The sequence below is a fragment of the Anas platyrhynchos genome, chromosome 1 (genome assembly GCF_047663525.1).
Source record: "Anas platyrhynchos isolate ZD024472 breed Pekin duck chromosome 1, IASCAAS_PekinDuck_T2T, whole genome shotgun sequence".
In the NCBI taxonomy this organism is placed as follows: domain Eukaryota; kingdom Metazoa; phylum Chordata; class Aves; order Anseriformes; family Anatidae; genus Anas; species Anas platyrhynchos.
The window spans coordinates 128,260,483-128,404,661 of record NC_092587.1 but is presented as its reverse complement, the minus strand read 5'-3'; the positions used below and the strand labels follow the sequence as shown (position 1 = coordinate 128,404,661).

At 41.2% G+C, this 144,179-nt stretch overlaps 2 protein-coding genes and 1 long non-coding RNA gene across 4 annotated transcripts; all 3 read left to right on the top strand.

The window, feature by feature from the left end:
• Window positions 1-1,214: 1,214 nt before the first annotated feature.
• On the top strand, window positions 1,215-4,046 carry LOC140001464 (uncharacterized). The gene is made up of 2 exons (XM_072033070.1): window positions 1,215-2,187; window positions 2,608-4,046. The coding sequence occupies exons 1-2, from the start codon at window positions 2,041-2,043 to the stop codon at window positions 3,313-3,315; spliced, it is 855 nt and encodes a 284-aa protein (XP_071889171.1). The 5' UTR covers window positions 1,215-2,040; the 3' UTR covers window positions 3,316-4,046.
• A 50,338-nt stretch (window positions 4,047-54,384) lies between these two features.
• On the top strand, window positions 54,385-88,695 carry GRPR (gastrin releasing peptide receptor). Of its 2 annotated transcripts, XM_005014211.6 has the most exons (4): window positions 54,385-54,876; window positions 54,968-55,466; window positions 75,427-75,778; window positions 79,006-88,695. In XM_005014211.6, the coding sequence occupies exons 2-4, from the start codon at window positions 55,048-55,050 to the stop codon at window positions 79,396-79,398; spliced, it is 1,164 nt and encodes a 387-aa protein (XP_005014268.1). In that variant the 5' UTR covers window positions 54,385-54,876; window positions 54,968-55,047; the 3' UTR covers window positions 79,399-88,695. The 2 variants fall into 2 exon arrangements, with proteins under 2 accessions (XP_005014268.1, XP_021124335.1); XM_021268660.4 differs by having other exon boundaries at window positions 54,385-55,466.
• A 15,934-nt stretch (window positions 88,696-104,629) lies between these two features.
• On the top strand, window positions 104,630-112,158 carry LOC110351753 (uncharacterized). Its single transcript, XR_002399556.4, has 3 exons — window positions 104,630-104,781; window positions 104,928-104,984; window positions 111,108-112,158. It is a non-coding gene; the product is annotated as an uncharacterized lncRNA (long non-coding RNA).
• The last annotated feature ends 32,021 nt before the right edge of the window (window positions 112,159-144,179 follow it).

Below are 144,179 nucleotides of genomic sequence, written 5' to 3'. Positions count from 1 at the left end.
CAGGAAGTATATCTAATATGCTTCAAGCACTAGTGACTATTTGAGAACTATAGCAGATCTACTCATAAGTAAAACCTTCAAACATTGTGTAGTATGGATGTCAGGTCCTCACTAGCAGCAGACATTTCACCCCATGAAGCTGGAGATCAGATTGCTCTGCATTGCTTGGTAACCTGGACATAGCCTCAGTCACCCACAGAAGTATTGCAGGGGAAGTAAAATCTGCTATTTTATACTTTACATGGAAGTCCAGCTCCAGAAGTCTCTCATTAAGGAAAAACAAAACACCAAGACAAGACCAACTTATGATGAATGAAACATGACAACTCAACTACTTATAGGTCAGAAGTATTATATAGGAACTACTCTTCTGCCATTTGAAACCTAAACTGTCTCTACAGTAATAAGTAAAATATTCCTAAGTAAAATATTCCTTCAGCAATAGCGACTGACAAATACAAAACTACAAAAATATTTCTTCCCTTTCACACAAAGTGGTCACATCACAGCTTTTGGGGAATGGCTTATCCTGACTCCAAAAACCATGCCTGAAAATTGTTTGGGGGATGTTGGGTGGTTCAGGGCAAGAGTACAACAGAAACCACTCTAAAAATTTATACATAATCTAGTTTCTGTGCCTGGGGAACTTTTCTGAAAATACTTACTTTACAGATAAACAGAGCTTGAGAGCTCCAGAGATCTAGGTAGATTTAAATGTGTAGAGAACAAGAAGTGAAGGACCTGACCATGCAATATTTTCAGTTTATGATTTATCATATGTCAATTGTGTGATAAAGGGTGTTCCTCTTTGATCCCCAACTCTGGGCCACTGGATCACGTGTAAGAAGCTCAGCTTCCATTACCAACAGAAATTATTTCAAGATTCACCCTTCTCTGTTGGAGAAAGCCTGAAAGCTTGAGAGAGCCTGAAGTGTGCTGGAGATCAGGAAAGAAAGAACTAATTTTATTTTTAGAAGTCTTCTGACCTGGGGAAAATTAATTCTCCACTTAGAAGTATTTGACATTAACAAAACTCTTAATCTGAAATCAAATGCAACTGAGTGAGTGGAAAAAATAATTACTCTTAATATTGATCGTTGGATATTGTGAAGTTATATATTTCAAACTAGAATTACAAATATTCCTGAAATTCCTCTAATGTTAAAGGAAGGAGTCAGCTCTGGAGTACTTGGTGTACTGGGTCTGGTTGGGATATTAACTTTCCCTGCAGCAGCCCACACAGTGCTGTGCTCTGCACTTGGAGCAAGAATAGCGCTGGTATCACACCGGTGCTGTGCCTGCTGCTGAGCAGTGCTGGCACCGCATCAGGACTCCCTACAAACCCACAGAGCCAGCAGGCTGGGGGTGGGCAAGAGGTAGGGAGGAGACATCACCAGGGCAGCTAACCTAACCCAACCAAAGGGATATTCCATGCCCTGTGGTGTCACACTCAGAAATAAAAGATGGAAAAAGGAAGAAGAAGGGAGGGGTGGGCTCTCGTGAAAATGTCTGTCCTCCCAAACAAGAGCTACATGTGTTGAGGCCTTGCTTCAAGGATGTGGTCAAGCATTGCTTGTTGGTGGGATGTAGAGAGTAATTTCTTTCTTCTGCACTTCCACACAGCTAAATTTGTTTTCCCTTTTCCCCTTTCCCTTTTCCCCCTGTATTTAAATTGTGTAATTAATAATAAATTCTCCTTCATAACTATTTTTTCCTTTAATTAAATTATCCTTATCTCAACCCATGAGTTGTTTCTTTCCTTTTCTTCTTCCCTTCCCCTCCTCTTCTGAGGAGGGGGACTGAGAAAGTGGTTGTGGTGGAGTTCAGCTGCCTAGCAAGGTAAAACCACCCCACTGGGGAATGGGGCTGCGGCTTTCCCCTTGCAGGTTCAAGCAGTAGCAAAGCTGAGCACGTGTCCCCGAGATGCACAGGACACACTCAGGCAGAGACAGGCCCCTAAGGTGACCAGCTTGTTGGGTTTGTGCTTTGCACGTTGCAGTGGCCAGGGCTGGGGTTTGGGGTGCACGGGACAGCTGTGTGATGCTGAGCCGAGACTGGGGACACGGGCTGGGGCCTCCCAGGGCTGCGGTGGTCACCATGGTGCTCTGGTGTCCACAATGGAACTGGGATGAGTCGGCATGGGGACTGTCAGCGGGGCTCTGTGATGCAGTGCGCTGCAGGCCATCGGTGAGTGCGGCAGGCGGGGGGAAGGCTGGTCGAGGGCAGGGCCGGGGGCACAAACGGCAGCCCCCAGGGTGGTTTCTAAGGCTGGGATGAGGGCGCAGTCCCCCTGGGGAGGACCTTGGGCTGGGCACAGAGGTGCCCCAGCCAGGGAAAGTGCCCAGAGGCTTTGGGGATGTGCCAGGCACCCGTGGCTCCAGGAGACGCTGCTGCCCCACAGGGGCCTGGGAGAGCACAAACACCTGCCTGGGGGGGCCTGCAGCCCTGGACGTGCAGCGCTCCCAAACCCTGCCCTTGCTGCCCCCAAGCTCCACTGCCCCCTCTCCTACCTACCCTCGCGTCTCTCTGGCTCCTGTCCCTTCTCCCCCAGCCACCAGCTCCCTCACACCCAGCCCTGCTGAGCCCCTTCTCTCCCATCTCTTCCAGACCATGGCTATTCTTCTCGTCCGCCTCCTGTCAGTGCTGGGCCTCCTGCAGCTCACACTCAAGGTTGGGGACCAGCCTGACCAGGCCACCCAAGACCTCATTGAGGAACGAGAAGTGATGCTGCAGGAGGAGATGCAGATGCTGCTGCAGGAGATTGAGGAGGGAAGCGAGCCACATAGTGGGAAAAGCACGGTGTTCCTGTTCCTCGCCATGTGCCACCACTGGCAGTTCTGGGCACTCTCAGAAGCTTTTCTGGCTCTTTTTGGCATGTACTGGCTGCCCAAGAACATCAAAGATGACACCAATGGTGATTCTGAGCCATGGAGCTCAAGCAGTGAGGATGGCGATGGAGGAGAAGAGGAACAAGAAGTTGAGGAGGAGTTGAGGGAGGAAGAGGAGGAACAGGAAGAAATGAACTTGAATGACCAACATGATCCAGAACTGCTCGTGAGCCTGCTCAGGAAGTCTCTGCTGCCAAAGCTGTTTATGATGCAGAGCATTATGGAAGAGGTGGCAGGGGAGAACTCTGCATCAGCGAACTCCATTCAGAGAACCATTTTCATGAGAGAGCTGCAGGCAGAGGTGGAGTTGTTCATGACAATGTTTGAGAACAACCTGCCTGTTTCATCCCTCACTTGCTCCAATGCCAAAGTTCATGGTTCTCCTCGTATCTTCAAGCTTCCACCGAAGAATACATTCGAAGATTAGATGCATAGATTAATAGGAATAGTCAAAATAGTTAAGGCAAAATAGTTAAGGTTGTTAGTTAGGAGATGTTTTCCACATAGAATAGTCACATCAATAGAAATAGATTTGTAGTTAATGCTCTAGTACCATTAGTTTAAGCAAAATGATAATAAATTAGATTGTTTGAACAAACACTGTCCCTGAGTAACTTCTCCTGAGTGTCTAGGAAAAACTTTGCTGGGGGACGCTAGCCTTTGGTTCCATCTCTTCTCTCTAATAAAGAGATGATTTTTGGGCTTGGTTGTATGTTAGCAGCAGCTACATTTCTGAGAAGTCATTTGGGAACAGCAGGATTTCTGCAGCCTGCTGTTAGGAGAGGTAAGTGCAAAGAGCACCGCTGCCTCTTGCAGCTGCTGCTGCTCAGGAGTGCTGCTGCCCAGCTGCGGGGGCTCAGCACAGTGCCTGGGGATCCGGGGTCTCTGCCCAGGCTGGGTGTGCTGGCTCTAGCTGGGATATTAACTTTCCCTGCAGCAGCCCACACAGTGCTGTGCTCTGCACTTGGAGCTAGAACAGCACTGGTATCACACTGCTGCTGTGCCTGCTGCTGAGCAGTGCTGGCACCGCAACAGGACTCCCTCCAACCCCCCCAGAGCCAGCAGGCTGGGGGTGGGCAAGAGGTGAGGAGGAGACATCACCAGAGCAGCTGACCAAAGGGATATTTCATACTGTGTGGTGTCACACTCATCAACAAATGGTGGGAAAGGGGAAGGAGAAGGGAGGGCTCTTGTGAAGACATCCATCCTAACAGACAACTGCTACACATATTGAGACCTTCCTTCCCAGGATGTGGCCAAACATCACTTCTTGATGGGAAAAAGAGAATAAATGCTTTGTTTGTTTGTTTGTTGTCCTCTTTGTATCCACATGGCCTTTGCTTCTTTTCTCTCTTTCATTTCCATTTAATTAGATTATCCATATCTCAACCCTTGAGCCCTTTTTGTAGTGTATCCTCCCCCTTTTTCTTTGAGAAGGGGGAGTGAGAGAGCAGTTCTGTTTGAGCTCAGCTGCCCAGCAGGGTGAAACCGCCACAGTTGGCACACTGATGGACTCAGATGGGTCCATCCTCAGGAATGAGAAAGGCCAAGAGACATCACTAGTGTCAGTTCTTACATCACTGCTTTGCTCCACTTATGAATTATCCATCCAGCTGCAGTCAGAAAAGAGAGGACACTTATTGAACCCTCTGACTCAGAATGTTTTTTTTTTGTTTTTGTATTTTTTTTTTTAATATATATTTTGTCTTGCTATTCTGAGGCTGAGTAGTTCAGCGTTGAATTAATTGTATCATTATGAGAGAGCATAAAACACTATTGTGATTTATCCCTTGACAAAGACCTTCCTTGCCTAAGAAGAGCATCATTTCAGCAACACCAATATATATCTGACACAGCCCTCCACTGCACTTGAGGGACTGCTGATGCAGCACCTCTCCAGTACATTGGAACATGCTCCAGAGCAAGATGACATGGTTTGCTGCCCAAGGAAATCTCCCCACTGCTAAGAGGCTGAGGGCTGGGTTCATCTCTCCTGGTGCAGCCAGTCAAGATGAAATCAGAGATCTCTTACTAACCCAAGGCTGCAGTCTGATGGTGATTTAGCTCCCTGAGGCTCAACTACCGCATGGACAGCACCCAGGGCAGCTCTCATCCCATACTCTCTAGCCCCCTCACACCCTCCACCTTTCTGCCTCCCTCTCCTGCTCAAAGCCATGTGGCTTCAGGTGGCAACCTCTGATGCAAATTAAAATGTAACATGCAGGTGAGGACATCAGCCTGAAAATGGATCCCTTTGGCAACTGGCCCTTCTGTGGGTATAAAATAGGTGGCCTCTGCTTCGACAAATGTTTACAACTTTAAATATGAAATATTAAGTTGACAACTGCAAATTCGGTAATGCTTAATGTTTATGTGTTGCATATACAGATGTGAATTTGTTGCCTGTTGTATTCAATGAATTAGCCACTAATTAAGGTCACCAAATTACAAAAGCCTTCACTTTCCCTGTCTGATAGCCCTATTCAAGTCTGTTCAAAGGCTTTGGAGAGACAATGAAGGTTAAAAAGTGGAACTGCAAACAGACTGAGATTTATAAAATGTGACATTTTATTATAAGTAATAAAGACAACTTACAAAGCATAGATAAATGTTAAATGATACAGTTATGCATTTTGTTATCTAGGCAAATATTTTTATTGTGTCAGCTTCGGTTGGGCCTACGTAAGTTCTGGCTGACCACCTTTGTGAAACAGAGGAGATATTTCTTCTGCTCATAGCACTATCTTCATGTGAGTTATCACATTCAGCCATTTCCTTTAATGTATGTCGTTACATCTCTCACAATGTATCAGATGTCTTTTGCTTTTTGATGCATTATACTGCTATTAAACTATAAACGTTGCTGTGACATTATTTTTCTTTCAAATATTCACTTTAATCAGTATTCCAGGCATGTAATTTCAGTCCTTCAGCTCATAAAACAAACAGACAAATAAACAAAACATAAAATCCCCAAATACATTTGCTTTTCAGAGTCTGTCAGTCTTAGCCCCCAAATTTCTATTTGAACCTCACCAATATTCAAGTAGTATATGACTTTGTGGGTTGTTATATATATATATATATCACAGAATCACAGAATTTCTAGGTTGGAAGAGACCTCAAGATCATCGAGTCCAACCTCTGACCTAACACTAACAGTCCCCACTAAACCATATCCCTTAGGTCTACATCTAAATGTCTTTTAAAGACTTCCAGGGATGGTGACTCCACCACCTCCCTGGGCAGCCCATTCCAATGCCTAACAACCCTTTCAGTAAAGAAGCTCTTCCTAACATCCAACCTAAAACTCCCCTGGTGCAACTTAAGCCCATTCCCCCTCGTCCTGTCACCAGGCACGTGGGAGAACAGACCAACCCCCACCTCGCTACAGCTTCCTTTAATGTATCTGTAGAGAGCGATAAGGTCGCCCCCGAGCCTCCTCTTTTCCAGGCTGAACAAGCCCAGCTCCCTCAGCCGCTCCTCGTAGGACTTGTTCTCCAGACCTCTCTCCAGCTTCATCGTCCTTCTCTGGACCCGCTCAAGCACTTCGATGTCCTTCTTGTAGTGAGGGGCCCAAAACTGAACACAGTACTTGAGGTGCGGCCTCACCAGAGCCGAGTACAGGGGGACGATCACCTCCCTAGCCCTGCTGGTCACTCTGTTTCTCATGCAATCCAGGATGCTGTTGGCCTTCTTGGCCACCTGAGCACACTGCTGGCTCATATTCAGCCGACTGTCAGCCATCACTCCCAGGTCCTTCTCTGCCTGGCAGTTTTCCAACCACTCATCTCCCAGCCTGTAGCTCTGCTTGGAGTTATTGCATCCCAGGTGGAGGACCCGGCACTTGGCCTTGTTGGCCTTGTTGAACTTCATGCAGTTGACCTCAGCCCATCGGTGCAGCCTATCCAGATCCTCCTGCAGAGCCTTCCTACCCTCGAGCAGATCGACACACGCACCTAGCTTGGTGTCATCTGCAAACTTACTGAGGGTGCACTCAATGCCCTCGTCCAGATCATTGATGAAGATATTAAAGAGGACCCCAACCACTCTGCACCCCAACCACTCTGCGCCCCAACCATCCAACATCCAACCTAAAACTCCCCTGGTGCAACTTAAGCCCATTCCCCCTCTTCCTGTCACCAGGCACGTGGGAGAATAGACCGACTCCCACCTCGCTACAGCCTCCTTTAAGGTATCTGTAGAGAGCAATAAGGTCACCCCTGAGCCTCCTTTTCTCCAGGCTGAACAATCCCAGCTCCCTCAGCTGCTCATCATAAGACTTGTTCTCCAGACCCCTCAACAGCTTCTTCGCCCTTCTCTGGACTCGCTGTATATATGTATATATATGTATATATATGTATTATATATTAGGTTGGATGTTAGGAAGAACTTCTTTACCGAAAGGGTTGTTAGACACTGGAACAGGCTGCCCAGGGAAGTGGTGGAGTCACCATCCCTGGAAGTCTTTAAAAGCCGTTTAGATGTAGAGCTTAGGGATATGGTTTAGTGGGGACTGTTAGTGTTAGGTCAGAGGTTGGACTCGATGATCTTGAGGTCTCTTCCAACCTAGAAATTCTGTGATTCTGTGATTCTGTATATGTATGTATACATAATATTTCCAAATTCACAATCCTCAGCAGTCTATATTTATTCCCTGGGCTAATTCCCTATATTTAAGTAAATATAGTTCTAGGCTATATTTGAGTAAATATAGTTCTAGGCTAATCTGTAGTAAGATTAAATGATTCTTCTTGCATATGCCTTGCATCATTGCTTCATCTTAGAAATGGTAAACATAGCAAAAGAATGAGCATTAAATAGAAATTACAGATTAACCTTTTACTTCAATGTTCCTGCATTCTACAAAGCGAAGAACATGTACTGACACATAGTACCAGTATAGTGCTGGGTAGACCAGACAGTGCTTTTAATGTCTCACTCCTACTTTGTGTAGACATCAAAGATGTCAAAAGAGGAAAAGGAAGGGATAGATTCATCATGTACCTGCATTCTCTGGTCCTGAAGGGCATCAGAGCTCAGCTAGGATGCACGGGCACCTGAAGGACATGAAAGTTCTGGTTTGCTTGAGCAGATCACCATACATTGGATGCTGTTGGCAGAAGTGTATGGGATGTACACGAGAACTTGTGAAGTGAGCTTGTTAATTTTCCTTCAGACTGTATTCAGAAATATGGAAGTTTATTTTCTCACTTGAATATTTTTTAGATCTTTATTCTCCTTTTTTCCCTTTCTCCAGGTATAATGACTCCCAGTTTGCTTTCTTTTTTTCTTTTCCTGTTCTGTAATTGTCTTTTAAACAATGTAGCAAACTTTATTATAGGCCTGTAATATCCCATATGCATACATTATCTTCAGTATCCTCCATTCATAGTCTTTGGAGTAAGGACCAAAGTCAACATTTTTAAAGAAGCATGCACTGAGGAGTATTGTGTGTGACCATGTACCATATGCATTCTGACACAAATAACTTAAAGCAATTACTATGAAATTAGTCATTACTTAATATTTTTTACAGCTAATTATATTGGTGATGCTTTCTGAGCAAATACCTTGATTATACCCTGATTATGTGGTAGGATGAATCTTGGGTACACGACATACTCCCTTTGGAAGGAAATCCAGACACGTGGCCTCAGGACAGCTGCATTTTAATCCAGGAGTCTGCTGAGGTTCCCTAATTGGAGCTAAAAAATTGACTTAGCTGCCCATGATATAGTCATAGCCTGTATTCATATCTCTTGGAAAGCCCCACAATCATATTCTGATCATTTGATCAATCGATGCATTCAATTCCACTCCAGCAGGTTCCCTTTAGTCTTTTTCATCCAGAACAACCTTGTCTTGGCATTTGGGTTAGAAATTACAATTCTGCCCCTTGGTTTCTCATGCTCTTTGCAATAATTTGCAAAATACTTTTTGATTTGTCCCTTATCATACTTGTTTTACTAGCTGGACAGGTATAGACTTTTGCTAACTTCATCACTTTCTTAACTCAAGCTCTTTTAAAATTTTAGTACTTCCCATCTCTTTGCAGTTCATAATTCTATTATCACCATTGCTTTATCCCAAGGTTTTCTTTTTGATAAAAGAACATGTATAGATTTTCCAGCCTCTTCTTATGCTTGTCCTACTTTTAGTTCTGTGTGGTCTATTGCCCAGATGAGATACTCAGGACTCAGAGCCCTGTTGCTATAAATGTCTTACAGGTTAAAAAAAAATGTATCCACCTCTTCATGACATGTTAATTCTATTGATGTCCCATTAAGTCTCTGTCTTCTCTGCTGATGGAAAGCATTTCACAGAACACTAGTACATCTCTAGTTGTAGAAACTATAAGGAACTGTAGGACCTTTTATCTGGATAGGAGAATTTTTACAATGACTGTTTATTGTCATTTCACATCTCTGACTTACTGCTGTGAGAGGTTTTCATTCAAGTTAACATTTCTGTTGTGTTCCTGCTGATGTATTAAAGGATGCCAAAAATACATGTTTTTCAAATGATAGAATAAAAATAGATTGTTAGAATATCTGGATATATATCATTCACACCACTAAAATGAATAGCCTCTTACATATGATGTACATATTATGTACACAAGTCGATAGGGCCGGATGGGATCCACCTAAGGGTGCTGAGAGAACTAGCGGAGGAGCTGGCCAATCCGCTTTCCATCATTTATCAACAGTCCTGGCTATCGGGGGAGGTCCCAGATGACTGGCAGCTAGCAAACGTGACGCCCATCTACAAGAAGGGCCAGAGGGCAGACCCGGGGAACAACAGGCCTGTCAGTTTGACCTCAGTGCCAGGGAAGCTCATGGAGCAGATTGTCTTGAGAATCATCATGCAGCACTTGCAGGGCAAGCAGGTGATCAGGCCCAGTCAGCATGGGTTTATGAAAGGCAGGTCCTGCTTGACGAACCTGATCTCCTTCTATGACAAAGTGACATGCTTAGTTGATGAGGGAAAGGCTGTGGATGTGGTCTACCTTGACCTCTGTAAGGCCTTTGACACCGTTCCCTACAACATTCTCCTCAAGAAACTGGCTGCTCATGTCTTGGAGTGGCATATGTTTTGTTGGGTTAAAAACTGGCTGGGTAGCCGGGCCCAAAGAGTCGTGGTGAATGGAGTCAAATCCAGTTGGAGTCCGGTCACTAGTGGCGTCCCCCAGGGCTCGGTGCTGGGGCCGGTCCTCTTTAATATCTTCATCAATGATCTGGATGAGGGCATTGAGTGCACCCTCAGTAAGTTTGCAGATGACATCAAGTTAGGGGCATGTGTTGATCTGCTCGAGGGTAGGAAGGCTCTGCAGGAGGATCTGGATAGGCTGCACCGATGGGCTGAGGTCAACTGTATGAAGTTCAACAAGGCCAAGTGCCGGGTCCTGCACCTGGGGCGCAATAACCCCAAGCAGAGCTACAGGCTGGGAGATGAGTGGTTGGAGAGCTGCCAGGCAGAGAAGGACCTGGGAGTGATGGCTGACAGTCGGCTGAATATGAGCCAGAAGTGTGCTCAGGTGACCAAGAAGACCAACGGCATCCTGGCTTGTATCAGAAGCGGTGTGGCCAGCAGGGCTAGGGAGGTGATCGTCCCCCTGTACTCGGCTCTGGTGAGGCCGCACCTCGAATACTGTGTTCAGTTTTGGGCCCCTTGCTACAAGAAGGACATGGAGGTGCTCGAGCAAGTCCAGAGAAGGGCAACAAAGCTGGTGAGGGGTCTGGAGAACAAGTCCTACAAGGAGTGGCTGAGGGAGCTGGGCTTGTTCAGCCTGGAAAAGAGGAGGCTCAGGGGCGACCTTATTGCTCTCTACAAGTACCTTAAAGGAGGCTGTAGTGAGGTGGGGGTTGGTCTGTTTTCCCACATGCCTGGTGACAGGACGAGGGGGAACGGGCTAAAGTTGTGCCAGGGGTATTTTAGGTTGCCTATTAGGAAGAAGTTCTTTATCAGAAGTGTTGTTAGGCATTAGAATGTGCTGCCCAGGGAAGTGGTTGAGTGGTTGAGTTACCATCCCTGGAAGTCTTTAAAAGACGTTTAGATGTAGAGCTTAGGGATATGGTTTAGTGGGGACTGTTAGTGTTAGGTCAGAGGTTGGACTCGATGATCTTGAGGTCTCTTCCAACCTAGACAATTCTGTGATTCTGTGATTCTATGATATCTTTCAAGAATGACATCGCTTTTAAAATGTAATTTTTAAGGATTAACAGATGAGTACAAATAGTATACATTCACTTCCTAATTTTCTCTGTTAGAGCACCTATTTAGTTTGCATAATGACATCCCAGATATGAGTTTTTCAAACTAAGAAACAATGATTTTTTGACTGAAAATCAAACTAATGAAATCCTGGATGATGCTGTAGGTCAGAAACTGGAGTCATTCAGGAATGGGGCATGGAATTCACCATGGTGAAATTTTCAGGTGAGGACAAACTGCAGCATCTGAGCCTCTTCATTTTGGAGACGCAACAGGGGAACACCATGCTGGAGCTGTACAAAGCTACTTACAGAAAGATAAAATAAAAAACAGCAACTTTGAGGGTGCAGTGCCACATGCTCAGTTTAGCAAGTGCAAGCTGCATCCAGCTCCTTGAATGTTTTCAGTTTTCAGTCTGCCCTAGATCTGTCCACACTGCCCCTGGTGCAGATGCTGCTGTGCATCAGTCGGTGTGAGCCCCTGTGGCAGGCCAGTCCCTGCAGCTGGGATCTCAGAGCACCCATCCAATATTTCTTCAGCTGCTCAGTGCGGCTTTGCAGCCCTCCCTGAAGTTTCTGGTACTGTGACTAGACTGCTTTGGGCAGCTGAGTTAACTATCATAAACTGTTCTCAGGAATGCATTTGTTTGACTGCATTTACAGTAATAATCCCAGCATAGGCACACCTACCGTTGGTAATTACATGATATTGATTTTTGCTGGGAACCTTAGCGTGTTCAGCACAGATTTAGCAGCTTTTTGTTACCGTGTTTTGTTCTGCTTTCTCGCTGTTTTGGCTCCATGTTTTACCTCCTGCAGACTGCTGAAACCACACACTGGAGGCGGAATTACTCATTTCTTCTCATGATGCTTAATGTTTCTGGATCTGTTAATGATTTGCATTTCTGTTACACTGCCACCTAATGAGCAGGGCTCCGTTTTCCAAACAGGGAGCTGAGACACAGCTATTAGAGTAAAATATATTTTCCTAAAATTTGAATACCCAATTAAAGAGACTTTAAACCATATTTTTTTTCAGAGCATTATATGACACATTTTAATTCAAGCAGCAGCCCTGAGTATTCAGTGTTTTGATAGGTCAGACCCCAGGGTCTCCACTCAGATATCACAGAAAACAAGGGATGTACCACTTTTTGACCACGTATGAAAGTCTCATCAGATATCTCACCTGGTCTTGCAGAGGAGCACAGTGGCAGAGGCAGGGATTGAAGCTGTTCCCCTATAGGGGCACTCAAACACACCAACATGTTTTTTTTTTTTTTTTTCTCTGACAGGCTCCTGCAACTCCAGACACCTTTTTTAGTAAACAGTGAGAGGTACTACAAGCTGCTGTCTCCTCTACTGCATATACCAGATGTACCCCTAAAGAAGTTTAATTCCAGTTTTTCCCTGACCCAACTTTCTCCTCCTTTCTCCCACTCCCAGCCTCGGTGTTCCCCCTCTGATATCTCCCATCCCCGTCTCTGCCCGGGCTGTGCTGGAGCTGCAAGGGAGTGGATGCCTCAGTTGCTCTACAAGGAAGGAGACCTGGAGACCTGGACATCTGATGGCACAGAGCAACCATCAGGGGTGAATATTTAAAAGAGAGGGACCAGTTAAGCCCATAGGCTTTTACTTAAATTGGAAAGAGTAGAAATTCCTCAGATGGAAGATGTTGCCAGATATGCACAGATTTCCCCACAGTGACAATAGGTACATTTCCGATAGAAAGCCCACAGGTCCTAAGACCCTGAGCCAGAGGGTGCAGGCTTTGTCTCCCTCTGAAAATGAGATTATGGGGCATTTCTTAACACTGAAAACTAGCTGCTACTTTTTCTTCTTCTTTTTTTTCCCTTTTTTTTTTTTTTTTTTTTTTTTTTTTCCCTCCAGTTGTTTTCTTCATTCTCAGAAATGGCTAATCTGCTTTACCTGTAACATTCCCAAATAAATAAATAAATAATCAGCTCACAGCAGGCATGTAGCACTGGGATTTTCAGCCTGAAGCACTCATGTCAGACAAAGTTAGAAGCAACTGAGTCTCATAACAGCAAAATCTGATCAAACTTAATAATAGGACTCTGTACCATTTCTGCGTATTATAATGAATGATCCAAGGAAGGTAACTCAAAGGACTCTCATTTGCCCTTTCTCAGAAGACAGGAACAAGACAGCATTAAATAAAATGAAAAGGCTGAAGGGAAATATTCCTCATACAGCACAACAGCACGCAATACATAAAACGCACTGTCACAGGATAATGCTAAGAACAAGAATTTAGTAATTCACAGAAGAGTCAGATACATATAATGAGAACATCCACAACCACATTTGATAGGACACGTTTATAGAGGGTATTTTTCTTCATGCTTGAGGACATATGCCAAGTGCTAACTGCCTGAAGAAGAACCTTTCCTTACAGGCTTGTTGGCCACTGTCCGTATCAGATCTGCTCTTCCAAAGCATCCAACATTATTACTGAATATAAGTTGACTACATTCAGACCTACCAGTCCATTTTTATGCCTACTTAAGTAGTCCATTTGTCAGATCTAAAAAGGTGATTCCAAGGACCATGATGAGAACTCCTGTTCTTTCAGCTGTCTTTCTCCCCCATTTTTGTTAATCTTCTTGTTTTTGTCAGACACTGTTGTTCTTGTTGTTTTTTGTTTGTTTGTTTGTTTGTTTGTTTTAATTTTCACACAATTTAAATGGAGTTGACTTGCTCTGTTTAAAGGACAAAACATTTAAATGTTTGCAACTTTAGGTCCCTTCATGAATGAAATAATTACAGCTTTAATATCAACATTCAGTGTTCCCAAAATAAATTGAAACTACAGTTATTTTTTTTAAAATATAACCTATTTTCTTGGTCAGTATCTCAGCAATGGTTTTAAACTGTAACATATGTCCTCTCCTGCAGGCAGGGTATGGTATAGCACATTTCAAAGGAAGAAAGTCACAATCACCTTTCACAGAGAACATCTAAACGCAGCACACTCTTTAATTGACATCTTACCACCAGATATTTTCTGCTACTTATTTAAAATACTGCTGAATGCTGTCATCAGTGGCACAGATGCCTAGTAATAAAACAAATACATTTATCTCCCCTGGAAGCTGTTTACCCTGCCTACCCTGATATGATAAAAATGTATGGGCATTGTATTTTGAATTTATTCTTTAGCTACGTGGTTCATTGTATCTGTGTAATAACGTTCCTTGTATAAGCAGAATACGTTGCCTTTGAACCATAATAGCCTAACACACACTAGCTGTGAGTTTGAGATTAGATCACTTACCTTTATCAAGTTGTGCCATTTACATTTGTGCATATACTTTTCTTTATCTGGTAAACCTCTAGCTCCAGCTAACAGTGGCTGCTGTTAGTCTTGTTCTTTAGAAAACAAACAAACAAAAAGCAGTTGGCATGTGTGTTAGCTTAAATTAGTCTTGATTCAGCAATTCCAGCTGGGCTAGAAGTATTCTGAATAATGAGTTTCTCTCATTTGAATATCTCAGAGTCCTGGTGGGCTTTTAAAATGAACACTTGTTTACAGCCCACATTAGATATAAATCATATCACAGAATCATAGAGCCATGGAATCATCAAATCACGGAACATCCAGAGTTGGAAGGGACCCACAATGATCATCGAGTCCAACTCCTGGGTCACCAAAGGACCACCCCAAAATCAATCCCAATGTCTGAAAGTGTTGTCCAAATGCTTCTTGAACTCCAGAAAGCTCAGTGCTATGACCACTGCCTTGGGAAACCTGAAAGTCCCAGTTGTGTCCACTGAACTAGTCCCCAGTTGTGTCCACTGAGCTATGCCACCTTTGTGCTTACACATCCAATTTACCACAGGACCACTCAGGCCTGGTCATACAAGCCTTCCATGCAGGAGGCACAGACTCCACAAGCTTCTGAAATGCAGCTGTCTCAGGCAGGAACACAGCACTTTCTCCACAGTACATGGCAAGCCTTACTACACTCACAGTCAGAAAGCGAAGACCACCAGATTCCACCAAAACTGCAGGGGCACTAGTCATAACAAGCACAGAAAAAAATAGGATCAAGACACAGAGCCAACGTACACACTTTTGTTAAAAGATCAGTACTTGCCTCTAGCACTCAGTGCTTAGAAACCCAGAATGACACCATGTCCCCCAAATAAACTTTAATGCAAAGCTTGTTCTAAACAGGAGACACAAAACAAACAAATAGGAGACAATAGGAGACAATGAGGAGAGCAGAGGGACAAAGGCTGAATACTGAAGAGCTTTAAAACTACCTGTATTTCAACTGTACTACCAGATAACCCTAAATGACAATTGCTATGGCTGCAAAATAAGCACCAGTGTGTGTGGGTTGGGGGAAATTTTTGTGAGGGAAACAAATTGCTTTTAAAAAAGCTCTTCTACATAACATAACTGCAGAATTCCTTAATGGCTCTTAAAATACTTACGTGTAGCTGTGTTCCCAATCTGATGTCTGTGAAACTTTATATAAAGAAGCAGCATGGGAATATCTCACACTTGTGCTGTGCATCACATTCATTACTCAGACTCCATGGGAAGCACTTCGTTAAGGAACCAAAAATGCCCAACTTCTAGCTGTCTTTTGTGAACATGTTGACGTGACAAGGTAAACCTGAACAATTTTTTCAGGTAAAATTAAGAATTCATGGGATGCACTGGAAAAAAATGTTTCTACAGCAAACTTTTGGCAATCAAAAGCCAACATAAAAAAGCTATTGTACTTTTTTTGGTGGTGGTGTTTTTTGTTTGCTTTTTGTTGTTGTTGTTGTTGTTGTTGTTGTATTTGTTTTTGTTTTCTCCCATTTGTTTTAAAAGGAAGTTTGAATCTTTATACACTCTGTATGTAATGGAGTTTTCCCCTACTGTTTCTTGCCCACAAGTCCCAGAAGCAGACAAAATCACCTGTGGGTTACCTCTTGCAAGGATGCAATTCTCTGTTGTCTTCAAGTTTGCTAGGGCTACTATTCATTCATTTCTTAGTGAAGTACTGGATTTTCTTCTCTGTTCTACTTTTTCAGGACATGTTCCCTCCTTAGTGCAAAGAACAAGCTGTTAGCTAAACTGTTGGGAAGAAAAAAAATCAGGGCTGGAAAAACCCATTTCAAAGAATGGGAAACATTGATTGATTTATCAAATCAGAACAAGATTAGAATTGCTCCATTTGAAGTCCTGGAAAATATAATTTAGCTCCAGGGGCACCGTGGTGGTTCCACTCGAGTGGGCGGGCAGCCAAGCTCCACCACAGCCGCTCTCTCACTCCCTCTCCTTAAAGACAAACGGGGAGAGAATATGATGAAAAGGGCTCAAAGGTTGAGATAAGGACAAGGAGATCACGCAGTAATTATTGTAACAGGCAAAACAGACTTGGCACAGGGAGACAGTACGATTTATTGCTTATTACTAACAAGCTAGAGAAGTGAGAAACAAAGGAAAGAAACCACAAGCACCTTCCCCCCCCATCCACCCTCTTCCACCTCCTCCCCCCGAGCGGCGCAGGGGAACAGGGGAATGGGGGTTATGGTCAGTCTACAGCACTTCTCTGCTGCTCCTTCTCGGTCACTCTCGTCCCCTGTGCTGTGGGGTCCCACCCACGGGATGCAGTCCTTGACGAACTGATCCGGCGTGGGTTTCCCACAGGCAGCAGCTCTTCCAGAACTGCTCCAGATATGGGTCCGTACCATGGGGTCCATCCCTCAGGAGAAAACTGCTCCAACCTGGCTCCCCTACGGGCAGCAGCTCCTGCCAGGTCACCTGCTCCTGCGTGGTCTCCTCTCCACGGGCTACAGGTCCGGCCCAGAATCTGCTCCGGCAGGGGTCTTCCACAGGCGGCAGCCTCCGTCGGTGCAGGGCCACCTGCTCCACCGTGGTCTCCTCCACGGGCTGCAGCGTGGAACCCTGCTCCACCGTGGTACTCCATGGGCTGCAGGGGGACATCCTGCTTCACCATGGTCCTCACCACAGGCCGCAGGGGACTTCTGCTCCGGCGCCTGGAGCACCTCTCCCCCTCCTTCTACACTGACCTTGGCACCTGCAAGGCTGTTCCTCACTCCCTTGACTCTCCCAGCTGCTGTGTGGCGCAGCGGTTTTTTTCCCTGTCTTAAATATGCTCTCAGAGAGGCACAAACATCACTTATTGGCTCGGCTCTGGTCAGCAGCAAGGCCCTTACCAAACATGGGGCAGCTTCTAAATCCTTCTCACAGAAGCCACACCTATGGCCCCCTGCTACCAAAACTTTGCCATGTAAACCCACTACAGGCACCCAAGTGAGTATCAATAAAAGCACTATGATATGATTTCACACTTCATGTCAATGCATTACTATTCTTGCTGCAACTAAGCTTGAGAGAGAAAAGTATTACTAGCACATACTAACAAATATCTAACTCTGATAAGTTGTACACTGAATGCACTAGTCTTAGAAAAATAAAGCAACTAGAACCTGGGAAACCAACATGGTCCCTGAAAGACATCCACCCAAGGTCCACACACCATCTGGGCAAGTGGAAAGGCCTGTTTTCCTAATTAGAGCTGTATGTTGCCACAGTCCTTCCTCTGGTAGAGCATGGGCTCTGATTTTGCTGGTGGGACAGGAGGTCTTGCACCATTTCAGGAAGAAGCTGGCATGTTCATTAGTTGCTCTTTTGCTGCAAGTGGCATCCCTCCAGTTTTCAAGTACATGGTTTTGAAGTACTAACATGAAAATTCTTGAGACAAAACTTATGTACAGTGTAAGCCTAATGTCAGTAGCTCAGCTTGGGCTGACTTCAGCATATCTCCTTCCAGGAAGAGACACAAGTGACTATAGGGCACAACTATGTGGAGGTACAAAACCAGGTCTCTATAATTTTGGGATGAAAGTAAAGACACAGATGTAGACAAACAGAAATATATATATAATATATATTATATATATATTAGATCTAGTTTTAGATACATCTGACTTTTATGCAGGATATTGATTAGCAATTGATAGAATTATAGCAGTTCATCTCTTTGTCATAACCTCTGCTTTCCCAATGTCTAGTGGCGAAGTTTTCCTCTTCTGGACCAGAAGTTGCATGCCACTCATGACTTTGACAGGACATCCAAACAGGCTGTAACAAGCAGAAACAGTGAGTGCAGTGTCTGTGCGCATGCGGTAGTCCCCAGTGCAGTCCCCTGAGCACCTGGAAATGAAGAATCAGTTAGTGACAGCACTGAAGCTCTAGGGCAATATTTAAAACCTCACACACTAATAATTTAAAGGGAAAGTATTGAGGTGCTCAAGGAAAAAAAAAATCTTATTAAGATTATAGGGTCATTCAAGGTCATCAGATTCCTTTCTTCTCTCTCTCTCTCTCTCTCTCTCTCTCTTTTTTTTTTTTTTCTGCACTGAATAATCGGTGTAGTAATTCAATTCACTGAAGCAAAGCTAAATACATGCAATACATGCAACAAGGATGCTGGGACTACTCAGAGCTTCTGCAGGTCTATGTAAGCACCAGAAGTATGTGTACTGCTTAATAGGTAAGAGAAAAGTGTCAGATGGAAGCAGCTAGAAACGCAGATAAACTGTGGGAGGGCTGGGCGTTCTGACCATTTGCTACTTCATATTACCAGATCTCACCCTCATGTCTAAATTGTTTGATATTTTCTTTAATTTGTGGTAAAGTGGATGATATTAAAAAAATGTTAATTTTAGTGACATTTAATTTCTGATTCTAAATAGATGATCTATAATATCTGAAAGGAAAAAGATATGGAATGAACATAAACTGCTAATAACTGCCCAATAGAAGAACAAGATCTTTTCAACATATTTGGTATGAAAAAAAAAAAAATCAAGAATATTTAGCAGACAATGGGACTGAACAGGTTATTCCACATATATGAGAAGTACCTCTGGCTGCTGCCAGTTTTATATCTGTACATTGGTGTATGAACATGTGTGCTTATATATTGCATACTTGTATGTTTGAACATATATTTATTTATACCTATATATTTATGAGTATGTTTATATCTAGATACATAAGGTGTATGAAATCATTGGAGAAGCCAGATGTTTAATTTTATAAGTGGGAAACATTCTGTGTGTGAAAACCTCAATTTTCTTTCTAATCTGTCAAGAACACCAGTCAAGGATAATTATCTGATGTCAAAGTGATACCGGTGGAAAGCAGAAGTGAGAATTTTCCTCTTCAATTGCAAAACCATGCAGAATATTGAGTATGTATCCATTTTTTCCCAAGGTGCAAAACTGGCTGAAGAGGTTCTCAGCACTGCCCATTTAGCTCCGTTAATATAGAGCAATTTGCTGTCCTTTCAATTAAGACAGCCACATGTCTGTGAGTCTGCAGTGTGAATTATACAAGTGAAATCAACTTGGCTAAAAATAACACACATCAAGTGTAATTTTTGTACAGATATTATTAACCCAAATTATTCCAGCATTCTGGCCTGTACTAGAACATGGAGTTGAAGTGAGAGGCAGGTTTTTTTGGGCAGGAGGAAAGAGCAGGCACAGTGGGGACCACTGAAGCCAAATCTGCATCATGTATAGTCATACAGAGTTAAAATCCATAGAACTGAACCAGACACATTGAAATGTCTTTCTAAGCTCCAAGAGCATCTGGGAAGCAGCCTTGTCTTGGCGAAGAATCTGGCCATGCTTGGAGGGAAAATACTCCCAGTCTGTGCTGGCCTCTGAACAGCAAGCACTAAAACCTAAAGGCAAGATGATGTATGGCCATCGGTGCCCATGCCATGCAGCACTGCTGAGCTAGTGTGAGCCACCCCAGCTGCTTGCCCATAAGCATAATTTAACTTGGCTTGTTTGCTGTTCAGAAGTTACATTCAGGTCATATCCCCTGATTTTTTCTCAGTGAATTTCTGCAGAGAGAGATGCTTGCACTGGTCCAAAAGATGAACTTGCCACTGGGGCCAGGGTAGGCAAGAGGCAGCAGATGCATGCAGCTGAGTCAGGCAGGTGGGACCACAGTGTCTGGTAAAGCCACCTGGGGAGCAGGTCATGGGCACCTGGCCCCAGCTGAGGAATGGCACTCCTGCGTGCTCCATTGGGCAGCTTAGACATCATTTCCCAATACATCTGTCCTGCTTGCATTCAAAATCCTGATAAAAAATCCTTTATGTAAGCACTAAGACCAAACATCTCCAGACATACCCCAGAACAACCAAGTCAGGTTCAGCAGAAAGGCTGGAATTCGGCTGTGTTATCTTACACAACAAAGTCACCATAGCTACAGCAAACTCATAAAATGCCTTTAAAAATCATCTGAATCCTTGTAAGGCCATAGGGGCTACGGTGCTCCAGCCAGCAATGAGGAGTTATGGGGTGGGTGGTGTGTCTGGGGAGACACCCTCAGTCACCCCAGTACCTGGGGTTTTCTTCAGCACTAAACGTGATCTCTCTGTGGTATCAGAAATACCAGTGCCTGGTACAACCTACTTGTAACATTTTTGTCACCTTGAGGATTGTTCAGTGCTAACCCCAGACTAACTGATCTTTGCAGCAAGGAGCTGCTGTGCATGACTCAAGGAGATGTGCATGACTGAAATCACGGGGCTTTAACTCACTGGGAAATCTATGCCATTATATCACTCCCGATGAATCTGCATACTACAGCATGTCTTGCTGCTACTTCTAATTTTACATGACTTGCAGCCACCCTTTTCCTGTTTGGTCAGTAATGCTTCAGGATCAGCATATCAGCTGGAGTTAATCAGCACAAAACCACTCGTAGAACTATGCCACTTTGCATCCACCATCTGGCCCAAGGCAGTTATGATGACTCTTATGTCAATAGTTATAATTTTGGTTCAGTTGCTTTCACTTATCTGTGACATACCAGCTGCTAGACACAACAGCTTTTTTAATTTTTGATTCTTACTCCATATGGTAAAGTGCCTGGGTATTTTCAGTACAGTTTGATAAGCTAAAAAAGTGCCAAGTTGTCCAGTCTTACGGATTGCCAACACTATTCTCCCCACCTGTCTAGAAGGAAAATCTTAGGCCATAATTTGCTGTGTTGGTTTGTTTTGTTTTTATTTACCTTATGCCGTATTTAACTATTCTGCTTCAGTGTGAGATCTGTACAAGGTTGCATGGCTATATGGAGTAGGGCGGTGTGAAAATACAGGTGGATGTTTTATGGTTTATTCAAAGAGCAAGAGATCTCTGCACTCATGCAATCTAATTCTCTTTCCCAGGTTAACTCAGCTTTGGGGTGTACAAAGGTCTTTGCCACTTCAGCTCTTTGCTGTCATTTCCATAATGAGCTGTCATCTTTGAATTTGTAGGTGTAATAGCTATTTTCTGCTTATTTTTACAGTTTCATTGCAATTTAAGAGATGGAGTAAAACTGACAAGTCAATCCCAAAAGAAACAGCCACAAATCATATGTGTACAACAGTGCTAGTGTCAGCAAATACACAGGAAGATTTGAATAATGAGATAAATGAGTGAATAATAAGAGAGAGAAGGGGAATGTTTTCATTAAGGTAATTACCCTGGAAAGAGTTATTGTTTGAAACAATATAAAAAAATGTATTTTGCTTAGAGCTCAGTTTAAAGAAATTATTTAATATGATGTCTTCCACTAGCTAGGCTGCAATGGTCTACATCAGGCAGAGAGCTCTCCCTAGGAAGTCTGTATCCACCCAGACTGACTGCCCGCTCAGAAGTGCGGCACTTCAGGTCTCCGGATGCAAGGAGTGCCTGAGCCTGTTGCTGACCTCTGAGGGCAGCAGAGATATCATGTGTGCTTGAGATGCAAGCAGGTGGATGACCTGGTCTGCCTGGTGGCAGAGCTCAAGGAGGAGGTGGAGAGGTTGAGGGCCATCAGGGAGTGTGAGAGGAAAATAGACTGGTGGGGCAACTCCCTGCCAGGCCTGAAGGAGAGATACCGGGGTGAGACACCCCAAATGGGGGTGGACCCCCAGGCCTGTCACAGTCGGGCAGATGGAGGGGACCTGGGAGTGGAGGGGACCTTGATTTCAGTAAGGCCTTTGACACCGTTCCCCACAACATTCTCCTCAAGAAACTGGCTGCTCGTGGCTTGGAGTGGCGTACCCTTTGTTGGGTTAAAAACTGGCTGGATAGCCGGGCCCAAAGAGTCGTGGTGAATGGAGTCAAATCCAGTTGGAGGCCAGTCACCAGTGGCGTCCCCCAGGGCTTGGTGCTGGGGCGGGTCCTCTTTAATATCTTCATCGATGATCTGGACGAGGGCATTGAGTGCACCCTCAGTAAGTTTGCAGATGACACCAAGCTAGGTGCGTGTGTCGATCTGCTCAAGGGTAGGAAAGCTCTGCAGGAGGATCTGGATAGGCTGCACCGATGGGCTGAGGTCAACTGCATGAAGTTTAACAAGGCCAAGTGCCGGGTCCTGCACCTGGGGTGCAATAACCCCAAGCAGAGCTACAGGCTGGGAGATGAGTGGTTGGAGAGCTGCCAGGCAGAGAAGGACCTGGGAGTGATGGCGGACAGTCGGCTGAATATGAGCCAGCAGTGTGCTCAGGTGGCCAAGAAGGCCAACGGCATCCTGGTTTGTATCAGAAACAGTGTGACCAGCAGGGCTAGGGAGGTGATCGTCCCCCTGTACTCGGCTCTGGTGAGGCCGCACCTCGAGTACTGTGTTCAGTTTTGGGCCCCTCGCTACAAGAAGGACATGGAGGTACTCGAGCAAGTCCAGAGAAGGACGATGAAGCTGGTGAGGGGTCTGGAGAACAAGTCCTACGAGGAGTGGCTGAGGGAGCTGGGATTGTTCAGCCTGGAAAAGAGGAGGTTCAGGGGTGACCTTATTGCTCTCTACAGGTACCTCAAAAGAGGCTGTAGCGAGGTGGGGGTTGGTCTGTTCTCCTACGTGCCTGGTGACAGGACGGGGGGAAATGGGCTAAAGTTGCATCAGGGATGGTTTAGGTTAGATATTAGGAAGAACTTCTTTACTGAAAGTGTTGTTAGGCATTGGAATGGGCTGCCCAGGGAAGTGGTTGAGTCACCATCCTTGGAGGTCTTTAAAAGACATTTAGATGTTGAACTTAGTGATATGGTTTAGTGGGGACATGTTAATGGTTTAGTGGAGGACATGTTAGTGTTAGGTCAGAGATTGGACTTGGTGATCTTGGAGGTCTCTTCCAACCTAGACAATTCTGTGATTCTGTAAAGAAATTATTTAATAAGATACCTATGAGAGTTCTGCTGCTTTAAAATAAAAACAGTACCGTCTGAGTCTGTGCCCAGGGAGTTAATGACAAAAAAAGTCCTTCAGCCTGGCTCTCTCTGACATTAAAAGCATTTTACATTGCCCTGCCAGTCTCAAAAATCCAAACCTGTGCCAGGATTAAGAATTAGAAATAAATGTGTACTTTTGCACATTTGGATGAAGTTCAAAAAGTATCTGAATACTGAGTACATTTTAAGCAGGTTAAGGCAGCTTTACATGATGAGAATGGTGGGAAAGCTCATTAGAACAAATGGCTATGAGGTACATCAGCTTTGGATATCCACACTCAAGCCTCAAAGCCAGAACTACATTGTGCTATTCTTACCAGCTCCCACTCTGGTATTTATCAGCTTTCTAACATCAAGGATAGCCCTGGGTACCGGTACCACTGGGACGGATTCAGATGTAGTGTTTGGGACTTCCCCAGAGAGCAAAGAAAGGTGTTTTGGTACAGAATGCTTTAGCTGCAGTAAACACAGTCTTGGGGTATGAAATATGACTATTAAGGGAATTTCTTTTTCCAGATTTGTGTAGTTTTGCCTGTAAATTAAAGCAGTACAAAGGAGCTTTCCAGACTTTGAGCACTGTACATCCATAATGGCAAATTGTTAGACAGGACCTGGGTATGTTTCTGGTCCAGGCCAGCCCATACCTGACAACCCAGACCACCATTTGGGAGCTAACATGGATCAAGGCCATCTATAAGAGCTTGTAGTTTGGGTAATCCTGTTCCATTTTGGAGTATCTTTCAAGGGAGTCTGACATTGTGGACATAGGCTGTTTCACAACAGTTTGATACATATGCATAGACAAAGTGAGCCTGTACAGATGGTGATTGGGTCTTCTATGCACCATATCAGCAGGTCTCCCTCTTTCTGTGCCTCTGCTTGGTGTCAGTACCTCTTAAAAGCAGCCTATACAGTTACATGTTGAAAACAAGACTCCTCCCTTAGAACATCAGCCAGAATTTTGAAGATGTGTAAGATGTGACAGAAATACATAGAAACACACTTTCCCCCGGATTACGCACTAAGGTCACACGTAGGTCTTCAAACTGAATAAACAAATCAGCAGTGTTACTGTGGAAATACCTCCCAGACCCAGCTCTGCAAAATAGAAAATATGAAGTTTTAGCACACTGTGAACAAAAACACTTCTGCTAGTATCAGATTGTAGCACCGAAACAAATTTAGAAAATTACAAGCCTTTCAAATATCATGAAGGATTAGAATGAACCTGCAAAATCCATATCTTTTAGCAATGATTTAAAACTCTGCTATATTACATGGGGAATGAGTAGAGCAAAAGGTTTGGACTAGATGATCTTAGAGGTCTTTTCCAACCTGAATGATTTCATGATTCTATAAAAAAAACAAACAAACAAACAAAAAAAAAAAACTCACAATCAATAGGAAAACCAAAAAGCAGCCTTATTTCAGCCTCTTTGAGACAGAAACAAAGCCAACCACCCACATATATTTCTAGTGAGTTGTGTTCAAGTGGCAATGTTTTACTTTTGAAGTAAAGTCTTACAGTTCCAAAAATAAGCCCAAATTGAAAACTGAGTTTATGTGTCATGTCATCTTCTGAATTTCAGTCATTTTTTCAGTATCCCTGCCTTCTCTGCTTGGATGGAAAAACAGTTGCAGGGTAACTTTTGCTTATTTAGATTGAAATACAAAGTACACGCAAGCTCATAAATGTCAGGCTCCCTTTTAATCACTCTTCTGCAACTGTCAGGCTAAATTCATGAATATTTCACTGCACAATATGAAGAACCATTCCTCTAGAACTGCAAACTAAACTGGTTTTAATTCTGTTACAACTTGCTTAGACTCTACACCCTTCCAGAGATCTTCATCCAAAAGAAAAACAAAGAAACATAAGTATCAACAATATAATAAGGAGGATTCCCTGATAAGTATATGAATACATCAAAGTCTGGAAGATGTTTCCTATTTGCTTCAGCAGACCACTGCGTAAGTCTTACAATGCTCAGTAGTGTTCTTATTGTATTCTAGAGACTGAATGAAAAGATTTAATGAAAAGGGTACTCTGGCAAATAATTCTTTGTTATATTGCAAGTTATTTTATGCAATGTCTTCTGAATTTTAATCCTGCTTTAATGCTGGAACTCATCCTCATAAGAGAACTGATAAGCAGTAATGGTAGGATGTTGTACTGTGGAGTGCACACAGACCCTTGCTCTTAATTGCCATTCCAGATACTTCAGCTTGCGGCAGTGCTCAGGCTAATAGATACCACTGAAAGGGAAGGAATTATAGCCAGCACGTCGAAGACCTAATGCATTTAGTCTGTTCCTGGAGGTGACTTGGTACATCCATGTAGAGTTGTACAACACTTAATTGGTCATAGAGATGTGTCTTAAATATACATAAACGTTGACACATTGCCACAGGTCTGAAGAGACAGCCTGGCAGAAGACTGAGCATGTGTATTCTTGATAAATTACTTAGGAAAATGTCTTTAAACATACATTTCAGGATATATCAGCATCACAACTGAGGGGATGGGATTTGCAAACTGAATATGTATGTGATTCAGAAACTCTCCTGGACTCGACGTTGAGACAATAATGAATTTCGCATCCAGTCACGCATCCTGTCTGTTGATACTCCTTTAGAGTTTCATGCTAAGGTAGTACCACATAATAATATCTAGTGGGAACCCCTTTGCTAGCATTCACTAACCACCTTAATGATGGCCTCTTCAAAAAGTGGCTTCAAAGGATGATTATTCATGAGACACTAACAAATGAAACCTGGCACATGCTAAGCAAGGAGGGGGTCTGAGTGAAAAGCCAGACTTATTAATGCTCAGGGTAGAGACCTCTGCCTCCTTCATGCACAAATAAGTCATTGCACCCTTGTCTCACCCTAGTACAGTCCAATAACAAAACAAAACAAAACAAAAACAAACAAACAACAACAACAACAACAACAAAACAGAAATCTCATAACAGTGGTAATATGGTAATATACCCAGGAGTTAGAGTGTTTTTTGGTGCAGCTGCAATACAGCAGGTGAGGGTATCAACCCAGGTCTTTCTGCAGTGGCCACAACACCAGTGCAAATGTCCTTCTGCAAAGCCCTGAAGAAAGAATGGTGGCCCCAGGCATCTGCATGCTCCTCCTGTAGACCTAAAAACATCATTTTATTCCTTCCATTAAGACCTATTAGTTATTACAGTGACTATAAAGTAGCAAGAGAGAATCTATCCTTCCTTTTTATGTGATTTCTCTTAGGGTAGCAAAGCTTCACCAGAAACAAGCATTGCAAGAAAGATGTTACTCTCTTGTAACCATAACATAAACTCTTGCTGAAGGAACAAGATATGTAATAATAATAATTAAAAAAGCCCATAGCAATATTTTTCTAAAGCAGTGAAGATGAGCATGAAAACATGAGCCAGATGATGCCTATTATGAGGGCATAGTGAAGATTTAGCTCTATCTTACTCTACCTACTCAGAATATCCTCTCCTAACAGAGTGGCCCCAATGGGGTCATGGCACTTCAGCACTTCAATACCAGTTTAATCACTGAAAGTCTAGGCAAAGGGTGTTTCTTGGACATTTAGTAGAATTTGCTGAATTTTTTCCATAGGGAAAAAAAAAAAAAAAAAGACAAAAAAAAGTAACAATATAGTTCTGATGGGAAAATGTACAGACCAAATGTCTCCCTACTTAAGTATTTTGAAGTTCTTTCTTCTTTATGCTCTCACATGTCATACACCCATCAGCCTTCTACGTATTTTCCCTGCCAGAAGTTAATATGACACAAGTTTCCACAAAGATAAGTTCAGTCAGTCCCACTCTGCACTGAAAGGATTTGCCAGAGGAGACTAATGACTCTTTGAAAGACTCAACATTTTTTTCAGACTGTCACAATATCCATCAGCTTACTGCACTCTCACCTTTTGTGCACAAGTTTCATTGGTCTCATTTACACTTGATAGAAAGGACTGGGAAAGAAACATGTCAGAAAAGAAATTGAAATATTTAGAACATCACAGAAGAGATCTCTTTCTTCTGCTCGGATTTTATTTCCATTTTTACTGTCTTCCATCAGGAAATGAGAAATAAAGGAAGAAAACAAATTTTATTTGGTTAATACATGTTTTCTTATATATAACATTAACTAAATTCAGTGATATTGAGTTGCTGGTGAGGATATCATTAATTTTACAGGGTATTGAGACAATATTATACTAAGAATTATGTGTCTTTTCTGGCTTTGATCTGCATCTCCAGCCTACAAGGTCCTACAATGTCAAGCTATTCTATTAAAACTGTCTTTGCATCAATGTCAAAATCATATTTTCAAATAACAGTAATTGTTTATCATCAAGCACCTACCTCTTATTTGATTTGAACCACTGCAAATAAAAGTAGTAGTAAATTTACTCCTGTTGAGAAGCATTTATGGAATCATTCAATTTTCCACAAACGCGTGTAATTTCTGTAAGCAGTAGCAAATGTTTTCTCTGAGAATATTTTAACAGAGTTTTTCATTTTTCCGTCTTCAAAAGTACTTGGTTGAAAATCTGAGGCAGGTGAATAATGGCTAGAACACTCCAAAAGTTTGAAATGCAATATTGGCGCCACAATGATTCATTAAATTAGATAAGAATTCATTAAGGTATTCCTAATTTTCAGGAAGCTGTCTCACTTACTATAAGTGATAAATATTGTTATGGAAATAATTGAAAACCAAATCACTGCTTTTATTCCTCAAAACATTCACAAATCACTCACAGTAATGAGTCAAGATTAAATACATATCTAATACATCTGGAGCGTCTCAACTTTAGGCATGAAATACCTGTCCTTCCTGCCTGTTGCCAGAGGTTTTGTCTAGAGTGGGATCTCCATCCTCAGTAAGCTGTCCTTGTCCAGCACTATAGCACACTGTAAAATGTTGGATTAAAGCAGTGCCATTTCCATTTGAGCAAATTCAGTGTGCATTCCCTCTTCTGTTAAAAAGTGTGCTCCTTGGGGATCTGACTTACAGTGACATTTGGATCACCACTGATAGCCAAAACCTTAGCAATAGGCGTGATTTACGAGGTAAACCTGGGATATAAAATTCACAGCTCTGCTGGTGATCAACATCCTGGTTCCAGCAGGGGTGCTGCTTCTGTGGCATGGCACAAATTCCTGCACTGCAATCATGCAAAGCAATTGAGCCCCTAAAGGCATGGATTGCCAATCTCCCTTCCCATCCTACAGTACATATCTTTACTACTCCATTTCCCCACTGCACTCCCACCCGCTCCACAGGAAAGAGATGCCCTTCTCTCTCAGATCATCCAGCAAAAAGCACGGTCAACCCTAGCTCAGCACAATGACTCTCCACCTATCCTGAGTGTTCAGTTTGGAGGGCATCCTTCAGACAAGGATGTTTTGCATACATTGTATTCTGATAAAGGATACACTAAAACTTTTATATAGGGAATGAAAGACCTGTCACAGGTTGAAGCATATAAACAAATTATTTTTACATTTTTGGTCATGATGCTTTGTTTTTGGCCATGACACAGTTTTCTCACTGAAGACAATTTCTTACTTTGTGAGCTGAAGGTCCTGAAAGGATTAAAATCCATAGATTTTCCCTTTCTTACTTTTCTTCTGAGGCTGGGAAAAACATCATGTAAAGCAAATGGTAAATGCAAAGGTAAAGCTTAGACAAGGTCAAAAACACTTTGGAACTGATCAGTGGCTGTAAATATCTCCAGTTTTACTACAAGTAGGCAAATAAATTTTATGTTTTGACTCAGAACAATAAAATATTTTAAGTGTATTTCCAGACAGTCTTTCCCTGCAGCTGCCAGAGGCTTGGGGCAAAATCCTGCCCTTCACCTCCAGCCTTGTCCATGCACAGCCCTAGGGCACCTGGCTGATTATTGCTGTTCACCTCCCGAAACAACAATCATGTTTGGTAGGAGTCTATTCGTCTATTCACTGCTTTTACTGTATCATTGTACCTTGTTGTTTTCTGTCCTATTTAGGCATCTCATCATCACAAATACCCCCTGAGAGATTTTGTTGTTGTTTTTTTTTTTTTTCTTTTTTCTTTTCTGTCCATACAGTTACCCTCTCCTATTGCAGATGCATCCATTGGGAAGCCCAGAATAGCTGTGTTTTGGGAAGCCCAGAATAGCTGTGTTTTGTTGCTCACTGACCCTTTGATGTTGTTAGCAGCTTATCTGCCCACCTTACCTCTGAGTTTAGAAACAGGGCTTATTAGTTTAGTTTGGAGCATTTCTTGGCATTTTCTTTCTTCGTCAGCAAGGATGGATAACCTTCTGGCAGGTTAAAACACTTCTGCTGTACCATGTTGAACAGGCTCATAAAGAGATATCAAAGAATTGAAATAATGCAGAGGTGAGACAATCCATACAAAAACTATATGATCTTGATCCTAACTGTTTTAAATATGCCACCCATCTGCCTTACCCCATACCAGAAAAACATCCAACATCTTTCACATTTCTTTCATAGCTGTGGGAGTGCATTACTGAATGAAAATCATCCATTTCCAAGAACAAAGTCATAGGATGTCTGGTGGGTTGGTTGAGAATAAATAATTAGGTGGTAAAAGAATATTAAGAAGGGGACACTTGCCTCAAAACCAGATAATACAGCTGTGAGTGGTCTGGTGAGGTGGAAGCAAATAAATGGGGTTTGTTGTAGGTGTTCATTTGGTTGGGAAGCCAGCAGGGATTATAACAGCCAGTTATACTGAACTGAAACCAATGCCTTGATTTTGCAGTGGCACCAAAGCTTATCAAAAGATGTTGATTGACAGAATGGATATGCCCTCCAGCCATTGGAACATTACCTATTTAACTGGAAAAGGAAAAAGGAAAGATTAGCTGTAGCAGCAAAATTCACTGTGGTAAATTCTGTAGAGTCAGTGTGAGCAATTCATCTGAGACTGGAAACACTCAGATAACTGTGGAGTGGTGAGCTTCCTACCAAGACTATAAAGAGTATTCTAGAAAAGAGTAGCAAAGTCTGTATCAATTAAAGATGCACTGTAGATGTTGGCCAAAGCAAACAAACAAACTGACACACTCCAGTAATTTAGCTTCAGAAATATTGAAGAGATTACAACATTGCAATCTGACTCAAAAACTATGACTACAGAATTATATGATTGTTGTTCAAAGCAAGGGCAGAAGGACAATGAAAGCTGGTAACTGCAGGGATGAAACCAACAGTGAGTTTCTGGCAGTACCTACAGGGACTTCAGCCTGAAAAATGCTGCTAACTAAAAGAGTGCTTTGTCAGAGTGACTGACTCCATGTGTCATTGTTATTAAAGCAGGACTGTAGGGAAAACAATTAAGACAATATATGATATAAAGAAGAAAACTGTCATCATGGATTTTTTTATCTGAAATAGTTACAGCAGTAAAGAAGATCTATCTGACTGTAACTGCAACTAAATTATTATTTTTTTAATGCATGAGTATGTTGGAGGTTTTTTATAACTACACAGTTGTTTAGACTTTGAGCAACTCAGCAATCATCTCAGAAGTTCAAAGCCAGACATCCCATAGCTTACATCTTAAATGTATAAAACAGACACAAATCTAGTCTTAATATTCAATAATTATTACTTTATTAGCTAGGTAAAAGAAACTAATCATAGAGAATATCCATCTCTTGCTGTTTGCTTCTGTTGTTGTTGTCTATGTATCTTAGGAAAATTTGAGATCTGTTGTATTTTTTTCAGTTCCTATGCTTTTCTCTAAAGGCCGTATTCTGGAATTTCTATTTTCATTGTTCTTATTTTATTTGTGTTCTGTTGTATCTTTAGATTCAAAACCTCATTGTAATAGGTATCTCTGATGCGATACAAGGCCAGAGCATACATACTGCAGCATCAATGCAGTAAGGAGTCAGAAGCGCTCTAGTACCCAAAGTTTTGTGTCAAGGATGTCCCTAGGAATAGAAACCTAGAGAAGCTTTTGCAAAGCAATGAATGAACAAATTTGAAAGAAGTTGGCCATCTCATGGTGGAAGAAGGTACTTTTTAAATGTGCTGTGTCAAAGTATCAAAGATGCTGAGAAAAGAAAGAAAGAAACTTGAATGAAAAGTATCACCTAATACAATGAAGCGAATGCACAAAGAGTGAAAAAGATTGAGCTGACCAGTGGAAAGGACACACACCAGAAAGAGGTCTACAGTGATAGTAGGTCAAATGTTTTATTTGTTTGTTTGGTTGGTTGGTTGGTTTGTTTTGTTTTGTTGTTTTTTAACAAAGCACTTGTTACACATCATCACTTAATGCATAACCCATGAGAAAAGATGACACAGATAAAAATTCCTTTGGAAAGGGCAATAGAAATAGCAATTTTGGGCAATCGTCAAAGGGTGTAATTGCTCTGTTTATACTGAATGAAGAACATTCTGCAAAGGAGCCAATTTACATAATGTGCAGGCATTTACTATGATTTATAGATCTGCTTTAGAGGCAGTGGAGTGAAAAAAAAAGCTGTCATTTAAAAACCTGCTTTTTATCAGAGAAATAATTGCTGTTGGACCAGAAACTTCAAGGAACAGCCAGAGCTGGGAGACAGAAGCCCAAGGAGAAGCTGCAGAGCTCTGGGCCATGCTTTGTTGGATGGTTAGTCAAGGCACTGCACTGACACCTTTCCCCTACCACTGTCTTGGGATCAGGAGAAAAGAGCCTTGCAACAGTAGTCAGAGCACACCAGGCACTGGAGACACTTTCCCCTGGTGTGCTAATGTGTGGTGCAGGAGTAGGTCATGCCCTCCACCTTTATCACGAAGGAGCAGCTGCCTGCCCTGCTGCCTCCCCTGGAAATGCCTGCCTGTGCTGTAATTCACGCCTGGTATCTCGCTTGGGATCTTCCACCCTCAAACTGGGGCAGTGGGATGGGGAGGATAAGGCAGTGCTGGGATGAAAGTGGAGAGTACACTGTCACATATCTAGTTAGATGTTGGAGCTTTTCCTACAAATCAGAAAGCTGGAGCATCTTTTCCTTCCATGCCCTTCTGGCATGCTTCCTGTGCATGGATTCTGCTACATGGCCTGGGAGGCAGAGCCCAGCTTACCTGTCAGTCCTCCTCATCATATTCTAATATACTCTTCCCAGGCTCATCACAGAAGACGGCTGTTTCTTGGTTCATCATTTACCTCTCATGGACTACCAGTTACGTCCAGCACACAGTAAGAATTGGCATAAGTTGATGAAAGATACAGATCCTGTTTTGTATCATAAGGCAAGCTCCAGGCTACTTCTCTGGGCCAGAGCCTTCACCCACCACAGCACTTGCATGTTGAGGAGGGTCTGGCCTTCTTCCAGCAGCATGCAGCTCTGAACAAAATAGAGCTCTCCATGAGCTGCATTACTCACTTCTTGCAGGGATGAGTAATTGATGCTGGGTGTCTTGCTTCTGGAGCAGAGATATTTATATTTCTAGGCTTTGCTCTTGCAAAGTGACTGCTTTTCCTGGAGATCTGCTACCACAGCACTGGTGACATTATTGCTCTCTGTGCTGAACCCTTGGTACTTTTCCTGTTTTTCAGTTTCAGAAGCCAGGACGTATTCGCTCTTTGCAGCTTACAAGTGGCTGTTCCCATTGGTCCTGCATTGCTTATGAGATAACATCCCTTTCAAGCAGGTCTGGTTTACAGTGATGCTCACATTCCTGCTGGGATCGAATTAGTCACGTGCTTATTTGTCTTACATCAAAATGTAGTCATCTTTTGATTTGCCCATGGACAATACTTACTACAGGCTTTTAAATGGGAACCTTCTTGCCTTATTCTGCAAATGTTGAGCACTCCCAAATCTCACTGATCTAAATGACTAATCATAGTCCCTTGCATGACAAAGGAACCATCTTGGTGATGTTCTGATGACAGTCACTTAGAAATGGATGAAAGCTAGAGCTAGATTGTCTTCTTTTCAAACTTAAAGTACTATTTACTTACCTGAAAAATACTGGGTTTAGGTTTCTTCAGCAGAGCGCAAAGTAACTTCTGCCACACAACCACTTAGGGAAGTAAGCTGTTCATGAATTCTTTTGAGAGACATAAAAAAAACAATGAGAACATTTTGGTGAAAATTACCACAGATAATGTTTTACTGTTTATCTTTGAAAAAGTAATGTTACGCTAAATATTCTGCCTCACAGTGTCAAGAGCTTCTGCTAACTGCAAGTTAAATGTTGATGGTGCATGTAAAATCAATACCAGATAACTTAATTGTTGACTAATATCAGTTCACATGTTCCCAAGAAAAAATATACTAAAAAGCCTGCTGTGACCTTCATCATAACAGTTTGGTTAACAAAAAAAATAACAATAATAATAAAAGGAAAGGAAAGATTCCTTCCCCAAATCCCCTAGCTGCTCTACAAGCTTTATAGCTTGTCCTCTGAAAACAGTATTCTGCAAAATTGAGGGAAGAAGAATTACACATCTGATAGAAAAGACACTTGTGTAAATCATAATTTGAACTCCCTTCATAAATATCTTAGCTTTCTAAAGATAGAAAAAAGATTTACCTCCACATGTAATCTAACTCCTAATCTCTGTCTGGGATTATAATCTCCACAGTTGCCATCTGAACAAATTAAATTATTTAAATTATTTAAACTCAATAGGAACTACAAGACCATCATGTACAGGGAGCAGTGTTTTGCATCATGAGTACTCTTATGGTTCTTACCTGTGCAATAAGGTATTGGCCAGCCTCACTAAAGATGGTGCAGCCTGGTCCCAGGTGCAACGGTAGCTGGAGTAGAAAGAGCAATTGTCAATGTGTTATTATTCCAGCATGAAAGGTCTTCGTGTTCCCAATCTAACCTGCTTTCGTCCTGAACATGCTTGTGTCACACACCTACTGTGGGATACACAGGCTATTTCAGAGTATCCATGGCTCAGTTATAAATCTTCATAAACAAGAACAACTGTAAGCATGGGCACAGGTGAGTTTGCCATTTCCAAGGTGAAATAATCATCTATTAAGAAGCATATTTCTTATTTCACATGTTAACAGAAATACAGGCTCATGTCATTCAGATCTACACCTTTTAAAACCTGCCCAGAGAGAACATGACTGCACCTGGCATGTAAACAAGAACAGAATCTCTCAAGGAGCTGAAGTGGAGCCACTGAAACATACAGAGGAGAGATGGCATTGAGCATAAAACCCTGCAAAGAGATGGATGATGCAATATAATGACATGGAAACCTTGACAGAACAAGAATTGTGTTAATAGCTTAAAATGTTTTGTTTGGTTTGGTTTGGTTTTTAAGGGGAATAAACTTTATTTCCAGAGTGGTTAAGAGTTTTATTTATGACTTTATAATTTTCTTCACATAATAGCGCTTCACATATTTTTTTCTTGGAATCCCTCAGACAATAAGCACTGCTGTTCTGCACAAACATTTCTGCCAAAGATAGCACGCCAAAGATTGATAGTCGTCTTGCACGGGGATGAGTTAGGTTTCAACCATCCTAATCCATCGTATTGTCTGCTTCTGTCTTCAGCAAAAGAAAAGTAAGTTGCCACAAACTTCACAGGGATTTGCTCCAATGGCCATGAAATTGCTGAATGATGACACTGATACAGACTTGCTTATCTGGTTGAGGCTGATATTTCTATGAAGTCTTAATAAATATCAACAAATCAAGAATTAAACCATTCTCCTCCCTCCTTCATCTGATAAGAACTGCATTTTTAAGGGAAGATACTTAACTTTCAGTGCAAAACCTGTTATCAATCAGACATCTACCTCTATTTATAGCCTTTGACGCCTGACCTTAAAAGGAAGCATCAACCCATTTTAGGCCCCCAAAAATAAATTAGATAAGGGACATAAATCATACCCTGCACCTTTTCCCATAGTACAGGGGTGGAGCTTGTGGCCTTAATCTAAAAGTCCAAACACCTTTTCACTATTTCTAATGAAAAATGAACTTGGGTGAGGTGAGGAGAGGAATGATTTTCTGAATCCTGATACCTAACACAGAAAAGGTGGTAGTACTTCATCCCTGACAGGTATCTGCAGAGAGTTTTCCAGCATGCCAATTCCTCTTGATTAGGGCCATTTGGGCCAACTCCAGTGAAAATGTCAATGGCTTTATTGAACCAACTACAGGAACGGTAAGACCAGAGAAATTATTATTGATGGGCTGGATGGAGCAATGACTGCTGCTCTAGGGAAAGGTGCTGAGCCAAAAGTGTTAACAGAGAGTGCAAGGCTCAGGAATGGGAAGAAAATGAAAAGTCAATGTAAGAAACATAAGGACATCCAAACGCCTCATTGTGTGGGTGCCTTGGTCCCTGGTCCTCAGAATAAAGTGGGAGCACATTTCCCACAAACAGGTGTTTCCTTCCCCATCTTCCCACTTGCTCAGTGACATGGATGTGCCATGAAACAAAAATACAGAAACATCTCTATTTTCTGTAATCACACAGTGCTTTTCAATCACAACCACTATCTTGCCTGTGCTGAAGTTAGTGTACATTTTCCTGCTGATTTCAGTAGGCCTGGGTTCTCACCAGCTATGTTTCTTCCAAACCTTGGTGATCATTGTTAATCATTTCCTGGAGGAGGCAGTGGAGAGATGCATATTTCAGAGGTGAAGAGATTAAAGATGAGTGTGAGAAAAATCTCAAATAGTTTTCTTCAGACAGCATCTTCTGTGAAGCTATTTTATTTGCCATTGCAATGGTGGACATCCTGTCGATTAGGAGTGCATTATAGTAAACAAATCCTAACCTTTTATTCCCTATTACCTGACACTTGATCACCTCCCCTGTTTCCTCATTGGCTGAGTACTACAGGTTCACAAGCTAGTCGATGCTCCTCTGTACCAAATATGTACATTTTTTTTACCCTTTAATTTCTCCTTTTTCCCTTTATTTCCACTTTCTTATGTTTTGAGAAATTGTGATCATTGTTTTACTGTTCCAGCACTGCTCATCCTGTTTTTCTCAAGCTTCCACTTTATTTTGGAACAGTGAGGCCTTCTACTGTCCACTTACCTACTTAGCATTTCTCCTTCTCATGACTACACAACTACCTTGGAATACAGAAAAGTAATTCTCTACTGCAAAAACACAACTTAGTTTCTCACATGAGAAAGTCTCCTGGAAGTACTGCACCACCATCACTGCTGAGTTTGGTGACATTTAGGGGTCCTGCAACTCCTGGTGGGACCAGCATCTCTTCTCAGAGTTCAGTTGGATTGATCTGGTCCCTTAAGAACAGGTGTGTACTGAATCACAGAGCAAATTTCCTACAACTCTAAATAAAAGTCTTTGAACTCCACAGACAAGTTGTGAGATGTGACTTCTCAGAGTGGAAGACTTTTCCTCATAGCTTTGCATTGCAGATTTGATTATCTTCATATTACACTGGATTAAACACTGTTAATATCCATGCTGAATGAAAGAACAGCTTGGGCAGTGAGTTGAGGCTCCTGCTCTGTTAGCTCAGATGTAAAAAAAAAAGTGTTTCAAATTGCATTTACACACACAAACATCATTGTCAAAACAGGTATTGTCATCTACCAGCTTCCTCACAGAGATTTCATGAGAATATTTTCTAGCTTTTCTGGTTCTTTACTATAAAATTAGAGTTACTCGGATAGGAAATGTGTGTTTCAGTGTACAAGGAACTCGCTACCTTTTAGTGTCCAGTTTAGGCAAGGTTTTCATGGTAAAGGGCTCTGATTAGACGTTGAGAGACTGCACGCATCACTCAGTCTTCTGACATTAACACAAATCCTCCATTTGTCTACTCTAAGTTTGAAAAAGTGCCACAAAGACCATGCTGACTTTTCAGATGTAACTGAAGCTTCATGGATGAGTTAGGTGGGGTGTGTTTGAAAACTGCTTTGGATACCACCGTGGACATGGTCTCACTTTATCTGCATCATGTTTAACTCACTTGAAATGATCTGTTTGCATTAGGCATTGCAGAGAGCAGCCTGAACTAGTAATGCTGTAAAATGTCTTCTCAGTACTAGGGACTATTCATCTAAAGAATTGATTAGTTTTTAGTATTGGAAGGCAAAGTATTTTATTTTTTCTATTCTTTCTTTCCATAGCATTGCTCACATTAGTGTGCTATCTATGTTTTGGCAAACCCTGAAGATCAGACTGGATCAGATTAAAAGTTTAACCTCACAGAAGGTGAGTGAAGGATGCTTTTGTTCTCTGTTACTTCCTGAGTTCCTAGCAAGGATTTGTAGTGAAACAGCATCACTGGTGTTGTACAGATATTGACAGTTCAAGTTCCTCTGGCAACTTTTTCTTTGTGTCAACCACCCTAGCAGAACTGTTATTTTTCTGAGAGTGGCTATTCTCCTTTGTGATTCTGAATTATTTTTCATGACATTTTCTTTGGAAAATAAATGTCTACTAAAGTTCTTATCTTTTCTGTATGATTTATTAGGTGGAAACTGAAGATACAGATGTTCTCCATGTAGTCCAAAAAGTGTACATACTGTGTAAGATTTTAACTTCTTTGCCTGAAAAGAAGGAAATAAATTAGCTCCCAATGCATATCACCATATCACAAGCATTTTGGATATGTGCCAGTCAAGGTTTTCTGATGTTGATTTAATTTTAACAAAAGACACATGCAGCCATTTGGGACAATCAGCATTTACAGATGATAATATTCTCATGAGTGTGCAAGACTGTTTTGCGTTTCTGGAGTTATCTGCACTGCTAAATGTTCCTGGTCTGGGAAGTGATTTCTGACTGGCAGGGCTCACAGGGTCTCACACCTGCTGTTCAAGCCAGCCCTGTACAGATCAGCTGGTGCATCCACACTGGCCTCCTCTAGATCCCAACATATGACCCATGTACTTTGTCATCTGTTCTCTCAGTCCACAGTGTCTGAAGGCCTTTACTGCAGCCCACCTGAGTTGTATTTTTACAGTGGAACACCAAGAATATGCACAGCATGCTTTGGGATGTGGTGGCATAAAAACACTGGAGAATACCTAAGGGTATCAGACTCACAGAAATAGTGTTGTAGGACCTTTTGGGGTTAAAGAGGGGGAACATGATGAAGCCTTACTCAAACTGATTATTGAGAATAGTCCTTGGTTTTGTTTGCAAGGAAACTAGTTGGTTCAGCCTTGGGGTTATGATTTATGCAGTGTGGACAATCAGTGGGCCAAGATCTGAGAATAAATTTGGAAGCTCGGACTTTTGGCTATATACACATACTTCATATCTTTATTGTTCAGTGCGCTCACCTGTGACTTTTCAGAAGATGTGTACACAGTGGTACAACATCTGCTTATGATGTAAAACCTCCTTACCCTTTCTTCCACTTTCACTGTAAGGATCAGGAATAGTTTGGGAGGGAATTCAATTAGTAGGCAGACTGCCAATGATTATACTTTGTATGTGTTATATTTGACATTTGAGTAAAAAAATGCATATTCCTTACCACCTGGGAGGCCTATGTTGTGTTAGGATGTATTGACATTGTAGCTTCTGCCCTATTACTGCTGAAAGGTGAAGCTCTTCTAAAAGTGGCATGCAGCTACTGAGCAGATCAGTTTAATTCAGCTGGAAGCAATCTGTGAACACAAATTTACTGACAGCTATTAACAGCTCTTTTGCATTTTCTAGCACTGCATATTGTATCCAAATCAACAACACAGGCAAACTAGAAGTATACTAATATGTGGATTGTGTGGTGGATGAAAATCACTCCCAATGTAAATAAATACCCTGTTTGCACGTGTCTAAGTAAAGAGATCAAAGCACCATGTCACAGCTACTGCTCCTGTTAAACAACTGTATAGAATTGTCTCTTGGTAGCAGATCTGCAAAGCATTTGCTAGAAGCTTTTGTTCCATCTTTTATTCTAAGTTTTACTGAAATTCCAGGGTGATACATATACTTAGTAGTTGAATTCCTGTCTCTTCTGGCATTGTGGTCTGGCAGATAATAGGATTATTTCTATGAAATGAAGAAAAAGCAATAGCTATGCTTGCTGCTGTATTGTGTCAGAAGCCACTTATTTGGGATTTCTATGAATAGGATGCTTGCTGAAGACCAATTGCTATGCTGAGGAAATAACTCCAAGTCATTTATTCCCCACCCACTTGTCTGTCTGCCCAGTAAACTGCTAATTTGTTTATTCGGTTAAATAAGATGGGATACTGGCTTGTCAAAATTTAGAAAGGAGTGTTGAGAGCTGTCAATACATACCTGCATGCAGATATTGTTTTAAGATGATGTTGAGCTAATTTTAGTTGAGGGTATATGCATCTTTCTCCAAGATCTATCCATTTGGTACGGACAATAAAGCATTACAGCCACTATTATAGCTGTAAACTCCAGGGATCTCCCGTCTCTCTTATTTCATGTAGATAACATCCAGTGTCGGAAGCAGTGGCCAAAGAAGAGCTACATTTTAGTGGAATGAAGTAACTGAACTGAGGCCTTTGCAAATCATATCCACTGGCACAGTGTCTACAAATCTTTTGTAATCTGATTTCCCAATGAAGTTTAGGAACGTGTTTATGAATGGATTCTCCCTAAATGGAGTAGAGGTTGCACACTGTGCCTTTTTTATTCAACAAGTGTAGGGAGCTTTCTTCTGATTCAGGGCCAGATTTTCCAAGTGCACACATATTTCTGCATGTCAGTCTTGACTCTCTCTGCAGCTGCTATAAATGCATAATATGATTTGTTGTGCATTGTTATGTACATTTTTATGGTAAATCAGGACTGTAATCTGCAGAGTTCAGGGAAGTTATGCCATTAAAAAAACAGGATGAGATCAGAATTGGCTCTTTGTCTCATTGAAAGCAAAGCTGCGCTCCAAAGACAAAACATGACAAATTTCACACTTTCAGGTTCTCTTCTGATGCAGTATCTATTCTGGGGAACAAAAGCTCACCCTTGTAATTCTATTTCAAAGTCTTCACCTTCCATCTGCTTTCTTTGTAGCTAATCTAATTGCTTGTTGCAAATGATTCATTTTCCCCTTTTCTCCTGTTATTAGTTCATCATAGTTTAGATGCTCAGAAATACCACAAGACTGCTCTGAATATCTTTCAACCCACGTATTTGCTGAAGTTTTTTATACAAAGCACTCCTCTGAATACACTTTCTTGGCCAATTAGCCCTACTGTCCTGTAACAGAATCCATCCTTCAGCAGACACCACAGAACCTGAAGCAAGGATGTGATCCCATGTGGTGGGGCTGCAGCAGTGGTCCTGGGGTGAGGAGATCCCTCCCAGACCCAATTACCAGCTGCCTGCTCCCAACCCAACCCCACACCGGTGCACACTGCCTTGCTGCCAGACTTTGTTTTCCTCATCCACCTTTCTCTTCCTTCTCAACACAATGATGGAAGAAGCATACTCTGTGGGAAGATGATGCCAGTGGAGAGGAGAGGGGAGTTATTTAAACCAGTGTTTTCCCCAAAATCCTGCCTCAAGGACATACTGAATTGTGTCCCATTTCGGGGAGAGCATGCACAGACAGGTAAGATAAGATCATTTCAGCCACCACTGGTTGGCCACTCGTTGCCATGCTGTGACTACTGCATGCTATTAAATTGACAGACTGATTCAGTAAAGGTGTGGAAGGCTTTGAATAATTTTCCAAATGGTTGTAACACCCAAATATTTGTTTCTTTTCTTTTCTTTTTTTTTTAAACCTCTGCTTTCTGAAGTCCTTAAATTCCAGAAAATCCCAAACCCATTATTATTATTTTCTGTTACAGTGTGATCTTTATTCATTTATGGAGCCCACTGAAACCAGAAGATCTTTAGCTGCAAATTTCTTTGACAGTTTTGCTGTCAGATGTACTCTTCTAAATTGCTATGGTTTGTGAAAGTCATCAAATGCTTCCTTCAACTGTTCATAAAATGATAAAATGGTAGATTGTTGCAGCATACATTTAAATAAGTTATTCCAAAGCAATTCAAGAGTCTGTGCATTTTTTTTTATTAGTTGGTTTAGCTTTTTTCTCAAGGGACTATATCTTAGCTTTATTTATTTGAGTCTGGATCTTATTTTCCTTCAAGAGCAGAACGATGACTGTGTAGTCTACAGCAGGGACAGAGAAAGCAGAATGTGCACAGCATGCTACAGGGGCTTTGTGTTTTTCATAAGGATGACAAACTGAAAATACAAAACCAAATTTCTCATCAAGAAACTCTAAATCAAGTTTTAAATTTTGGGTTGGTTCAGACTAGAACCTTCAATTTTCCTAAACAGATCACAAATGTCTCTTTCAGAAGCAATTATAAAAAAAAAAATATATTAAATTACATTCCATATTAGTCTTCTGTTACATGAAGCCATAATTTCTGTTCCTATTCTCTTTTATGGAGTTAGATGTATTTTCCAGGGTGGAAATGCATTTTTTCTTCTGCATCTATTCGCATCACGAAGGATACCATAAGATTTGGATTAAAGAAGAGAATTATGATGGTTGGCTCCCTGTATAAAGCTATAACACAGTAATGTCACAAAATGGGAAAAGCAATTATTTATTCATCTGAATTGAAAAATAAATAAATAAATCCAATTTGTTGAAAAAATTAAAATACAATGTTTTTGATAAATCCAAATAACAAATCTTCAGAATTTTGATTGCGTAGTCCTTATTTGGGTTGAAAAGAAGACTGAGCTATCCCAATTCTTTATGGGAATTTGGGATTTCATTCAGCAGAGTTGAATGTGAGACTAAAAACATGGCTGCTATCACAGAAATCCATATTTGTCTTATATTGCAACTCCTTTTCATTGCCTTTCTGTCTAGCTAATTAGAATATCTGATAACAGTGATAACAGATAATGATTTTCAATTTTTTTTTCTAGTATTCTGACTTTTTAAGCATATGGCACCTCTGGCAGTCAATGCAAACTCCACTTGATGAGCAGATCTCTGAGCTCTTTCAGGTGTCGCAAAGTGGTGATTACGTCAAGGGTCATCTCTCTCCTCTCAGCCCAAAAATGAATATTGTCAGAACATAACCTTTATCTTAGGTTAGATTCTGATGATATTGGGGTATTCTTGACAGTGATGCATTGGCTAGCACATTGGCAGAGTACAGGGCTCATATCCTGCCTGTCTTCATAGATAAAATATGAGTTTCCATCAGAGAATGTAAGCCTTGGGTATGTCAATGTTAATTATCACAAGAATGTCAAGAGCATCCAAACATCATTATTTAAAATTTAATTCAGATTTTATCAGCTTTTCAATCTATAGCTAATTAATAAGAAGACAGCTGTAGGTGATTGGCTTCACGAAGCATTTAGATACTTAACTTCCAGTGTTCACAGTGGGATTTATATTCTTAAATGTTTTTGAGGATCAGGGCCAATTCTGCTTATATGTCTTTATGATCAGCCTTCAGATGACTTCTGGAGGTTTGGACAATAATCTCCAGGGTTTTGATCACACACAACTCTGCATGGGGCAATGTAAATATTTACATTAGAAAACACTAAAAACTAAAGATTGCTAGCCAATGCTTCATTAGCGGCCAATTTTCCGCTGTATTGCAAATAAGTATGTCCCAGAAACCTCAAACACTGTCATGTGATAACCGTTGGCAAGTGCAGATTAAGGCATTCCATGCCATGCGGAGCGGTTCCCATTCCTTAATGCAATTAGTGCTATCATTTGTAAGGGGCAGGAAACCCAGACAGGAAAATGAATGACTCATTCCCTACTTATTCCTTCATCGTTGCTTCCTTGTTGTTTGTCTGTAGGTCTGTGTGCATTGAGCTAATGTTTTGAGAGTTTTAATCACAGTGATTTCAAGGTTGCTTTTCTTACTGGAAACAGGTTGGTTAGATCCCATCAAATATGGGTATAATTACTCAAAGTCATTTATTCCCATGAGTATTATATTGTCTTTCTTGTCATTTATTGTCCAGCCACACAACTCAAACACCATATTTTCTGTTAGTCTTAGCAATCTGTTTTCCTTGTTGATGCTTTGAAGAACTCAAGACCATCAACAGACTTTGGCTCCTTGCAGATCACTCCCTTTTCTGGAATATTTCTGAATATTTTGGGCCACAAAGAGAGCAGGAAAGCTTTCCAGAGTGCTCTGGATATCTTTCTTCTTGGAGAAGAGTGACTCATTTCTACACTTGTTTTCCTATTTTGTAGGTGTTATTGAACAATAACTTCCTGAAAGCTTTCACAGAGTCCAAGCTCACATGTACCATCTGTTTACCCTTAGATACAGCTTCCTTGCCTGTTAACTTAAACATTATTAGGTTCATGAATTATGACTTCCCCTTATGAATGCTAATGTTGAGCTTTCCCAAGGCCTTACATTTCTCCACATCGCTACTGATTATTTTTTTTTATACTGACATCTAAAATGACATCATCAAAAGCAAAGTGTCTGTCCTGTGGCACCCCACTTCTCTCTGCACATGTTCTGGATATCAGTATGACAACTGCATCATCTTTTCATATCAGTTTTACATGGCAAGGTTTTGGTAGCAGGGGGCTTCAGGGGTAGCTTCTGTGAGAAGAGCCCAGCAGCTGACCCATGTAAGAAAAGGGCCAGGTTCAGGTGGCTCCAAAGGGACCTGACACTGCCCAGACCTGAGCCAATGAGTGAAGTTTGCACCTCTGGGAGAGCAGATTTAAAAAGGGGAAAAAAAAAACTGCTGCACAACAGCAGCTGGGAGAGTAAGGAGAGAGAAGCAGCCCTGCAGCCCCCCAGGTCAGAGCAGCAGGAGGACAGGAGGTGCTCCAGGCAGGCAGCAGCAGTTCCCCTGCGGGCTGTGCAGGGAGAGGCCCCTGGTGGAGCAGGCTGTCCCCCTGCAGCCCATGGGTCCCACATGGAGCAGATCTCCACGCTGCAGCCCCCCCATGGGTGGAGGAGCCCCCGGTGGAGCAGGTGGATGTAGCCTGGAGGAGGCTGTGGCCCATGGAGAGCCCCCGCAGGAGCAGGCCCCGGGCTGGAGCTGCAACCCGTGGAGAGGAGCCCACGCAGGAGCAGGGGGTCTCGGGGGAGCTGCCACCCACCCGTGGGGGACCCGTGCTGGAGCAGTTTGCTCCTGGGGGATGGACCCCATGGGACGGAGCCGTGTGGGAGCAGTGCTTGGAGAGCTGCTGCCTGTGGGCAGCCCCCACAGGCTCAGTTTGGGAAGGACGGCATCCCGTGGGAGGGACCCCACAGGGAGCAGGGGCATGAGTGGCAGAGATGAAGTGTCAGGGACTGACCGCAGCCCCCATTCATTTTCCCCTGTGCTGCTTGGAGGAGAGGAAGTAGAAATGGATAGATGGGGGAGTGGAAGGTGTTTCCAGTTTGTTTTCTTTGTTTTTCACTTCTCTAGATTGTTAGTTGTTAATAAATGTCATTAATCTCCCTAATCGGAGTCTGTTTTGCAGATTATAATTGCTGAGTGATCTCCCTGTCCTTATCTCAACCCTTGAGCCCTTTTCATCATATTTTCTCCCTCTTTCCTTTGAAGAGGGGGAATGAGAGAGTGGTTGTGATGGAGCTCAGCTGCCCAGCTGAGCAAAACCACCACACTTTCTTTCTGCTACCCCTTGTCAGGTCCAACATGGCATATTCTACGGCACTAAAAATGCAATTACATAAAAAGAGCAAAGCCATTTCTTTGCACAAAAGCCAGTGCTGCCATATATGTAGGAGGTGTTTTAAGAGACTAGACTATACTGGTAGGTGGTTTTGCTTCCCAGAAAACAAACAAACAAATGGAAAGCATTCTGCCTTTGTTCCTCAGGCACAGTAACCTGTGTTTTCATATTTTAAATTAGCTCAAGTTGAACAGTAACGATGGAGACTATCAAACAGATGCTTTGTTGATATTCAAAGACATTAAGACGAATCCTGCAAATGGGTGGTGAGGAAAGGGAGCACAGACCACCAAATTAAACCCAGAGTTTAACTGAGACAAGAGAAGGTCTGCCCTGCATCTGCTTCTTCCTCTCATTGCTGTAGGCCCCCAAATAAGGGCACCCATCAGCACAGCTCAGTGCAGCAGAGCACTTCGCTGGCACATCATTTTTCCATTGTTCTTCATCCCCCAACAGAGTAGTGATTTCCTTTCAGCAGTCATTTCTCTGTCCCTGAGGGTGGACTTGTTTTCAAGTGTTTTTTGTTGTTGTTGTTGTTGTTGTTGTTGTTGTTTTGGTTTGTTTGTTTTGTTTTGTTTTGTTTTTTTCCCCCCCTTGGGATGCTTCCCAGACACCTTCTAACACTGCCCAACCTTCTAACCTGGGTCTATTTGTGACCTTGGTGAAGACTTTCTGTGTCCTCTATGGCTGCTATCTGCTCCTTTCCAGATTCTGTCTCCTGCAAACACAATGATTGCAGGGAAGAGCTCTCTCTAATTACCCACTTGTGTGGTTTCTTGCTACCCAGGATGAGAAGATAGATATTAGGGTTGCTGCCTTATATCTGGAAGGAGTTAGCCCTGTGACTAACACCCAGCCCAGCTCTCCAGGTCCTTTTGCTTTGCAGAGAATATATATACCACTGGGAGTCATGCCATGAAGTGGAGAGAGCCACGTCCACGTGCTACTACCCTCTCACAAAGGCACGTGCTGGTGTACGTGCAGAAGACTTAGAAAACCACTCTACTGGGCTCTGGAGAAACAGCAGGAGCATGCCTGCCCCTCCACTTTGCAGTACTGTTCGTCCTGCACCGTGAAGTACCCATTTGCCTCTGCCCTACTCCATCTCTAGAGTGAGCTGATTCATCATTTAGCTTAATGCAAAGCAAATAAGCAAGCCAGAGCACTTCTCAGCAAAAAACACATCTCACCCATGTCCTCTAGTGGCCATATTCTCAGACAAAACTCCTACCCTCAGCGTTTCTGTAAGGCCATATGGGTTTGAGGTTTTTGCTTTGTTTTGTTTTTAGTGGTGGTGTTTCCCTTTTTTGTTTGTTTGTTTGTTTGTTTTTGTTTTCCTCTTCTCTATGGGAAGCTTCTGTGCCACACACCACAGAGTGGAGGTCTGACCCCAGAGGTACAAGGTGGATCCTGAGATTCATACAGGGCTCAACCCAGAGCATCTGGGGAGTCTGCTCCCTGCTGTCACAACTGCAGCTGTCCTCTGTTTTAACTTAGGAGGCAAATTAGAGCCTTTATCTGAAATCTCCTCTCCTTCTCATGAGATAGAAGATAATAGAAAGCAAATCAGATAGTAGATGTCGAGAAAAACAATTTGTTCAGAGTTATTGTTATCGAATGCCTCTGTGTTATGTGATTTGTTTTCTGAAACATCCCTCAGGTACAGTATGAAGATGGTAAATGGTAATATTACATTGCTATGTGTCTCCAGTGCATTTCCTCATGATTTTTGCCAGCTAACTTTGAAATCCCTTTTTAAGAAAGAAAGAAAAAAAAAGTTTAAACAACCTTGTTGACAACAAATTTTACTTTATTTTTTTTTCTCTTAAAATAAGTAATTGACACTGTGGTGTTTCATTTGTTCCCATCTTCCAGAGTACTACCTTTATTATTAATAATAACAATATTGCCATCTTTTTCTGTCTTTCTGTTAGCTGGGGAATTGTTCTCTCCCATGGCAACTAAGATTTATTTATTTTTTTTAAAAAGTGCATCTCCAGTACACCTTTCATTATAAAATGGAAAGAGTAGTATGCATTCACCAATAATTTATTGCACCAGCTGCTTGTCAGTAATAGCACTGGAAGAGAAAATGGTAAAAATCCAAGAATCCACAAGGGAGCACTGGGATGGAGCAGGGGTGAAACTTGAGTGAACTCATCAGCCCAGGGTAGGAGCTACAAGGGCTTACGGTTCCTGAACACTGCTTCTGCATGCCAGGGGCCAGGAGAGACAAATGCCTGCAAGGTGTCACAGCTGGGGCAGATGTTCACAGTTCAGGTTTCACACAGATGTTAATGGCCTTTAGCATTCCTGCCCAGTCTTGCCAGTGTTAATATTTAAATAAATGCTCAAACTGACTCTACCCAAATTTCACCTTCCAAGTAAACTCTATTAAGTCAGCACTGACATAACTTCCACCTGCCCTGGTGGAGTTCACAGCTCTCTAAAAAGAAAAGTTTTTCATCAGGTCCTGAAAAAATGTGCCTCTAAGGAGGGTTTTCAGCCTTGAAGTTGGTGTTACAGCCCTGGAGTTACCTGTTTTGCAGCATGTATTCCCTCCTGTGCTCTGCTCTACTTGGCTGTCTCTCCAGGGAGATGCCTCCACATCTCTGTTAAGTGCCAGCAGCCTCAGCTGCTGGCTCTGCTGGTGACCAAGAGCAGGAGGTGTTTGCCTTCACCTTCCAGGAACTCCTGACCAAAGTGTCTGTCATGGAAATGCCCTCCAGAAATAAGAAGGGTACAGAGGACAAACATGGGGCATGTGCCCTTTCTACAGCTGCTGTCCTCATCCTTTCTAGGACAAAAGTCTCTAACTCTTTCTTTTTTAGCCTAATGTAGCTTAAGTTGTATGCTATCCTTGGCCAATTAACTATTTAGGATAATACACTTCAACATACACTTAACCCAAAATCTTGGCCTTCCACGATTTATTCAACTAACCTCTCTTCTCCTCCCCACTTTTTCCCTTCTGAAGCATCTCTGATGGCTTCTTTTCATCTTGCTCAGATGTCTGTGGGGTTTCAGGGTACTCTTCCCTTGGTACTCTTCCATGCTGAGCAGTCCATAACCACAAACTCATCTCTTCTCTTCCTGCAGGTGACTCTCAAATCTCTCCAACATTGTCTTGCCTCCCTCCACCTGTCGGGACAGGAATCTTCCCCTGTGATGTTTCTTTGGATCAGTTGCCAGCAGAAGCTCAGCATGCTTAGCAGAGATCTTTTTTTCTCTGCACCAAGGTCACTCTGCTGCCATCTTTCCTGATTGCTTATCACTCAAGCCAGCTTTCTATCTGTTTGTTTCTCTGCATCTATCTCTTTTGAAGGGGGGAGGAGAGAGTCTGTATATAGGATGAAGCTTTTCCTATCTCTTTTACAGCTAGGGTTTTGTATTGGGTTTACGTGCCAAGGTTTTGGTAGTGGTGGTCTTCATGTTTGGCCTCTGTGAGCAGAGGCCAACAGCTGCCCCACGTCAGACCAGAGTAAGCTCCAAAAGGGACCCGCTGCTGACCAGAGCTGAGCCAGGGAGCAATGCTGGGTGGGCCTCTGGGAGAGCAGAGTTAAGAAAAGGGAAAAAAACTGCTGTGTGACAGCAGCTGGGAGAGTAAGGAGAGAGAAGCAGCCCTGCAGCCCCCCAGGTCAGAGCAGCAGGAGGGCAGGAGGTGCTCCAGGCAGGCAGCAGCAGTTCCCCTGCAGCCTGTGCAGGGAGAGGCCCCTGGTGGAGCAGGCTGTCCCCCTGCAGCCCATGGGTCCCACATGGAGCAGATCTCCACGCTGCAGCCCCCCCATGGGTGGAGGAGCCCCCGGTGGAGCAGGTGGATGTGGCCTGGAGGAGGCTGCGGCCCATGGAGAGCCCCCGCAGGAGCAGGCCCCAGGCCGGAGCTGCAGCCCGTGGAGAGGAGCCCCCGCAGGAGCAGGGGTCTGGGGGGAGCTGCCGCCCACCCGTGGGGGACCCGTGCTGGAGCAGTTTGCTCCTGGGGTATGGACCCCGTGGGACAGAGCCGTGTGGGAGCAGTGCTTGGAGAGCTGCTGCCTGTGGGCAGCCCCCACAGGCTCAGTTGGGGAAGGATGGCATCCCGTGGGAGGGACCCCATGGGGAGCAGGGGCAGGGAGGGACCTTGAAGGGGCAGCGGAGATGAAGCGTTAGGGGGCAGCAGAGATGAAGCGTTAGGGACTGACCACAGCCCCCATTGCCGGTTCCCCTGCACCTCTGGGGGGGGGAGGGGGGAGAGAGAATAGACAATAAATTACATTATCTTCTTATTCTGAGTCTGTTTTGCCCATGACAGTAATTGCTGAGTGATTCCCTTGTCCTTATCTCAACCATGAGCCCTTTTTTACTGAGTTTTCTCCCCCTTTTCTTTTGAGAAGGGGGACTGAGAGAGTGGTTGTAATAGAGCTTAGCTAGTCATCTGTGTGAAACCACCACGGGTGTTCAATATCTCATATCTTCCCAACTACAGCATTGTTTTCACTGATCTTAAAAAATGCAGTTGTGCTCTTCCAATATATGCAGAGGGCTGCTGCCAAGGTCATTTCCCTTTCTCTTCACTCACATGACACTCTTCATGCACCTTTTCCTGTTGGTCCATCCTCAAGAGCATCTCATACATGTATTCTCAAGTCCCTCCTCATCCTACATTTGCAAGGCATGGTCTAGTTCCTTCCTCTTGCTGGTCCAACACACAGCCTCTGTCTCACTTGCCACATTAGATGCCATGACGTTTTTGCTTTATCAAGCCCAGCAGGAGATTCCTGTAAATAAGTCTCCATGCTCTCTCCTTCAAATCCTTCCTTGTCTGTGTGCACATATTCTAGGTGCTATCCAGTTCAGACATCCCCTCCAGCCGTGTCTGTTTTTGATGACTTTGTGTCATGATGAGATGCTGGGAGTGAGCACAGGATTTATGAAGTTCAATAACAAACTGAAGGAGTTCTCTAATTTAGGATGAGTAAGCTGTTTTCAAAGGCACAGTAGGAGTGCCTCACATTCTGGGATTTGCATCTTCTGCTTGATCAAGGAGCAAACCTGACAATGCTTCATTTCCATATTTACACATGCAAGAAATCAGCATGTAGTATACACTCAAGAGACTTCTGTACCATGGGTTATATTCAGTTTCCTATGACCTCCAGTTATGCAGGTATGAGCCCAGATCATTGTTTGAAAAATATACATTTCAATGTAATTATCTGGCTGTAAAGCTCTACTGTAAAGCAGATCTCTGGAATGGACTTAGTTAGAAAATTACCCTTTTGTAAACAGTTACTGTTAACTTCAGTGACTAAAACGGAGAGGTGAACTGAGACATGGAGCATGATGTGAATGGGTCAGGGTAACAGCAGTAAAAATGAAGACCTTACTTGAACAGGTCATAGGAAGGATATTCTCCACTACTTTGTTCCCTCTAAGAGATAGTTTGCTGAAGGGAAATATTTGGTAAATCAATGGATGAGCTCAGCAAGGAACAATCTCTTGTCACTGCTCCTAGCCCCAGTGACCCAGTTCTCAAGGATCACGTAGAGCCCAAAGTCCAGAGACATCCTTTCTGACACTTGACTGGAAGGTAGTTTATCCTTCTCCTCCAAGGCGATGCTCAAGAGGCTGCTACAAAAGAAAGTCTTACTAGTAGCAAAGTAATGAACATGACACCCTCAGCAAAGAGCCATGCTCTCTGGGGAATGACCCTCATCACCTCCTCCTCTGTGGTTTGGAGCATGCTGCTGGCTTGAGCCAGCCACAGGGTCTGTGGGTGGCCACAGCATCGTCTTTTGGCATCCATCACCAGAACATCTCCTGTGGGACCTCACAGCATCTGAAGTCTGTGAGGTTTCTTAGCTGTTTGGAAGGTGTCCCACATCTTAATTTCTCCAGGGAGATTTCCACTCATCTTAATACCCCGAGAGTAGTTCAGTGCTGTGCTTGTTGCACTAGATTAAATAAAAAAAAAAAAAAAAAAAAAAAAAAAAGCCAATTTAGATATGAAGAATAAATGATCAGCATCTTTCAAAAGATCTCAGTACACTGGGTATTTGAGCTCTTTGATAATCTGCCTGTGGCTGTCACTGTGGCAGCTGCAGCTTGCTGAGTTCCTTTGAAAAACTGGTCCCTGTGTACTTCTCTCAATGTGGATTGCATTTGTTTAAAAATTTGGCTCCATTTCTGGGTGGTGAGTTCATGAACAGTGTAGGGGCCTAAAATTCATTACTTTTCAAATAGGTTTAACTGCTTTTGAAAATTTTACTCAAAGAATTCTTTACAAATTTTGTGCACAGTTAAGGAGAAAGAAGTTTGTCTCTTTGCAACTATCATTTAGAGGCTTGATAAAGGTTGAGAGCTGACACAATCATCTATTGAAAGTATCTGTGGAATCTCTCATTGTCCAGCATAAAAACATTACAATGCAGGACCAGGCTTGGGAGACCTGCATTATTCTATTCACAACTCTGCCAACAGCCTGTTAAGTAACATCGTGCCAGTCACTTTTTGTCTGCATGTGCCTGAAGGTTACCCCCAGTGAAATATGGGTAATGATATTTACCTTGCTTTGGAGAGAGGTCTGGGAGCTTGAAATGAACACTACGGTGTCTATGCTCATTTAAATGTCCAAATGTTTTGTCTGCTCAGGGAAGATAAAGCTAGACAGCATTCATTTTATGATGAAAAAAAGTTTAATAATTAACAAAACTTCTCATATGCAAATTATGACAAGACAAAAATATCTCTAGGAAACATATTCAACATTTCTAAGTTACGTATGGGGAAGTAGGCTAGGCAAGAGTGAATAGAGCCTGTGTCCTGCATGTTGGTAGCAGTCATGTAACCCAAAGCAGTGTATTAAGTCTGGCATAAACACTGAATGCTTTTGTAATCTAAACTAAGTTTCAGGCTTCACAGAACTTGTTTTTGTTTGTTTGTTGGTGGTGGTTGTTTGTTTGTTTGTTAGTATTTCTGTATGTATTTTCAATTTCTCATTCTCTATGATCAAAAGAGGCTGTCCTAAACCTGAAGCCTGGTTTTATTAAACCCCCAAAACTAGAAATCTTTTACCTTAGACTTTAAATGTGTCCTGGAATAAAATAGCTACCCTGAAATGGCAAAGGTGAAGTGGATCGTCTCAGAGAACATGAAAGCCTCTTCCATCACATGTGAAAACACCTGGGACATGCTGCTCTGCCTACACTCATCTGAAAAGAACAGAAGAGTGACCCAAATCAAAGTCTGCTGGAAGATAACAAGTGGTTCCAGCAGTGTTTTCCCTTTCCTGTCTTTGTTCACCCCACAAAGTTCACCATGTAACAGTATGAAAAATGTCAGCACATAATAATTTAAACTGTGATGAATCATGACTTAGTGGCTCTACTAGTGGGTTTTTGGCAAATGAATCATATTGTTGTCCATCTGGAAGACTAAAGGCTCATGGTGAGAGCTGGAGCTGTTATGGCTCTCAGTTGTGGGTTTACAAATCCCAGAGATACACAGAATGGTTTGGGTTGGAAGGGACATTAAAGTTCATTTAATTCCAGCTTCCCTGCCCTGGACAGGGACACCTCCCAGCAGACCAGGTTGCCCAAAGCCCCATCCAGCCTGGCCTTGAGCACCTCCAGGGATGGGGCATCCACAGCTTCTCTGGGCAGCCTGTGCAAGTGCCTCATCACCCTTTGAGTAAAGAATTTCTTCCTTATAGCTAATCTAAATCTACCTTCTTTTAGTTTAGAGCCACTATCACTTTTCCTATCCCTATGCTTCCTGACAAGGAGTCCATTCCCAGCTTCCCCAGTCCGCTTTAGACACTGGAAGGCCACTGTAGGGTCTGCCCTGAACCTTCTCTTCTCCAGGCTGAACAACCCCAACTCCCTCAGCCTGTCTTCCTAGGAGAGGAGCTCTAGTTCTTTAGTCATCCTCACGGAAGCACACATTTTTCTGTTGTGAAGCCCCTCTGACTGGACTCCCAACAAACCTGGGGGAACTCCTGGGAGAGGTGTTCCACCGCACACTGTGGACAGGCTGCTTTAGTAGCCCCATGGTGTCTCTCCATGCCTTCAACACATGTTCTGTTGTACCAAACACCGTGCTGCTTCCAGCTGGGCTCTGCCCAACCTGGCAGCCTTGCACAGGGCTGGCCCCAACCCACTGAAGCACTTTCTCTAGTGCACATGGATCCGGCGCAGTAGCTCTGTGTCCTCTTTTATTTATTTATTTATTTATTTATTTTTTTAACATTGGCAACCTAAGGACTATTTTTAAAAGCAGATGAAAGGAATACCAGAAAATCTGGCTTGTTTTCCATTCCCTTGAGCTCTCAGCATAACACTCTCTCGGGTGCTTGGTTTGAAAACATATAAGTAGCCCTACTTAAAGTTAAGGGTACACATAAGTCCTTTGTTGACTGAGAGTGAACAGCAGCAAAGCAGCTGAAAACACTGACCTGGGTCACAAGAATGAGGCAGAAAAACAGCTCCTGGAGTTTCCCTCTTATGATCCCATTCTGGGACATGGCTCCCAAGTGCCTGGATATTTTCCAGATCATGTTTTGAAATATTTCCCTTCTCAGCAAATCAATTATCACGCTTCTGTTGTCCAATGTCTGATTTGAATCACCATCTCCTTCACTTCCAAGTACTTCTAGCAGTTGATAAAACATTCTTTTTGCCTGCAAAAACGAGCAGTTGCAAGGGGAAATGTAAATTACAGCTTCATTTAATTTTGCAGGCTGGATTCCAAATTAGCTGTATTTTTCTGCAGTCCAGAAAGTCCTTGTATATAATCATAAATAGCCTATCTGTTATAAAGCCGTAAGGCATCAGTGTTGGTTCTGTCTTAATTAAGCTCTAAGAAAGAGCATTTTCAGACTTTTTATAATCTGAGTCAGTCTCTCTCTGCTGCATCTAAACGTGTGTTACCTGTAGATGCCATTATGATGGGTACCTCATAAGTAGCAATGATTGCCTTGAACAGTAAACTTTGTCCCTTGCTATTGTTACCTCCAAATTAAAACATAAACAAAAAATGTGCAGAGTTCAGGCTTCCTTGGTTAACTGCAGGTGCATGGTGTTAATACGCATTTGCCTGCTTTAACTATGTTGCTGATTTTATCTTAATTGGCTTTATTCGGTTCATTTACCCTGGGGGATGAATTTGGCTCCATATCGTTACACTCTTTCATTGGAACAATTGAATACTGGAGTGCAAACAAAGTAAGCGTGCTCTCATTTAAAAGTGCCCAAGAGCTTTTCTGGTCACATTATTTGCAGTATAAAACAAACTTTTATTTTTAGTTTTATTTTTGGCGAGGAAGTGAACCTCATCTCACGAGGTACTAACATCTAAAGAGTTAACGGAGATTTTTTTCCCTCTTTTTTTCTCCTACCCAGGCAGTGATGAGATTGTCCAGTAGGTGGCTGGCATTCCCCGGCACTAGCCGGCGGCTCCCACGGAATGACTGCGATCATTTAAAGCAATCCTGCTCTCATCATGGGAAGCCGGGGAAGAATTGACGTCCGGAAGATCCTGCCTATAGGATCCGAGCCGTCAGAGGAGCCGTGCTTTTCCCTCACTTTAAATCCAGCCGAGGAGTGCAGGTGCTGAAAGCCAGGAGATATGGGGAATGCAGCATGACGGCAACTACCAAAAGTTCTTGCTGGCTGCAATTCCCTTGTTTCAGACTCCGTTCTGCTCGGCAGACCTGGAGCTGGGAAATTAACTAGCCTTGATTTTGAAAATGCCTCCCACTGACTGGGCTTTGAATGTGATAAATGGCCTTCCAGAGCTGGGGAGCAGCTAACAGCAAGACAAGACAATGAGAAAAAGACAAGTTCCAGGATTCAAACTCTGGTAAAAGATGTACTCCATTCAACTTATAGAAGCTGTACTGGTAAGCAATGTGCAGTGGCTTTTTTGTTTTATTTATTTTAAAAATGTTTCACAAAGTGAAATGACTTTTAAACTTTTCTGACTGTTTAAAGAGATCAAGCGGCAGCAAAATCAAAGGAAGAAATTTTATTCAAGGATTTTCAAAAAGTTGTCTTCTGAGAAAAGTAGGACAATGGCATCTGGAGAGTGCCTTCTGCTGGACCTGGAAACAGAAAACTTCATCCTCTACAACATTTCTGTCAACCAGAGTGCAAACCTCTCCATCCTCAGCGATGAGTGGTTCTACCCAGCCTTCCTCTATGCCATCCCCACCATTTACGGGATCATCATTTTGATAGGCCTTATCGGCAACATCACTTTGATTAAGATCTTCTGTACTGTGAAATCCATGAGAAATGTCCCTAATTTGTTCATCTCCAGCTTGGCTTTGGGAGACCTGCTGCTCTTAGTGACTTGCGTGCCTGTGGATGCCAGTAGGTACCTTGCTGATGAGTGGCTCTTTGGCAGAATTGGATGTAAACTTATCCCCTTCATACAGCTCACTTCTGTAGGGGTGTCAGTCTTCACTCTCACTGCTCTCTCAGCTGACAGGTAAGCCTGCTGCCATAGCTTTGAAAACTGCATATTTCCAGTTCTGTAAAATGCAAAATTATGGACATCTATTTTCAGGTCACAAATACATTGCTTGTATGTGGCATTTTTAACCTAACATTGGAAAAAGAAAGAATTCTCTTAAATTTCTGGTAGTTATGAGCACAAAACTTGAGGAAGAAACAAGCTGAATGCAGGTTACTTTTTCTGGGTTAAACTGTGCAGTTTAGCAACTAGTTAAACTTAGTTAAAAGAAAACCAAGAACAGATCAAGCCCAGGGAGGAAAAATAGCAATTCATGAAAGATGCTCTACTAAAAGACAGCATGTCCAGATTTGCAAAAAGATAATTGATCCATACTTCATGAAGTGTGAAGGCACTGGAACAGCAATTTAAAGTGCAGTTAGAATCAATTTTTTCTAGTGGCTTGCTTCCTTAGGGCTAACACCATATGAGGCAACATTTCATGAAATATGTTCAAAGTACTCAAATAAAGATGCCTGAAGTCAGGCATCTCAGTTCGCTGTAGTCAGTACATTTCCCTTGATTAAGTGGTATGCCCCATAGCCAACCAAAATTGATCTGTGCTGCTGGTTTGGAAATTTTGTCTTCCAATAAAATTTGGTGAAAATAACATGTAATAGCTATGCTACTTTAGACTTTATAAAAAAAAAAAAAAAAAAAAGTTTTTCTACAGATGATAAGCTTCTAATGAGCCAGCTCTGTTTTGTATTTCTGTGAGGATTTGGAAAATTATCTCAGAGCATTCAGATTTAAAATCAAAAGACCTTGAAATCGAATGTTGTTTTGAAGAATGAAGCCTTCCTTTATGAAAAGATTTTAAGTATTTATTAGACTGTTGGCCTTCATAGAAACTCTTATGCACATCATAGAGGCCAGGATATCTTGTTTCTAATTTTGATGCTTCAGAAAGAGACCAAGGAATACATTGTCATCAATACACAGGAAATTTCAAAGAAATAATAAGATTTCATATGAGAAAAATCCTTATAATTTCTTCTGCTCAAAAGTAGGACCCAGAAACCATCTTTCTTGGTCACAAGGAAGTGGAAATAGCCTTGTTTTAGGTAGTGCCTTGCATGCCATGCTGTGTGTCTCTACTTTAAAATATCAGACTGTTTATGCTCAATTTTCAGGGTTGTTCACATACACATTTCAATATACCTTGTGGGATTTCAATAAAAGCAGATCACTCCACTGTGTTTCAGAAACAGAGAATGGTCAATATGTTTTGTATCACAGCAGTTCAACTCCTCTGCGATAGTTATGTATAAAAATAGCACTGCCTGCCCCAGTAGCAGATAACAAACATGCCTATGTACAGACAAAAGTCTTCAGACAATTTACTGTAAAAGCACTGGGAAAATGGGAAAACTGCACAAACTCTTTACTAAAGGATCACCTACACTTTCACCCTTGAGTTTCTTGTGACAGCTGGAACCCTGCTCTGGAGAAAATATTAGGAAAATAAGTATTTCTCCAGGGAACTCATCTTTCCTAAGCTCTGGTCAAAGTTGTTTTTAAAAAGTGTCAGGAAAAGAAAAATGCATCATAAAGAAGATTATCTTAGAGAGATTTCTTGCTGTCTGATCATGTCACATAAAGTAAGCAAGGCAAATGTTTTTACTGAGCAGCACATCAATAGTATTTTTTTGCCTGAAGTAAGTCAACAGAGCAGAAAACAGCAGCAGTACCTAGCCTGGGTTTTAGTGACTTTAAATTCCCAACTTTGGCATTGTCTGAATCCTCTTAACCATCATGCTGCGCTGGTAATCAAATTTTGCAACACTTTTCCAAGCCACTTAGCTATTAGGGAGATGGGCACATGTGTGCAAGACTTTATGTTCCCGTCTTCAAGGGACAATTTTGCTCTCTTTGAATGCATTTCTTGTTCAGTGTAGAAGGAGATAATAATAAAACATTTATGTTTATTAGATCTATGAATCTTAAATGCTGTGCACTGGACCACAAACAGGACTTATATATTATGTTTACTAAAATTTTCATTTTGGTATATTAGCAGCAGTGCTAGGATAATTTTCTCATGGAATAATATGGTAATATGGTCTACAGTTTGCCAACTCACAGATCATTGGTCTATCTATATTTTCTGAGAACTGTCACCCCAAACTCTAGTACACAGTATTAATCATGTCAGAATCATTAAGAAAATAAAATGTACAGGGAAAACTTCCAAGACATGCTTTGGCTGTGAGCAGCATGGTGATGCCTGCCCAAGTCCATGGATGGACCATCAGCCCAGCACTCTGAGGTGGCCCCTAGGACAAGGAAATGCGGACCCTGTAGCTTGGAGTGGTTCCATAGCAGGCTGATTCCAAGGTCAGATGTGGCCTTGCAGGAATTGTAAGCAGCAGCTCAGCCCTGCAGGGAGATGTCTGAGGGCATTGTGGTCAGAGCAGGGTAGCAGGAGGACTCAGGAGTCTGGTGGGTGACTCTGCTCAGGCACAGCTCGTCTCCCTCAGCTTTTGCTATCTGAATGAAGGAGCCCCTCATAGCAAGCAAGGGACACCTAGCCAGCAAAGTGTCCCATAGTCCATGGAGAAAGGTACCTCCAGAGGTAATAGGATAAGCCACCGTGTCAGGACTCCCTCCCTCCTTGTGTACAGACAAAGTCTTGCTGTTTAACATGAAACCCACCTGAGATGCTCACATGAAACATGCAAATTTCCCTATTCTCATGAATCAAAGCCATGGACCTTTACAGAGAAAAACCTCCAAACCCATCTGATGTGAATAACACTTCATAGCACTGATTCCAAGGAAAGGGAGGCTTGTCAGTGCACCACAGACTTTTGTCTATAAATCATTTTCTGGGAAAAAAGAAAAAAAATGCTCAATTATAGTCAGCTTCTATTAACAAAAGCTAGTAGGAACAACTGTAGGCATTGCTGATGGTATTGTGGTAATGCCTAGAGACCTGGGATCTCTGGGATCAGAAATCTGCTGTGCAAAGAAAAAGCAGTGTGATACAGCAGGGTTGTTCCTATAGAGGTGCCCATTGAAACACAGTATGAAAAGCAACGGGTGGATATGATGAGCAAATACACTGTGGCAGAGAGTGGTGAGGAAAATCTGCCAGAAGTTACCACAATGCCACAAACCATCTCTGTTGCTTTACATCCCCTTCTGAAGACCAGGGGCCCAGTTTTAATACGTTGTGCTCAGCCCACACCATGGATGCAGGGGTGTACCTTCCTGAGGTACACTTTTATTCTCTCCATCTCCACTTCATCATGTGTTAGGCAGGGTTAATAACCTCGACTCTGTCATCTCCTGGTGACTGCAGATGCTGAGCTAAGTGCCAGCCTTCACCACAGAGCACTCAAAGCAGCTCAGTGGTTTGACCCGCCAAGACCTAGAGGTTATACGGAGGATTGGTTGCTCACTTGCAAACCTCTCTCAGAATAAAACAGAAGGACAAACTGCCAGCTTCATCTCTTCCTGCAGCGGGAGTCTCCCAGGCTGTGAGGTGCTCTGTGTGCACATGCACACGTGCAGGCCTGCACAGGTTTGGTTACATAGGACATAGCCATGGGGTTCCTGGGTGTTCAGCCTGGCTCTGTGTTCAACCATGAGATTGCATCAGGCTAAAGTTAAATTATTTGTGAGTGTGAGGTAAGGCAAAGTAGATTTAAAAATATAAGAAATGTATTTTCTTCCAGACCACTCTGATGGCTGCATGGTGTCCTCATCTGTCTGGCCACATTTGCAGGAGCAGTGGGAGCTGCCTGTGAGACTTTTCCTTTGAGCCTGGCAGATTTACAGAGCAGCCAGGACAGGGTTAAGGCCTGTGGTGTGCTTACAGGAGTGATAAGGCACCAGGGCTGAGTATACAAGAGCAAGGAAACAATCAGTCGACGTGTATGTATGCGTGTTTGTGTGTTTTAGAAGGGCTGCAGATGAGGCTGGCAGGGAAAGGACATCTGTCTGAGCTGCTCTTCTGCTCTGTCAGAACATCAGATTTCTTCAGCTACTCTTCAGCTCATCCCTGCAAAGAGGGAGCTTGAGTTTGCTTGTCTGCCCTCCTCTTGCAAGGGACTCAAGGTACAGAGGCAGCCTGCACGAGTGATCACACCTGGGCTGAGAGCCCAGGCAGAAAAGCCAAAGCTGGCTCAGCAAGTGACAGAAAATTAAGGAAAATCTTTGCACAGTAAGAGGAAAAGCAGCCCATTTAATTGCCCTTGTCATGGGAGATGTCTTTATTTAATTGACTGTTTCTCCCATGATTGACAGGGTTTAGACATTTGCATTTAAATTAGGCAAGCTGTCAGGCACTGATCATACTTGTCCACTGTTTTGCTGAGACTGTAAAAAAATCAAAACGCCCTGGTGCTCATGCGGTGAAGCCTTCCTGAAGTAATGTTGCTTTTACAAGTACACAACAGAGCAAGTGTAAAGCATAATTGGAGTTTGCAAGTGGAATCTTTACCTTAAGCACCTTGCATTATCCAGACTTTAGTGCTGGAAAACTGCAGGAATGCCTGACACCCTGAGCTGCTGCCAGCCAGTCATAGGAGGCAGTGACATTTATTGTAGAGAGACACATGGGGTGCCATTATGAATATGAGGTTAGGTGGCTTACCTTGGTGAGACCAGCTGCAGATGACAGGAATTGTAGTCACATGGGAGCTCTGAGACCTGAAATAAGGGGATTAACAATGGCAACCACTCTTGCAAATGTTGAGCTCAGTGTTTGGATGCAGGCATGGATGCAGGGATACAGCAGTGCATCCAGCTGCCCTGGACCCCTTGGAGTGGGTCACAGCCACAACCTTCTGATGTTGCTCTGAACTCACACATAAGTTTGTTTATACAAGAAAGACCCATACAATCCTCTCTCTCCCCCACACCTCCTACCCCCCAATAAATAAATAAATATATAAAAATCAGTGGTGGAAGGAAAGAAACACCGAATTTCTAGAAGGATGTCTCTGAATACACTAAAAATATTTGTTTGTTGGACTTATCCCTTTTGTGCATTAGATGTCTCCTGCTCCCGCTACTAATAATACATACGATAGCAGAGAAGCATGTCAGTTCATTTGTTTTATTTTACTATGCCAGATTATGTCTCCACAAGAGGATTAAGTGTGCCACCTTGAAATAAAACTGATTTCCACAGAGTTGATTTACAGAATGATGCTTTTCTTTAATACATCATTTACAAAGTGTCAGGTCCACAATTATGAATTCATTCCAGGCAGTCTAGTTACAGCATTGATGAAATCCCCTCAGGTCACTAAGGCACTATCTGGGGGTAATTCACTTGTGCTGTAAGTTAGTGGGCAGCCTCAGGAAGGTTTTGAAAGGGTGGCTGAGAAAGCCGCTCTCCAAACTGCCAAGACAACCCCGAGTCTGGTCAATGAAAACTGGCAGAATGCTACCCTCACATGTTCATTCTGGATCCACCACCGTGTCTCAGTAAGAATATCAGTCTTTCCAAGCCAGAGAAGAAGTCCTGAGGGGCTTCAAACGCCATCCCAAAGTCTTTCTTCCCACTGAAGCACTGGGCAGGCTGTACCAGGTCTGTGCTGCTGGCATCGTGGCCCTGCCGCTGCTCTTCCTGTGCTGATGGCAGAAGGTGCACTCAGGAGATAGAGGTATCTCTTTCAGCCCCTGCTCCGAGTTTTAGATACTGTGTTGCTGCCTACTGTGTCAATACAATATAAACACTCTTAACACCCTTGGTTTTAGCTCTCATTTCCTAAGCTCCTGCGTCCGTCTGTACCAAGAGAAACAGATCAACAGCACAAACTTTCAGAGTATCTTGATTAGCTGGAGCAGATGGCTAAAACATGATAGATGCAGTAGTATAGCCGGGAGCATTAGAGCTCCCGTTCATATCAGTGGGACCAGAGCACGAATCCGAGGCTAGAGTCATTGCTAATGTGTTGGAGACTGTCAATATTTAAGCAATCAAAAGGAAGAAAAGTTGGATTACCTGTTGTTTACATTTCAGTAAAACCTGAAAACCCCAATCAGTTGTCATGGTCTCGTGGTATGAGGTGCTGTGTGCACCGTTAGCAAGGAGAGCAATTGGCTGTGGAGAATTTGCCAGCCCCATCAGCTCAGGCATTCGTACGTGGCATTCAGATATGGGCAACAGCCTGGCCAAAAAGAGGAAAGTGGATTTCAGCTGAAAAAGCTGGCCTGCATGTGCAGTGAAAAACCCTGTATCTGCTCTGCTGACAGGCAGCCTCTGCAAGAACCTGTTTTCTTTTTATTTTGAGAATTGACTCAAGCGTTAGCCCTGCAGAGACCCCTCAGGTTGCCTCTCACCAATTCTGCACCCATGCACCCAGCTCACCCATGCCATGTGAGCAGCTGGGGACCATGGAGTCCTGCCCGAGCTCCTATCAGCAGGCTATTTGGTTTGCCCTCACACCATCTGATCAAGTAGAGAAGGGAATTTTAGTGTTCAGATACCAGCCTGTGTCCTGGACACAAACCAAAGTGATGCTTGAGCCCATTCCAGTGGTGAGGCACCAAAAGGCGTCCTAGCACCAGCCAATATGAGTGATGTAGAGAAAGGCAGAAAGCTGGATTCCCTTGCAGAAAACTGCCTTCCCGATCCCAGGCTATCATTTTGACCAGAGTGCAGAAAACTGCCAAGAATCAGAGGGAAAAGCATTGCCAAAGCTCTGTCCACCCTGTCCTCACCTGCCCTCTGGTTACAGTCTCTGTGGCTCCTTGGGAAGGCAGGATGAAAAATACTACAATGGCACTCTAAGAGTCAAAACTATTTCTTCATACCTGCAGACAGCTCTGAAGCATGAGATTTAGTGATGTCTGGTCTAGTGGCCTGGGGGAACCAGAGCTGCAGATGCTGGGGCAGAACCAATGGCTCCGGCCATTCAGTTCAGCTGCTTTTCTTGCCCACCCCCCACCACACACAGAGGCTGCTGCATATCTCATATCATTTGTATTAAAACAGATCATTTCAGTGACACTAGGCAACTTTAAAATATTCTAAGTAAAGGTGCCCTTTCCCTCTCATTGGTCTCCAATATTCTGCTACCCTCACTGCTTGGAAATTGCCATATTTCAATCTAAATTTGTCTGACCTCTGACCATTCCATTTGTCTATGCCTTTCTCAGCAGGATGAAAATATCCCTTACCTCTGCTTATCTTCTCAATATGAAAATGCCTTCATAGAATCATAGAATCAGAATCATTAAGGTTGGAAGAGACCTTCAAGATTATCTTATCCAACCATCACCAATATCACCCACTAAACCTAAGTGCCATGTCCAACCTTTCCTCGAACACCCCAAGGAACGTGAGTTCCTTGAACACCCCCACTGACACTTCCTTAGGCAATCAAGGCTCCTTGGAAGGCATCATTCAGCTACACTGGCTTAATAACCGGTATTCTCTGATCCCATCTCCTCTTTGCAGGCTGTTCTGAACTCTTCCTGGTATTTAGTGTTTTTCTTAAAAGCATATGGTACCACAGACAGATGATTCACCATGAACCTACAGTGCTGGAGGCACCACAGACACCATCACTTCCATGCTACTATTAATCGAATTAATAACAACAGTCAAGGATAGTGTTCAACTATTTTAGGCTATTTTTTAGACTATTTTTTAGACTATTAGCCCCAAAATGGAGCTAAAAGTTGATATGGAGGTAATGGCCTTTTGGGACACCTGTCTTTGATGAAGTCAAAGAAAGGACATACACATCATATAAGCATCATATAACATAGCTGACAGCTTCATACTATGGGACTAGCTCAGGTAGTGATTGCACTAAAGCCATGACACCATAAGAATGGCATGGGACATATGATTGCCAGGTGTATAAGAGACACTCCAAAGTCTTGGTCTCCTTTCCTTGAAAGCTCCCCCACTCCTTTTTTTTTTTTTTTTTTTTGCCATAATCTGCTCGCTTGGGTCCTACATACACTGCACTCGTATGAGTTAAAATGGTTTCTGTTAGACTATGGGCATTTATCCCAATGACTCTGACATATTTTTTTGCAGTCTGCTCAGCCACTGTGCCATCTGCAGACTTTCCCAGCAGAAGCTTTACAGCTTGCCCAAGGCACCTGATAACCGCAGTAAATAGTACTGCAGCTAGAGCAGGTTCCCAGGACCCAGTCTAGAAATGGTTTCCACACACTGCTACAATTTTACCAGCATGCTTGGGGACCCTCTGGGGTTGCCATGGGGCTCGAGATCCTCACCTGGCCCAGCTCCCCTTCTTGAGGCAGGAAATCTATTTTTAACCCTTGTTCCGTGGGAGAGGGGCAGGGACCACTTGGGCATGGATGGAGAAGGGAGGAGCATGCGTGTCTGGGCACACTCTTGGGCATGTCTACATCTAACAAGGTCACCCACAACAGCATGCCCAAACAGGCTGCTAGCTTGTATGTCAGCAGAGCACACACCCTTCTTACATCACCTACAACCTTGTGACAACAGAGAAAAAAAAAAAAAGACTAGCCTTGCCATGCATTAAACAACATGGACTAATATTAATTGTCATCTGTTAGTACTATTAGCCTCTCCATTATACCATCTACTACTGGCCTTAGGTATATATATATATAATTCTTGCACTTTTCACAGTCACAACTTCCACCTTTTTAAACTTCACAGTTTTGTAGCCAGTTCTTCAGTTCGTGGGAATTTCTCCAACTTTTCAAGATTTGTAAAAAAATAAATAAATAAATAACACTAGTTATTCCCCAGCTGGTTTCTTTAATACTCTTAGGTGCAAATTATTCAGGCTTGCTGGTGTGAAAATATTTTGGGCTTGCAGATGTTGGCTCACATCCTCTTTAACACAGCTGGTGACTTTTCTGCTACATCTAGAGCACTGCACACAAGCTACGGACACCTCCTCTGCATTTGGGCTTAAATATATAGTGATTGCCTTTCACCTTGTTTCCATCATTGTTTATATCTTCACTGTTTATGTGTATGCCTGACATAATGATTTTTTTTGTTCCCGATGTATTTAAAAATGGACATTTGTCTGTCACACAGTGACCTTTGATATTTTGTTGGCTCCTCCAGCTTTCCTTATCAGACACCAACATTTTTAAACTCCAATATTTGCTGTCATTTACTTTTGCTTGTTTTCCCATCTGTTGCATATTGATTTTTTTTTAATTACTTCTTTGAGGTTCTAGCACAACTCTTCATTTTCTCTCACTCAGGTTAGCTTTTTGCCCTGCATGTTTTTTTCAGGGCAAGGTGTGGCAAAGGAGGAAGCCGGTGGTCAGCTACTAATGTGTCATTAGCATTTCTCACTTTACATTTGCATTCCCAGTCCATTGTACTGGCAGCTGCTTTTAACTTCAAGAAGCCTGCTTCTTTTAGGTTCCATATATATAGAGAGAGTGTTTTGTCTTTTTTCCACAAAACAAAGATAAGGTGCCACGGCTGTGCACTGTAGTTTAAGTGCTACAGTGTAAGGGACTGTTAAGCTGTAGGTCAGTGATGAGCTCTTCTTTCTCTGTCAGAGCAAAGCACAATATTGATTTATTGCACATCACAGGCAGGACTTCTGGGGTTGAGAAACTGCCATTTTTAGAAACTCCAATGAATTTTTATTGCAGGCTCTGTAAGATATTCAGCAGTTACCTCATGTGTTTAGGTTAACCACTGTTGCTCCTTTTGTGCACTGAAGGTTGTGCTTTCCAGAGAAATCAGGCTGACTGTCTAGTGAGATGAAGGGTCTGCATCTGAGGCCCCAGCTTTAGTTTCCCTGTTAAAATTTTTATTCTATGCCCTCAGTCCTACACCATTGACACCATTTAACAAGGCCAAGTGCCGGGTCCTGCACCTGGGGTGCAATAACCCCAAGCAGAGCTACAGGCTGGGAGATGCGTGGTTGGAGAGCTGCCAGGCAGAGAAGGACCTGGGAGTGATGGTGGACAGTCGGCTGAATATGAGCCAGCAGTGTGCTCAGGTGGCCAAGAAGGCCAACAGCATCCTGGCTTGTATCAGAAACAGTGTGACCAGCAGGGCTAGGGAGGTGATCGTCCCCCTGCACTCGACTCTGGTGAGGCCGCACCTCGAGTGCTGTGTTCAGTTTTGGGCCCCTCGCTACAAGAAGGACATCGAGGTGCTTGAGCGGGTCCAGAGATGGGCGACGAGGCTGGTGAGGGGCCTGGAGAACAAGTCCTACGAGGAGCGGCTGAGGGAGCTGGGCTTGTTCAGCCTGGAGAAGAGGAGGCTCAGGGGCGACCTTATTGCTCTCTACAGGTACCTCAAAGGAGGCTGTAGCGAGGTGGAGGATGGCCTGTTCTCTCACGTGCCTGGTGACAGGACGAGGGGGAATGGGCTAAAGTTGCGCCAGGGGAGTTTTAGGTTAGATGTTAGGAAGAACTTCTTTACTGAAAGGGTTGTTAGGCACTGGAACAGGCTGCCCAGGGAATTGGTGGAGTCACCATCCCTGGAAGTCTTTAAAAGCTGTTTAGATGTAGAGCTTAGGGATATGGTTTAGTGGGGACTGTTAGTGTTAGGTCAGAGGTTGGACTCGATGATCTTGAGGTCTCTTCCAACCTAGAAATTCTGTGATTCTGTGATTCTGTGACAACCCTGGAGACTTGTCCTGTTACAGCAAATCCTTAGATGGAAAGCATCACCAGCAGCCCTGGCACGAGCAAACCATGCTGGTAGTGCCTGATCCCACACCATGCAGTGTGGGCACCAGCACATACCCTTTCCCATAGTGGGTGCTGAGCACTCAGAGACCTGTGCAGCAGTTAGCTGGCACCGAGGAGCTTCTCCAGCTGGAGCATTGACTGCATTAGGGAGCTCACCGGATTTGAAATCAAAGGATGTATTTCAGTGCATAGGTCCCATGCCTCCCCCAGACAGGAAGCAAATGACAAGGCTGACCCAACTGAAATCTTTGACTTGAGATCAGGGTTTCATTCACAGGCTTGAATGAAGGTCACCTGCAGAGAATAAACACTCCAGGTGCTAAGGGGTCTTTCTAATCAGAACAACATTGCCCATGGGCCATCCACTATTTACTCCAGTGACCTTTACATCTGTTGCTTCTCATATGTATAGTTAATTTTCGAAACATCTTGTATTCTGGATAGATATGACAAGGAATAACACAGTCATTACTAAATACTTACTGTGTAAGCCTTCTTCCCACCAGCGTGTAGTCTCAGTGTCGACCCCAGTCACTCCTGGATTGAAATTCCCATTCATCCAGATTTCAGACCAATGTAGCAGTGTGCAGGTACATGGACTGAAATTGGAAAACATGCTTCAGAAATTTAGAACTACACCACTCCATTCATTGCATCCCATTTCTTTCTGTTTGAATGTTAAATAATGGAAAGAGAGAGAAAGTAGGCAGTACCTGCCAATGTATGTAAGACTAGCCCGTCAGAGATGTCTTTGAGCCCATGTGCAATTTACTAAAGATTTTAATAACAGATGTTCACCCAAGAGTCATGCATAATAACAATAATCTTATCTAAGTATGCAGAAAGCAGATAGACCCAAAATAGATTGTCGTAGGGTGCTGATGGCTTAGACAGTCTAACAATTTTGTGGATTTATTCAATTATTTATCTTAGGAGCTATAAATATTCATAACGTTCATGCTGGAAACAATGAGAAAGTTTTGGACATCACATTTCTCATAAAGTTCTTCCAATATTTAGTAAGATTTTTTCATTGCTTTCAAATTCAGACTTCACACTCAACAAGGCTCCATGTGCTTCATTTATACAGTCTTTGCATAGCATCAACTTTTTCTCTGTTGCTTGAGGCTTTTTGCATAGTAATTAAGCCAGTCCTCCATATTATGTGGGCAAAAATGATAATGTGAACGTAATTACAAATTTTTAATGAGAAGATTTTCATTCAGTCTATTCACAGGCCAAGGCGGGATCAAGGTGCACATGTTAAACTTAAAAATGGGACATTTTTTCTCCCTCTTTCAGTGACAGGTTGGAGCAGAAGAAATATGTGGACATCCTGACTTAGAGGCAGCTCTTCCATCATTACAATAGGAAGTGGTTGCAATTTCAGAAGCTCATTTAATAGATCTAGGAAGAACTCAGTGTTTTCATGTCACAGCAATTTAAATGACCATTTTTGTAAGGCTTCAGTCCATTCTAACAAATCCCTGCTTTTTATTTAAGTTTTGGGTTCACATTCACTCAACATCTCAAAAAAAAGCTCAGTTTAAACAGATCAAAAAGTTTGTAAGTGGATTTCTACCTTCAGAGAAAAAACGGAAAGTGGGTCTGAAATATGGAAAACTTTTCTGCCAGCCTGATGCAGTCTAAGCAGTGTGGTTGGTAATGAAGCAAAGGCAGGCCAGGTTTTGCAAATTTCATTTGTTCTTGGCCACAGCGGTACTATTATTACAGCAGACACAAGTGATTTTGTCTGAAATTAAGATCTACCAACCTCCTCCTTTTAAAAATACTGCAGAAGGTGGTATCTCTGAGCACAAAATAGCCTGTCTCTTCATTTGCATTCCATATCTATGAAGTATAAAATGAGGACTGTATGGAACATCTATATTACTTGTAATTACTGGCATAAGAGAAGAGGGGAAAGCATTAATACAAAGCAATCATAAAAGAGGAAAGCAAGCTAAAGCTGCCTACAGTGCAAGCTTTTCCACAAAGCATGAAGTTACCTCACAGAAAAAATAAAATAAAATAAAGTAAAAAAAAAAAAAAAAAAAAAAAAAGTGAGACATATGTAGCTAAATTAATTTAAAATCCAAAGGAAACATCAGATTTTCTTCCTGTGCTTTTGTTGGTTTAACTTAATTTTTGTGGCTGATGTAACAGGCAGCAAGTAAGTAGATGAAGGTGGCAGGAAAAGAAACATGAAGGATGCACTGGACATGCCATTTTAGGAATAAGCCCCTCTCCCCCCATTGTGAGTGTGGAAGCAACTCTTCGGATCTCTATGCCTAGGAACATACAGGCAATATGACTCTGAGGGCAAAGTCCATTTATACTTCAGCTGATGTGCTTTTTCTTGTCTCAGCTGTGGAGCATAAAGATGGCTAGAATATCTTGCACCAGCACAGAAACTGCATCTAGGAAGCTGACATCCATTGGGGATCTTAACTGCCTTTTTTGTGATAAAGCTACTTCTGTGTTTATATTTGAAGTTGTGCCTTTGGGGCTAAGTGTACAGTATTAACCAATGTTTGCATAAAGTTTTAGAGTACATTATGTGGTGTTATCGTTAGTAACATTATTATTAACACAAGGATAATGACACAGTTTTCCAGTTTCCCTGACTTATTAACCTCAGTGGGAAAAGTATTTACCACAGAAAAACCTTGTGTGGGTGTCACGCTTTGGTGGTTTATGGTCATTTCAGTAGTTTCAGTTGTGAGAAACAATTGTTCAATGAGCTCAATAGAGATCCTAAGAGACACATGTAAGATATTTTCCAGAATTCAATGAGAAGTACACGCTTTGTCGACTCCTGACCATCTGTTCTTGCATATTTTTTTTAGTTCTAACTGTTAAACTTACGTAAGTCACAAATTGAATCACTGGGATTAGGTTAAGAAGTGATTGTGCATTACTTGTTATTGAATTCTTTCATTGAAGATGCCATACCAGGTCAGGTTTCATTTCCAAAACGTCTCTGGCCCAAAACCTTGCCAGCCCCATCTCCTAAGGTGGAGGAGTCACTTTGCAGTATGCAGGGAGAGATTTTCATGAGCCTTTTTCATGGTTTGGGTCACCATGCTGAAGCAATCCTCTGACCAGGCTCCTCTTGGTGGCCTGAAGACAGACGTGGAGAAGAGGGACAGCACTGATTGCCTTGCATGTTGAGTCCTCACAGCATCTTGCAAAATGTTTTTATCTGCTAGAGCCTCACAAAGAGGTGCTCAATCTGGCCAAAACTCTGACCCACTATTTCTGAGACTATCCTATCATCGCATTAATTGCATGGAAGACAATCCCCATGTGCAGGTTCAGACCGAGACCCTGAGACACAGAGATGTGCTGGCATCCATCCTGGCCAGCAGGTCATTGGTATCTGCTGTGTGCGAGGCAGGCTGCTACCTAGCAAGCACAGTGAGAACAGAGAAGTTCAAAGACTGAGCAGTAGTAAAGGTCAGAGCCTCATTCATATTTCCTGTCAGATCAGCAACCCAGTCACTTTCATCTGGGCTGTTTGACAACTGGAGAGATTGGAGTTGACACAAATTCTTGACTGTGTCATTTTACTCAACTGAATCTTCAGAAGCATATTTTTCCTTTTAAGTTTTGGCCTTTGTTGCGAGGCATGAGTCATACCTTTGTTTTTTAATCTCTTTCAAGATTTTTTTTATTATTTTTTTTTAAAGCAGGCAGGGGAAAGACTACAACAGAAAAAGATCAGTATCATACAAAAAGTAGAAAGAATGAATGTGAGAGCAAGCAGAGGTGATAAATCCATGACCATAACTGGATTTATTTCAGACAAACTGAGATTTGGATTGGATTACTCAAATGCTGGAGGTTAAATATGGGAAAGTATCTATCTATAACGAGCTATGAAACTCATGATCTCATTGCCTGAGCTCTGTCTACAGAAAGCAGAAAGAGGGGCAACTCTGGAGGAATTATCACCCCACTCCTTTCAGGCACCTATTTCTGGACTGGAGAAATTACCCCCTGATTCACCTCTTTCTCTCCATTGACACCAAGGATTATGCCCAGCCCTTGGGCAGCTGTAGTAGTAGAGATGTCTGATGCAGGCATGGAGAAGTGGATTTGATTCATTCAGCCTCAGTCAGCCCTCGGGTGGCCATTCACACCTCAGCTACTTACCTTCAGCCTGTGCTTTTCTCAGGAGATAAAAGAGAACACGATAAGGAGTTAAAAGGCATTTGTTGGAGATGTAAATGGTGTGGATTAGATATGTCCCAAAGGGGTAGCCTACCCTAGAAAACTGGATGTGTTCCAGAGCGTGTAAGTTGCTGTGATGCTGATCACAACTGACCTGACTGTGCAGAGCAGGAAAACAGTGCAGAGCACTTAACAGAGAACTTGGCCACCACCATGTCCAAGCAGTGCAAAATGAAAGGTAACAGCCACCAGCACCAAAGCTGTCCTTTTTCTGTTTTTCTTGTTGTTGCTGTTGTTTGAGAAGTGGGCATGCGACTAATCTGAAGCTGGTAGGTGAAAGGGAAAAACTATCTCACTATAAAAGAAATGTCAGTGGACAAAGCTGTGGAAAGCTTTGAAGAGTATTTGATGCATGAGCTGGAATTACACAATCTGAAAAATAGGACAAGGCGCTGCCCAAATCCAGTCTACCTTGTTGTACTCCTTAAGCAAGGTCAACAATATGTTAAAATCCAAGATTAACCCTACCATGTAAATTATGCGAAAAAGTAAAGGAGCAAAGGAGTTTCTGAGCCCACCCCCAAAAACTAACCAGAAGGTGCAGCATTTTCACTCCCTGAGCACACATCACTGGAAGATCCATCATCCTCCCAACACCAGGCCAGCCTAGGAGGTCAATCTCGGATGCGTGCCCACCTTGTGCCCTTGGACACAGCAATCCTCTGCAGCCACTGTCCACAACCAAAGATCAAGAGGGAAAGCAGAGCTGTGGAAATGCAAGCTAAGGGGACACCTATCAACACATCCATAAGGCATCTGGAAATGAAGACTCCCACTAGATCAATACTAAGCAATTAAACATTAATACTCAGGTTAACATATCTACTGGAGATTTCTGAATAAGTTAGCCCACCATCAGAAAAGTCATGAAGATAGTCAGCAAAATAATTCTATATAATTGTTAGGTTCTTAAGAAAATATACTCCTGTGTTCCTGTATGTAAGAACCTACATCTTCAAACCCTCTTTTTTCTACATTTTTCGTCTTTTTTTTTTTTTGTTTGTTTGTTTTGTTTTGTTTTGTTTTTGTTTTGTGCTTTTGACCTCATGACATCATGTTGGTACACAGAACCCATTGTGATCAAAAAGTCTCTCAGGTCATCTTCTGTAACTGTTGTAGCAGGCTTTATAAAGTAAACTAAATGCCTAATAATCAGTGCCAGCATTCCTAGACATTTGCAATTACATTCTTTCAAAATTATATTGTCTGGAAATGCCATGTCTAATTAAAATGTACTAATAACCTTAAATGGATTAATTTTCTGACTCTCCTTAATCTATTAATATTAATAAAAATAAGTCAGACTCTATCTTTCTCTGTATACATTAATTCATTCATATTAGTGGAAATTAATACTGGAAAATGTTCTCTCAGCTGGCTATATTATATCGAAGAAAATCCCTAAAGTAATTATGCTAACATGCCATGTTGATAAGCATACAATAAACACCTGCAGAAATAGCTTTGAATTAACTAAATTTATGAATACCTTGATATGTAATTCATTTCCTTTTCCATTTATATTCTTTAGGGTTTACTGAAGATGTTCATTTAGCTAGTGTTTCAGTAAATATCTGGTGAAACTGACTATAAAATGAGCTTTTATAGATGCCTTTTTTTTTCAGCCTAGCTCTTCCATTTTTGTACTGTAGTATTTGTAACACCATATTAAGATTCATAGAATATAATATTTTAAGAGCAATAGGATATCCTGAGTTGGGAGGGACCCACAAGGATCATCAGATCCAACTCCTGGGTCCCCAAAGGACTACCGAAAAAAAATCAGACCCTATGTCTGAGAATGTTGTTCAAATGTTCCTTGAACTCTTGGAGGTTCTATGCTGTGACCACTGCTCTGGGGAGCCTGTCCAAGTGCCCGACCACCTCTGTGTGCAGACCCTTTCCCTAACCCCCAGCCTGACCCTCCCCTGTCCCAGCTCCATGCCGTTCCCTCGGGTCCTGTCGCTGTCCCCAGAGAGCAGAGCTCAGCGCCTGCCCCTCCGCTCCCCTCATGAGCGGACATTGCCTGACCTATCTTCCAGTGGCCATACAATTTCTTTTTCCATCTAAACTCTAGAAGAAAATCCCTGCTCAGCCAAGCTGACCTTCTGGTCTGCTTGCTAGACTTCCAGTATCTTGGAATTGCCTGTTCCTGTGCTCTTAAGAGATGGTACTTAAAAATTGACCTGCAGTAATGAACTCCGATATCTTCAAAAACAGACCTTACTAATTAGTTCCCTGAGCAGCCTGAAGTCTGCTCTCCCTATATCCAGGTTTGAAGTCTTGGTGGCACTTTTCCTCCTATTACCAAAGACTTTGAACTTGACTGCCCAATGGTGACTATTTCCAAGACAGCCACAGAACACCACTTCTATGAGACCCTCTCTGTTTACAAGCAACAAATCTAACAGGGCTTCTTGTCTAGTCAGCTCCCTTTGTACTTGAAGAAGTCATCATCAAGGTTTTTTAGGAATCTCCTGGACCTGTTTATATCAGCTCTGTGTCACTCCAATTTATGGCTGGCAATTTGAAGTCCCCATAAGGACATGTGTGGCTGATCTAGAAGTAACTTTTAGTTCCTTAAAAATAGTTATTCTGTGCTGTCATACTGTCTGGGTGAATTATCACAAGTAAGTAAATTACCACAACCAAATCTATTTAATTTGACTGTCCTTTAATCCTTACCCAGAGGCTCTCAACCTTGTCATCTCCAGCTGTAAGCTCTCTACAGCCCAGCTCTGCCATTACAAACAGCATCACCACCCCACCTCACCTGCCTTGCCCATCCCTTCTGAAAAGCCTGTAACCATCTACCATAACACACCAGTCACAGGCCTCTTCCCACCAGGTTTCACTTATGTCACTGATGTTTTAGCTCTGGGACTGAGCCAAGGCTTCTAGCTCCTCTTGCTTGTTCCTCACACTGTGTGCACTGGAGTAGAAACATTTCAAATGTGTTTCGTTGTACCCAGCACCTCATGGAGCAGACTGGAGAATCTCACTAGCATACAGTCCCTCAGATTTTGGCATACCATCCCATAGTTTATAGCTGATAAGCCTACTTTTATCCCTTCCCCTTCAAATCTAGTTTAAAGATCTGTTGATCAGCCCTGCTATCTCCTCTGCAAAAATCCTTCTCCCTCTCTGAAAAAGGTACATCCCATTAGGTACCAGCAGGCCTGGTGTTGTGTTGCCCATCCCATGATTGAGAAACCCAAAATTCTGCAGGTGACACTGTCCTCAGAGCTACATATTGATCAGCTGGTTCTGCCTGTTTCTTTCAATATTGTTCTCTGCAACTGAAAGGATAGAAAAAACATTAACCATGTGCCTGATCCTTTAACCAATTGCCCCAAAGCTGGTTGACTGTCCTTGGACATCAACTACTTGGACATCAACTACTCCTCCAGAAAGCATGTTCCAGTGTTTGACCACCCACAATTTAAATATAAGCATGTATTTATGTGTGCATGTATGTTCTTATTTGTGTTTGTAGGTACATGTACATGCATAGTGTATGTACAGAAATATGTGTGTACAATATAAAATACACATACACTATTGTAGACATACACACATAGAGGGAAATGATAGGTATATTGAACAGGGCATTGCTTATAACTAGAAACTGAACACATTTATCCCATAAATAATGCACTTAACTAGTTAAAACAGCACAGTCTGCGCAACCCCAGAGCGTTGTACTTGCTATCTCTGCTCCTGCCATGGTGCCTGATTCAGCTGACTGAAAGAGACAGAACCCTGGAAGGAAATTATGTAAGGACTCTGGAGCACCTACATAGGGATGTACTCTGGCATGCCAAAAGTAGGCTAGGGCAGCTGAGGACACAGGCTCTCATCAATCCGCAGAGAGCTGACAGTGACCAAGGGGCCAGAAGTGTCATGCGCAGTGTGAGGTGGATCCTGGAAAAAATGTTCAGCAGACTGTAATTGCTATGATAATGAGTTTAAATAATAATTTGTGAAATGTGTAGGTTTGGAAATTTTTCTCAATTAACTTTTTCTTTCTATTGTAGTCTTTAAATACATATGTAAATTTTGGCTTACTTGGTGAGTACACTCCTGCCAGACCAGGGCTCTAGCAGATATGAAACTCTTCTGTTCTCTTGTCCTCTCATTCCACACATCGGATTCAAATAACTTTGCTTTTTCCATTTTCTTGGATTCTAAAGTGCAGTATGCCAAAGGGCTGAAATCATGAAAGACAAAATTGCAAAACAAAAAATATTTTCTACATGCCTAGCATAGCAAGCAATAGTGGTCGGTTTTGTTTGTTGTTTTTGTTTTCTTCTGTTTATGGTTATTTTTTTTATTTTGTTTTGTTTGGTTTGGTTTGTTTTTTTTTTTGTTGTTGCTGCTTGTTTGCTTCTTTCTTTCTTTCTTTCTTTAAGAAAGGCAGTTAGCATCTCTGGCTAATTAGCCTGGGAGCATTTAGTTCTGGACAATGGACTATTGCCATCTACAGCACCAAGCAGCAATTTAAATGGGCAACACTCTTTATAGATTGAGAAAGCATCAGATTTTGCTTCCAGAAGGTAAGCACACTCACAGCTCAAAAGGGAAATGTGCTACAAAATCTGCAAATTCAGTAATCCACTCAGTTTCTTTCAACAGTATTTTTCAATGGGGTGTAAACTGTTGTATGCCTTTGAAGAGAAGTCTGCGACTGTGCTTCCTATCTTAATGCTATTTGGACACATACATATTAATGTCAGGCAGCACTGTGCTTCTTTGGGTCAGTTACAAATTAAATTAACTCAGAATCAATACACATGAAACTGAATGGATTCATAACAGGTGTCTCTGGTTTAAAATGAGAAATCTTTTGAAAATGGTAAAATTTAAAATAGCAGGAAAAAAAATCAATCTTGAGTAAAATAGGATATTTTTTTTGTTTGTTTGTTTGTTTTTAAATGGAAGGGGTCTGTGAGGAATAAGCAATAATATGGTTCCTGAATTTTATAAATGACCAGTGCTATGGTCAATAAATTATTTATTTTTTCTTTCTTATTTTATTTATTCATTTTTTCTTTAGGTATAAAGCTATAGTAAGACCAATGGAGATCCAAGCGTCCCATGCGCTGATGAAGATCTGTGTGAGAGCTGCTATCATCTGGATTGTCTCCATGCTGCTTGCCATCCCTGAAGCAGTATTTTCAGATTTGCACCCTTTCCATGACAAAGGGACTAACAAAACCTTCATCAGCTGTGCTCCTTACCCACATTCTGATGGGCTGCATCCAAAAATCCACTCAATGGCATCATTTCTGATCTTTTATATCATTCCTCTATCTGTCATATCAGTATATTATTATTTCATTGCTAAGAATTTGATCCGGAGTGCTTACAACATTCCCGTGGAAGGAAACTTACACGTGAGAAAACAGGTACAGAATTGGCTTTCTTCAAAAATCCACATTCCTGATGAATCTAATAGCAAAGAGGGCTCATACAGGGAAAATGATATGATGGCAGACTGCATCTGTTGTGCTAATTTTATTAGACCGTGGGCTAAAAGAATTGCAGTGGTTGACACAAGCTGTGGCACAACATTAAAGACATCTCATGTTTCTAACTATGGAGACTCTGACAGGGTGATTACCACAACAAACACAGCAGGAAACTCAGGCCAGAGCCTGGGAAGGTATTGACTAGGATGCAGGAGATTGGGCAGAGATGAGCATGGTGTTGTGAGAACAAAGATGAGGGGTGGCATGGCAAAAAATCAAAACTTATCAATGCTCCTTTATCAGAGAGAACCTTGGATAATGTCTTGCCTCACAAAGCAGTCCCTCTTCATGCAGAAGGAAAAAACCAACTCTAATTCAGTCCTCAGCATGGAGACATGAAAATGGGGTGTCATCTGCTGGTGCTGTGCCATGCAGAGAAACCAGTACAGGCTGGAGAGAGACTAGGGGAGTGGAGACAGGAGGAGAACAGTGCTGTTCACAGGGTCCCCAGGAAGGAGGACAGAGCAGGACAGTGAGGCCTCCTAACGGATGCACTGAAGTTATATATCTTGTGGATGGTGTAATCTTTGCAGTGGTGCCATCCAGGCTGAAGTCTTAGGAGAAAAGTAGAGACCTGTCTTCTTTCCCTGAAACCTTTCATTTATTCTCCATCTATCAATGCCTCTTTTTCTACGGTCTGCAGAGGGGAGTGGTGTTGCACAAAACAGCCTGCCCACTTGTTATCTGCCCTCTAGTAGACCAGATTGGTCAATCTTCTTCTGGTCCAGTAAGTCATACCCTCAAGTTTCACCTTAAGACTGATTTGATTTATATATGTAGGACATTTACTCTGGACCAATGCAGACTCTTAACCTCCCCTATGGATCCTCAAAAGCAGAGATATCTCTGTTACTATCACTCATGTGTATATATATATGTATATAAAATAAAATTCCCTGAGCTGTGCTACCACAGAACTCACAGCCAGGCTGGCTCAATTGGGACATATTGCAATTGAGTCTTATGCTCTGGTTGAAAATGTGTGGCTGAAAATGTGCAGGCCATGCACCTAGCTGGGGGCTTTAATCAGGATTTGTCCAACCTAATTCCAGGCTTTCAACTGCAGACTGTTCACTCTTGGCTGCTCTTTTTGTAAGCCACTAGGGAGAAAAAGTTATCTCCAGGGGTAAGTCCAAATCCTTCATGTGCAGCTGAGTGTTTCTGGTCGCTGCTTAAATTGGGATGCATCTAAGCCTTGGGCTTGTCTCAGTAAGAAAGCAACAGCAAGGTAACTTCTTCCTAAACAACTTATTTCCCTTGACAGATCCCCTTCCTTTCAACTGAGAGGTTCTTCAACCTAAGCTAAACTGACACAAGCCATTCTTCAGCTGAACAAGCGTCTGTATAATTGCACCAAGTTGACATCTCCACCTTAGGTTGACATAACACAATCATCTCTTGTAGCCTTCTGGTACTAAGTTAAAACAACTGGGATGGAAAGTTATGTTTTCTACCCATTAAGTGATGTGCTGTACCTGAAATCTTTACTATTTTTCTCTTCTGAATATGTATAAATCTTTCTCCACTGCAAGCCATTTTTTTTTGCAGATTCAGTGATTGTTTTGATTAGCAGCAATAAAGTGAGTTGTAAAAGCAGTCCTTTCCCCTTTTGGTTTTGGGGATAGTGCTCTAAAGGAAAAAAAAGTCCAGGCTACAGTCTAGCACCATCAGTCCATCATTCCTGTCCTGCTGTGCATTCAGGAGCTATAGGTCTCCATCTGAGATAACTGGTATTGATTTCTTTATTGCGTTGCTTCCTTTCTTTATAGTGCAGATGTGGCCTCAATAGCCCTGTATCAAATTAAGGATACATTTAAAAAGAATATATGGTTTAGCCATGGAGAGCCCTTTCTCGAAGGATTTAATTTTCAGACCGCTCCCTGGAGACATTATCATCTGGTACATGTCAGTTCTTTCTAAGCTCAATAGCTAGTTTTCAGTTGGTGCCATTAAAGGGGCACCAAATAAAGTCCAAATGTGCACATCAGGTCTCTCCTGCATACTCCCTCCTCTCAGCTGCCCTGAGGAAAAAACAGCCCGTGTCAGCTGCTCAGTTTCTAATCTAGCTCAGAAGTTTCTGTGTAGCTCAGAAAGTGATGAGGAGGAGGTGGCTGAAAGCCTGGCCAGGCACTGCTGCAGCACCAGCACTGGAACAAGGGCAGTGTAGCCAGGGATGGGGAAAGTTTCAGGCTATTCAGGTCATTCTCAGATACAGAGAACAAGCAGGTAGCAGAATATACTCTATATTGGGAAGAGGTGCAGAAATTACCAGCCAGGAAAATACTATGATCCCTGAAAAAGCAGCAATGTTATACTTGCTGTGCAGTATAACCCAGGGAGCAGAGCATTTCAGCAGGTCTTTCTGGGCAACTCCATTCCTCCTCAGTTTTGTGTGACCTCCGTCATGGATCTTGTCTTCATTAGGAAGAAACACATGTTTTTCAGTGGTGTTAACTTAGTGTGCAGCACTGGTGGACATAAGATAAGGCATGGGTTACCTCAGTTCCCCTCAGTTGAGCAATACTTTGGGTTGACTCCAAGCCTGTACATGTAAGGAAAACAAAAGTGTGGCTTGTTTGTGTGAAGGTTATACCGCGAGCTAGTTGACATCATAGCACCTTCCCCTCGGGTGGATACAGCTGTGCTGAGAGGTGTTTGGTCATCCACCTGGTCACCCTCTATAGCCACCTGCTCCTTGTGACCCCAGCTCCTTCGGCTGAAGGGTCCACTGTGCTGCTGCCTTGGTGTTTCTGTAGGCACAAAATCTCCTCTCTTGACTTCTCCAGTTCCTTCAGTCTCTGAGCACTGTGTTTGGTCTCCAAGGGCTGTAAACTCTTGGCAGCACATTTGTGTACATATACCACATGGCCCCAAGGCAGAAAGTCCTGCCTCTGGGCTCTGTGAAATATCCCAGACCCTTACTCCATAATTAATATTAATATTTATTAATATTTTTTTCTATATATTACATAGCATTGTATGTTATATATGGGTAACTTGTGCAGGTGTCATGTGCACCCTAAGGTGCAGCACTGGGAAAAACAGTTAGCTGTAGGTCCAAGCTAGGGATATCTGCTAACCTGCATTTCTCTTTCTTCTTCCAGATTGAATCCCGTAAGCGCCTGGCCAGAACAGTACTGGTCTTTGTGTGCCTCTTTGCCTTCTGCTGGCTCCCCACTCACATCATCTATTTATATCGGTCCTACCACTACTCAGAGGTGGACACCTCAGTGCTGCACTTCATCGCCAGCATCTGTGCTCGGATCCTGGCGTTCACTAACTCTTGCGTCAACCCATTTGCTCTCTACCTGCTCAGCAAGAGCTTTCGGAAACAGTTCAACAACCAGCTGTTCTGCTGCAGAGCTCGCCTCCTCATCCGGTCCCAGAGCATGGCCAGGAGCACCACCCGAATGACCTCCCTCAAGAGCACCAACCACTCCCTGGCCACCTTCAGCCTTATCAATGGCAACCACATCTGCCATGAAGGCTATGTCTAAAGCAAGCAGCTGAGGACCACTGCACTATGTACTTAGTGCAGCTGCTTGGTTCTGCTCTGTGGGGATGCTGAGTAGCACACATGCATGCACACGTATGTGTGAGGAAATCTGATGCGCTCTGAGAATGAACTCGGAGGAGCTGGAAGCATCCAACATTTCATCCCAGACTGCGGCATGTCTGGATCGGCAGGTCATTTAGCACCTGCCCGCAGGAGTTCCCTGGGGTGGCCTGCATTGCTTCAAGACCCACTGCTTTTAACGAGCATGAAGTGAGCGTTTTAAGATCAAGTCTAGTTTGGCTCCGCCAGTTCTTCATCACATTCTGCTCAATCCCAAACTCAGACAGACTTACAGCAATGATAAAGACTACACCAAGTGCACAAAATTCATTAGAACAGTTGCATCCAGCAGTTCATGGCTAATATTTTTGACACCAAAATAAATCCATTTAAATAAGGTAAATACTTTTACAAAGGAGTTCAGTGTAGGTCATTTACAGACTTTTCAAGTATTTATTAAAGTTCGGAGTACAGTATTAATTCATGGTATAAAAAATATCAAGAGTTTACTGGGGTATGTTGGTGGCCCCATCTGAAATAAATGAGCAGTATCTTGCACTACGTCAATGTGAAAGCAGTAATGTAAATAAATGTGAGTTGGAATATGTTTACAGTTTTCAAATGTGTGAGCTTTTGCCATGTTATGGAGGAGACAGAAGGGCATTTTCCAAATGTTACTACTTTGCTATTCCTGTCTTCAAGGTGGGAGATAGCGAATGTGTTTCGTCATCTACGGAGTACCACAGAAGTTTAGTCGGGTCTGGCTAGGGGTAGATTATCTAACAGAAAATGAAGAGCAGCCACTTTCATGCAGTAATGCTTTGTGAAACTCACCAGTTATGCAGTAGAAGCCATCAGCAATGCAAGGTCCAGTCTCTGGCCTACAGTTTTTTCCTTCTATCTTCACAGAAATCTGTGGAGACTGAGTGACAAGGCTGGTTGGCAGCCTGGTGAGGCAGGCCCCCTGTAATGTTCACTCCAGAGCAGATCTTGTGCCAGGCACCAGCTGTCCTGGAAACAGGAGCACCATGTCCTGCAGATAACAAGCTCTCGAAGCGTGTGGACGTATAGGACAGGCAATGAGGCTGCACACCTGATAAAGCAAGCTGCAACAAATGAGGCCATAAACCAATCCCTGCAGCGGAATATTGAGTTTTTAATGGCCCTTGTCCTCTGTGAGGATGATCCTGTTTCTTAGCATGGCAAAAGAAAAATGAAAGCTAGTAAAACTTTGTGTTAGGCTTGCTGGGTGAATGTCAAAAAGGTGTGCAGCATAATCGCACTCAGCCTGGCATCCATAGGTGCCCAGGGATGCTGGCAGGACCTACTGTCTGCAGGGGCTGCAGGCTCAGAGAGTAGTTCTCCCCAGGTGAGGATCTCCTTGCCTGAAAAATTAACACAGTGGGGTCATTTTCCAGCTGAGTCCACTCTCTTTCTTGTCCAACTCTGTAGCAGTGGCGTTAATTGCAATTCACTGGGCTGTCTGAGGCCTCAGTTGCTGCCATTTCAGCAGGATGGTGCTTTCCCTGAGCTGTAACATGAAGCTCCTGTTGACCAGCCTGGTCTGTGATCACTTCAGAAAGTTTGTTTGGGTTTTGAGCTGTTCACGGTATTTCAAAATGAGAAGAATATATCTTGCTTGAGACTTTTTTACACTAAACATTTTCTTCAGCCATGTAAGTATCTCATGGAAAGCAAGCAGGAATTGCACATTTCACCCACAGCCACAGTGACTGTGCTGCCTTGTGTGTCCGGACTGGTAATGAACAACAGATCACTGTTGCTCTACAAGAGAATTCAATAATTTCTGAATTCATGTTTCTGAGGGAAAGGGGAAAACACAGCGCTGATGTGAACAAATTGTAAACATGGGGAAAAGAGCACTGGCTGTAGCTCCCTCAGGGCTGCAATGAATATGGCTACGCTGTTTTGAGCACAGCAGAATTATGAAGATGCGGCACCATGGAATTAAACAAGTGCTGTGGGTTTCACCCTTTTCTTCTTAACAAAGTTAGTGACCCCCCTGAGGACAGGAAAGAGGGGGTTTTGGCTCTCATTTGGAAAGTGTTTTCCAACAATGCAGCTGCAGGTGTTCGCATGTGTCACAGCCACACCATTGCTTCATTTCCTCACTATTCCTTTTTTTTTTTTTTTTTCCTCCATTTATTTTCAGAGCTCATAGGAAAATCTTTAGAGGCAGCTCCATGTAAAATGTAAAACTTCCATTGAAACCTAAAATGCCTTCAACTTCTTTGAGTTTTCAGCAATATGGGGCAAGCCTTTTCAGTGGAAAACTAGAGTAAATATTTTCAATGAAATTCTTTATTTTATTCAAATCCCACCCCAGTCCCAATTTAATATCTTTAAGAAAATGTGGTGCTTTTGTGAAAAAAAAAAAAAAAAAAAAAAAAAGTTCATGGTTAAAAAAAATAGTTTTTTTGAATGTATTTCACAAACTTGCATTTGTTTTTTAATGCCTCAGAAAGAGCAAATCTGAGCCTGGAATTATTCCTATTTCATCCCTGTGTTAAAATAATTAAAACACTCGATGCACCAGTTGAGGTCAGGGAAAAGAGAACCCAAGAAAGTTTTCAGAAATATCCTAGCACATCACTGCATTAGTTGTAGCTGTAATTAGTTTTCTGCCTCTTGCTTCTTGTCTCATTACCTTGGTTTCAAAAACATGATGTACTTTATACTGGTGCAACAGTCCAACTCCTTATCTAGAGCTATTTCAACGTTTGCTGGCACACCTGCAGTGCCAATTCTTTGAACCTGGAGCGTTGTCTGCAGCATTGCTTGCGCTCAATACATTTTCAAAGAGCACAAAGATAAAGTCCCTGCCTGGCAAGCGACTGCAGAGACATGTACTCAGATGCTGCCCGCTCCTTGGATATGCTCTGGTTTAGGATAGGGAAAAGCCTGGGGACCACATCGGTTAGGAAATGCTGCATTAAAAGGCTCTGAATACCAGTTTTCCCAAAATTCTGCAGCATGTGGGTGGGGGACAAGTGGCCCCTGGGTCAGGCTGCTACATGTCACACAGTGGGGAGTGCTACTTTCTACTATGAGGATGCAGTGCTTTCATCCTGGGTCAGAAGTGCCGCAGGGTTATTAAATACATGTAGCTGCCATTAGATGAATCAGTGTGAAATATGAAACTAATGTTTAACAGGGACATCTTGAGTTCTGTCCCTGCTTTCTCAGGACAGATTAAATAGGGCAAAAGGACAAAACATTGTTCTTCATTAGGAAATTGAATTTTCTGAAATTCCTGAATTCCTTTTGCTCCCACTGAAGGTAGTGGGAGATGAAAGCAGTGAATAAATCACAGCTTTCAGCTGTTCCTGCTTTAGGATTATTAAGCACTGTTTTGGTTAAAAATGTTTTCTCATCAGTTTTGAAAATCACTGCAAAGAACCAAAGAGATTAGAAACAAAGATTGAAAAAGAACAGAAATTTTCTAAGACTGACACCAAGTAAAGGTTTCAGAGTTCTCCAGCTCTGCCTACAAAAGAGTATTTGTGTTGCTGTGTTTCCACATATTGCCTTTTAGGAAATGTTTAAGTATGAAAAACCAAATGCATGTGATTCTGCTGCATGGTAACAGTAGTTGTAAGAAGAAAAATGATGGAAAAGAAGGGTTGTATTGTTGAACACAAATATTTATTTCAGGTCGAAAAAAGACACCAAATGTTGTATAAGATAATGAATATTTCTTTGTGTTAAACAAACGAAAAATAACTTGAAAATCCTCTATTTACCTAACAAGAAAACATATGTGTGATCCTGATTCCCCTAATTAATTTGATTTGTATGGAATGAACGTTTTAGTTGCAAAACAGAAAGATTGCATTTTTATGCATGATCTGGCAGAAATAATATACCTTCTTACTCATTTTTTCTGACAAAATACATTTTTTTTTTCTTACAGCAGAAAACCATCTGTGTGTATTCAGTTGGGGAACAAAAACAGTCTTTCAGCCTTCTTTAAAGGCGAGAAGTTCAGTGCAGCTTATCTGAGCAGTAAGCAATCCCCTGAATGTTAACTGTGCAGCTCATTGTTAGTGCTAGGCACCACAATGATAAGAGGGCAGCTTACCCTCTCCATCCTGGGAAATCACAGCAGTTGATGGGCCTGTATCATTCTTCAATAAATCGGTAGAGATCTCATATATCACCATATCTCCATTTCCAAGAGAAAGAAGGCAGGAGGCAAAGGAATATTTAGATGACTTTATTCAAACCTGATAGCTTTCTGCATGTTTACTGAAATATTTGTGCTATCTTTAGCCCTTTTTTTTTTTTTTTCTATGACAGCAGGTTTATACATGCTGCTATCTTTTAAAAGCATGCATGTAAAGAAACAACCGATTTGGGCCATCTATAAATTGATATTCATTTACGATCATAGAATAGGCAGTAGGGCAGTAAAATGCATTTTAGCTTGGGTAGCTACAGTCACAAGAGAGCTCAGCCATCCTGCAGGCAGCTCTCTGTAGCAGATGGTGAGCTGGATGAGCTGTTCTTGCAGCAGCCCTCCCTTATTCACAGCATTTCTTGCACAAGGGCTGTACAGCTCACAAGCACAGATCTGGAAAAGACTGTTGCCCCTAAGCCAGTGGCCCTGCACCATCTGGGTTCCCATACATCTATTCTGGGAAGACCTCCTTGTTTCCCAGACCCTCTCTCTTCCCAAACGACCTGGCAGGGTTTCACCCCTGCTCATCCTGCCTGTAAGCAGCTACACAGGAGGAGCACGAGGCTGTGGGCACAGCATCCTGCAGAACCACAGAAAAGAGAGGCTCATCTCCAAATCAAACTTCAGGCATCCCAAGTGCTGTTGGCTTGGGTCAAAAACTCTAACAACTTATTCCTTCTCTGTAACAGTTTCCCTAGAAAACATGAATTTTATTTGTATGGGCCACCTTGAAAGCAGTGGACTTTGATATGGGTTCACACTTAACCCAAGAGTCCTCACCCAGTTATGGCATCTGTGTAGGTCATGCCACAGACGGGGTGTAAGTGTCCCCTTTGGAAAGAGCCCCCCCCTTGGGATGTCCATCTCTGCTGGTTGGCTGGATGGTATTTATGTCCCTACCTTGCACTTCATCATAATCCATCACTGCAATAGTAAAATCTGTTAAGAATAGAGACTAAATACCACCCCGCTTTCTGCTAAGATTATCAATGAAGATTACGTCTAATTTTATATTAAAATCACATCCAAAACTCATTTTAAAAGTGCCTAATTGCTTGTTTCTGGAAATAGCTACTTCAGACAATTTCTGTGATTAGTTTGATTATTTCACCATAAGTAGATATGAATTAAAGAGAACCGATCATAGAATTCTTTTGAAATAAAGGATTTAATCTGTTTTAATGTAAATTAATTACACTTCATGGTAAAATGCCTGCCTTATGCTGAACATCTTTTAGTAAGTGCTACTGCGTGTTTTCAAGAAAAGTCAGTCCCTTACATCCTTCCAATAAGATGCTTTGAAACAGATGAACCTGGGCTTTGTGCCAGCACTTCTAGCTCCAGAGTCAGACAGTGTATTATTGCTGTTCACACCACCATTCCTCTGCAGCCTCCTGTTAGTGGGAGGTGGATATGACACCAGTCCCTGCACTATGAGGCAGAGAGCAGTGATTAAAGCACCTGCCTGCTGGACAAGACTTCTCATCCAAAGGGTCCAAAACATTTTTTGGGGGGGTGGGGAAGGGGGGGATATGGAAGAAGGAAGAAGAAGGACATTTCTACCTTTGTTTTATGAATAGCCTAAAACCAAGCCAAAGCAGGCTCTGAGCTACTGGCCCTGAAGGCTAACGACAGAGTTGAGCACGGTTACCAGTGTGGGATGCTTCTCCTCCTTGTTGCCCTGAAAAATCTGGCTCCCAGCCCCAGTGAGCAACCATCTCCTCTCCACCATTCATTCCTGAAGGTGGACAATCATCCCTCTTGTTTTGGACACAACCCTTTTCATGAGACATGGTGCCCCATCTCTCACCTTTACCACCCACACCAGCTCTAGTTGATCAACATAGACTATCTACCTAATTTTTAAATGGCTGATGTCTGTCCTGATGAATCCTTCTGCACATCTCCTGTGGCAGTCAGCCCAGGCTGGCCTGCCCTGCCTCCATACTGACCAGCAGAAGGGCACATATTATTTTCATTCTTCTGTTCTCACCTTGCAGCCTTCTGTTCTTGCTTGCAGCCCTGTCACCACCACCTGATGCCACATTAAACAGGCCATTAAGATGGTTTAACAAGAAGGAGGCTTTTCCTCCTCATCATCAATCACCTGAATGAGGCACGTACAAGACCCCTCCAGAAGGTGGTTCACAGCCCTTTGCTCGTTTGCTCTAGGGTTGTGCAGCTCCTTGCTGGCATGATAGAGGAAAGCTGCTGTGAATACACCCTTACTGCCACAGTCATCCTTTGTGTGACCTTAGACCCCGGCGCAAATTTTGTTAGACCATAATAATAGCAGTGGCCTGTCTTCCCTCTGCCATGTAGTTACTTGTGTATTGGACTGAACAGGAGGAAAACTAAGAAGAATGCCTTTATTCCCATAGGCTCATTCAGGAGACTATAATAGCAAACTGAGAAAAAGTATCTGGCCAATCTCATGCCTACAGCACTTACACTTTTGTTATCTATGCCAAAGGTTGAAGGTGAAGAGCAAGAGACATGGATAATCATGACCATCAGTCTAATACACACTAATGTGATATTTACCATGAAAGAGGCAAACTGTAAGCAAATTATTGATGTCCAAATGGAAATGTGGTGCTCTTTGGAAAAATCAAGTATATTTCTCCTTGTCAGTGCTGTATTGCATTTAAGGGAAGAGGTGAGCTGTGCTGTACAATTTGAGGAATAGAGTGTAGGTTGGAAAAAAGCATACAAACAAAAAAACACCACCACCAACAATAAATTACACTACTGTAAAACACTTCCCTCATTCAGTGATTAGGGGTATCAGAGGGGAACCCATTTTTCTTCCAAGAAGCAGATCCCTATGAATAGCAGGTAGACTCCAGGCAAGCATTTCTCGTTCATTTGGTTCCTCCTGGAGGAAAAATCAGTGTGTGCTTCTAATTGTTCTGGATGTGCATTCAGGGCCAGTTGCTGGCGGTTTAGAACAAGCCAAGAATCACTTCAGGAAGCATGGTGATCCGTTACCATGTTATGCACTTTAAAAAATGTCTTTAAGAGACCACACAGTATTTGTTTTTTGTAAAATCTATGACACAGAGAACCAGTTGCATATTATAGACCAGCTTTATCAGCAGTTCACTCTGAAGGCAGCTGAGGACAGAGCCCACTTCACATCATTTTCCCAGTGCATGTGTGGAAAAGCATGGTTATGAACTACAAGGCTGTACATATTTTATAAAGTGTAATTTTGATATCTCCTCTGAATATTACTTATTTCTTTGTAAAGTAATGTTTGTGTGCATTCAGCCATCTGTCTACAATACAAATGTCTTGAATTGCTGTGTACAGAGGCAATGCAGTTTATTTTACTAGAAACATGCTTTGCTTTCTCTTTTCCAGATGCTGTATAATCTGGTATGAAAAAAAAAAATTCTTTATCAAATGAAAATTTGCATAAAGGCTAACGTTTCAGCTCCCTTGAAGTAACATTTAGAAGGGGATTTATAAGAAAGAAATCAAACTGTGAAAGCATGTGTTCTAATTTGATTGTTTTTTTTTTTTTTTGCCTTTGGATATATTTTTTTAATTTTGTACACCATGCTTTCAAAAATGTGCATGAGTGACCTCTATTGAAATATGGACTCAAACTGAACACTCTATCAAAAGGTAAATATTGAATTACACAAAACTTCTAGCTAATAAAGCATGATAGATTAAATAAGAAGGCTTTTGTTGCTTTCTAGTTAGAAATCATCTCAAGCTTCGTAAGCATGTTTATTCACTTGCTTTTTTGTCAATTTACAAACACTAGAAAGAGTTATCTTCCAGCAGCCAAACAAAGACAAAGGTGGTATCACAAAAGACAACAGGGATTCTCTTTACCCACTGGGCATCCTCATCCCAGGTCCAGTTTTCTCCTTCAGGCAATGCTGCACAGACAACAGATTTGCAGACACTAGGGACTTGACAGAGGTGTTCAAAATCTTCAGTGTTCCCATTTCTGCTGCCACAGATGTGTGAGGGGCTGTGGATGGAGCAGGGCTTGCAGAAGGCCACTGCCAGTGGAACACTGAAGAAAGCACTGCCTATGAAAACAAAAGGCTCAGAGCAACTGCATTGCAATTACTGAATGTGCCTAACAGCATTGGGCCTTGAAACTCAGCTGCTCTGGGTTGATTAATTAAAGAAAATATACAGAGGCAAGTTATGGAAGCTGACTGGTGCTACATTGACATCAGTGGCCTTTGCATCTGTCTCATTAGAAAGAAAAAGTGAGTGGTCTTTGCTTTCATACCACTTTGCACATTTGTTACACAACAGCTTTGGCCCTCCAAGAATCAATTGCAGCACTCAGCTTGAAGGAGACTATGTTCTTGTTGGGCTTTATTGCGTTTTAGGCATCAATCTGTTCTACCAAGCCTTTAACATCCTCCCCATCTTTACTGCAAACACCGTGAGCTGGACACAGGCTTTAGGTGTATGTTTGCTGCAGGAGGAAGGAAACAGAACAGAAGAGAAAAAAACAGAACAGAACAGAACAGAATGGTTCAGTTGGAAGAGACCTTCAAAGACCATCTCTTCCAACTGCCCGAGCACTTCAGGGCTGAGAGCAGCTAGGGCACATCACTGAGGGCATTGCCCAAATGCCTCTTGAGCACTGACAGGCACGGGGCAGCATCCAGCTCCCCAGGAAACCTGTTGCAGTGTGTGAGCACCCTCACATCAAAGAAACGTTTCCCGATGTCCAGTTTTCCCAACCCCAGCGCAGCTCTATGGTGTTCCCTTACGTCCTGTCATTATCATCATCTCTGTATCACCAAGGAGAAGAGACCAGTGCCTCCCTCTCCTTCATACTTCAGTTTCTCCTCCTTGGCATTTTTTGATTCATAATTATATTGGTTCTCATGTTGCATTCCATATTTGACAGAATATTAATAATATTACATAAAGCTTGAACTGTTTTCCTGTTGCATGGTGTCCACTGCTAACATTAATTACCAGTTCATGGTATTTCTGTCAGTATGGGAGGTCTTACAGACTCTCTGCTGATAAAACTTTTTTTTTGTAGGTTAAAATGTTTTCCGCCACAGATTTCAGTATTTACTGATATATTAATTTTTAAAAAATATATAATTAAAAAATATCTTGAAATCTCTACCTTGTAGCTCCTCAGATTATTGATTTTTATTAAGTTTTCTGCCACAGGTTTAAAGGAGTCTCTTACCAGGCAGTGGTGCTAATGAAGCCTATTTTCCCATACATTTATATTAGTAGGATTAGCTGCACTCTCATTCAGAGCTGTTCAAATGTGGCTAGGATATTTTTACTGAGAGTTATTTTAGGATCCTTCAGGCTACTTAATCAATTGAGTTTAATTAATATGATTTAGAAGTGATCCTTATGCTTTCCCCTTAATGTAAGGCACAGTCCTGCGAAGTATTATGCAACCTCAGCTGCCTTCTAATCCTGTTAGAGCAGAAATTATTGTGATTTAGATAGACTGTGATTTAGATAGATTGCTATTTTCTTTATTATCTGTTTGAATTTATTAGTAGGAACTGTTCTAAATACTTTAAAATTCCAGGAAAGTTGAGAGTGCAGCTTTTACCTAAGAAGAGAATGGATAAGAAATGACTATACAGTCACACACACAAATAAATCTTTGAAAACGCTAAAAAGTTCAAATTAAGGGGGAGTATCTACAAATACATCCTCTTGCACAGAAGAAGGAAATATAGCATATTGTGTTGGTAGAAGGAAATAAATATTTACTTTAAAAAAAAAAAAAAAAGTGTTTCCACTGCTGTTTCTTGAGCCCAATATGGCATTCCAGGTTGGCATTCTCCAAAGCCTTGCCAATACACAGAACATTTACAGAACCAAAACGAGTTTCTGCAGGAATGACTAAGTGAAGCTGAGTTGTAGTGTGTCAGCAACTAAGAAATTTCAGCTGAAACATTTCCAATGTTGGAGATAAAGTATTCACTATGGGAAGGAAACATTTCCTATTTGTCCAATCTAATCTTGTTTATTATATCTTATTAACAAGCCTCTCTGAGTCCAAGGCTGTAATGACAGAATAATCTTAAAAAGACTCCTGAATCAATGATCAATGCACTTAAGACTTTTTTCAGCTCCACATAAATGAGTGTAGGGGCAACTCATTAAAAGCATAGGTCCACCTGCACAAACCTGTGCCACTTTGCTGCTCACACAGCTAACAGGGAGAGCTGAACCAACACACGCTCTTGTTGTGAGACCCTATAATGTACCATTATTCATTAAATGTGGTATCTTCTGCTTGCTTTCTGGAGCAGGGCCTGGCTGCTTTATGCTTAGTGTGTGTGTATGGGCAGATATGGATCCAAGCATTACAATGGGTGAGCTACCTATGCATCAGCAATCAGGAAGGACAGGCTGTGAGCACTCTGGGTGTAGCACACAAAGGTGATGGAAAGTCCCAGTACAATACCCCCTTGTCAGCTCTTTCCCAAAGCACTGACTGCTTAGCATATTTCTTCTAGATGCCATGTGAAAATAAGGCTTCAAAGAAAACTGTATAGAAGGACAGGTTGAATCTTTTCAAGCAATGTGAGATGTTTTATTGAGAAAAGCAGGCCAAGTTACTGCTGTCCTTGAGGAAATGGGCAGGGAGACAACTATTTAAAAAAAAAAAAAAAGTGATAGAGAAATCCAGGAGGAAGGCTGAAGTTTGCAAAAGCCAGCATTATTTTTAGTGAAAAAGCCAGGGTTACCCTGGCTCTCTTTTTCAGAGTCAAAACCCTGACTCTCTTTTTCCGAGTCAAAACATCTGATATTCCTCCTCAGGATGCTTCTCAAAGCAAAGCAACCCCCGCCATTACCTCCAACAGGGGCACCATGGTGAGCTAAAGCTGTGCCTTACCTAGCCTTGGCTGAACCTTGCTCACTGAACAGAGGGAGTCACACTGATTTCATTCCCACCAGACATTTAAATCCTTCTGATTACACTGTTTGAATGTGCTTAATTGCTATGCTGACTTCCTCTATGAGGACAGGACCAGATTCTCAGCAGAACACAGCTGTTGGCAGTATATGGAGGATGTTAAGGTGGGTCTAAAGATCATTTCCAAAGAAAAGGCATGTGACTAAAGATAAAAATACAGTTCTTTGTTTTTAGAGTTTGCTTTTCATTGCACTGAATTTGATTATTTACAAGGTAGATAAAATACATATATCAGGAAAACAATGTTTCTGTGTTTTCAGAATAACAGTTACTACAAGATCTGTCTCCCCGGATATCAGAGAAGGCTTGGCTTTCTACCAAGATGAAAATAAAAAGCTAGTGTCAATGTTTCTAATGTTTATCTTTCTAAATTATAAGCTGTAGGAAACCTTGACAACTCCTTATAAATTAGTCTTTTTGATTAAGCATGTGCCAGTCTTGTCAGTCAGTCTAAGCTACAGTGCTAGTGTTCATCTTCTCCCTGTGTGCTACAGTGATTATAAGCTGGACACATCACAGAGCACAGCATCATCTCTAACTCACTTTTGGGATGGATTCTGTCAGCTTCAAGGATACCATGCGAATCCATTAGATTTTTCTTACAGAAAGATACAGGGAATCAGATATTGTCCCGAATTGAATATAGCCTTCAGCACCTTCCAAAGAAGCATGAGCCTCCCAAACCCTTAAATGGCGCCTTCTCCTGGATGAGTCTATATGACCCTTGTCTACCAATAGTTGATCTCATATTTGTCTGGCACTGTTTGAAGTGCGGAGATATAGCATTCAAAATCTGCAGATCTGTTTGCATTTAGCTCCCTCAGATCCCTTTAATTCCCAAAGTTGTCCCTGCAGGATCCTGTCAGAACACTTTTCCACAAAAGGTGAAGGGCCGAAGGGACAGCTAGCCAGGGTGGGGTGGGTTTACAGATGTTAAAAAGAAAACGTTCACAGAATCACAGGATTGCAGCAAGGCTGAGGCTGCCAGGGCCCTCTGGCCTCACCTGCCCCAAGCCCTTGACCAAGCAGGGACACCCAGAGAAGGCTGCACAGGCCCAGGCCCAGGCAGCTTTGGGGGATCTCCAAGGAGGAGACCCCACAGCCTCTCTGAGCAGCTTGTGCCAGGGCTCTGTCACCTGCACAGCACAGAAATGCTGCCTGGAGCCTCCTGTGCTCCAGTTTGTGCCCAGTGCCTCTTGTCCTGGCACTCACATCTAACTATGGAGACAGAGGAGGTATATGCTCTACTCTGTCAGAGCTCTGAAAACTCAGTCCAGGTTACCTTCCAGTAACTTGCTTGCATGAAAAGAAAACAGTAAATACCAGTCACACAGAGATTTCAAGGGCACTTTTCAATGGGGATATGCTTGCATTTAAGATTTATAGTACCCTGCATAAAAACATGACTTATTGCTTATGCCATGGAAATTTCAGTTCCCATCATAATCCAACCTTCAAACCTTGTTAAGGGATGCTTTATTATACTCCTTCAAGTGGACCACAATGCTTGAAATTCCCATTAGATTAATTAAGCTACACTTTGAAGGTACACTTCTAACACACTTTGTGAGAGCCCAAGATGAGAAATAAATTTAATTATGACACCTGCTCTGGTACCACCTTCCAAAATGCCAAGCCTTTCAGGGTGACTCATCACTCAAGTGCCATGAGTGAAATATTATAATATATTCCGCATCTGTCCTTCATGTCTTTTCAGCATATTTATTGAATCTCTCTAAGCACAATTTCTGTTAATATTTCTATTTAATTTTAGAACTTCTTAACATTTTTGATTTTTCAGCAATTGTGCAAACTTCTGTGTTGTTTGAAATTTTAGTTGTGTAATAGACATATATAAAAAAATTAAGCTGTGCTTTAATAGTGAATTATTATTATCAGCAGGATATGAGGATGTCATCCAGTATAATATTCAGGAAACTAGGACATGAGAAACAGCAGTGAACAGAATCCTCATGTAACTGGGAGAGAAATATTTGGCATATTATTGCTTGTTATCATGGTTATTTGCCGTGGTGGTATCTCTGAAGGTGCTGGAAAGAAGTGAGAGAAAAATCTATTCTGCCATGGTTTTGTCTGCCAACTCCTGCTGTCATTCAAAGTGACCCGCAGCAGATGGAAGGGTATGCTCAACTTCCCACTATTGTGATGTACTGCCAAGCCAGAAATACATATTACTTCTGTCCCCCTAGTGGACGTTTGTATTTGTGGAATCAGAGGACTTCTCAAATGGTCAAGGATGGTGAGGCAGAGCTTAATTATTTTATCTGTGTCAGATCAACAAGAACAGACACTGTAAAAAGCTCCCTAGGGCTCTCAACTTGGGAGGTGCAATTTTTTTCCCCAAAAGCTGGAATAATAAAAACTTTTTTTTTTTTTTTTTTTTTTTTTTTTTAAAGCTTGGCTTTTTATATTTTAGACAGCATCCCTTTGGACAGTTTATGAATCATTTGGTATTACCTCTCTGTCTTGGAAATGTTTCCCAGCAAGAAAAACAGCCAGCTGGAAATATGTGACCCCAGTTTCTGTAGCTGTGCACACCCCACTCATGCCCTTCTCCAGCCTTCCCTCAGGTCAGATGTACTCATAGCCCTCTCCAAAGGGAATTGATTGTGACAGCTGCATCCGAAGGCTTTTCGAGTAGAACAGAATAGAATTGTTCAGTTGTAAGGGACCACTAAAGACCATCGAGTCCAACTGCCCACGCACTTCAGGGCTGAACAACAGTTAGGGCACATTACTGAGGGCATTGCCCAAATGCCCCTTGAGCACTCATGGGCACGGGGCAGCACCCAGCTCCCCAGAAAGCCTGTTGCTGTGCTGTGGAGCCCAGAACTGCACACAGTGCTCAGGGTGAGGCCTCATCAACACTAAATACAGCAGGAGAATGACTACTTTTGATCAGCTGGCTGTGCTGTGTGTAATGCACCCCAAAAAGTGGTTTGCCCTCTGTCTACCAGGGCATAGTTCTCAGGGCTGGTGCTGAGCCTGCTGCTGACCAGCACCCCCAGGGCCCTTTCTGTCGAGCTGCTCCCCAGCCACCTGGCTTCCAGCCTGTGCCTGTGTCCGGCTTTACTTTGTCCCAGGGGCAGAACCCAGCATTTACCTTTGTTGAACTTCTTGCCTTTGCTGATTAACCAATTTACTAATGTATCTAAGTCCCTCAGCAAAGAGAGATTTTGCAGATAATGAAAGAAAAAGGGGGGGTGGGGAGAGAGAGATCTTGGTGACCCATGGTTATAGTTCATGCTCTGATTCCTTGCAAGGTCTAATAATAAGTTTTGTAACTTCACACAATGATGTGCAGTGAGTAGTGTTCTCAGAGCTAAGTCAGATTTTCATTAAAATTTCATTATTCTGGTTCACCAGGTCAAAAGACTCAGGAAAAGAGACTTTTAGGGGGCAGTGACGGAAAGCTGTGAATGGGCAGGAAATGAAAAGGGCTTCTTCCCTGCAGCAGTTCCCACAGCATTGACTCACAAAGACACAGCTGAGAAGGGACTCAAATTGTTCTGATGTCTCGATTACCCGGGAGAGATATGGTTTCTCCACTGCAGCACCTCATCTAGGAAACACAGCCAGAGCCCTCAGGACTGTGTGGTCAAAGGGAATAAAGTATGTCAAGAAGTCTTAACACACTGGCACGACCACTCATATAGACATGATCAACATGTGTCTGCTGCTCTTCCTTCCTGCTCTGGGTATTTTACTTCTCCAGTCCTGGTTACAAGAAAATGCTACCATCTGAAAGTATTAAGTTTTTGGTGATATTTATGCAAGCTGTACTGGAGTTGTACACACTACATTGTAAAAAAATAAATGACGTTCAGTTGTCTTGTGCACATTTTAAAGGTATATAAACCTTCTATGCTACATTTTGGTTGCCTGATTATTCTAGCAGTTTATAGATGTTTTCTGACCCAAATATATCAGAGATGGACAAAGATGGTGAGGCAGAGCTTAGCTCATTCCCTGTATCTGTGTCAGATGAACAAGAATGGACACTGTAAAAAGCTCTCTAGTGCTCTCTTGACCTAGAAGATGTAATTTCTTTCCCCAAAGAACTAGAATGAAGTATAAAAGTCTTTTTTTTTTTTTTTTAACTTTGCTTTTTATATTTTTGGCATCTCTTTGGACAGTTTATGAATCATTCGATATTACCTCCCTTCCTTGGAAATATTTCCTATCTAAAAACCAGCCAGCTGGCAATGCGTGACACCAGTTTCTGTAGCTGTGCACACTCCATTCATAAAAGTGCATGGAGAATGGAGACAGCGCTTTGCTGCAGTTGACTGCAGGTGAGAGCAAGGAAGAGAGCAAACCTGCCTACACGGGGTACAGGACCTCATAGTCTTAAATAACCTGCAAACTATGAAGCAGAAGTGAGTAGGGGAGACGGAGCATGGGGATGTTTCAAGGGGTAAAGTCCTATGTGAGGAGTTTGCTGGCTGCAGATAGTGGTTTGGCTCAGTGATAGTGTTTAGGAGTAGTAAATGAAGCTTCCTCAATTTCATTTCGCATGTGTAGCATTTACTCCCTTCTCTCTAAGTAGGCAAAAACACCAAATAAATTACTTTAGCTACTTTTTAATTTTCCTACTAGTCAAGAGGACCCACAGGTTTCAAGTATCACAGCATTGCTGGGGCAGTCCCACACATATGGGGCAAACATGCAGTAGATTTTGTTTGTTCATGCAGTAACCATGTTACATGTCACATTAACTATTATTAAAAATTTTCAGCTGCTGTCACAGTCACTGGCTCAACTAAGTATAGAAAACAGGATAAACTTCAGAGAGATGTGTTAAGGGGTCAAATAGCTTCTCCTCTACCACAGGCATGAATCAGTGCAGTGCTTCCAGACACGGCTAAATAGAGATTTTGCCAGACCTCTTCCTGAAATGCTCTTTTGTTTCTAGCAGTAAATATCACCTTGTGATTTACTTCTCAGATAGTTTCACTCAGTGAAGGGTTTCTGTTCAATCCACACTTCAATCCATTCTACGTTACAACACCATCCTACTCCTATTCTGGAAGAGAGAGAGAGGCAGCTGTGTGTTCAGAAATACAGCTCATCACACAGCTCCAAACACAAAGAATACCAGTCCTCTCCCTGAATCCATTTGGGACCCTCACATCATCTTTGGTTTGTCAGGGAAGAAGGCTCCATCCCATATGAGTGTCTTCAACAGATTTCTTATCCCAAGAACACACCACAAATCAGCTCAGCTCCCTTCCTCCTTTTCCCCTCCAAGCTTAACACCTTCAGTTTAATACCTTGCTTCTTGACCTGAGCCCATATCTCCTCTGTGGTAAGCAGATGGAATACACTCTATCTTCTGAGTGATGCAAGTGCTGAATATAAAGAGTTTGGTGGGTAATCAATGATGATAAATAATACAAATTCCCAAAGTGTCACAGAGAGAATTAAAAGAAGCATAGGACCGACACAGGGCAGCGCCAATGCAAGGACTCAGTCAATCGTGTGCAGACTCTGGAGGCTACATAGTGATCCTCATTTTCTCCAGTGTCCTCTTTTCTCATTGTGTCCCCAGGAGGCACCAGCATCCTGCTATGCAGGGTCCTGGCTGCCCCGATGTGTGCCCAGGCACCATTGTAGCTGGAGAGCAGTAATGAGGACAGGGTACAGACCATGCTGCATACTATAGCCAGATTCCTGGCTCTAATGAAGCTTTGTTCCCGCACCATTTAATGGGATGGGGAAAATCCTGCAGGCAAGGATCTTCATACGAATACAGTCATTCTTAATCTGTAAATACCAGAAGAATGGTAACAGAGGAGGAATGAAACCATGTATATCGTCCTCCTCCAGACCCTCCAAGGAGAATGAAAAACGAGTGCTCTTGTGGCTAGGAGTTCCCACTGAGCGCATCGTCTTCTCTGCGTTGTGAGGGTCTCAGAGGCCTAATGAAGCATGTCACTTCTTGACGGTGCAGCTGGGGCCATGTCTGGGAAATGGCATCATGTCTGGGAAAAAATGTAATTGCTGAGGTCTGGACCCAAATGGTGGGGAAAAGAAAGGAACAGCATATGGGTAAGTCTCAAAGCAGATATTATAACTGAGATATGGTTGATAGCACACCAGATCCCTTGATTAAACATAAAGATACTGTGCACAATGTAAGAAGCTTGGGAAAGGGAAAAAACTTCTGACTACTAATTAGCTGTAAAAAAAGGCTATCAACAGGTTCTTTCTGAAAAAAAAAAAATGTTTATTATTCAGCCCTTTTCTCTATTTAGAAGAAAGGTCTGACTTGCATCCTGGGCAGTGGTGGGGATGGCAAAATTCTCATCTGTGCTATAGCTGAGCTAATGGAGCAAACAGAAGACACGATGTGAAAGCACAACTGATTTTGCAATGCTCTTTTGAAACACACTATGGGAAGGCATGACTTAAAGACTTCTCATTCTGTGATAATTACAAGTGGAGAGTATAGGATGAATAGCAAAAATAATTGTCTAAGGATCAGATGACGAGAAGGCCTGAGGATGATATGGCATGTAAGACCAGAAGTTCCCCATTGAGTGGTAAACAAGATCTTGCTTTGATACAGAGCAGAGCAGATTATTATGCAAAAATAGCAGCTATGCAGCAGTCATTAAAGTAAAAGGCATTTAGAACATTAGAAATATTCAATGTTTCTCTGCAGATATTCTTCCATCTGAGTCTCCTGAGGACAAGTAAAAAATAATTAAAAATAAAAAAAATAAAAAAATTATAATCACAGGGAAAAGAACAGAGACCATCTACTGTTTTCTTATTAAGAATTTTATTTTCCTCATTGCATATTTTAAATCATTAAGTTAATAGATAGCCTTTGCACTTTGTAGCTCTTTGAAAGTATCCATGCTAGAACTCATGTTATCCCACATGTTCATAAGTCTTATGGAAAAATGAGGTAATGAAATTTGTTGATGATACTCTATTATTTCAGGCAATAAAATAGAATTCAACTGTGAAGAGTTGCAGATGGCTCACAATACTGAGTGACTGGGCAAAAAATAGCAGATGAGATGCTGATAAATATTGCACACGGGTAAAACCGTTCTTAACCATGTATAACAGTGATGGGCTCTAAATGAGCTATCAGCATGCAGAAAAAGCAATGTTTGAGTTACTGTTGACAGTTCCATTAAAATCTCAATGCCATGTTCAGGGTCCATCAAAAAGGTAAATAAAGCATTAGGAATTCTGAAGAATGGAACAGAGAACAAGCAGAATAATAATCCTCTGCCAATCCTTTTACCAGCTCATAAAGTATGTTTGTGTTGTGAATATTATGTGCTGTCCTGACTCTTTCATCCTCCAAGGGGTTAGAAGTAGAAAATATACAAAGAAAGGCAAGAGTAATTGAAGGTATGGAATTACTTTTATATAAGGAACGGTTAAAGAGATCAAAATGCTTTCATTGCTGAGAAAGGGCTAAGAGAAGATATGATGTGTACAGTTGTGAATGATGTGTAGAAACGAACAGGAACTCACATTCACTATTTCTTGCAACAAAATATTTGAAGGTCCACTGATGAAATTCTCAGGTAGTATGATTAAAACTTTAAAGATGGGGGTGGAGGTAAGAGACGTAAAGTAAGTAATTAAACATGGATTAATCACCACAGGATCTCATGGCTGCCTGAAGTTTAGATTGATTCAGAAACTGATTAGATGAGTTTGTGAGGAGAAGGCCCATGCAAGACTACTAAGTAAACTTTATTTTATCTCTGGCTCAGGAAATATATCTTCGTATGTTCACTATTTTTATAAAATTTCCAGATACAGAGTTAGATGGCACTTTTTTAGACTGAATGTGGGCTCTGTGGTATTGATTTTTAAAAAGTGTGTTTAAAAAATATATAAATTAAATAAAAAAAAAGCAGACAGGGCTTCTTTCTCTTTTTGAAGGCACTGTGGTCAAATCCTCCCAGCATGTCCTGTTGTTTTTCTCCACCGAGCTCCCAGGATGACGGTCTCTTGTGGGACACTGGACTAGCTTCTCCAAGGCATCCAAAGGAACAGAGATGAAAAGCTGAGGCTATCCTGAGGGATTCATGATCTGGCTACCTCTCAGGGACTGTATGTCTCTTTGTGGAACAAGGTCAAATCTAGACCCAAGCACCTTTCCTGAGCAACACAAGAAGAAAAAGTCTGAGTACTACACAAGTTATCCTTAGGGAGCCAACAGAATGATTGCATCATTCAGATTAAAAACATTCTCACTCACAAGAGTGGTGGACAAGAAGCAGACCAATACATGTGCACCTCACGAAACACCATCTCCATGTCACATAACTATTTGAGAGCTACTTAGGACACTTGATGGGGTAGATTCTTCATCTCTCACAGGTTACCCTTGCTGACCTTTCTGAAAGCAAACACTTAATGGGGAGTATCTGCTTTCAGAAAACCAGCCTTTCCTCACCCAGACTGTGATGCAAAAAAATAAAAATAAAATAAAATAAAATAAAATAAAATAAAATAAAATAAAATAAAATAAAATAAAATAAAATAAAATAAAATAATAAAATAAAATAAAATAAAATAAAATGAAATCAAGGGGAGCTTTACAAAAAGCCCGGGGGATCTGGGGATCTCTCTTCTCTCATGTTAGACTCCAAATGAATTTTGAAGAGCTGTCTTTTGAATTACTGACTCAGTTTGACCAGTGAGCAAAGACAGACATTCTCTTTCATAAGGGGATGCCATGTATTTTGGACTGGGATGAAGGTCATAAAATCATAGGCCTTTTCTATTTTTATAAGTCAAACACTACAGAATATTTCTGTGCATTTCTTGTTAGACCAGTTCTTGGTTTAACTTAACTTGGGCTAGTTAGTACTCTCCTGGAGAACTGTAGGGCATATCTGATAAGTAAGCGCAGGCCAACAAACTCTCTGCCAACAGTCAGTTTTACAGGGTAAAGGAGTTCAGCAGTATGGACACACTCTTCTTCTTTTGACACTCTTCAGTTGGCCTCCATTTTCCTTGACCCACAGTGCCCAAAGCTGGACAAGGTATTCTTTCTGAGGACTTACTGATACATTAGGCGTTTTGCCAACTCCAACAGTACACGTTATGTTCTGCTGGCAATAAAGTGCAATCCCACAGATCATTTTCTGAAGAGCAACCCAACTAGCTAGTACCTATACAACTGAAAAATCTTTTCTTCAGTCAATCCCTTGCAGTTGTCCTCGCTGATATTTTTTCACGCCTTTTCTCTAATTTGTCAAGACAACTTTGAAACCTAAACCTGTTTCTCAACCCTGCCCTGGCTCATCTCTAAATCATAAAATCACAGAATGGTTTGGGTTGGAAGGGACCATAAAGACCACCTAGTTCCAAACCTCCTGCCATGGGCAGGGACACCTCCCACTACACCAGGTTGTTCAAAGCCCCATTCAACCTGGTCTTTAACACTTCCAGGGATGGCTCATTCACAGCTTCTCTGGGTAACCTGTCCCAGTGCCTCGCCACCTTCTTAGTAAAGAATTTCTTTTGAATATCTAATCTAAATATCCCCTTTTTAGTTAAAAGCCATTACTCCTTGTCCTATCCCTACAGTCCCAGACAAAGTGTCCCTCTCCAGCTTTCTTGTAGGCCCCCTTTAGGTACTGGAAAACTGGTATAAGGTTTCCCTGGAGCCTTCTTTTTTCCAATCTGAAAGAAACAACTCCCTCATTCTGTCTTTGTAGGAAAGGTGTTCCAGTCCTTCAGGCATCCTCATGGCTCTCCTCTGGACTTGCTTTAATAGGTTCATGGACTTGCTGTAATAGGTCCATGTCCTTCATATATTGGGAGCCCCAGAGATGAATGCAGTACGCCAGTTGGGGCCTCACAGGAGTAGAGCTTGGGAGAATCACCTCCCTTGACTTGTTGGTCATGCTTCTTTTGATGCACATCACAAGCACACATTGCCAGTTCACGTTGAGTTTCTCAGCAACCAACACTCCCAAGTCCTTCTCCTTAGATCTGCTCTCAATCTGTTTTCCACTGAGCCTGTATTTGTACTCAGGATTTCCCTGACTCAGGTGCAGAACCTTGCACTTGGTCTTGTTGAACTTCATGAGGTTCTCACAATCCCACTGCTCAAGCCTGTCCAGGTCCCTCTGGATGACATTCCTTCCCTTCAGCATATCAGCCCCACCACACAGCTTGGTATTGTCTGCAAACTTGCTGAGGGTACACTCCCACTGTCCATATCACCAACAAAGATGTTAAACAGCACCAGTTGCAATCCCAGCTCCTGAGAAACATAACTCATCACTGACCTCCACTTGGACATTGAGCAATTCTTTGAGTGCAGTCATCCAGACAATAAATTATGAGCAGCTTCACTGATGCAAACACTGAGCCGAATCAGAGCAGAAGGAACTCTGTAAGATCCCTTACTACCTTTTTATATTTTGACAATGATTCTTAATATAGATACAGACCTTGTTGTGTATACACTGTCCAGTAATTTCATCCAGACTGTATTTCTTCTGCTGGTTTATAAGAATATCATGTAAGATCAGATCAAAAGAGTTCCTAGTATGAAGTTCTATGGATTAGTTCCACATCTCCTTTTTTACCACAGAGGAAAATTAGATTATTTTTATACAATTTGTTCTTTATGAAATCCTACAGTCTGCTTCTCAACTATTTCTTTATCTCACAGGTGCATTCTAAATAGTTCATTATTTGATCTGAATTATTTCTCAGAGCTCAGGTTAAGCTCACTGATGATATGTTCTCCATATTTTTTTTCACAGGGAGAGACACTACCACTGACCTACAAAAATGAGAAGGCTCTTCCTTTAAGAAGTAGAGGGAAGGAAAATGATTGTTATGGAGAGCATATGCTAGGCCAATTGGCCAGGTGTAGTGTAAGTGATGAAAACACCCACTGTTCATGGTGGATGGACAAGATGCCTCATGGCAGCCTACAGTTTCCTCACAAGGAGAGTGGAGGGGCAGGTGCTGAGCTCTGTGCCTCTCTGGGGACAGTGACAGGACCTGTGGGAGCAGCATGGAGCTGGGACAGGTGAGAGTCAGGCTGGGTGTTAGGGAAAAGGTGGTTGGGCACTGGGACAGGCTCCCCAGTGCAGTGGTCACAGCATCAAGCCTGCAAGAGTTCAAGGAGTATTTGGGTAATGCTCTCAGACACATGGTCTGATTTTTGGGTGGTGCTGTGTCAAGCCAGGAGTTTTCCAACTCGGGATATTCTTTGATTGTATAGATGTCTTATCAAAAGAAATTTTTACTTAAAGGTGGAAGAGCCAATAGGTCCAGGAATGCCCAGAGCCCTTGCTTTGAAAAAAAGCAGGCCAGCAGAGTTCTTGAACGGGTGTGAACTGTGTAACATATATATTTGACTGAAAGTAGGACCTCTTCCCAGAAATTCTGCTGTAATAGTACTTCTAAATAAATGAGTCAAAATAAATATAAATATATAGAAATAAATATTATTCATTAATTATTCCATTATGGAATTTTCTTTGCAATTTTCTAATAGAATCAATCCAGAATTTTATCAATTCCATTGCCTGTACTTCATCTGAAGAAAAAAAAAAAAAAGATAAATTTATTCTTCCACCTATCTTGCCTACTTTTGGTGAAGTATTTTTTACATTATTGATAATCAATATTTCAAAATTCCTAAGTCCTTATAAATGGGATTGGGACCAAAAAGGACAGCACTTGTGCAGAACAAACTGCCTAATGATGGGTGGGACCATCCATGGAGCATTTTTTCATGGCCCAGACTGACATAATTTGCAGGTAAAATACCATAAAAGCTAATGTAAGGATTTTATTTAAAAATAATAATAATAATTAAATTATAGAAATATAGTTCATGTTTCTCAGCACAATTTTCTGGATAACAAAAATCTTGTCAAGCAAATATGATTTCATTCTTAAATAAGATGATATTTAATGATTAAATGTAAGTGCACTGACATAATAGACTTACAGAGTGTAAAGGTATTTGATTTAGTAACTCATGACATTGATTAAAAGCATAGAATTATAGGAAGGAAAAAAGCACAGGCTGAAGAGAAAAATCATTATCTCATCGACACATTTCAAGTTTCTTCCAACAGGGAAATCACTGAAGAAGGATTTATCTTCCTTGTAGATCTTCCCCATTACTCAGTAATCTCATCAGTGATCTGCAAGTAGATACACAGTCACTTCTGGTAGATCACAGACAGAAGTTAGTGAGGCGGAGGAAGGCCACTCTGAGCTGGTATGACTCAGAAACATCCCGCCTCCATGTGAGTTCACTACAGACTAGGGAAACATAACACATTGGGTTATTCAGTAAATTCCCACATTGAGGAAAGTCCATTGAGTTGTAAGAGAGATGGGCATTCCTCTCCAAGAGAGGCCTGCACATGGAAAACCAGGGTGTCTGATAGATGTGTTGATCTTTCAGAAGAGAATCAAACCAATACAATCTGTATGGAAAATCCCGTGGCAAAAAGGATGAATAAAATTGGTCATCCTGCATAATGAACTGAGAAAGACCAATATTCAAGTGCTCCTTAGTACCATTAAATTGGTACTTACCAACTGGTAACAGAAATTAAAATGAGAACAGTGCTGGAAGGTGGCATTGAAAGCATGTTTTCAGATGCTCTGAAGCATCTGAAAAAAAGTATGTTTCAGCTTCAGTGCAATACCAACACCAGGAGAGTGCACTTGGACTGCTGCTGATGCTGAGCCACCTAGGTACCAAACTACCTATAAAGCACATATATACTCTTTAAAGTGAAGCTCTCTTGTGAGTAAGAGTGAACATCATATGTAAGTGTTTTACCACCTCCACACAGAAAAAGGTGTGATGGCACAGCCTTCTGCTTGAAACAAAGACTAGATGTCCACGCTTCATTTTTATATATTTTAACTAATCTAAGTTAGTCATGAAAAAATAAGTCTAACGAAAAGGTATGATGCATTGCATGGGCTGACTTCAGACAGCGTCTTAAGTTTTCTTGACATTTTTTCCTTGTAAATGCTTGCAATCTGGCAAGTGTTAGGCTACGTGTCACTACCATTTGTCTTCTGAATTTAAATGTGATTTGCTGAAATGTTTTGTAAGGTTCAGGCATAATAAAGATCTATGAAATTTCATAGACCAGCTAAAGAGGACTCATGCTGAGACCTTCTCTTACACTGGAACTTCATTTTATTTATTAGTGCTACAGATGTAATGGGCTCATGCTATACAGAGGGAAAGAAAGGCTGTAAATAAGAGTGGTAAACATTTATGCAGTGACCAGAAAAGTGTAACACTGATTTGTTATTTTATTGTTGAAAATGTGATTGTGCTTTTTAAATCTGTGTCTGATTACTAATTCATTCAGTGTCCTTGTCTTCATAACAGTTATCATGAATGATTTGTGAAGGTGGATTGGATGACAGAGGAAGTGCTCTTGGCAGTGGTGATGATGTGAAGGCGCTTGTCATCCAGGCGTCATTAATGGCCTGACACTGCAAGTGGTGAGCAACTGCAATGCTTGCTGACTTCAGTGTAAGGCTTAAGCTTTCTGAAATTCAGTCTGTAAGTTACTGTGCAATGAACCAAACCTGCCAAGATAAACAATTAAGTCCATGTGTCTGAATTAATTATAGGGGCACAGGGTATTGTTAGTTGTGATTGATATAACCTGGAATTGATTGGAAATAAAGCTTTAACGTTCTTTGTTAGTGGGAAATGTACACACAGTGCAGAAGGAAACAGACGCAGCATTACCTCTTTCATCTAGGCAGCCAGAGCACCAGGAAGAGCAGTCAGTCGTTTCTTTGAAGTTAATGGCATTAATTATGCTGTCTGAAGATGCACTAATATGGAGGTATGTTTTGAAGGCAGAGACACTGTAGTCCTGATCCTCACTGCATCCACTTGTGAACTCACATGGGGGCGGGATGTTTCTGAGTCATACCAGCTCAGAGTGGCCTTCCTCCAGTTCCCAGGTGTGAACAGCTTCCCCTCCAGGTTGTTTCCACAACCCTGTTGTGGACAATATCTCTTGCAGGAGAGACAAGCAGGTTCTCTTTACTTACAAGAGACAGAATATCCAAAATGGCTGTATTTATAGGTAGAAAGCGAGACCCAAATGAGGACACAATAGTAGTTGGATCAGAGACAACAGGTGAGTAAAATCATTCATTGACAGATGTAGGAAGTTGAGTTTCTTATGAAAAGCTCCCTTATATGCTTCATTTGCCTTTCCTTCCACCACTTTTTTACCTGCAAATCACAGCAACAACTCCATGTCATATATATTTCCTGCTATAGATCTTCTACTTCTGGCCTAGGGGGTAATTTTCATGTCACCGAACAGGCTGCTTCTTGGTAAGTAACAAATGTGATAGACAAAGAAATATTTTCCCTTCATCTTTTAATTCTTCTTTTTTTTTTCCCCTCCATGTCTTGCCTTGGTGTGTGCTCCTAACATTTCCTAATCATTTTAATTCTGTAACCAGCAACATCCTAAAATTGCTAATACCAAACTCCACAGTGCACTCTGACACATGACCACTGGGGAGTGGGGAGAAACAATTTGGAGAGTTAATATCTTTGAATTAATTGGCCCAGCAGAAGCAGATGGAATTAGACGGTGGAAAAAAAGGTGTGGGCTTTTTTGTTGTTGATGTTTTTTGTGTGTGTGTTGTTGGTTTTTTTTTTTTGTTACTGATGATGATTTTATTAAAAAAAAAAAAAAAGAAAAGAAAAAGGGGGTTTATTGAATGTGGGAATTTCAGCACGGAGTCTGTAAGAGTAAATGACAATGTTTTGGATGAGATCTGAAGCCTCAGTGTTCACTAGACTTTTGAATGGCATCTACTGTGTCATTTTAGATTTTCCCTTCTTCAAAATGACCAAAGGATGTGTTGCTTGGAGACATAGAAATGCAAATTATCCTTACTAGAAGTTGTCACATCTTCTTAACTTCTTTTTAAATTACTTCCAAAAATTAAGTTTTCAAATGTATGTTTAGCCCCATAAATAACTGCAACAAAATTTACAAATATGCATTTTGAGCCTAAAATTGCAAATTTACTCTTCAGTGCTTTTATGTCTCTAGAAGACTCATTTTAACTATCTGTATTTTTAAAAAATGTTATTCTTGAATAATAACATAATTTATGTTACCTTTAACTCAGTCCAAATTCAGTTATTTTTACCACCTATCTTTAGTGTTTACTTACCGGAGCATGCTTAGTCTTCCTGTGTAAAATCTCTCAATGAAGGTCAAGCCTCTTTGTATGTAAATTTTCAAAATTTAAGAGGAGAGATGTATGGATTAAGCAGCAATATATATATATATTTTTTTTTTTTTAATGGTATTTGGATAGCAAAAGATTCCTGACCATATGAATACACCTTAAAATCTAAGCTGAGAGTGTTCTCATTCCTGATTTGAAACTTTTGCTTCTTCCTTTGCTAGCTATTAGAAGTAAAGACATTCGTTATTACAAAAGTGGGAATATAGAGCAGCCTTCTAAATTAAAGAACACAGTGAGAATACTGTGTGCACAGTAAAGAATTGTGCGCATTTGACTATATGTAACTCAACACAATCGACATAGACATCTTAATTTATTGTGCAAAATGCTATGAAGTAAGTGATGACACTTATAAGGTGGGGGGCAACCAACTCCAAAGTTACGGTGAAAATGGCAGATGAGCACCATAAACAACTTACAGGAGAAAAAACAAGCAAACAAAAAAAAAAACTTCTTTTGACAGTCACAGGCAGAAAGAAAGCAACTCACACAGCAGTTCTCTTCAGTTGCAATAGAAGTCAGACTGGGTTTCAACATTTCATGGAAGCCCTTAACAGATCAACAAAGAAAAAGAAAGGAGAACACTGAAGGGCATACCTACAGCACCTGAGACTGTTTGAGAAAAAATGACAGACCTATGGCATGAGCTTCCTTCGAGTTTGCATTCTGTATCAAGCAAAAGAGCAGCATTGACTACAAATGCATTGAGTCCCTCAGAGCAGCTACTCATCCACTTTTAGGTACAGCGTATCTTAGAAATGCATGTGCAGACCATTAAGAATAATGATGATACAGACAGGCAGAGTACAAGACTATTATTCCTCTCCACTGGCCCTGCAAATTTGCTCTGTGTATTTTTTGTTGAATAAATTCCCTCAAAATCCCATTGGAGCCCTCAAGACAGAATAATTGTAATCCATCTTTTTCCCCAGTGTAATCCTCATACAATCATTTAACAACTTTGAGGGGGGAAAAAAGAGCTTGAAAATAGCAATGACAGCTTAGAAGTGGTTAGAGTTAAGAGGTATAAAATTTCACAACAACCTGTTAGATTTTCAATATAAAATGTTTACCTTTCCCTTCTTTTCCAAGGATAGTAAAAGCAGAGGGGTAGATCTTGCAGAATACTGCGTTTAGCTTAATTCTTTACCAGCAACCTAAGTTTCCTCCAGGGGAGGTTAAATGGACCAAACTGGAAAGCAGCTTTTGTATTTGCTATTGACTGATTCACTCAAAATCTTACTGTCCACCAATATCATATGCAGCACACTGCAGCTAGAGTGCTTGAGTGATAATTTCTTGATAAATATTTGATGGTTTTCAGCCCAAGACTGCAGTCTTGCAAGAATACATCACTAAGAACAGAACTACAGAAACATAGTTCAACCTCAACAATAAATTCTAATCTAACAAAATGCTCTAGTTAATGAGATATACAGGTAAAATTTAATCAATTTCTGTACATGCCTCTACTCCCCATTTCCAAAGCACATGTTAGTGGTCTAAATATTTGAGTTTCTATTTTTCAACCTTCCCAAAAAGACTCATGGAAAACAAGACTGACATGTCAAAGCATTGTGAAAATCGTGCCCTTCCTCCCCTGAACACCTTCAGGATACTGAGTGTTCACCTATTCCCAGTGCTTACACACCCTCCGAGATGCATCAGACGTTAATGTGGAAAGCGTTAAGCTTTTCTGAAGTCCTTAATCTTGGTTAGTTTGACTCTTTATGGAACCTGTTAGTCTTCAGCTGTGCCTGGCAAATATAACCTCTTCTAGTTTCATGAGGAAAGGAAGCCCCTTTTCTCTCTCACATTTGTCAGAACTCCTGGCCAGCTCTTGCACCTTGGCTAGTCTTGAACTTTGAGATGGTGAGCCAACATAAAATGTCATACATACATACATACATATGTTATCTGTAGTCCTTTAAACAATTCTAGGAACACTGACCTGCTCTCCTTACAAGCTGTCTGTGGGCTTTGCTGTGCCAGTAATTTCTTACATCCAGTGGGTTTCTGGACAGGTTCTCTGTGCTGGCAGGCCCCTGAATGAATGAGTTACTAAACAGTAGATTTCTTGTACTGAAAGAGTCACCACCACAATCATGTTAACTGGCACAATGTATTTAATTGGCTGGTTCAGGGGGGTGATGGTAGCCCAAAAGCAATGTTTTACATGCCATCAGGAGGATCATATTGCAGCGCTTTCTGAATAATATCAAAGAAATCAGTAGCAATGAAGCTCTTTCATTATTCATAAGCTATGACGGTAAAATGGAAAATGAGCAAAGATGATAATTTGGTTTGAAGTTTAATAAAGTTATGAAAAGCTGGCTAGTTCTGCTGTCTGAAATGCAGTTAGGAACAAAGAAGGAGGCAATAATATGCAGTAGAGCAAAGCTGTGTTTTAACATACCATCAGTGCAAACAGAGATGGAGATTCTCAGCTTTGTCTTCCAGAAAGAGGCTACAGCTCCATAATAAAACTTTGGTGAATCCCGCGTCCAGAAAAAGAATACAGTGAGTCACAGACAACCCAGCTGCTCTCTGTTGGTTACAGGTTTAACAATTTTTGGATGCAGAAAGCTGAGAAAAGAGTGGAAAAGAAAACACTGCAAGAAGCACTAACATTGGGACTAGAATGGGGAGGCAAAGAACAACTGAGGATAGGGTGGCATGACAGAATTCACATTTCTTAAGAAAGGAAAAAACAAAGCAAAATCAGCTGGCTTCAGAAAGTCAGCCTTCCAGAAAATCATCTGAGATCCAAATCTGGAAGGGGAAAAGGGAGTTAAAGGGAGGTAGCATGTCCTCAAAGAAACAGATCGCATGGTGTCTTTTGTGGTGCAGCTAGCTAATCAGACACCGGGCAGAATGAAAAAAAAAAAAAAAAAAAAAAAAAGATAATTATTTCCTCTTCTTGGGAAGCACAGTATCAGATCTCTCTGACTAGGGGCCTGAGGAGCTGCCCCCGAACAGGGATAATCATGAGGCAGGTTTTGGTTTAGTGCTTACTTCTAGCGAAGTTCAGTGTGTCTGTCCCATAAGTCAATATCTAACCACTTGTCCCTTCAGAACAAAGTCCATATCAAGTCAATCAGAAAAGAAAATATATAAATAAATGAAATGAAACCTTTCGAAACCTCTTATAGATACTTTTCTACTTCAGCCTCCATGCTGCTCTCTTCACTTCACCATGCATTTCTTCCAGGCAAACTCTTGCCCTCCTCTTTCATCTTCTACTGCCTCTTCAGGATTTCTGATGCCAGTTTCAAATCTCTATACCTCTCATTGTACTTATCTTTTTGGCACGTATTTGACACAGCAGAAGTGATAGTATTTTATGAAGAAGTCATATTTTATACATCTTTCCTTTAAGCTGCAGATCTAAAAAAACTGTCTTGTTCATTCCAATACATTAAAGAAGAGTTAGATAAAAATAATAGCAGCAGTTTCTTCTGGCCATTGCAATGCCTCTTCCTTACCAAGTTTCCAATCAATCAATAATAATAATTAAAAAGAAAATTAGAAGGAGTAAAGTCAACCACAAAGTTCAGGTGTGAAACAGTGGGTACAATGCTATCTATGTGGTAGTCGATGTGAGTTTTGTTATTGTTTACAGCAACCTACTTAGGGCTGTAAAGTACCCCACACATTACAGTGGACACTAACATGTACACCAGATTGATTTATCCTGCATTTCCTGTAAAATCTTATGTCTTCCCTGATCTTATTATAGACGTTGCAGTCATGGAGTAGAATTAAACTTCCTGGTCACTTTCACAGATAAGAAATTTTTGTGTTCTGTTCCTGGATTTGGGAGTAAAAACGTGTAAAATATTTATCAGAAGTTGTCAGCACAACTAGAAAGGAACACCTACCTTCCACACAGGGCAGAAAAGGTGAGCAGTTTTAAGGGAGCAGTTCAGTTGCCTCCAACTCTCTATATCTTTCCCCTAAGTATTTTATTTTATAGCATTAATACAGAAAATCTCAAGATCAAAACATTGCTCTTTTCCAAACTGTAGAAACTGAGCCACAAAGCCTTTAATAAAAAAAGCTGCAGTTCAAGAATCAAAGTTAACTGAGACTGATGTATCATGCTCTTGCAGAAACAGATAATTGAAACAGTGGGTCTGGAGGAGAATCAGGTGATGGGGAGGAGTTCTGCATAAGTGGAATCAGCAAACAAAAAGCAAGGGTAGATGAGGCAGCAGTGGATTAGGGTCAATCTCCAGCCTCCAAGCTAAATAGGGACTGAGCTATGATGCCATCATGGATTTCAAAGTGATTATCATCAGAAAGTGGGAGAGAGTGCCCAGAACCAGCAGAGGTTGTCTGAATGAACCCAAGCAGCTGGTTCATCTTGCTAAAGGAACTGAAGTTCCCACAGCTGAGATGGCCAAAGCAGAAATGAAGATAAGAAACCCAGGGGGAAAAAAAATAAATAAATAAATAAAAAAGAGAGAGAAAGAGAGAAAAGGGCAGTTAGGAAAGAAGTTGTAACAAAATTAGCATGCAGTCAAGGCACATAGATTGGAAGAAACAAGTGTTTAACTACTTAAAAAAAAAATCAAGGAGAGGAATATGCTAAGCCTTAAAAACATTGCTGTTTTCTTCAGACATTGCCTTTCTACTCCTCTTTGCAAGTTTAGTACACTGGAGCTGTGTGCAGTTTATATGCTGGCTTCTACTACCACACAGTTACTGTTTCCTTATATTCCTTAGGGAAAGATCTGATCCTCCCAGCACCAGTTCTGATTAGAAGATGTAGAGTTCTTGTAACAAGAAAAAGTCTATTAGTATTAATTGCAGCTTCTTCACATAGGTAAATAATGTTTTGCACATGTCAAAAGCTGTATTAAACAGCCACATTAAAAACTCTCAGCAAAGAAATATTCACACAGGAAAGATTGTGCAGATGCAGACTGCAGCACTTACAAACTTTGCAACATCCTATGTGAGCCCAGAAGCATTTATGCCAATAATATTAGTAATTACTTCCATGAATATTGGCCAATACCTTGCATCATTTTATTTTGGGAATACCTGATAAAGCTCTCTGTTTCTGAGATGGCATTAATGGCATTAATGTTATTTTATTACCATTGTCTCCAGTAATTTCCCCTTTTTCCAATCTTCCATCACTCCCATGAACAGCATGATGACAATGCTTCTTTTTTTTCAGCAAGAACCTGCCTCAGCATGTCATGATGAAGATTGATATCCAGATCCTCAAAAAGTTCATACGTGCTCTTCTAAGAGAGCATTATCAAAGCCTCAAAATATGACCTTGATGAGCTTCAGTTTCTATTTGTATCACCCCACAAGCACCTGAAGACTGTCACTTATTTGACCACAGTTTCAACATTGTGCTTGTGCCTGACCATATTGATCCCACCTTCCTGGAGACACTGTTAAATTCCTCCCTTGTAGCTGTCATTTGCCTTTCTTTCTGGCTCTAGCTAAAGTGCAGCATACCGTCTGTTTTATCCCCAGGTTGTTCACTTACTTATGTAATAGTGCAGTGATTAGCACCAGTACACAGGCAGTGGGAGAGCAGTGCATTATTTCCTCCTTTACCTAATGCTGTATGCCTTTCTGAAAACCTTTTAGAGAGCAAATGGAGTGGTTTCTGATGGTGCACAATAAGACTATTTTGCCAAGAACTGCATTCTTAATGAATAACAAAGGATCAGGTTACAATATTTTTTACTAAAAACTTCCTACTTTTCAATTGCTCAAAATGAAACTCCAGCTACTAATGGTCTTCCTTAACTGGTGTGAGTAGCAGCACTGACACTTTTTTGTACTGAAAGCAGCACAGATTGTGATGCAGGTGAACAAACATCTAATCCTTGCTCATCTGGTCAGTAAGCATAGTTAATCAGCATCTGACTATTGTGTCTTTGAAAATATATCTGCTGAAGAGTAACAATGCTGAAAGACATTTTTCCTTTTCATGTTTAGACTATAAACCATGTTCAGCATCAGCTCAGTGGAAATGTTTGCTGCTACACTTGGCCTTAGAAAATGGTTCAACTCAACTCAGGAATCAAAGCTGGCTAATTTGTGATTAATCACAATTCATCTGTTTCTTATTTCCCGTTCCCTGTTTTGGTTTGTTTTAAATAATGAAAATCTCCATACCTTTCATAGCCCTCTCCTTGCTGGCAAATACCTGACCCAGCATAAATAATGAAAAGTTCAATAGATTTCTGTTACTTGTCTTTCCTTACTATGTTCTCCTCAACTACAGTCTCAGTGCAACTCTTTGTAGGAATACCTCCCTGGTCATCTCACTAAACATGACTTAACAAGGTTACCACAGATATACAAAGAGGGAAAGTCTCATCTTGGAAATCATTGAGTATTTTTCTCTTTTAAGCCACTTTCTCCTCTTTAAGTACTGGGAACTGACAGTAACTGAGATTCATCTCACTAGAGGTGGGTATTCACATTATAGATATCTGCACTGGAATTGTCATCCTGGGTTCCCAGTGCGGTCAATGAAGAGAGTGGGAACTCTATGGCATGATTCACCTCTGATCAACGAATGAATCCAGCCTGGAAATGTTTGTTTCTTTCCACTAGCCAGTGGAGGAGTCTGGATTGAGTCATTCATACATCATTCCTGTTTTTGACTGCTGAAACTCCATCAGCAAGATGAATCTCTAAGCTTTAATACTAATTCATACTGCCCAGACAGCCAGAATGGTTTTGACTTGTGGGCAAAAAGTATCCCACCCCTTTCTCCATGCCAGTCTTGCCTACTACCTATATCTCATGCAAGGCATCCTCTGTGCTCTGGCTCTTGATACTCCAAGGTAGGGAGGGAAGTGTCTGAGCACATCCATTGCTCTTAGCTGGACCCAGACTCTCACCCTTATATACTCACACAACACAGTATGTCCAGAAACCAGCTTCTAAGTGGTGTGGGTGCCTCACCACATCTCACCTGAGTTACTGGAAGCAAAAGCATGATCAAAGCATGCAGACATGGCCTCAGGAGGCTGAGAGACTGACCCTTGAGCTTCCCCCTTTATAGCATGCTTGTTTATTTGCATTGCCCACAGCACTTTCACTGAGCTGTGTCAGTTGAAATGGCTCTTTATTCAGCACGTACCGTATTAACACAAGGAGAGTAACACCTGAAACAAACTCTTGTTTCTCTAACAAAAAGAGACAGCATATATTCACTCTGGCCCCATGCTAGTTTAATTCCTTCAGACTCAGTGGTTAGATTAAATTGACATTGGAATGATACGTGGGTGAATTGGGACCAAAAAAGAAGAGTTGTTACACATGTGAACTTGACTTCTCAAGTACTCAATGCCTGATGAGCTCAGAGCTCTTCTAAATAACAGCCTGTGTAACAGCTGAGCTCCTTTGGGAAGCCCTGACTCCAGTTGTAAGTGATGCACACACCGGAAAACTCACCCCTATGTGACAACAACGGGTGCGGCTTGGAGCATCTGTCATTTTCTCTTCCTTCCCCCATAAAAATCTGTCAGGCAGCTTCATCTGCAGTGCAAAGGGCATGTAAATCAACATGCTCAGCTGCTGTTGACTGGTGGAGAAGGTGCTTGTCATTACAATAGGAAGTTATGCCAACTGGCACTCATCCATCTTGCTAAAATCTCATACATAATAGAGGCTGTTTATCAAAGAGATGGGATGTAAAACAGGATAGTCTTTTTGTGGTTGAAGGGGTGCCAGAACATAATAAATAAATAAATAAATAAATAAATAAATAAATAAATAAATAAATAAACCAAACCCTTAGTTACAGCTATATTTTTACAATTCAAGTGCAGGACTACCTGATCAACTGGCATGATGTCTGTCATGAGCTTGTAGAAAACAGGAGGGACTGTTTACATTTGCACATGTTCTGTGCAGATGTTAAAAAAAAAAAAAAAAGCATTGCTAATGTGGATTTTTCTGGAAAAGCAATTTTGCTCAAGTGCTGTAATGTTTCTCAGTAGGTCTGTTAGTTGGGAAAATTTCTTCCAGGCATATGCACAGCTGGTTCCTCTGCTTGTGTATGGTCTTCTTAGTCATGAAACAGACAGGATGACTGTGAGAACTGGCAAATACTTTTTATTGAAAAGAGAGACCTAAGAGTGAAATAACCTATCAAGAGTTGCACAGTATTTCAAGAGCTGAGGGGTGAGATTTGCTGGTTGTCTTTGCCTGCCTCTAGACAGATCCATTAATCCTCTACTTCAATAACTATCGAACACACTCTAAATTTACAGCAAAGCAAATTACTTTTGGGAGGAACATTGACTTTCAGGGAGAGAGAATGAGGGTGAAAAAGAAGGAAATGCATCCATTGTAAAAGTAGGGCTTTTGTATTCTGCAAGTACAAATAAGTAAATAGAAGCTCTGGGGTTCATTCAACAAACTGATGGGATGAGGGTTAGGAAAAATAAGTTTCTTGCAAAGAGAACTTCCTCCCTTACATACAACAATGAAAAGTTTTTAATGAAGTGTCTGCCAAATCAAAAACATGTATGTATTTCACACCTGTAACAGTGAGACACCCTAAAACTCACACAAGCTGCAACTTTTCCACATATTGGTTCTGAACAACTTCTGAAAATCACCCTGGCATGGGAGGGAACGTCTCTTATCAGCTGGCAGCTAGTGCCAGAAAAGTACCTTGTTGCAGGCATCATGTACAACCCTGGTCAAAGCGTTTCAAGGTTCATGCAGTTTTCTTGCAGCACTGGGAGAAGGGAGGAGAAGGCTGCCTGCAGGCACGGGGAGCACCCAGGAGCACAGGCTCTTAGCAGGCAGGTGGGAAGCGTGGGTCTGCACAAGCTGTGGCTGCGGATGGACCCAGGTGGCTTTCTAGGGAAGAGCCAAATGTTTAGGCACCACCAGGGCTCTCAGAGATTTTGTTAAAAAGCACTCTTGTCCAGATTCACATATGTAAATGAGATAATTGTGCCATCTTATTAATCAGAAGCTTACAAACACTGTGGCAGTGTCACACGCCTGGCCACATCCAACTGAGTATTTCAATTTATGTTTGCATCTGACCTCTAGCTTTAACATAATTCAGGGATGGGAGAATTTGTTTTGTTTCATTTCTCAACAATTTAGTGAGAGGCATTAGCCCAACAGAGTAGTGGCACCTCCATCAGGGAAGAGGTTTCAGAGTCTGAGAGCATCTTCCTCCCTCCCTCTGCTCCAGCACATCAGGCAGAAGGCCCGTCCTCATTGTATCTGACAGGTGAAAAGCTGAATATCCATGCTGATATCAAAACCAGGAAACCTAACACCCTTTTCTTCTGTGTTTTAGAAGAAGTTTTATTTTTTAAGACTTCGTTGACTTTCTGTCATTAAAGCTATCTGATTCTATAACCATGTGTTTATTTGGCAGAGGGGCAATTTATAACAGTAGACAAGAGCTGATTTTGCTGTCATCATGGGCAAAGAGGGAGGGAGAAAGGAAAGCAATTAATTGAGCATTTGGGGATATGAAGTAAACACAAATCCATTCTCTTCTCTACCTCCTCCACTACACCCACACACGACCGTACAGCTCTCTAATTTGCTCTTTTGCATGAGACAGGATTTCAGAGAAGCTGTAAGACTGGATACATTCTGTTTAGAATAAGCAAGAACTAACCTAGAAATTGGATTTTAGGCTAACAACATGTGCCAGCCCAGTCATTTGTTCCAGAACAAACTTCAAAATACTGTGGGTGATGTAATGTCTAACCTGAAGAATAAAGGAACATATTGCAATTTAGGCTATATTTTGACCTCATAACCTTTATGGGACTAGAAGTTCTTTCCTATTTTCTGCTAACAAAGTGCCTCATTTGTTCATTTGTTGCCTCTCTGCTGAGATGTCTTGACACCTCTACCAATAAGAAATAATCCCTGCCCCCAAAAGCTTGAAATCTTTAGTGGTCAAAATTGGGAGAATAAAGGTACTGAGGGAAAGATGAGAAAAGCACATCAGTTTTCAAGCTTGACAAAGCTAACAAGACAAATTGATTTGCTACCTGTAGCAAGTTTTTCATCTCCATCCAGCTTTCTACCTTATGCTGCTTGCCTTTGCTGTGGAGCAGAGAGCTTGGATGTGCTCAGACACAGAGCACCAGTGCATGTTTGTCAGAGATTGGAACAGGAAAGACCCACTGTATTTGCAGAAATCCCCTGCTGAAGGTGCAGCCTGACAGCAGTGCAGTGCTCCCACTGGTTCCTTGCTTTGCTGCTGCAAGTACAGGTCATTTTGGTCCCAGGCATGTGACACAAAACTAACACAAGGGTGAACTAATGCACCAAAAAAGTTGGAGTCTAAAGTAACAAGAAACGTGCAAGTTATAGCAATGAACTACATTCATATATTTAAGACATGTTTAGCTCCATGTCTTTCCCCATGCAAGAGTATCTTAGGGATTTTGGAAGGGGTGGAGATTTGTCTCTCAATACAGGTGTTTTAATTGACCAAATGAATTACTCTAAATGTCACAAGATCAGTGTTAAATAGAGCTTTCACTTGGTGAAAATAGTACCATTTCAAATCAAAGTTTCCAGAAGATCAGAAAAAAATGGTTTGTTTTCGACATATGTATTGAATATGCTAAAAGTATAGCTCAGGTCATTCCAAAACTCACCGCTGTTTTTGGCTGAGTTTCACTGAACCCACAAAGCAGCCACAGTAGGACATGCTTGCCCATTCAGTCTGCCCATCAGCAGTTACAGCACAGATCTGAGTTTAGGGCAATTCAATTTTTTTCTTCTGGCCACATGAGCCTGCCATGTGTCCCCTCTGCTCTCCACCAAACCCCTTCCTCTGCCTGAAGCATCCTGATACAGGAGCAGTACTGGGGTTGTTTGTTATCTTCTGTAGGCAGTATTTTCCTTTGTTTTTATTTAAAAACCTGAGTTTTTATTTAAAATTGTTTTAAGTGCTTTTTCACAGACACTTCCTCCTGCGCATCTATCCCTCCCTGGCTACCCCAACAATTTGAAAATTTCTCCTTAGTTCCAGCCAAAATGTACTAATACCTCATTTGGGGCATTTTTGTCTTCTTATTTAGAACCATAAAGAGTACTTTTCTTGTCTTGATATTTACTCCTACAAAGTTTTTAGAGGCAATAATCTTAGCTAAGCCTTTGTAGTGCTAGGCTGAACAAGAGAAAAGCTCTTTCATTTTCCTTCTGTAAAGGTTCATCCATGATCCTTTAGATAGGTCATGTATATATGTCTTAGCTTTAGTCTATCATTTTTTCATATCAGAGAATGGAGCTCCACATAAGATCTCATCTTGTAGCTCATATTCCTATATCCTGTATCCCAGTATCTTATTTAACTTAACATGGAGGTCTAGTTATTCTGTTAGCTAATATGCCCATATCTTGCTCCACTTTATTTATTCCCAACTGAACAATACTTATGTGAAACATTTATCACTTATTCAGAACCCCTCATTTTGCAATGAAAATTGATTTTAATTGAATTTTTAGAGCTAAACAAAACCATTCAGCCATGGCATTCAATCTCCATCATGCTTTCTTATTAGCATGAGGAGAAATTTTGAAAAATCAGTTGTGCCAAAAGCTTTCCTCCTTTCCTTCTTCCCCCACCCCTGGCCAAGTTTAAATGGTTTTCATTTTTTATATCTGAGACAATGTAGTGAAAACAACTTTGAATCTGAAACTAAAATCAAGAATGGATGAGAGCAGCTGATGAAGCAAATAAAAAAGTATGCATCCATCAGGTAACATCAGTTGAGATTATTATATTATTAATGTAATGGGGTTTTAGTACATAATAATAAAAATCACAGACAAAGATCTAAAACTATAAAATTATGTTAGGATCCATCTTTTAAAGCATCATTGTATCAAGGGATAATTGACTGTATCCAAGAAGAATAAAAAGAAGTAAAAAACAAAGGGTAGCTAAAAGTGATTCTGCAGTTCTGTGGTGGAGGATCAGTAATTTGAATCCACAACAGTGGATAGATCAGGCAGCCAGGTGAGTCTCATAGCTGTCACTGTTTTTTCTTTACCACAAGCTCTTCTGCAGATGCTGCCATCCAGGTGCAAAGCTTTTTAATTCTCAGGACGGAGCTTTTCATTGGTTTGTTCTGTTTCACCAAAAGATGACTCTTCAGCAAAATAAACAACATAGAATTGTAGAAAGAGAATCAGAAGATGGTTTGGATTGGAAAGGACTTTAAAGACCACCTGGTTCCAAACCCCTGTGATGGGTAGGGACACCTCCCACTAGACCAGGTTGCTCAAAGCTCCATCCAACGTGAGCTACCTGAAGTCTCTAAAGTCTTTGTGTTTAAAGCTCTTTCTACAGAGTATGAATTTAAAAAATAAATAAAATCGTGGAGAAGTCTCTTTCAGGATAGGCTCCTAAAAGGTTCCAGATGTTCAGCTCATGGTAACACCAGTCACCATGTGAGATATCACTTTTCATCTTGCTAGCTCACTATAGATCTATGCAGGAGGCAAAAGCTGAGGAGAGAAACAGCAAATAGCTATTTACAGATACATTTATTTGTTTAATTATATAAATTAGAAGAATTACAAGGGTTTGTTTGGGCAATACAAGAAAAGAGCATGTAAAACATTTCATAAAGAAATACTTCCTTGCAGCACCTGATTCCACAGCAAGTCTTGCCACTTCAGATTGAAAATCAGCTGAACAGGTGGCTGCTGCATACAGACTACGTTAAGAAGGAGCATAGCCTTTAGTCTGCTGACACTGGAGGACTGTAGGTAACATTGTAATGACATTGAAGAGGGAAAAATATTGACAACATGGCTTAGTTCTGCAGAAGAGATAAAAACGTGCTTACTATATGGTTTACTAGATGTTGAGAAGGTTTAGAACGTGTTATCTAGAATGAGGTTTTTGTATGCAAGCAGTAAGTTGCCGCCATTTGCTGATTAGTCACACCATGAAAGCAAAGCCAAGTGTATCTTAACTTTTCTTTATCAACTACTGGTTTTTATTCATGTGGGGAAAAGTGGAGGGTGGAGCGCTGAGCTTTTTTTCTGGTTCTTAAAACAGTAAACCAGCTGGAAAACTGCCCTAATGGATAACAGAGAAAGCTGCAAGAGAAGTATGGCTTCCACTCTCCATTGCTGCCCTCAGAAGTATGCCTGAGCACTCAGCAGCCCAAGTGGCCAAGGACAAGACAGGACAGGAGGCAGCTTTCAGAAAGGCTTTGCCATCCCTCAGCTCAATTGCACTGAACATCAATCTTCCAGATGAATTATTGACAATAGCTGTGTTATCCTCTGTCTTCTGCAGTTACTTAGAGAGGAACTACATGCCAAGTTTGTTTTTTCTTTCATCATTTCCAAGGCAAGTTCTCTCCAAGGGCAAAAGTAACACTGCTGCTGCTGCTTGATGAGATTTGCAACACAGACACAGGCCATGCAAGCATACAAGGCTTGAAGTGCAAATGGGAGGGCCTGTTCTGAACTGCTATTTTGGTGCTTCTTTGTTTTCAGATTAACGTCATTTTTAATGATGTCTCACTTCCCTGTGCAGAGATCTGAGCTTTGATTATTGGCAAGCAAATGCTGTGTTGAAAATCATCCATGTGTCTGGATTATGATTAGGCCATCATGAAGCAGAGAAAATATCAAAAAATGAAATGTCTTGTGGAGATTATTTACACAGGGAAAGAATTTTTAAAGTGTTCACGTAAGAATTAACCTCCCTTCATCTGCTATCTGCTAAATTCTACATAAAACTATAAAGGATAGTATTTACATTTCTAATTAGCACTTACCTGAGCCAATCCTGAGGGAACAGTTTTTACTTTTGGCTCCTCTGTCTTTGTCTTGCACAGGTATCAAGAGTGGAAACCTCAGAAATATGGAGAGCATGAAATAAAAACAGCAAGCAGAGGCATGATTTAAAACTGTCAAGTTCTAGTAAAAGGAACTTTTACTAGTGAATCCTAATGCTGAGCATATATTAAGTTCTGCTTTGCCAAATACAGTTTTATATATCCCCAAGTGAACCATCAGTGTAATACTGTGAATTGTACTATTGAGTAGACATTTACGTAATTCTCCCAGAAAACACAGTTTAACTCTCAGTGCTCATGCAAGCGGTACTTCCTCGTACTTGCAGAAGGACAGACACCACTCTTGCAGGTTGTCCCAGCCTGGCAAACAGCTGTCAAGTCCTTTTCCCTGCATTTGTTGGGGACTACGTCCCCCTAAATGTATAGCATTAGGGCAAATCAATAGAAAAATGAAAGTGTGGGACCTCACTGTCTGAAGGAACATATCTCTAAATTTATAATTACAAAATCAGGTCTCACTGGCCACTATTTTAGTATAAAAAAAAAAAAAAAGATTTCCTAGCACTCAAGCTAACCTACCATGGAGTAAGAACTCCTCCCCATGTTGCCATAATCCTCACCATGCTATCTCTCAGCAAGGTAAAGTGGCGGTTTTGTCACTAATCTAAATCTCCCTCTCTCTCTCTCTCTCTTTTTTTTTTTTTTTAAACCACCTGAGGAAGCACTTGCATTCCTGACAACGACAGCTGAAGATCCACGGTGGTTTTTCTGGAGATATCCAGAACATATGTGAATACTAATAACTTAGCCATGAACAAATGACCAAGTGTTGCATTTCTAGGACCATGCACTGAGTGAAGCCGTGCTTAGACCATAGATTCTGAATTCAAATGAAGACCTATGCAATAAGACAATCAAGGCACATTATCTTTTCTTTTGTGCAATAGTTTCATGGTAGCAGAAGACTTAAGCAATAGCTCATACCCCTTAGTTTTGAATTTGTTGTGGATGTGTAATGCCATGTTAATAGCTACATTATACCTTGGGATTTAGTTTGAGAACAACAAATACATCACTTCTGATCTATAAATACATTCACAAACTAGAGTTCCACCAGAATTTTATCTTTTATTTATTTAACTGGGGAATGTATGTTGCCCGTTTGTTACTGAGAGCTTTTCAGTCTTACCAATGAGAATCATCACTCATCTAGGATTGCTCAATTTATTCTCATACATTGGCTGCAGAGCTTCTGTTGTAATTTATTTCCACAACAGTAATATACTGTGATGTCACCGGAGGCTTCTGTGTGAATCTTTCTCTTAGTCTCTTTTTATTCATGAAGGTCTGTCTTGGGCTGGTTCTTCTCTTTTCTTATGGTTTCTCTAGATAATCTCACCCCTTGTTTCACATCAGCAAATGCAAACATATTTGCAGATCTGCTCCATGTTTACCTCCCACACTCAGAACAGAGCTCCTGTGGCTGTCCTGCCATCAGGCAGAAGCAATGTGATTTTAGTCAATTTTAATTACCGGTGACTGCTGAAAATACGCTGGTATTCTGGGAACTGAAATATTTCAAGTCAAATTAAACTTGAGGAAAAACAAAATTAATTGTTGTAACTAAGGATTCTGACTTCCAAAGGACTTTTTTTTTTTTTTTGAGAAATTAAAACCCCCAAACGAGCACACAGTTAATGGGAACAAGGCTATGAAAATTACCACAACATTTCTGGGAAAAAATAAAATAAAAATCATAAGCTCAGATGAAATTGAAGAAGAAAACAAAATAACAAAAAAAAAATGTAATACAAACATTTAAGAGAAAGAGATGGAGTAAAAAAGAGGAAAACAGACTAATCACTTGGGCAATGATGGAAAATATTGTAGTCTCAGTAGCCTACACAGCTTCAAGGCAGATTTTAAATTATGGAAAGTAGTTAAATCCAAAGAAGCAAAAAGGAAACCAGATAAAATGTAACAGTAGCTATCAAAGGTGGCTTGTGTCATACAAAATCTATGTTCAATAAGAATCTGATTTTCAAAAAAGAATTCTAAACTGCACAATGGATCATATCCATCTGGACTTACATGTAATAGATGACAAGCTACCCCATATAATAATTTATTGCTGAAGTTGGAGAAGCAAATATAAATATGAGCACTGTAAAGTGATTGACTGGATGGGTTTATTGTTTGTTTCTTTCTTTTTTCCTTTTTGTTTCTTTTTTTGTTGTTTTCATTATTTCAGAGATAAAATTATGTCAGATGTTGAAAATGAAACCGGCATTTATTTCTTATTGAAACCGGCATTTATTTATTATTGAAAATGAAACTGGCATTTATCAGAGAATTTTTCAAAGGTAGGGATGAAACTTGGAGTTGTTTTTTTCTCTTTTCACATCATTTTCTCTTCTCTCTTCATCATCATCAGTGATCTGATACATCAGTGGGATATTTTTCAATGATGTTTACAGGCAGTTGGAGTTATCATTAGTTTAGAAAAGGCTTGGGAGATCATACATGAAGAATGGGATGACTGAGATCTGCAGTTACAGACATGGGCTGAAATAGCAAGAAAGCAAAGCAAGAAATCAAGAAAAAGGAAGGAAGGGAGGAAAGGAGGAAGGGAGGAAGGGAGGAAGGAAGATGGATGAAATCCTAAAAATAAATCAAGCGATTTCTGAAAGAGATATTCTGAGGTCCAGAAACATCTGCAGTGTAGGAGAAAACTTAGCTGCTAATGAGATGTTCTAGCATGGTGACCAGTAGTAGCTGAGGACTCATCTTAACTGAAGAGAGTCCTTAATAAGACGAGAGATTCCAAATTAAAAAATGCCCCAAAATGAAAACCTTCTCTTACACTGCTTCAGCTATATCTTATGTAGTACATTGTGGGCCAACTTTAGGCAAGCTAGCTAGGCTGCATGTAGGCAAGATGAAAACTCTGTGGGATGCTGAACCCAAGAGAAATCCAATTCAACTACTCTGGTAGCTACCTTAAATCTGTATCTCAATTGCCCACTTACAGAGCAATGGCCAGCAGTCCCTGAATTCAGTAGCTGGCAGAAGGCTTGGGGATGTCTGCATGCATTCAAAGCTCTGTTTTGCTTTACAGCATAAATCAAACCTTTACAAAATAAATACTAAAAGCTCCTTGTTTTTCTGTCATTACAGAAAGGAATGTTTTGCTCAAGGAGCAAATAGCAGGAATATGCTGTTTAATCGATACATGGTAAACACTTAAATTTGTTACTGTCTAAGCGACTAATGAGATACCCAATTTCCTTCATTTCCATAGAAAACATAAAAACAAAACTTCAAATATGTATTGAAAAGTTGCCTGCCTGCCTTTGAGCCGCACTATGACTGCTTAGCTCTGTAACTGCCAGAAGCATTTTTCCACTGGGGAGAATGGCAGAATATAAAAAAATAAAATAAAATTTGAATGGTAAGTAAAATTCAAATTGGATTTGTGTCTGTGAGGAGAAAGCTAACAAACCTCCTCTTTGAAAAAGAAGGCATTTGAGGTAACAGAGACTGGTAAGTGCAGATAATGTAAATAGGACCAAATGGTATCAGGGCATTTACATATAAATCATATTTGTACAAGACGATAAAATATTTACAGGTAGAGTTAAACTGAAAGATCATTTCTCTGTTAAAAAAAAAAAAAGGGGGGGGGGGGTAGAGGCAAAAGGAAACAAAATCTTTTTGAGACAAACTGTGTTATAATCAAGTTCTCAGAAATTCATAGCAATGGCCAAGCTACTTTCTTTAAATGGCACAAGTAACTTTCCATGTGCATGTTGGAAAAGTGTAAGTGGATGAGTGAGAAGAATGCAACAACCACAGGCTGAGAAGGACTCTGTGCTAAGGAAAATCCTGTCCCAAAGAGGATCTTTACTTCTTTGTCCATGATAAGGCAGATGCCTGGTCAGACATAGGCACACTGAGGAAGGAGGAGCTATTTCCTTGCCTTGCAGCCCAGAGCAGAGAGCACAGATGTGGCATGAGCAGGAACATTTGCCCTTGTGATAGTGCAAAAGCTTTCCAGAATATTCAGGTGGAAAGGGCAGAGGATTTTGGAGGAAAAAGTCTGACCTTCTGCCACCTCCCACTGTCAGAGAAGGGAGAGGAATGAGCACGAAACAGGGGGGCCTCGAGATGGGCACCAAGACAGGTTGGTAAAAGCAGTAGTAGACAGACACATGTCTGGCAATGGGAGGGAAGACATAAAGAGTAAAAATATGGGAGAGAAAGGAGTCAGCAAAAGCCAGTTAGTGCCAAGCGATCCTGGCATGAAGTTACATCGAGCTTCCCTTTCTTCTCCCAGCACTGACTGCTCCTGCACATGGGCACTGGTTTCCTCAGCAGAAAGGAGCCCTCACTATGTTATTGACGAAGGAAATTCACGACAGAGGTGTTTATACCTATGTTGTGTGGAGCAGTGTGCTTTGTCATTTTTAAAGCTCATGACAGCTTCTGAAAATATAAGGCAGAAGTAAAGCTCAGTCTGGACCTGGACTAAACTTATGATACCATTTGTCCCCAGACACCTACACCTAACCACAAATTTTATCTGGAGTGATCTCACGTCTATGCCGTGTGTGGTGAAATTCTGTCACTTTTATATAACTGCTCTCAGAAGAAATGTTGCTCTGCGTTTTTGTCTGAAATGCCACCTGACAATATCAAAAAGACTAAGTGTTGCCCAAGGACTAAGCTGAAATGTCAGATGGTGGCTCACAGCAGTGCTCTGTAATATTCTTCCAGCACAGACCGGCTGATTGACTTATTGGCTACCTGGAAATATCCTCCAGCGGCATCAACTGCAGAGGTGCTAATAAGAAGGATCTCATTCCTGCTGCATAGTTTTAGTATGGAAAATAAATGATAATTTGAGCAACAGAACTGATGAAGCCTAATCCCCTTTGCCATCAGTTCCTTATGGATTTGGGCGGGGGGGGGAGGGGGGGAGGGATCAACAATAGCTTGTCCTCTATAAAGGCACTGCTGCTGTCTCTTTCATTTACCCAGCTGCTTATTTGCAGCTGAGTAAAATATTCTAGTGTAGGTTGGAAGTTGTCTACAGTTCAAAAGTTAAGAGAGTAGAATAGAAACACAGACACGTACAAAGACACAGAGGCCAAGGAAGCTTTATTTCCTTTGGGGACCAAGCTTAAGAATAAGCTGTAGCAATGACTTCCCAGACAGACAGAAACAAGACCCATCAATAAAGAAAAAATCGGAACCTAAATAGATTTTAATAGTGATCTCAGTATTTGGTATGGGTTTGGCTGCTAAAACAATGCATAGCACTGCAACTTTCAGGTGTTTGCTTCACATTCAAACAGATTATTGAAGAAATAAGTCATCATGGCAACAGTCAATGGTGGAGTAAATGCTCTGAATAATTTTTTTGAAGACCAGATTTCTCTGATACGGAAAGCCATTGCACTACAGCCCACTGAGACTGGGTTTTCATTAAAAGGCCCATAAGCTCACAGCTGCACCAGAAGCAGTGCTGGGGGAGCACTGCAAGGATAAAGTGCAAGGATAAATCATATATCAGACACAATTGACAATCAAGCTCTTTCAAGACAAAGAAATATATGTCATGCCCACCTCACATCACACCTTTGGTGACCAAACTCTTTCCTTTCTCCTGGGAGAAAGCAGCCTGGGCACTTTCCAAAAGTGAGCAGTGGACTCCCTGAAGTGGTGGTGGGACAATGGCCAAAGACAACAGGAGTAGCTTGGCAAGCACACGGTCTAGGAGGTAAGAAAGGGATCTAGCTTTGCTTTCCTGCATTATATCAGTTTTCCCTTGTCCCTGAACACACATCTAGCTGTTAGGGTCGGCCCTGGAGAGGGCTGTGCTTGCCAGGGTAGAGCTGGCAGAGATGCTCTGGGCAGAAGTCACCCTCAGCTCCTCTGCTCCTGTTTATAGCAAGCACCTTGTGTGACTCCCCACGTCAGGACACAAACCAGACTGCTCATTAACATTCTGCTAACAGCACACTTCCCTCTCCCTTGCTCAACAGAGAGAATATGAAAAGGACAAAATCCTGTCATTCTGTTTTCCTTTTCATTCATCCTACTCTAGGGATATCTAGTGCAGTTGTGATAGATGCGGTGGTCCTTTTTCAGGACTGAATCCATCTCCTCTTTCCACCCTTGTTACCCCATAGTTCCCACAGCACTCTGCAGTCAACCCTGCAGCACTCTATTTTTAAATATTTTTAGAGACATTATAGCTCTCGCTGCTTCCCCCTCTGAAGCTGAGAGCCCAGATCATTTAATTCCTTATGATGGAGCATCTTTGTAACAGTTCCCTGCACATTTTTGGTTCTTTCTGGCAGCTGTTTCTGCACCACTTCTCACCTGATACCACTCCTCATGCCAGGAAATGTCCTCCAGGGTGCATACTGAGTCTCCTTTGTTTTTGTTTTCCTAATTGTATCCTGTAAATAATCCATACCTTATGTTTTTCTATCTCTCTGTAAGCACTCTCTGACACAGCATGTCTGTTACTACCCTGTTGCAAGTACCTTGCCCATGCTGGTGCAGCATCCCAATTGTTCCTGACTCAGCATATTAAAGATATCTTATTTCCAGGATGAAAATGAATATAGACAACTACAACAATCTTTGAATCACTGTAGAGATATCCCCTTAGTGAAATTTATTTTCATTTCATTTAATTCTGTAACACAATATCTATCACAGCATACATTAGGAACATCTTTTTCCAGACTGGAAATGTCAATTTGCTGGCATGCTCCCTAAGCCTAGCCTGAGATGAAAAGCCAGTGCAGGCAGCAGAGGCAGAAGGCTTGATGCCAAGTTGTATGATGCATTTCCTATATGTAAAAAGATCAGTCCACTCCTGAATGCCAGCTCAAGGAGATTTCCAGCTCCAACAGAAAGAAACTAGAAAGGAAGGAGAGAGAGATTCACTTAAATTAGTGAGAATAGGCAGATGTAGGACCAAGAAGTAGGAAAAGGAGTCTGCAAAGGAGCAGAAATTGGAAGAAAGGAGGAACAGAATAAAAGGAAAGCATGGCAGAATGAAAGATGAGAAGAGAAGTGGAAAAAAGAGAGAGCTGGGAAAAGAAAATGCATTGGAGTTGAAACAGTGTGGAGTATGTACCATGATGGAGAAGGGAGAAGTATGTAAAGCATTGAGCGATGACAGGGGAAAGGAAGTCACTCTACTTGTGTTTAATATTGCCATTCGGATCCTAAAATTTTATTTTGATTCTCAGCAGTGGAAAAGATCTTCGGTGGTATTTGGAACTAGTTAGCACAGCAATCAAAACAATGATCAAAACCCAAGACTACTGTATGTTACTGAGAAATAAGATATACATGTAAACACAAATTACCACATTAAGGGGCTATTAGTTGCAAGACCCAACACGACATATAACAAAGTGTATCATCTTCTCAGCTCAAATAACCAGGACATGTGACTGAGGTTCCCTAAAGGGGAATTCAGAGTGAGCTGGTTTTGCCACCAGACTCATCCATTGCCTTTCATCTTATTAAATGGTGTGTACAGGGTGGTTATTTTGATTTTTTTAATGTCCTTACAACTCTATACATCTAGTCAGCAAGTAAAAGATAATAGTCCTCATTGCAAATTGTCATTCTAAAAACTATGTACTCATCCTACACATGCCATCTTTTTCAAAGCAATTAAATAAATAAATTAAAAAAAAATAATCAGTTTCTATCCTTATATTAAAAGGTATAAATGCACAAAAAGATCTCAGGCTGCTCAGATTTAAGGAAGGCCAAAGTTTAGTCCAGCACTGTTTCTCTGCCCCATGACTCCATGCAGCTGGGGAGAAGATCTTAACACTTCATCTCCTACATTTTTTCAGGCTAAGCTGTATATAGCATGTAAGATTAGTATTTACATATGGGCAACATTTCCAAAAATTTCATTTAAAACCTCAAATATCCCCCTTACCTGGCAGACCAGGCTCTAGTTAAACGTGAGAAGAGAGGAAAAGTCTGAAATGTGTTTCTAGCTTCTCAGATTCTGTTGCAATATTACTGTACTGATTTCTTTCCCAAAGAGAGCTAAAAATGAGATTTAAAAGCTCAAGGGCATGAAAATCAAGAAATACTGACAACCGGTAAGAGAGATGTGTTTTCCTCCTGTAGCTTTGTCCCAAACTAAAACCTTTAATTTCTAGCCTTCCTTCTCATGTGTTATTTCTATGTTTACATCCTTTTCCTGATCTGCCTGAGTGCAGGTTGTTAAGTTCTTGATTTTGACTTTGACAAGTCTTCCCCACCCAATACAAAGTGTGTTTCACAGATAACTGTTGTGGTTTGTTGCTTTCAGTGCAGCATTTACCCCTTTTTATCCTTCTGCAGTACACCAACATAACTTGATTGGTCTTTGTTGGCAAGGTACTTCTTCACCAAGGCTTAACTCTGCAGAGTATTTCTTACACAACTGATTTATAATCCTTTCCTTACACCCCAAATGATGTCCATCGTGAACACCTACTTTAGATTTATTTTTCCATTTCCATCTCCATGGTTTTTCTCTATAACCTCTACCTTAAAATTTGTTTTCCAAATGCCTTCAGAATGATTTCCTTGTCTTCCTTCATATTACTCTTTATGGTGCTCCTCTTTTTTGTGGTTTCTGTAAGCTTTTACCACATAAACTACTACTATACTGCAGTCACTGTTTTACTCGTTTGTTCCTTGGTTCGCAGCTTCTGGGGAAGGTTCTTACACCCAACATATTTCTCAGTATCCATCTGTGGTCTCACAGTTGTCCCTCATCTAATAAACTCTTAAATCAAGCTGTGGTAGCCAACAGGATGCTGGCTTCTGGACAATGGTTACTATATTTTCAATATAATTTGTACAGTAATGATGTGAAATGTTTTGCAGTCAGAAAGGATGTGTTCACTGGGAGTCTCTAAAACAAGTAGTTTAATAAAGCCATACTACTTTCCTAAAGCTGTACCTTTTGACCACATGTTAAACAACAAACAGAAATAATTAATATGCACAAAATATGCATGAAAAAAATACACATTTGTATCAAAAATATTTGTTGCATTCTTTCTTGTTACTTCCCACCAAGACAGAAATGACTCCACCAGCATGCAAGTAATGTGACATCTACAGTTAATAAGGACAGCAACAATATTCTTCTACCTACAATAACTCTAATTCCAATTTTCCTCTTGGTGAGCAACACTATGTAATTTTCTTTTTAGTATGCTCTGAGTGTTACTCCTCATTGAAAAGAGTACGGTAATCATAACTTCATCCCTTACAAAACAGTAATTAACGCTGTCTTCATGTGTAGCTGAACAGCATTTGTCACTCTTTGGATGTCAAAGTCTTGAGCTCAGGTAATGTAAAACAAAATTATTCCCACTTTTGAGACAGAAAGGTAAGCTTAGGTTAACTGAGCTGTGGGACCAGCAGTGTTTTGTATTCTGGTTGATTATCAAGGTAATACCGGATTTGGTTCAGTTTTGCTGAAGAAGAAACTGATAAACTCTCTTCAACAACTTTTTCTTAAAATTCTTGTCCATCTACTCCCTGACTTTTTGTGCTATGTTTAGTGATTTTAGAATTTAAATCTATAGAGCTTTTCTAATTGAAATTAAAAAAAAATGAATGCGTATTCTTTTTCTTCCTTTTTTTTGTTGTTGTTGTTGTTGTTGTTGCTGTTGTTGTGGTTTGGTTTTTTGTTTGTTTGTTGGTTGGTTGTTTTTTTTCTCCATCAGGAAGACATCCAAATACCAAAATGAATGACGTTTTCTAGTAACATAGCTGAAAGGACAGCACTGTGCACTTTAAAATATATAGCAAGAATGGGATGAAAGGAACTTCAAAAACCATTAGAAAGGGACAGAGTGGAGCTTGGGGAGATCAGGAGAAATATCAGTGCTAAGTTTGTATTACATGTGACTGAAAAGTCAAAAGACAGGAAAACATTGTGCTATGAAAGATGTGTGTACAGTGAACATTGCAGGCATGATTTACAATGTAGAGAAAGCACTTCAGAAATGTAATTTGAAGAAAAACAAGGCTGGATAATGTTGCTACTCTTTAGGAAAAAAAGAAAAAAAAAGAGAGAGAGAGACATAACAAGATAGAAAATTAGATGAATAGAACAGAAATCTAATCCCAGAGAGCAAGAGAAGGGAAACTTTCCCCAGCACTTGGCCAGAGAGTTCTGCATAAATCCTCTTGCACATTTCTCGACTAGAAGAACAAAGGAGAACCAGGACAGTGGCACAAAGAGAGGATGGAGGGAGAAAAAAGGAGAGTATTATAAAGAACGGAGCTGCTCTGTTTCACCTTGCACAAATTAAAAGTGAAGAGAGAACATGAGAGCTAAACCCCCAGTTCCACAAATTTTTAAATATGATATTGAATTTTCAAATTTGAGTGTTAGCAGACGGGGGGTGGGGGGCGGGAGGGAGGGGAGAGATTAAAAAAAAACAAAAAAACAAAAAAACAAAAAGCTTGTAGTTCTCATCTAAAGTGATAGATGTAAATAAAACAGTATTTCTGCCAAAACACTGATATTTGCAAATCAAAATAAGTTGGTTTTGGTTGTTTGGTTGTTTGATTGTTTTGTTGTTATTTGTTTAAATCTCAGAGCATTCTGCTAAGTTGCAATATCTATTTTGAGGCAGATATCCTCAAGTGCAGGATAAAAGGGAAGAAACACTCTTTCTGTGTATTATCTCATGCGTTTCTGAAAAGGAGCTGTCCCCCTGCAGCCTGTGGGTGCCACATGGAGCAGATCTCCACGCTGCAGCCCCCCCGTGGGTGGAGGAGCCCCCGGTGGAGCAGGTGGATGGGGCCCGGAGGAGGCTGCGGCCCATGGAGAGCCCCCGCAGGAGCAGGCCCCAGGCCGGAGCTGCAGCCCGTGGAGAGGAGCCCCCGCAGGAGCAGGGGTCTGGGGGGAGCTGCTGCCTGTGGGGGACCCGTGCTGGAGCAGTTTGCTCCTGGGGGATGGACCCCATGGGATGGAGCCGTGTGGGAGCAGTGCTTGAAGAGCTGCTGCCTGTGGGCAGCCCCCGCAGGCTCAGTTCAAGAAGGACGGCATCCCGTGGGAGGGACCCCACGGGGAGCAGGGGCAGGGAGGGACCGTGAAGGATTGGTGGAGATGAAGCATCAGGGACTGACCGCAGCCCCCATTCCCCTGCAGCACTTAGAGGGGAGCAGGTGGAAGAGGGTGGATGGGGGGAAGGTGTTTTTAGTTTCTCACTGCTCTGGCTTGTTAGTAATAGCTAATAAATTATATTAATCTCCCTGTGCTGGATCTCTTTTGTGCATTATGATAATTGTTTAGTGATCTCCCTGTCCTTACCTCAACCCATAAGCCCTTTTCATCGTATTTTCTCCCCCATTCTCTTTGAGGAGGGGGAGTAAGAGAGCAGTTGTGGTGGAGCTCAGCTGTACAGCTGGGTAAAACTGCCACAGAGAGCCAGAAGAGAACTGTTTGATCTGTATTGCTCATGGCATCTGATAACAGAGAAATAAAAAATGAGCTAAGCTCTTAGAATAAAAGCCTTTAGATGGAGTCTGTGATCCATGCAAATTTACCAAGGAGATCAACCAAATACAGAGTTTTGCTTATTATCAGCGCACTGTGGACTCCCCACTTTCCTACTAAACCAGTGCTAAATACAATAATATGATAATAAGCCTACATTTACAGCTCTTTCTTATCTCCAATCCTGTTGAGATCTCAAGTCTCTCTTGTTCACACTGGGGCCACAGACTCTCTTGTCTCCCACCTTTGCATTTGGATGATGATTTTTATAGACCATTTAGGCCTGTTGACTTTTGCTTCTGTTCCATGCTCCATGGGGAAGTCAGCGCTAAAAGCAACACAGTCATTAAGACATAAACTAAAAATAAAAGCTTGTAATTGGTGTTCAGAAGTGATTTGACAAATTGTATATTATGTTCCTCTATATTGCTATGCTTAAATGGACAATTTTAATATTTACTTTACAATACTTCATGATCGTTGTCCTATGCCTCAATGCTCTTCAGTTCAATGATCAGAGGAAACCAGAGACTGGTGAACACATTCAAGGGGATGTGGAAGAGTAGACCATGTACTAAGTTTTTCAGGACTAAAAACACAGGACAGAATAATGAGCACAAAATCTGTTTTAAGCCGTTCTCTTCCCTTTCTCAGGTGCCTAATAACTAGAATTCTGCTACCCAACTAAAAGCTACCTAATGTAAACAGTGATGTCCTCATTATTTATTCTGTTTAACCCTTATATTTTAATTGTTTTGTCGTTGCAGGAAAAAAAAAAAAGTATTAAGTATATATCTACACAATGACTAGACCATGGACTAGTGCTAGGACCTGTTTTATTAAACGACCTTGTCAATGACCTGAACAAGGGAGTCCATACTAAAATCCCCAAGTCTGTAGATGATACTCAGCTCTTTGCAGTAGTTCAGTGCAGTACCAATGGTAAGCAACTCCAGGAAGACCTCATGTGGGCAAAAAAGTTGTCTATTAAGTTCAAGGCAGGTGCAAAATGATGTAAAAAAAATAAAAATAAAAAAATCTAAAGCTTATCTCTATGATGCTGAACTCCATTTTATCAGGGAAGATATCTTGGAGTCATCATTGATAGGCCCCTAAATTGCAGAATGAACACTGGCAGGTGGAAAGGAGGCCAAGAACATAGTGAACATCATTAGGAGGGGAACTAAGAATAAGGCAATGGGCATCATTTGGCTACTTTAATAAGACAATGAGCATCATTTTGCTACTGTATAAGATCAAGTCTACATCCTGAGTCCTGTGGATAGTTCTGGTCTTTATATCTCAAGAAGAATGGAGTGGAGTTAGACTAAGTGCAGAGAGGTTTAAAAGGATGGAGCTCTTTGTTTTAGGAGGAGACCTACAAGAAAATGTTTTTTGAGGTTCAAAAGACCTTTAAGGTGGAAAGTAAATTGAATGCAGAACTATTGATCATCTATTCTCACAGCATATCTCAACTGTAATGTCCCTTATACCAGAGTCTTGGATGCCAAGGTAGCATCAGGGTAATTGACCACTGAAAATGCCAAAGTTTGCATACATTTAAATAACATCAACCTTTTCTAGTGTTGGATGTGGAATATCCATCTGGATGGGACTTGATCTGACCTGTCAGGATAGTTCTTTGGTTAATTAGATCTCTGTCCCCTGGGCTGTGTAGTGCATCTCCTCAGGTTTCCCCTAGCAAGCATCAAACTGTTGAAGGAAACAAACTCTTCCTGCAGCTACCCTATACATTTTCCCCCAATTGCCACATGTTCACATAATTCCTAATATATATAATATGAAAATTAACTGATCGTAATTGTCCCCTTTTCAGTAAAAGATATGATAACTTGTTGATATAAAAGACTATATCTGCTCTGAAGAAGTGGATTACTTCATCCCTTCTATGTCCAGAACTAGAGTGCAGAGTGAAGGTTTGTATTCATTGCATATTTAGGGAGACAAAATATTTCTCTTTTTTGCCTGTTCACTAATACAGGCTTATTTTATAAGCATTCATATGAGATTAATGAGATTACTGGTAAAATCTTTCCTCTAGTGAACAAATGATGATGTTATAGTCATAGAGAGAAGCCTACTGTTATCTTTATTTTCACATTTGAAGAACCATTAACTTCTGATGTGACTACCAGAGCTCGTATTTAATGAGGAGCTGTTTACACTGACAACTACATAGAGGCTATTGAGCTGAAATATTCACACTGAGTTAAAAGAGCAACAAGTATATGCTTATATCCTTAAGAATATCCTTCTTACCCTTCAAACGGTAATAGTACTTACCTGTGGTAACATACTGCTGCAAACTGATCTTACATTCATTAACATATGATTCTTGTGGCACAGTTTCCCCTATGTAAAATGGGGGTGATAACAGTAAGAACTTGGCTATAAAAGTAATATTTTCTTCCATCAAAGTCAAGTCATGCGTATAACTAATGATTGCACATTATTTGGGTATTTGGGTGCTTTGCTCAAGTTGTTCAGTATCTTCCCTGTGTGTGAATATACAAAGAAATGGGTATAACTAATTCTGGAAACTTATTCTTGGCATTTCTTTTTAGGGAGTTTGGCTCATCAACTTCCAAAAGATCTGCAAGAACCAAGAGCTAATTTCATCAGAAAACTATTAATGGGAAAGAGATATGGTACCCCAAAGATTGCCTGTATGAAGAATTCATTAGACTATGTTCTTATTTCCCTGATAAATGTAACACACAAGAGGCAAAGGAAGTCTTCCTAACTCCTACTCACTTTATCAGTGAAGTTCTAATTGCCCTCTCTCACTTGAACTGATGCACATACAAAGAAACCTATTAATTGAGTTCTGCTAAGATAAAATTTGTGAGGAAGAGGAATTAACCTCCATGGTCTAAGTCTAAGAAAGATGAAAGCCTCTGTGAGTTATCTTATAATTTTTTCTTTTTAGAAAAATTGTTCAGTCTTTGTGAGGATAAGATTTATTACTATTGCTATTGTTATTACTAAGACTTATTATAATGATAAAAAACAAAATAGAGAACACAATGGAGAAAAGGACTGATAAGCAAGTTTTTTGGACAACTGAAAGGGATGGCTGTGAGGTGGCACTGTCAGTCTGGCTAGTACCACAGAAAAAAATTAAAGACAGAGAGATTTTCGACTAAACCAAGGTGCTAGTGCCTCTGGGTGAAACAAAATGAGTGTCAGTGGAAGAGAGTACTTGGAGCAGCTGGCTCCAAGCATGCTAGAATCTACAACAAAGGTTAAGTGTTTCTTCTTATTAATTTAAAGGAAAATAGATTTGTGGTCTAATCAAATCTGAGCTTGTGGCATATTATTCTTTACCTAACACTACCTTCTATTTAAAAATATATATAAATTCATCTTCCCAGCTAAAAGTGTACATCAATCTCTCAATACAGTGAAAGCAGACATCACAGATATTTATAGATGGAAGACGTGTGTATATAAAGCTATAATTTTTTGAATCTGGGCCATCAAACAGAAAGGTTTACCCAATTCTGTTTGTTTTTGTTTGTTTGTTTTTAAGTGGTTTTAGGAGACCATTACAACACTAATTTGAGCAGCTCTGTGTTTGCTGAAATAGATATGACCATGTGTCTAAGCCATCCAGACTGATACATGCATAACCTGTTCCCAAAAACCTCAGCCAGGTACTTAGCCTATTTGAGTGTTTTGCCAACTTTACCAGAGAGCTGTGAGAAGACAGGCAAGCCCTACATACTGGTAGAAGGAGCAAACTACTTCATAGAAAAATGTGGACCTTTCATCTCCATAGTGGGTGCAAATGCTTGTTGCAGGACATTGTAACTTCCTGCTTAAATATGAGCATGTAATGGAAAATGTGACTGATTCGATATTTGCTGCCTTCCCTGGTACAGATATAGGGAGAGGAGACTGTGTGACCTTCTTACATGGGACAGGCAAAGCCCTAATAATCTGACCAATAAATAATGTATCTGTATACTAATCCAGCAATATGCAACCAAAGCAATATCAATGACCGTAAGAACTTGGGCAAAAGCAGCTAAGATCTGGACTTTTCAATATAATGCAAATATTCTACCACAGTAGACCAATGCTCCTCCGGCACGCTCCTTTTCGTCCTTTTTGTATAAGGTAAGCTTGCTTTTTTTCATTTCCTAGTGTACTTGCAAAAGAAAGGCATACTGATTTAGCTACTCCAGTGGCTTGGTTTATGTTCACAAGGCAAGATAGGCTCTGTTTTTTGTTTTGTTTTGTTTTGTTTTCTGGTTTCTGGCCCCTTTGAAGGCAGAAGTTTAGCACCAGAGCATATAGAAATGGACCTAAAATCTCCAGATGCTACACTCACATGGTGACTGGCACTCCTAGACAAAAGGACAATGGCAATTGTCATTTCTGTCGGGAAGGGAAGGGAAGGGAAGGGAAGGGAAGGGAAGGGAAGGGAAGGGAAGGGAAGGGAAGGGAAGGGAAGGGAAGGGAAGGGAAGGGAAGGGAAGGGAAGGGAAGGGAAGGGAAGGGAAGGGAAGGGAAGGGAAGGGAAGGGAAGGGAAGGGAAGGGAAGGGAAGGGAAGGGAAGGGAAGGGAAGGGAAGGGAGGTGAATTAAGCCCTGAAGAAAGGCAGATGTTATGTTGTCCTTGCGTTACTGTCTCCTGACACATACAACAAGTGTTTTGTCTCCCTTTAGGATCTGAGATTCAAGTAAACAGTATGGGGTATTGCCTCTCTGCAAAGGCAAAGAATAAAATTGGACCTTGTCCTTGGAAACACTCAGTATAGACAAAGTGCATTGTGGTGGCCAGGGAGGTGGGCAGCAAGCTCTCACAGAACTAACTCAGATAAAACAGTTACCTGAAATTGAGGTGCAAGTAGCCTTGGGGGACTTGGCCCCTGAACCTGTTGTGTGCAGAGGATTAGCAGATTTTCAAACAGTGGTTGTGATATACTGTGCAAAAGTCAAGCAGGAAACCTTAATTTTCAGGAGAGCGATAAAATTCTCATAATAATCAAAATAATACGAATAGCTGAGTTTCAAAGGGGAACGTTAAGATTGACCTTAATACAAGATAACAATTTGGTTTGTGAAACAGTCAGTCTGAAAAGGACACAGTCCTGACTGTGAAGTTTTCAGTGTAACTGAGCATAGACTTTCACATATTAGGGACTGCCCAGCATGCATGCCTCTAATTTTAGTTCCTCTTCATTTAACCCCTGTTGTATCAATTGCTTTCTATCACTGTCTCATAAAACTTATTTTTTTGATTAGATGTGAGTGAGTGACTCACAGTAAACCATGTGTTTAGTAGGAACAGAAAATTTTTTAGTTTGTATCCACAAATAATTTAATTTTTATTCACTTTGTTGCTATGCCAAATAATTTAATGAATGTTTTCTGAAACAAAATGTCAGCCTGTGGCATAATTACAAAGAGTTCAATAGATGTATTCCTACCTGTAGTCATTATTCTTGTAAATCTGCATTCAAATAGTAGCTGGCCTCAGTGACTGATGTAAACACTCAATGTCACAAATTACCTGAGCTTCCAAATAAACCTTTCCTATAGCTAAATCCCAGGTAAGCACTCAAAATTTATTCAGCCTGTATATTTAAATGAATATGATATTACAGATTAAAAAAAAAATAAAATGGAAAAAACAAAAAGCAGAAACACAACAGTTTATCTATCACTTTGAACCTGAGACAGATTCATCAGTAGCAACAAGTGTTTAGAAGAGCAATTCATACATGTTCTTGTCTTTTGAGTTTTAATAAATATTTTCAATGTTTTTTTGTTTTTGTTTTGTTTTGTTCTTCTTTTTGATCTGCTTCTTAAGCCCCATAGTAATGTGTGGCAGAAATGAAGCCAAGATGTGACTCTGCAGATACAAAATTAAATTCTCCACTCCTACACATCATCAAATGACATCAGTCCCATGTCATGTTTTTCTCCACAGAGGGCTTCTTCCTGTGCATCACAGCATCACGGTCACTACCAGCACCATGTCCAGGCTAAGCCAGTTTTCCAAGTTCCCTATGTAGGTACCAGTTTCCCCAGTAAAAATGGGTACTTACAGAGGGCAATTATACCATGACTTTTGAATACTGCAGAGAACCCCATCCAAAAAAAAAAAAAAAAAAAAAAAAAAAAAGAAAATTAGAGAGAGACTCATACACAGCTCATACCACAACCAAGGTATTGGTTGCCAGGTGAAGACAGGGTAAACAAAGTGTAGTAAGAGCAAAAGTAGCAGCACACAGATACATGGGCATTTATAGCTACAGCCATTGAAAATATTCAGCTATGAGTGAATCATTATGTAAGGATGCACCATGCTTTGCTTTACTTAATGCTGCCTTTACAGCTAAATTACCTCCAGCATTTTCTGTCTCTTCAGAAGCTGGTGCTATTTTCCAAAAAGTTACTTTGCCTACAAAGCCTGAAGTCTCAGCAATGCTAGGATGGGAGAGAGAAAATGCATAGTGAAATTGATTTCAAATGTTGGGTCCCAAGAAAAGAATGGCAGTAGAAGTTTGAAATAAGAATTTTAAACCAAAATTATTATTTTTTCAATCTGCCAGCTGGTTTCATGCTTGCTGGAGAAAAGGGTTGAGTCACATAAGCTAAAGATAGTGCAATACTATAAAGTCTATTCCCTTAGGAAATCAAGCAAGCAGTATACTTCAAAATGTCCACTAAACAATTTGTATGGAGGAAAAATAAAAGAAAATCTGTTGTCCCATGCATTCTATGTAAAACATGTCATCTAAGACTGCAATGATATATGAAGGGTGGAGAGGACATGTTCAGAAAGAAGAAAAATTGAATATGCTACTGCTGCAGGCAGAAGAATGGCAAAATGGATTCTTTCCAAATATACATCATGAATTTTCAACCTGGTATGATGCCAATTAAAATTACCTGTCTCCAGTTACGTGGCACTGTACAACCACTATTGCATACTGCATTTAAAAAACATTTTTCTAAGACCAGGTGATTAAGCGTATCACAAGTGCCACATTATAGCAAATGTACCTGGAAAGGTTGTTACTTTCAATCTTCATCTTCATTTGCCTAAGCAGTGATGATGAAAGAACAGGATGCTTCAGGCAGACTCAGGTTAATGGGTATAAATTGTGCTCTGGAGTATTGACTCTCTCAAGTAAGTTATTGATTCCTATAAAACAGCCTAGACCTAATTATTTTTTATCTTACTGTAGAAAGTGTATAGGAAATAGCCACATTCATGTAAGCTAAAATTGTGAAATTAGTATTCAGTTTTCAGTTCTATATTTAATGAAGTGTGCTCCCCGTGAAGTTCAGCCAGAGATCAATTGGAAACTCTTCTCTGTCCATTGAAGCTTTCATTCCAAAGTACCCATTTCACACTGAAAGGCTGGGAAACACACATGACACACACCTAGCAGTTCATCCAGGAGTTTGGTGTCCAAGGCACTCTACATGCTGCAGAAGGTCCAGCAGATCAGATGCCTGAATTTAAATGGTCCACTTCCCAGATAAGTGCTCTGACCCCTAGGCTGCAGGTCAGTTGATGATGTGTTTATGTTAAACACATTTATTTTAACTTGGAATGTCATCCTGGATACAAGGAAGCTTCCCAAGGAAAAAATTCACAACTGGTGCATTCCTTCCAAAAGTTTCATGTCTGAGAAACTGATGTCTTGTAACAGAGGGGAAACAATATAACTGATGTTCCAAGCCACTCTGATTTGTATTAGAGAGATCAAAAACTGCTGACATGGGGATGTCACTCTACCAAGAGTGGGAGTGGGAGTGGGATTCATTGCTCAGACTGAAATAACTACAGTGTAGATATTGAATTAGCTACCCTCAAGTATTCCTATGTTCACTGGTAAAAGTCATTCCACCCTATCATGGAGAGCTAAAATAGATCAGATGACTCAAATCCCAATAGTGCTTTTTTCACTCTATTGCTTCAAGGCAACTTAGTGGTGACCAGCTGAAGTGTAGATTTCTGGGTAAGGTATATCCCAGTCCAAGGGTCCTTGCCCTGAAGGGATAAGGGGACAGAGAAGGGAAGTTATTTGCTTGTTGTCTTGCTCCAGACCAATCACCAAGAGGATCTGCATTTCTCTAGCCACTAGACAATATGGTTGCCTTTTCAGATTAAAATCCCATCCAGGACATTGAGGCAGTGTTGATGAGTATTTGGGAGTGTCAGAAAAAACATTCACTTCATACATAATTAGTTCAGTATCTATTGCTCCACTCTTTAGGCAGTCTGGTTACATAAAATGTCTTACTGCTGATAAAGACCTCAGCCTGGCACTTGGACACAGCAATCCTCATCAGGTAGTGCTTAGCAACTGATGTACCATAAAATGTAACACTTTTCCTTTTTAAGATGCAGATTTAATTAGAATTAAGTGACATTCAGCACAATGAACATTTACACCTTAAGCATCAAAAGTAATAACTACGCAATAATACAGCTGCTGTTTTCCACCTGTTCCTCTCAGATGCATATCTCAAATATTTCCATTTGTTATAATGAAGAACTTCCTCGGCAGATGTGTTTCTGTGGTTAGTTTGGTCTGTTTCAAGCTCCATGAATTTGCTTTACATTAGCAGGACTAGCCTCTGTCTCTTTTAGCCTGTGCTCCGGAAACCCTAGCACGCAACATCTGTCTGTCTCAAACTTCTGCTGCTTTTCCCAGTTCACCTCTTCAGTCTTTCTGAGATGTTTCAAGAATAAGGAGGGTTTGTAACCAAAGAAGCCAGAAAGAAACCTGTTGGAAGGGCCAGTCTTGAACTCAGTCTTCTGTGAATAATGTCACAACATCCCTTTGAACATGTATGTTGTCTGACAGGTCATCACACGTGTCTGCTTCTGAGCTTATGTCTTCTCAGCAGCAGAGCAATTCTCACTGTATCAAAACTGGTAATTCACAGATGCAAAACGAATGCCAGTTTAGATTTATTGCTCCATCTGAACTTCATTTGACTTAAATATCTACTTAAAGGTTTCCATTTTCTATTCATTTTTTGCAACATTAGCTTTGTCTTTCAGCCCCAGTGGAAATCACCTGGCCTCCCTTTGAATGAATTGAGTCCAAGTGGCCAATTCATTAGCGTGTTATAGGCAGAACTTACCACAGAAACTCTCTGCCAAGCATCCTGATAGCCAGCTGATGCAGAATAGTCAGCATCAGTGGAGTGCTCATACCTCATTATCTGTCAGAATATGTACATTAGTAAGATTATATACATGAATAAATGCTGACAACATCTGTAACCTCTTAAGAGCATAGCAGCACAAATGTGTTGACAAAGTTATAAAAAAATAAGCACACCACACATTCTTTTGCATTTTTTAACCTTTATTTGTAATATATTTTAAGATTGATACTATAAACATTAGAGCATTTGTACAGGTCCATCTACGCCATCGTCCCGTCTCTACTGCAGATAGATTATCAAAAGGTTTTTGGAAACCACACAAGAAATAGGGGAGCTATATTAAGCTTTTTCTCCTCACATGTCCTCCCAGCAGCCTGTGGAATAGGGATGTACTGAACTCATGGTTATGTGTGTGTTTAATTAGTTTAATCACTGGATTTTTCACACCTTGGATTATGTTCTTTTAACCCATTTATAGCTTTTGCCTCCACACATGTTAGTCATTAGTTTCACTGCTTAATTATGCATTTGGTGAAAAAATATTCATTTTCCTTTGCATTACAGTGGCTTCCTGATAATCTCACTAGGTACCTTTTAGAGATTCTGTTATGAGAAACAGTAAATGACTGTTCTTTAATCACTTCTGTACACTACCCATTATTTTATAGCTTACTGTCTTCTTCACATATTTCTCCTCCAGCCAAACCTGTTTAATTTCTTCGTATGGAAACTGAGATGAGATTTGATCATCCTCAATTCCATTTTCTGCAGCTTCTTTTCTTTCTTCTATATGAAGAAAGATGGAGAATTCGGACCAACTTTGAATGCAATATTCAAAATGTAAACACACTGTGGATTTATACACAACATATTAAGGTTTTCTGGTTTGTTCTCTACTCTTTTCCTAATCATCCCTAACAAGCCCATTTGATGTGGGGTTTTTGTATTTTTTGTACCACTGCCAAGACTGAACTATTCTTTACAAAGAATGAACAGCAATAGTCTCTGCTCTGAATGATAATAGATAATTCTGAGCTTATAACTGTGTAAATATAGTTAAAGCTGGTTTTCCTTGTGTATGCTACTCTGAATCTATTAATACTGAATTTCATTTGCTCTTTTCTCCATAAAATAATATCCTCTAAGACTCTTTGATGAGACCTCCTTTTTCTGCTTTCTAAATTCTGATCCACAACAAATATTGCTGCATTAGTATTCAATCTTTTTTCTATATCATTTAAAATGCAAATCTCTTTTGTACTCCATCAATAACCACTCCATTTTAAAGACTGACTTTAAATTCTTAACCTTTGCATCCTACATTTTAATAAGCTTTTAATTCTGGAAATAGCCTTTACTCTTACATCCATCTTAAGTGCAGGAATGTGAAAGAACTTGTCAAAACTTTTTCAGAAACCATCGTAATACTATCTTCTTTTGGCTCCACACAAGCTTCTAACAGTCATATTAAATTTTCTTTTTTGGAAAAAGATGGAAATTTAGAAAAGACTGATTCTTCCCAATGTTGTTGTACATATCCAGGAGCATAGTAGTTCTCTTCAATAACATAATTTCTTCCAGTTTTCTAGGTAAAGAAAACATCCTAGTCTGTGATCCTCAATGACTTCTTTCACTTGATGTTTTTTAAAAATTTGATGTCACATTTCATTTGGACCCTTCTGTTCTTGTTGTAGTAGGACTGGTTTAAGAGGTAGATACACATCATTAATAATAGTTTGTGATTTTCACATCTGAATTCTTTGAGAATACCATAAGGAATACCAGTTAGACCTGTGTGTTTATTACCAATCCTTTTACACTTTTTTTCTAAGATGAATTCTTTGGCCACTCCAATTTGAGATAGCTCTTCTGATCCAAGAGACAAATTTATTTTCTACTCCTTTTGCAATAAATTTAACACCTGTTCTTTTGATGTCTCCTGTGATATTACACATTTTACATTGTATTGTTTGTTGATTAAATGTTTGAATCACAAGAGAGTCTTTCTGTAGGAAGCTAACAAGTTTCACTAGCAAGACTTACGTAAGACTTATAGCATTACTTACTTCAGTGTTATCATATTTGTATTCTAACCCAGAAGCTTAAGTGACCCAAAGAGAATGCCATCTCCCCAGCTTAAACTAGTTTGCAGCAGTTTGAGATCTGTGTAACCGATGGAGTCTAAAGTATATGAAGCCACTGCTCATATTTCTCAGGGAAGGTTTTGCAACTGGGATACATATTGCTTTTGAGCATCAGATTGATGTGAAAACAAAAGTCATGTGGTGGAATGATATGGATTATTGACTGCACTGCAGGGAGTATGAAAGCAGAAAGGAGTGCATTAGTGTGTACATATAGCTGAGCTAAACAAGGATGCCAAATGTTCCCCACTAAGAAGTATTTGAGCCATGACCTCTAATTAGCAATTTTCATTTTTTTCCAAAATACTCTTTTTCAATTTAACAGAAATCACTGCTAAGGGGAAGCCTTGTGTTTTTTTTCATGTTCATTTTGCAAATTATTTAAGTACCTGAAAACAGTTGAGCTGCTTAAGAAGAGCATTGAGAAAAAGTAAATAAATAAAAATCTGTCAAAAAGGTGTGTGAAACAGCTACTTTCACTACTCTAAGACTAAAAAACAGAGTTTCCTCTGTGTGGGATTTTCTTCCTCCCATAAAAGCTCTATAAAGTGTTGTAAGGTTTCTCAGTGCGTTGTCAAAAGTACAACACAACTGCATAAGGACAGGCATAAATACCCATCCTTCATGAAGAGGTGTCAAGGGCACTGGCTCAAGGAGAAAGTCTGAAGTTTAGAAGCACAATCTGTGAGAAGCTGTTTACTTGCTAAATCACCCATCATATTTTCTTATTGCTGCGAAGAAAAGATATGCTTAATTTTCTTAAACTTCCAAAAGGGGGAAGCTTAAATACTGGGACAGTCACCACTCGCATCAAGTGTAAACAAGAGGAAAAAGACCAGAGGAATGTGTTCGGGATTGTTTTTTGCTGTCTTCCAGCTGGTATGGAGTAAAACAACTGGATCTCTAAGAAAATACAGTACAAGCCAGAAGGCCTGGGAAGACCCTCTTTCCAAAGAAAATGAGGAAGTGGGACTGAAAGTTCACATGGCATTAAAAACAATCAGCTACCTCAAGCAGAAAGTTGGGAGGGAAAGAGAAAAGAATAATCACATCCAGTAGAGGAACTTAGTGTAGTTCTTTAAACATGCTCTGAAGATACCTTGACAGATCATCTCTTCTTTCTCAGGTTGTTTACAGAATCACTTGGAAAACACTCATTAGAAATCCTACTGAGAGAGACGAAAACTGGAGGAGGAGATGGAGGAGGGTGTTTCCTCCTTTTTGTACATGTATGATGACTTTTGACTCTTTTTTTACAACCTTTGTATTTATTTTTTTTTTTATGACCTTTATTACCTTTGTTGTATATCAGTTAAGCAGAGGATGATTTGGTCACTTCAGGCAACTACTGTTTGGATTTTCTCCCAACAAGTGTAATCTCTAACTTCTTTTCTCTGTGGATTTACTGATGAGGCACTGTCTTGGTAGCAGCTTTAGACAATTATCATATTGTGGGAAATGAGAAAAATCAGACCTGATTATAATTTTGACATGTTTTTGTCATTGTATCCATGCTCCCAGTTTGATTCAGGAAATTACCAAGGGCAAGTGGGAAAAAGATCATAAATCTTGTCAATTATT

What these genes read in the sequence shown, in the direction of transcription:
- LOC140001464 (XM_072033070.1), top strand. Translation starts at nt 2,041, where the DNA reads ATGCTGAGCCGAGACTGGGGACACGGGCTGGGGCCTCCCAGGGCTGCG. An exon ending in CAGTGCGCTGCAGGCCATCG is followed by an intron (nt 2,188 to 2,607) that starts GTGAGTGCGGCA and finishes CATCTCTTCCAG; the next exon opens with ACCATGGCTATTCTTCTCGT.
- GRPR (XM_005014211.6), top strand. Translation starts at nt 55,048, where the DNA reads ATGGCATCTGGAGAGTGCCTTCTGCTGGACCTGGAAACAGAAAACTTC. An exon ending in ACTGCTCTCTCAGCTGACAG is followed by an intron (nt 55,467 to 75,426) that starts GTAAGCCTGCTG and finishes TTTTTTCTTTAG; the next exon opens with GTATAAAGCTATAGTAAGAC. An exon ending in ACTTACACGTGAGAAAACAG is followed by an intron (nt 75,779 to 79,005) that starts GTACAGAATTGG and finishes TTCTTCTTCCAG; the next exon opens with ATTGAATCCCGTAAGCGCCT.